The 144179-nt window shown below is 32.1% G+C and overlaps 9 protein-coding genes and 3 long non-coding RNA genes across 21 annotated transcripts; 10 read left to right on the top strand and 2 right to left on the bottom strand.

Moving 5' to 3' along the window:
* The first annotated feature begins 12866 nt into the window (after positions 1–12866).
* LOC145008253 (ACD11 homolog protein-like) lies at positions 12867–14721 on the top strand. Its single transcript, XM_078966880.1, has 5 exons — positions 12867–13045; positions 13160–13382; positions 13627–13799; positions 14185–14330; positions 14427–14721. The coding sequence occupies exons 1-5, from the start codon at positions 13002–13004 to the stop codon at positions 14531–14533; spliced, it is 693 nt and encodes a 230-aa protein (XP_078823006.1). The 5' UTR covers positions 12867–13001; the 3' UTR covers positions 14534–14721.
* A 4583-nt stretch (positions 14722–19304) lies between these two features.
* LTA2 (2-oxoacid dehydrogenases acyltransferase family protein) lies at positions 19305–21724 on the top strand. The gene is made up of 6 exons (XM_078970025.1): positions 19305–20341; positions 20477–20668; positions 20746–20833; positions 20924–20994; positions 21109–21192; positions 21273–21724. The coding sequence occupies exons 1-6, from the start codon at positions 19442–19444 to the stop codon at positions 21375–21377; spliced, it is 1440 nt and encodes a 479-aa protein (XP_078826151.1). The 5' UTR covers positions 19305–19441; the 3' UTR covers positions 21378–21724.
* Positions 21725–22145: 421 nt separating this feature from the next.
* On the top strand, positions 22146–23328 carry LOC145012571 (Copper transport protein family). The gene is made up of 3 exons (XM_078971370.1): positions 22146–22289; positions 22422–22503; positions 23042–23328. Exons 1-3 carry the CDS (start codon positions 22278–22280, stop codon positions 23230–23232), a joined length of 285 nt encoding a protein of 94 aa, XP_078827496.1. The 5' UTR covers positions 22146–22277; the 3' UTR covers positions 23233–23328.
* Positions 23329–45528: 22200 nt separating this feature from the next.
* On the top strand, positions 45529–52226 carry LOC145011415 (Protein kinase superfamily protein). Of its 3 annotated transcripts, XR_013664107.1 has the most exons (16): positions 45529–46053; positions 46846–47774; positions 47852–48036; positions 48149–48297; positions 48371–48430; positions 48528–48599; positions 48678–48750; positions 48816–48972; positions 49058–49349; positions 50039–50153; positions 50236–50399; positions 50494–50568; positions 50656–51007; positions 51329–51394; positions 51702–51731; positions 51847–52226. XR_013664107.1 is itself a non-coding variant. In XM_078970129.1 (13 exons), the coding sequence occupies exons 1-13, from the start codon at positions 45730–45732 to the stop codon at positions 50839–50841; spliced, it is 2781 nt and encodes a 926-aa protein (XP_078826255.1). In that variant the 5' UTR covers positions 45529–45729; the 3' UTR covers positions 50842–51295. The 3 variants fall into 3 exon arrangements, 1 of the variants encoding a protein (XP_078826255.1); XR_013664106.1 differs by having other exon boundaries at positions 51329–51731; XM_078970129.1 differs by lacking the exons at positions 51329–51394; positions 51702–51731; positions 51847–52226 and having other exon boundaries at positions 50656–51295.
* Positions 52227–61688: 9462 nt separating this feature from the next.
* On the top strand, positions 61689–63131 carry LOC145011611 (uncharacterized). Its single transcript, XM_078970352.1, has 5 exons — positions 61689–61968; positions 62073–62176; positions 62280–62451; positions 62543–62665; positions 62737–63131. Exons 1-5 carry the CDS (start codon positions 61783–61785, stop codon positions 62989–62991), a joined length of 840 nt encoding a protein of 279 aa, XP_078826478.1. The 5' UTR covers positions 61689–61782; the 3' UTR covers positions 62992–63131.
* Positions 63132–70423: 7292 nt separating this feature from the next.
* Positions 70424–73244, top strand: LOC145008320 (uncharacterized). Of its 3 annotated transcripts, none has more exons than XR_013663362.1 (5): positions 70424–70599; positions 71875–71969; positions 72043–72121; positions 72400–72481; positions 72990–73244. It is a non-coding gene; the product is annotated as an uncharacterized LOC145008320 (long non-coding RNA). The 3 variants fall into 3 exon arrangements; XR_013663363.1 differs by having other exon boundaries at positions 72343–72481; XR_013663361.1 differs by lacking the exons at positions 72043–72121; positions 72400–72481.
* Positions 73245–74228: 984 nt separating this feature from the next.
* On the top strand, positions 74229–75438 carry LOC145012809 (uncharacterized). Its single transcript, XR_013664680.1, has 3 exons — positions 74229–74634; positions 74797–74900; positions 74998–75438. It is a non-coding gene; the product is annotated as an uncharacterized LOC145012809 (long non-coding RNA).
* Positions 75439–76899: 1461 nt separating this feature from the next.
* LOC145011884 (uncharacterized) lies at positions 76900–82069 on the bottom strand. Of its 3 annotated transcripts, XR_013664310.1 has the most exons (5): positions 81831–82069; positions 78617–80763; positions 77820–77909; positions 77635–77698; positions 76900–77217 (listed from the first exon to the last, which is right to left on the bottom strand). It is a non-coding gene; the product is annotated as an uncharacterized LOC145011884 (long non-coding RNA). The 3 variants fall into 3 exon arrangements; XR_013664309.1 differs by lacking the exon at positions 76900–77217 and having other exon boundaries at positions 77444–77698; XR_013664311.1 differs by lacking the exons at positions 77635–77698; positions 77820–77909 and having other exon boundaries at positions 76900–77281.
* Positions 82070–94830: 12761 nt separating this feature from the next.
* AHP2 (Tat-binding protein 1(Tbp-1)-interacting protein (TBPIP)) lies at positions 94831–111045 on the bottom strand. 3 transcript variants are annotated; one of them, XM_078970581.1, is made up of 7 exons: positions 110925–111045; positions 110808–110833; positions 109730–109997; positions 109575–109645; positions 109319–109507; positions 109126–109237; positions 94831–94897 (listed from the first exon to the last, which is right to left on the bottom strand). In XM_078970581.1, exons 1-6 carry the CDS (start codon positions 110950–110952, stop codon positions 109142–109144), a joined length of 678 nt encoding a protein of 225 aa, XP_078826707.1. In that variant the 5' UTR covers positions 110953–111045; the 3' UTR covers positions 94831–94897; positions 109126–109141. The 3 variants fall into 3 exon arrangements, with proteins under 3 accessions (XP_078826707.1, XP_078826706.1, XP_078826705.1); XM_078970580.1 differs by lacking the exon at positions 94831–94897 and adding an exon at positions 98912–99080 and having other exon boundaries at positions 110925–111044; XM_078970579.1 differs by lacking the exon at positions 94831–94897 and having other exon boundaries at positions 108950–109237; positions 110925–111044.
* On the top strand, positions 104106–105674 carry LOC145011427 (uncharacterized). Its single transcript, XM_078970146.1, has 5 exons — positions 104106–104369; positions 104512–104615; positions 104704–104875; positions 104980–105102; positions 105177–105674. The coding sequence occupies exons 1-5, from the start codon at positions 104184–104186 to the stop codon at positions 105501–105503; spliced, it is 912 nt and encodes a 303-aa protein (XP_078826272.1). The 5' UTR covers positions 104106–104183; the 3' UTR covers positions 105504–105674.
* Positions 111046–116589: 5544 nt separating the features above from the next.
* LOC145008905 (uncharacterized) lies at positions 116590–121220 on the top strand. 2 transcript variants are annotated; one of them, XM_078967532.1, is made up of 13 exons: positions 116590–116736; positions 117269–117677; positions 117767–118013; positions 118111–118223; positions 118306–118385; positions 118477–118618; positions 118700–118780; positions 118859–118963; positions 119034–119216; positions 120192–120284; positions 120543–120682; positions 120770–120836; positions 120919–121220. In XM_078967532.1, the coding sequence occupies exons 2-13, from the start codon at positions 117285–117287 to the stop codon at positions 121024–121026; spliced, it is 1752 nt and encodes a 583-aa protein (XP_078823658.1). In that variant the 5' UTR covers positions 116590–116736; positions 117269–117284; the 3' UTR covers positions 121027–121220. The 2 variants fall into 2 exon arrangements, with proteins under 2 accessions (XP_078823658.1, XP_078823659.1); XM_078967533.1 differs by having other exon boundaries at positions 117264–117677.
* Positions 121221–138949: 17729 nt separating this feature from the next.
* LOC145012151 (RNA polymerase II C-terminal domain phosphatase-like 4) lies at positions 138950–142527 on the top strand. The gene is made up of 9 exons (XM_078970929.1): positions 138950–139174; positions 139573–139814; positions 140040–140125; positions 140210–140328; positions 140419–140599; positions 140678–140967; positions 141057–141242; positions 141860–141898; positions 142001–142527. The coding sequence occupies exons 2-9, from the start codon at positions 139585–139587 to the stop codon at positions 142316–142318; spliced, it is 1449 nt and encodes a 482-aa protein (XP_078827055.1). The 5' UTR covers positions 138950–139174; positions 139573–139584; the 3' UTR covers positions 142319–142527.
* The last annotated feature ends 1652 nt before the right edge of the window (positions 142528–144179 follow it).

The raw sequence follows: 144179 nt of genomic DNA, 5'->3' as shown, positions 1-144179 counted from the left end.
TCATAATCGAAATTTAAGAACACACTATGTATCATTGACTAAATTTATTAACATTCCACAACCTAAGCCTTTAGATTTGAAATGAAGCATAATATTCTCTCCCTTAATTATAGCAAAACAACTTTACATCCTTACAACTTTGCAAAGTATGACTCTTGTTTTCTATAATTAATATTGCTAACTTGCAACACTTGCCTTAATAATCATACAAGCATAACATTTATGCTCCCACTATCACGATGATTATCATAAACATAACACTTATGCTCCCACTAGCCTTGACATGTATTCAGAAACAACTTAACCTTCAGAAAAACAATACCTATTGAATTTCTTAAGTTCATGTTTCTAATACCTAATGCTTTGACAATCATTTATCTAAGGTTATACACATTTCCTTTAGATAGATCATATGTGTGTCTAAAAAATTAAGACTAATTGTCAAATCTCATAATTCGAATCATGGAAAGGGATACCGTAACCATAATCGAATTCGAGAATCCAATTATCACAATCACTATCTTCTTAAAATCTCTTTTAGTGAAAGTATTTCCTCACAGTCATTTTCATGAAGGATAGAATCTTATGACACTTAGATTTTAATGGTGTATGTGTTCCTATCCATGTGAATTTGTCTAAAACAAGGTTTACAACAACTTCAAACTCATATGGACCGAACTTTCTTAATCTTGATTTCTTGCCTTATGGTAACACGGTTGCCCACCATGTCTTCCAAGTAGTTAAGCAGCTCACCCTTTCCTATCAATGTACTTTTCATTGATCAAGGTCCTTGCCTTTTATGCATTCAAATGAGAACTCATAGGGCTCACATGCATAATTAATTCAATTGGAACGGCACAGAAACAAGATAATGTCAAAACCTCAACTCGTGTCCTAGTGATGATCGATAAGGTTTATTCTTGACCAGTTCTTTAAACTTTTCAAGATCATTAAGACTCCCACTGACTCCTTGTCATATAAGATTCTTTTGTCAATAAACATTTCTTGAAAAACAAATATTCAAGAGTTAGTGTAGTTTTTATCAAGACAAAACATAAATAGGTCCTAGTTGGTCTTTGTCTTATCCAAGACATCACAACTTTCCTCATTTGATGAATGTTATAAACCTTCTTATTACTCAATGTCACAATCTTAACTCTAAGATTTGTTTTGGAATGAAGTATGATTGACTTCTTGATTTAACCATTTCTTCAATTCTTGATTCCTCTTCTTAGACATACAATTGTACTAGGACTCACTTAGAGGATCAATTGAGATATGGTTCTTAATCATTAAGACCTATCATAAAACATAATAAAAGGTACTCTCCCTTCTTCTTAGAATGGATAAACTTTTATCTTTATGCCTACTTTAGTCTTCTTATTCGTTCTGCTATTGATTTAAACCTTTTCAATCAATTCAGAATTGCACTTAATCTTATAAGTATAATCATATTTACTAAACCTTTAGTAAATCATGACGAATATCTCTGTTACTCTTTTGGTGGACTTTGATCAACACACAATTTTGTGTACTCGATCTCCTAGTCCTTCACTTGACACTTTGTCAACGAATTAGTCTAATTTCCAAATATGAAATTTCTCATTCATCATGCAACCAAGTTGCGTGATTCCAAATTTCTATCCAACTGAAACTTGGGCGATGAGAAACTTTCCCTATTTGGTAAATTCTTGACCTTTTCCATAAATAACATAATTAAGAATCACATCCATTTGTTGTAGAAATATGCAAACATCAATTTTTTATAATGATTTCATTGTAAGGAAATAAATAAATGAGTCAAACTAAAATTTATTTTATTCATAAAAGCAGCGGAAAACTTTGTGTACTCGATCTCCTAGTCCTTCACTTGACACTTTGTCAACGAATTAGTCTAATTTCCAAATATGAAATTTCTCATTCATCATGCAACCAAGTTGCGTGATTCCAAATTTCTGTCCAACTGAAACTTGGGCGATGAGAAACTTTCCCTATTTGGTAAATTCTTGACCTTTTCCATAAATAACATAATTAAGAATCACATCCATTTGTTGTAGAAATATGCAAACATCAATTTTTTATAATGATTTCATTGTAAGGAAATAAATAAATGAGTCAAACTAAATTTATTTTATTCATAAAAGCAGCTGAAAACATTTGTCCTTACAATGCAAAATCAACTGAAAAACTATGTAATAAATATTCCTAACAACTCTATCTAAACTCAAAATCTAATCTTCGAATCCATGTCTTCGTGATTAGATTCAATCTTGCTATTTCATCAGGCTTCCTCTCTTTTCATCGATCCTGCAAAACATTCAAATGCAATCTTATCACATTATGTATCAACGAATAGGAACTTAATTTAAGTTAGATAATGGATTTTACCTGAAGCACAGTCATACTCTTTGACTCTCCATCTTTTGGAGTCTTCAGGTTCCTAGGATAGACTTGTAACCAACGCCCTTTCTCTTGGCAGCAAATGCAGGTCGGTTCTCCTAGAAGATCCTCGGAAGTATGGTTGGCTGACTTTCCCAACAAATACGCTCCATTGCTTTGCCAAATCATTTTCGATTCAACAACAATGAGCATGTAAGTTAGGTCAATGAGGTTTTCGTCATGATCCATCATATAATACTTTCATTTGAACTCATTATATGATTCGGGAAGTGACTGCAGAACCCAGTTCACAGCCAACTTATCCGGGAATGACACGCCCAACATTTTCAACCTATCAATGTGTGATTTCATTCCTAGAACGTGGGCACACACGAGTTTACCATCTTCATGTTTCATTTCCAATAGGGCTTTAGTGACATTGAACCTTTCAATTCTTCGATCTTGTGGGTTAGGGAGAACAACGGGAGGAGGAGGAGGAAGTGAAGCATGATTTCTTGTTCCTCGATCGAATCGTGAAATATCATCTTCATGTGGAAAGCTTGTTCCACGGGATTTGGGAAGACCATAGTTGTCGAACTTTGACATCTACAAAACGGGAGAAAACATAAATTCAAGTTAGTTGATTGATTGAGTCCTTAATAAATCACCTAAATGAGATATTAAGGCTAGGACCCAACACAATATGCTACAACCTAGAAAAGGGATGCCGTAATCTAGTCGCAGAATATTTGAAGGTAAGTGAATGACGATTCACTAATTTCCCACCATGAAAAACGAAAAAGAAATTTAAGTTTTAAATCTATGAAAACTCCTAGATCCTTTGAGATTCATTGAACTTTTCAATGGCATGTTTAAATCTCGATATGCCCCTCTTGTTTGTGACTGGGATGCCGAGGATCACAAAGCATGTGTGAATAACCATGCAAACTTACATGGTGCCCTCACACGTTACGGTCACCTAATCGATGTGCCGGTAAACCAAACACGCTCCACCGAACTATGACAAACATTGAGTCACCCTTTGCTACCTTTGCTTAGAACCATTTAGTGTGCCGGTAAACCACACACACTCCACTAACATCTTCGCAAGGGCACAAAGTGTAATTTCATGGAATTGCATTAATTCACTTTTGCCTAAGTAACTAAGATTGGGAATTTGTAAAACATTTAGTTACTTTTGTACTTCATTATACTTATAATGGAGGGTTTTGTCCTATCCTACCCATTCGGCTAACGACCCTCCACTAGTCAAGAGTGCGGTGGGTAAGAGTGGATACCCATTCAATTGCCATTTTATAGACAATTTCCTTAAACACCCCTTATAGACCAACTTCGTGAATGAGGCATACTAACGGTAAGACTGACTTTTACCCATATATATATATATATATATATATATATATATATATATATATATATATATATATAATGTTAGACTTTTAATGTTATATATAGTATAGGGTGTATTTTACACTTTTAAAATACTAAGTGGTCAAATTTAACGATTATACTTTTAATTCAATTAAATGTAAACCAAAACTTTTATGGATTTATTAAACCTCTTTTAATTATACGCCTTAATTAATTAATAAAATCATAAGGGTGTGATATGAACTTTTCAAAACAATACTAGGGTTTTAGAATTTAACATTCCTAGATTAAACTTCTAATCAACTTTTAAATTCCAAAACTTGAGGACAAGTTTTGAAACATTTCAAAACATTAGGGTTTAGAATTTAAATATACATCAAAATTAAACTTTTAATCAAAATTTAAATTCCAAAACTTGAGGGCAAGTTTTGAAACCTTTTCAAAACATTAGGGTTTCAACTATTTAAATTTCAAAACTAAACCTTTGAGTTCAAATTTAAACTATAAAACCTAAAGGAGAAGATTGAAACTTTTCATAACACAAGTATCAAATAACAAATAATATAAATTAAACAATTAATTTCATCATTATCTATATTTGACCTAATTTCAATTTGTTGGAAAATAAGTTACCCAATTAATACAAATAATCCAATCTTTATCATATAAGGAAGTTATTATCTAATCAATTGGTGATTATCTTGTGTTTTGGCAAGGATATTTTTTAGGAAACAATAAAATTCGTATTTTATAGCTTTTAAATGAATATGGTAATTATCCTTAAGCAAAACAACAATAAAATCCGAAATTTCCTCTGTCTGACGCTCCGACTCGCCGAGTCACACTCTGGAACTCACCGAGTAGGACTGACTCGCCGAGTCCAAGTAGTGACTTGTCGAGTCAGGTCGAACAGTAAGCCAGATTTCGACTTTCAGCTACATAATGCATCAATACAATAGAAACCAATCAAGTCTCTGATACTACTGATGGGTTTTAGCCATAAGAACATCCTATGTGCTCATACAAACCCTAATGCTTGGATCTAGGTTTCTCTATTGTACATGCAGTTTATCCAAAACTATAAACCCTAATTCTAGCATATGATAATCGATATTAACATAATAATGGGTTTAAGATATTACCTTGATTGTTATGCAGCAATAACAATCACAATTCCTCCTTGTAATGACTTTAGAAAGCTTAGAGTCACAAATGTCACTCCTCTAATGGTTTACAAACACCAAGAGCAAGAGGATGAAGAAGAGAAGAGATGGAGGCTCTCAAAACGTGTGGAAACCCTAGATAATTTGTTCACCATGTTTTTGGGGCTTAAGGGTGCTATTTATGCATGTAGGCTATTAGGGTTTTAAACTAGGAAACCCTAATCTGACTGCTTAAGCCCTAAGCAGCCCATGGATTCCTTTCTTAAAGGCCTTGGACGATTTCTAATGGGTTTCCCCATAGAATTCGTCCAACCTTATATTATAAGGTAATCCATAGCCCAATTGCAAGTATCTTATAATTACAATTCTAGTCCCTTAAGTTTAATTAATCTCTTTTAGCCACAAAATTAATTATCAATTAATTGTTGACTAATATTAATTAAACAATATGATTTCTCCATTAATATATTATTCTCATAATATATTAATAAATCATAATTAATCCTCTCTCTCCATAATTCATCTTATCAAGTTGCTTTGGTGAAGGCAACCCAAAAGGACCATGCACCATCGGGTCAAGTTCATACCAAAATAGTTATGGACTTAGACACTAATCCAACAGTATCCTCGAGAAGTCTCTGGAGAGATCAAGAATACTCTATGAGACCCAGGAAGACACTAGAAAATTATAGGTGTCCTTGAACACATGATGGAACGATCCGAAATAATTAAGAGAGCACTAGAGGAGGCTAGAATGATACGGAAGATCCTAGACCATCATAGAATCCTCCTTGACACAAAAGAGTAGTATAGAACCTTATAGAATGATTTAGAATACTCAAGAATGTCTGGAACCTAGAAACTTCCCTTGAGGAGGTGTAAGGTTCCTATAAATAGGGAGAATGTCTCATTTGCCCAAACCATCGAGAATTTGCCTTGTAAAGAAGTTGAGTTATATAATAGAAGCTTTCTTTCATACTTGAAGTGTCCCTTGCCGCGACTCTTAGTTCCTAAGTTCGTTAGTACATCTAAATCGTCAAATTTTGCCTGACTTAGTCGGAGAAGCGCTAAGTGGCACACGATATTGACTAGTCTAAAAGAGTCATCCCGTGAAAGTGTGGTGGTGTTCGGCATGGTGGCAGAGGGGGTACTGGATTGTATCATGGAAGGATGAGTGAAGGTGGTACCACATATGGCAAACCAGCTCTTTCCTGTGAATTAGGAAGTGGAACTGTTGGTCCCATTGAGTCTGTTGGTTGTTGGAGGAGGAATGATCGGTAAAATGTATTCAATTTATAACTTACTTTATATCATTGAACACAAAACAAATCTTGATTTATTATAATTTATTTATGGAAGTGATGGGATCTATACAATGGCCTCTTACAAAGCTTGAGTTTATGGATCCATGAGGGCTGATGGTGAAAGTTATAGGAATGCAACAACAATATTTAAGTAAAAAAAACTAGAAAATAAGTCACCAAAACCTTCTACTCACTAAGATTCACCAAATATAGTGATGGAATATATCATATCTGCTTAAATGACATTATGACAATTTTATTTTAATCTCAAATAGCTTTATGCGTTTGTTACACATATTGCTGGAAGATTTAAGTGATTAAGGGAAGCTACTAAGCAGGAGACGGTTGCAAAAATATTGAAATGCTTGAAAAATATTATGTTAGTTAGTTCAAAGGAGACCTCACATAAACACAAGTTTTTCATCAATTAAATGATTTTGAGAACAAATGGGTCAAATACAAGAAATAGATATATTATCCTCTAATTAGCTTCTTTTTTATAATTAGAGGACAATTTATATATTGTGGGTTTGTTTAAATTTGAGAACAAATTGTTCATATACAAGAAATAGCAACAAAAATCAGTGACCAATTTTTTTTTTTTGGTAATAATTGCATAAATCAGTGGCTGACTTTTTATGGTCACTAACCGGATAAACCAACGACGACTTTCTATAGTCACTAATAAGATAAACCAGCGACAACCTTTTATAGTGGCTGATCAAATAAAACAGTAGCGATTTTCATTAATTAGTGACAACATTTACTAACGGAAAAGGTGTCACAGATTAGTGACAAGATATTTTAGTCACCATTTAGTGACAGGTTTTATAATTTGGTCAATAATCAATTTTGTGATGGACCTATAGTGACGAAAAGTGAGTTTGGTCACTAAATCATTTATGCCGGATGAAACAACAAATTATCTTTGAGCAACATTATTTGTTAGAGTAAATTAAAATTTTGGACCTTGAGTTTAATTGATCTTTGTAGTTTTGGTCTAAAAAATAGTTATCGTGCAATTTTGGTTATTATTTCAAAGTTTTTAAAATATTTTGATCCTATTACAAGTAAAAAGATTGTCGTAGGGTCGAGATTTTAGGATGGTGGTGACACCTAAATCTAATAACTATAAAAAAATGAAATAAATAACAAATATTCATAAAAAAACAACATAGGGCAACATAGTCGTTTTACAGGGACCAAAAGTGTTGAATCTTAAAAAGGGTCTAAAATTGCTATACTAAACTTTTGGGATTAAAACTGCAAAATAAATAAAACTCGAGTACCAAAAATGAATCTAACTTTTTTTTTTTTATCCCTAAGAGCAGCAAATTTATATTTTTTTAGGAACAATGATTTTTCCAGAGTGTAACATAGTTTAGCTTTTGGTCACATTTGATTGCTAAATTATTTTTCAAATATTATTAACCCTTAAACTTGTTGAAACATTTACATTATACTATATGACAGGTAATAGTGAGTTTTGCTGGTTTCCGACGTGGTTTCCGGCCAAGTATGATTTTACGGTCATCTTCATTTGTGGTTGTTTCACAAGTTCAGATATACTCAACTCAAAGAACTAGAAATTGGAATAACTCAAACAAGACATGAACTCTGATGGTAAGACCATAAATGATGTATTTGTATTCTTATGTGAACAATTTTCAAAAAAGTTTTGGTTTTAACACAAATCTTCAAAGATCCAATGGTGGTTTATCAAAACCTATCTCGGATTTTTAAGGTTTTAAGGGTTTCAATGGTGGTTCATCAAAATCCATCTCTGAAAAAAAACCCATATCAGATGTGCTCATCGTTTGTGTCACTGAATAGAAAAACCAATGCTGGAATACGAACAAACAAAAAACGAACTTAAATCTGAAAAACGAACCAATAACTTGTTCTTGTGTTCATCATGTGTGTAGAACCCAAAAATCCCTAAATTGATGGGTTTGGATCTGAAAGGAAGCTAGAAATCTGAAATCAGTATTCGAAATCTGAAAGAGTTACAGCTCTACCATTAATGAACAAAATGAACAAGAAACAACATTTGAAAACTTTTCCCTTAAAACCTAGATCTGAACCATAGGTGTTATGGTTTGCAGATCGGAACTTGGTTTTGTAGAAAATCAAAAGGAAGAAAGGCGGCGTTTCAGAGAAGAAGACGACGTTCCGACAAGGGTTTACTGTTTCTTGTTCCGGCAAGGGTTTGCAGATTGGAGGCTACAATTTGTGAGTTTATTTTTGTATGTTCATGTTCATATTCATCTTCACCAGCTTCAAATTTTCACTCACAAACACTAAGAACACATAGTTAGGTGTGTTTTGTAATTTCATTTCCTGATTTTTGTGTTTAATTCCTTCAATAAAACCTAGATTCAAAGTGCGGCCAAAGGTAAGGAACGTTGAAAATGTCGTTAGATTTGCCAGCCGAGCTTACTTAGATCTACAACACCTTTCATGTCTTCCAGCTGCAGAAGTGCTTGGTAAATGACTTTGTAGTGGTGCCTCTAAAGGATATCCAGGTAGATGACACCCTGAACTACATTTAGTGACCAGTAGCCATCCTCGACAGGAAGACAAAGGATCTAAGGAACAAGAGGGTGGAATTGGTGAAGGTGCAGTGGCAGCACCGCAAGGTCTCGAAATAGACGTGGGGGAGCACTACCCATCGCTATTCCCAGACGCAACAGACTTCGAGGACGAAGTTTAATATAAGTGGGGTAGTTTTGTAATGTCCAGTTCTTGGTATGTATTTTAAATCAAAGTTTATTCACTTTTGTATGGAAACTCAACGAGTTGGAGGCCCCAAACTCGTCGAGTAGGAATGGAATTTGGAGGCGGAATGTAAAGTCTACTCGACAAGTTGAGAGCCCCAACTCGACGAGTAGGACTGGCAGAGTGAAACCTTAATTTCAGGATTTTGCACCCTATTTAAACACATTAACCTCCAAAGGTTGGCCACATTTACAGCCTCTAAGTCCCAAAACCCTAGCCACAAAACTCTAGTGCCTTGTGTGAGCTTGTGGGCCATTTTTTAGAGAACTTGTGTATTTGAAGCTTATGGAAGAAGAAGAAGTTTGAGGACTCAAGAAGAAGAGAGTAGATCCAGAAACTTCACTCAATTTGCAGCATTTTCGGGTAAGGAAGTCTCAAACTTACTTAATGATTTCTTAGATCTCTTAGTTTCACTTTTATGGGGTTTTGGGTCGAAGAATGTGAGCTTTTGGGAAATGGACCCCCCAAGCGAGTATACTAACAGATCTTGGACCTTGAAGGGCTTTTATGACATAAATGTGCAAACTTTAAGGCCATTAAAGCCACATGCAAGCTCTAAGATGTTATTTTGGCCTTTTAAGCCCAAAAGGCCATGCATGGAGATAAAGGAGAAACTTTACATGTTTAAATGGTGTCTAGGGTCTAGATCTCAGTTTGTATGCCTTAGTTTAAAGTATATATGCTTTTTGGATCAAGATATAGATCTTAAAGGATTAGGCTTTAAGCTAACCCATTAAGAGTAGCTATTAACGGATAAAGTTGGAAACTTTAACTCCTTTCATGTTTTAATGTGTTTACCTCGTCACTTTAAACCCCTTGAATTTTATGTTTGTAAAATTTATTAATTTATTTAAACAAAAACTAATTTAATGTGTTATTTTTATTTTTATGTATGTATTATTATAAATTCGAGGTGGTCAACGTTTCGACGTAAATTTAGAAATTTTGTCCAACAATTTAACAAAAAAATACTTGCTTTTTTGTGTACATATTAATATAAATTTCATTATGTGTAAGTTTCGGCATATATATATATATATATATATATATATATATATATATATATATATATATATATATATATATATAAAATACGTTTTGGTGATTCGAGTTTACTTACGTTTTGATATAAATATTTTTTTACATTATCGTCCTTACTTTTAAGCATTTTGCTTGATATGGATTGGTTCTCTGACTTTTATTTTTTGGCAACTTATGTCCTCCTAAGATTTTATGCATGATTTGGTCCCTGATTTTAATGGTTTGACTACTTAGTTTTTTTGAAGTTTCTATTTGCTACTGAAAATTCTTTTTTTCTTAAATCCATTTCTGCTGCCGCAACGCGCAACAGGTAAAATCCTAGTTTATATTTAATTCCATACGTATTTTTGTTATCATTATTTTATATATTTTTTAATGGTTATTTTTATTTTTATTTATTTATTTATTTTCTGTTATTCTAAAGATCCAGGAAACAACAAACAACATATGTTAAAATCTAAATATCCTACCATTCATTTTTCAAGTTTTCATTAACATTAGTATTATCAAACTCCAAAAGAATCCATGTATCATAATTATTTCTGAAATCTAATCCACAAAACCATGAACTCGAATATAACCCATGAAACTGCAAACCCTTATGACTAAACGGGTTACCGGGTCATTTCCGGGTTGATGTTCCTAACCCATCAACTCATGACACAAATAATCATATGGATCGTATACGGGTTGATGTATTTCGACCTACCAACCGGAATACGATACGCTTGCCACCGAGGAGTTGCTCCTAAAGTCATGCTGTTTAGGGATATTTTGTAGCTTTGTTTGATATTTTAATATTATAACTTTTATATTACCAATGACCATTTTACTGTTTGCAATGAATCCTTTTTATTTTATAACAATTCACTGTTTAATATGTGATTTTAAATAATCATAAAAAGCTCAGGATGGATAACGTATAAAGTATATACCCTAAAGATCAATAAAACAACTATTATACGACTCAGTGTTATATGTTTTTTTATTAAGCGACCAAGCGTTATAGGTGTAAATTACTAAATTTGCTTAACTTCCTAATGTTTGCTATACGATTTTTTTATTTGATTTAATGTTTACTTCGATTTTTTTATTTGATTTAATGTTTACTTCGATTAATTAAATTATTGCGTAATACTATATATATATATATATATATATATATATATATATATATATATATATATATATATATATATATATATATATATATATATATATATATATTATTAGACTTGGTTCTTAAGTAATTTTGTACATATTGTCTATTTTTTAGAAGCCACTAGCCCACTACGATTGTTATTACTCTCATTCTCAGGCCTTAAATCCGAGTCTCTTGTTTTATCGCTTATCTTAAAAGATGACATCATGAAACCAATTGGAACTATGACGCGAGGGCTTAAAAGTTGTACTAAAAATATTATGTTTGATTTTGAATTCACGTTATGCTTTTGGGAGATATTTAGTTTAACGTGGTTAATAATTGATGAAAGATTTAAGGTGTAATATAATATTCTCGATTATTTTTACAACGGTTTAATTAAGTTTATGTTCAAAAATCTATTAAATTAAGACAAGGTTATATTTTAATTCAAAAGAACATTGTATCTAGAAACTTTTAGTTGAAAAAACAATGTTAATATTCTTAATGGGCTAGATTTCAACTTAAAACAACTGTCCCAGACTGCCAACAATGATGAGAATTCCAACAATTTATATCCAAACCCGTCATCTTTTTAGGAAAGACATGTCATGCCTTTATCTTACATGTGTATACTATAATCACCCTTTATGTTTCATAATACCAGTGTTTGATCTTTAATGATATCAAGTGTTAAGCATGCATCATAGTTGCATGATAAAGACATGTCAATTCAAGTGCTCACACATTTCATTTTTCCAACCGATCGGTAAAAAATCTCAGCAGGTCAATACCTAAGACAACGAACTAAAATCCATTAATAATGATTAAGTTTGCATTCTCATTCGTTGTATATTGATAAATAAATTTTATTAATCAAAGATTTGTAATTCAAAATAAAAAAATAATAATAAATAATGGCTATAAATTCAAATTTCATATTTTAAAGATCTTTAGTTTTTAAAACGAAATCAATCTATATAAAATACATGAAACAAAATCGAAAAGTTTGTAAACTGCCATCCATTTCACAAATCCAATTTTAATGTTTGTAGACAGATGATTTTAAAATGTTTATTTAGAAAGATGAAGCTTCTTCCATATTTTTTGCTTAGACAATTAAAAATAGGCTTAATGTCATAATAAACAATAATATATATAATTATTTCTTTTAAGTTCACTTATCTTTGAATGTATTCGTAAGTCTATAAACTTCATTTGAGTTCATTATAAGATTGGGATAGATTTCAACTGGGTAAATTGGTATTAAATGATATGTGGTGTTAACATGACATTTTTTCACTTATGTCTGTTTGAGACATTGATATTATTGGATTTGATATGAAAAAATTATTTGATTGAAATGCATTTTAATGGTTTAACAATAACAAAAAAAGGTTTAATGAACTTTAAGTACTATTAATAAATAGACAATCAACCTAAAAAAACAAAGTGTTATTGGTTGTCATTTTATGACATTGACTCTTATAAGTAAGAGATCTTGTTTTCTTTGGGACTTATAGAGTAACATTTAACTAATTACGTGACCATTTTATTGTTACTTTTAAAAACAAGGGTCTTATTTTGTAGTTCGCCAAATATAAAAGGACCATTAATGAAACATTCCAATAATTATGGAATATAATCGAAGTTTCCCATAGACTTTCCCAGCTCACATATTCTGGCCGGCGCCAAAAGTAGTCACCGGCCACCTTCAAATACCCCTCCCACTTTCTTTCAATTTCATCAATCGTAGACTTTACACGCAAAGCTGCAAATTCATCAAAATCACACACGAAATCCATGGATATCTTTTCTTACTTCACCTCGAACATTGACACAGAGAAGTAAGTGCTTCGTTAATTTCCTTTTCATGGTTTGATTTCGTTTTCACAATTGATGATCGGGAAAATTGTGCTTTTTGTTTCTTATGTTGACTTGTGATGTATTATGATCAACAGGATGGGTTTTGATGACGACGAATTCGAAGATGCTGAAACAGGAACAGCTCTTTCTTTGATTTCAGATGCATTTGAGGAACTATCGGATTTAATTAAAAAGGATAATGGGGTTTCCATCGAGCTGCGTTTGAAACCCTTTTGTGATGCGTGTTCTTTGGTCTCTGTTCTATTTGGTTCGCTTGGCATCGCTTTCAAATTTGCCGAGATGGAATACACCTCCAAGGTACCTTTTCTGGCTTTCTTCATCGAATTCATTACAAGCTTTTCTATTTTCAGGACAAATGAACGTTATCACGTCAAATCAATGAACTATAATCAGCCAAACATAAAAATCGGTGATAAATAGGAAGTTTCTGAAAGTAATTCGAGACATAGTTTACCGAATTTGAATCTATTGAACTCTGGGGTTCATTCAATCATTCAATACATGAAAAAACCCTAATTTCATTGTTGATTATGGTCATCAGGTGCGTGATCTTTCTGAAGCAGCAAGTCTTTATGGCACTTTAAGTAAAGTAATTGATTACGATGTTAAAAGCGACACTGTGCAATCAGCTGAGAGCCTTACTCGAAAGCTTCGAAGAGTTAGGCAAGGTCTAGATCTTATCAGAGAATTGTTTCAGAATTTCTTGTCAACAGAGTACGTATCTTTCCTCGTATACATCAATTACAAAAACTTCAATCTTTTGTATGAAAACAATATCATGACTATGTCATGTCATTTCACTTAACATTTGAATTGAGAAAAAAGTTGTCTTTTCTCATATATGACACAAAAGCTTCAATCTTTTGTCATCACATTTAGAAACAATATCATGTCATATGATGTCATAATATAATTAATATTATGTCATGTCATTTTGTCCAAATATGTAAATGTTCAAAAATAATCTAGGAAAGAAAAGTTTATCTAGTTATGTCGTATGTAACAAATGCAGACACATTTTTTGTTATTTAAGATTAGTTATTTAAGATTAATGGTGTAATTAATCTAATAATGTTAAAATGTTTTTGAAATCTTTTAGTGATTACTCGTTGAAAGAAGCAGCTTCAGAGGCTTACAAACAAGTGTGCGCTCCATATCATACATGGGCGGTTAGAACTGCAGTTTCAGCTGGAATGTGTGCTCTTCCAACAAGAGATCAACTCTTGTTAAATCTAAATGAAAGTGGTAAGTTGTAAATTCTACTTTCCCATGATGCATAATTTGGAAAATAATAAAGTTGCATAAATAAGTATCTAACTGGTGTCACGTCATGTATCACAGATGAATCAGCAGAGAGTGAAATGAGAAGGTATATAAAGGCTTCGCTTCCGATTATAAATTACATTGATAATCTCTACACTTCAAGGGGAATCACTTTGGATTGGTGATATTTTATTGTACAAAGCCCAAAGTTGTTCACAATTTTTTTTTCCATGGAAATCATCTATGTTATGTTATGGTGTCAAGGTGTGTTTGTTCCTATTCTTTTTGTATATTGGCCATTCTTTGTTACAATTAGGTGAATTGTGTTAGAATTAACTTAGTTTTTATATTACCATTGGCGCTATTGGAGATTTATGTACATGTTGGTTTTGGTATTTTTTTTTTTCTTGAATTTGTGTATAGTTGTGTCGCATCCCATTTTCCAATAATTTTGTGGTTGGAATTTTCGAGTAATAATAATTTGTAATATTGTAAATAAAGTCAAATCATTATAAATTTGAAACGTAAACCTTTGTAGAGTAATATAGTAAAAACCATGACATAATTTACAATGCAAAGGGGTATAAGTTTGGCCCAAGTCCCAATGTGTGTATAGGGCCTTTTATTGAGTTTTAGGTATTAATGTATGCTAAATGTAAAGACGAATTTTTTTTTTTTTCATATATTCTTTGATTGTTATATCTTACATACTAACATTTACATACATTTGAATGGTGAGCGGGTTGAGGTTGAAAATTAAGTCGATGTATGTAGAGCACATGTAACATAGAAGTCATATTTATGCCAATTTTAAGGACTTGTTTTTGTCATTTGCAACATCGAATGTTAAAGGTTGGCTTTTGGAACATATGAAAGAAATAATTGTTCAACTTATTTGGTAGATGCTAACTATTTTGTATATAAAAATGTTTTGTACTAACTAACATACTAACTGCTTTTACATACTAACCAAGGCAGCTAAACACAATTTTGCATGTGAGTATGTATATACTTAATGTTTGACGCAATATGAAAAACATGTATATATGACTAATTTACATACTAACGTTTTTTTTTATGTATGACTATTTGAAAAAATATATATATGTATGACTCTAGTAGTGAGTTTGAAAATGAGATGTGTATGCTTATGTTTTAATAGAACATCTTCAATTCTAATAAAAGAATAAGTTTAGTTTTCTTTTATCATGTATTATTTTATTAGGTTTTCTAATTACTATCATGTTACTTATCAACCTATTGATTATCCATTTCAAATTTCAAAATTTAAAATTTTCACTATAATTATATTAAATTAATAACATTAGAATAAAAATTAAAACAAAATTAATACAGTTTATAAGGTCACAAATTTATTTAATTAAATGGTTATAACTTTATATAACTATTTTATATAACTAAAAGAAGATCTCTTAATTAGTAACTTATTTAAAATAAAAAATTAATAATTTTAAATATCAAAAAAAAGATGGAAAACTACAATTAAAGACATTTAATTAATAGTTCAGTAAAATTCATACTAAAATCACAAGTAAAGTCAAAATAAGAAATATGAAAAACACTAAAGTAAACAGAAGCATGACCATCTTAAACTTGTATTTATCTGATTGATTTACTAAATGATATTTTTTTTGGAAAGCAAGAAATTTTATTTGAAAAACAAACGAATAAGACACCTGACAATTACAAATTATAAGTTACAGAGACTTGTATATTATATGGATTAATTTAAAAAAAATTAAATATAAAAGTCAAAATATTGAAAACTTTAAATTTATAAGAAAATGTAAGTTTATTAATGAAATTGAATTTAATTTTGGGAATTTTGAAATTAAAAAGTAAGTTCATTAATAAAATTAATATTCATTTATTGTAACTATTACATTAAAATATTGTATGAAATTTAATAAAATAGAAAAAATAATAACATGTAGAAAAAAAAACTAAATCAAAATAACCACAAAATAACATTTGACAAATTGAACGAGAATATAACAATTGTAAAAAAAAATTTAAAAAAAAAAAAAAAAAAAAAAAAAACTTTAAGGATGAGGAGAGAATACAAAACCGATCAATCAAAACTAGACTATCCATCCCTATACTTAATCAATATCATCCATAACTTTCTCGTAGAGCATATTTTGAATTCTTGAAAATAGTTGCATTTCTCGCCAATAATTGGGTTGATGGGAGATTGATCCATTTAAAATAGTTGTAATTCTTTTAAGGACAACAAACTTGGTTCCAATATCAACCTTTATATTTCAAATGTACATTACGCAACAATTTACTTGATAGTTATGACACCTTTAATGGGTCTAAGAAGTCCAACATTTAGCTTGAGCTCTACATCCGTGTACATAAATGTCATTTAATTGGTGGACATTTACTCCAAATTTGTATATGATGGAAGCAAAAGAAGGCATTTAATTTGTTTGATTTTTTGTTCTAGATCGATTTCAAGAAAAAAAACATACATTCCTTTATAATTGAACTAGGAATTGTATATGTGTCAACCAAATTGCCACATAAGTTACATATCACTTCAGTAAATGTCACCTCAACATTCATGGAAGCTAACATATGAAATCACATAGTTAATTTAAAGAAATATATATATATATATATATATATATATATATATATATATATATATATATATATATATATATATATATATATATATATATATATATATATATATATATATATATATATATATATATATATATATATATATATATATATATAAAAGTTTGACGTTAGCCCATTTCACTAATAAAATGTCTAACAAGAAATTACTAACAAGAAGGTTGGGGGTTCTATGACTTCTATCCCATAAATATGTTAACCAGCCATTCTAAAATGCGGGGAAAAAAAAATGAAACTGCCGTAATTAACCAAAAAACATCCAAAAATATAATTGTATTATTCATAGTTTGTCATTACATATTTTTTAACATCAATGTTATTTTAAATGAGATTTTTATTATAAGATTGTAATATTTTACGAATATACAAACAAAAAATTTATCATGGTTCCAGTAAGACAATTTAAGCAAGATGGAACCTATAATCATATGATCGAATGTAAAATCAAAGGGTTGTACAATAATCCTTTAACTCTTTCTATGATATCGTTCTTAGTGTCTAAATTTGTAAACTCTAAAACCTTTTCTACAAAACTGACATCTCATGCCACTTCAAAAATCTAATACAATGTCTATAAAATTTGTCCGTTTAGCTTTAAATCGAGCATCATATTGTAAACTCACAACTTCATTAATTCGTCTCAAAATCATAATGATGTCGTTGCATGCAAGTTCTTCTATTTGTTTATTTTCTCGGTTAAAATGCTCTTTTTCTAGTTAACCTATCATAATAGGGTTGACAATTCTCGACACAACACGCGGCACGATACGAAATAAATGGGTTTGGGTTGAGTTTTTCAACCCGCCAACCCATTTATTAAACATGTCATATATGGGTTTCTTAAAAAATAAATGGGTTGACCCACCAACCCGTTTATAGTCTTAATAAAAAAATTATTTTATTTTTAAATGTGTTTATGTATCAACTATTAATATTTAATAAGTATTATATAATATATACCACTGATTCATAGATCATTTGACTGTTTTGATATTTTGACTCGTAGTGGATGGTCTAAGGTTGTAAGTCCTAACCTATAAGGTTAAGTCTGTAACATGTTTCTATAAATCTTTTTAATTTTCATTTGGATGTTTAATACTTAAATGTCTAAAATTTGGATCCACGAACCCAAATCTGACCCACGAACCCGCCAACCTGTGAACTCGTATAAATAAATGGGTTGGCGGGTCATATATGGGTTTATGCTCCAAACCCGTCAACCCGTGACCTGTATATTTAAATCGGTCGTGTTTAGGTTTACATATTTTGACCCACCAACCCGCGACACGCCAATCCGAACACGACACGATTGTCAGGCCTATATCATAAGGAGGCTACCATCAACAACAATAAGGAATGTGGAGTCAATTATAATGGTAAGCGAAAGAGAGGACATCCTCAAAAGAAGTTAAAGGATAACGTGAGGCTTAACATGGATGAACTTGCTTTTACATAACACCTGGTCTTATGATGGTGTGGATGCATAATATTAGAGTTGATGGATAGTCTCACCATCTATATATCTTTGTTTTTTTTTATATTTATTGTCGATAACGATTTTATGCTCTTATGTTAGTTTATGCTTATCCATGTATCGTTTTACTACTCTTTATCGAGTACCCCACGTATTTTCCTCATTTGCAAGTTATAATATTTGTACACTTCATTCCGAAGCACCATATATATGTTTTACTGCATAGTATAACTTACTTTCCCCTTGTTTTCCCTTTTTATAGATTTTCATTGTTTGTATATCAACGGTCATATAATGATGGTCGCTCTTCCGTCCACGGAGAGTTGATTGTTGATTTGATGGGATTCATTTGGTCAGTAATTGCTATTGGTATTAGGATTAAGAGAATTATGCACATCCACCTAAGAACTAACACATGTTTGTCAAATTTGTAATAATGTTCACAACTACATGGATATCTTATGTAAAGCTACGTCTTTAAATTTTACCCTTAAAATAAGAGATTTTTTTATTTCGACTATAAAAACTGTATACAAACTCATTGTTAACTTCTCAATAGCACCAATTAGGTTATAACTTATAGCATATCAAACTCCCCGATCCACATGATCTTTCGACCCTAATGCGATCATATAATTACAATTTTATAAAGTGAAAAACAATACTAAATAAATTCTTTGATTTTTAAAACATTGTTTAAGATATAGTTCTAACTTTTTTTAAGTGAAGAAAACAAATATCAAATTTAGAAGAAATGGGTTTAGTTGAGGGAGTAGAGTAGACCAACGAACTCGGATGACATGGCCAATGTTTGGGCGATGTTTACAGTGTTTCCTCTTCCTCATATCCTCGTCTTCTCCGCCTCATTCTCTTTCCATTCCTATATCTCTCTCCCAGATTTTCTCATTTCACCCCCAAATCCATCCTCTCCATATCCCTCTCTACAATGTCTTCTTCACTTCTGCAAGCTAGGGCTTCCCCATCCCTCTCTTTCTCTTCATCCATCTCCGCAGCCAACACCCAATGGCGCTTTACCTCCTCGCCCGCCGTTACATTCACTCGCCGCACAAGGAATTACACCGTCCGTGCTAAAATCAGAGAGATCTTCATGCCTGCACTCAGCTCCACCATGACGGAGGGCAAGATCGTCTCGTGGATCAAGTCCGAAGGGGATGTTCTCTCCAAAGGTGAGTCTGTTGTCGTTGTTGAATCTGATAAAGCTGATATGGATGTTGAAACCTTCTACGATGGAATTCTTGCCGCTATTGTTGTTCCTGAGGGTGAGTCGGCTCCAGTTGGCGCTCCGATCGGTTTGTTAGCGGAGACTGAAGCGGAAATTGAAGAAGCTAAGGCGAAAGCTGCTGGTGCTGGTAGTTCGGCTCCATCGACGCCTGCTGCTTCCGCTCCTTCTCCTCCTCCGCCTCCGCCGGCTCCGGTTGCTGCTCCTTCTACACCAGCTGCGGCTCCTGTTGCGGCGGATGGACCGAGGAAGATTGTTTCGACACCATTTGCGAAGAAGCTGGCGAAACAGCATAAGGTCGATATAAACAAGGTAATTGGGACTGGGCCATTTGGGAGGATTACTCCGGCGGATGTTGAAGCTGCTGCCGGAATCAAACCTGCGAAATCCTCGGCCGTCCCTGCAACCGCCACCGCTCCTTCTGCTCCTGCTGCTGCTCCGGCTAAATCCCCACCAACATTTGCTGAAATTCCCGGGGCTACGATCGTTCCATTTACCACAATGCAAGCTGCTGTGTCAAAGAACATGATCGAGAGCTTGTCTGTGCCAACATTCCGAGTTGGCTACCCGATTATCACTGATGCTCTTGATGCTCTATATGAGAAGGTCAAATTCGTGTTTACCTATCTCCTACTGAAATCTGATCATACTCATACTAATCATATACTCCCACAGTTTAATTGATCATTCGATCTATGATATTCCTAAATTTAACTTGTTTGTTGGTGGATGGATCTTCAGGTTAAACCCAAGGGTGTTACCATGACTGCTTTGCTAGCAAAGGCTGCTGCCATGGCCCTTGTTCAGCATCCTGTGGTCAATGCAAGTTGCAAAGATGGAAAGAGTTTTACTTATAACAACAGCATCAATATCGCAGTAGCTGTGGCTATCAATGGTGGTTTAATCACCCCTGTTCTCCAAGATGCTGACAAGGTATGCATTGGATCTTAAGTCATTTCATTCCTAGCAAAAATAGACAGAAATCCTTCATTCTGTTTGCTTTCTTGTAGTTGGATCTTTATCTGTTATCCCAAAAATGGAAGGAGCTTGTGGAGAAAGCAAGATCCAAACAACTTCAGCCCCATGAATACAACTCAGGTAACCACTAAACCATATAAGTTTCTCATTGTAATTATATCTTCTTTCTTTACAAGATTTCATGGATGAAATATGCCATTTTGATTGCAGGAACTTTTACACTTTCAAACTTAGGCATGTTTGGAGTGGATCGATTTGATGCTATTCTTCCACCTGGACAGGTATGTGTTAAAAAAAAAAAAGCTTGATTTAAGTCAATTTATGAAATCTTTATCTGTGTAAGTTTTATATTATTTAGGTCATATTGAAAATTTGAAATGTTTGATTTGTTGCAGGGTGCTATTATGGCTGTTGGAGCTTCAAAGCCTACTGCTGTTGCTGATAAAGATGGATATTTCAGTGTGAAAAATCAAATGATGGTGAGTTTTTTTTTTTTGTATATTAAATAATGTTTTTTGGAATCTTTATTAAATTCGTTTTTTAAATAATCTTTTTTCAGGTAAATGTTACTGCTGATCACCGAATCGTATATGGAGCAGATTTGGCTGCTTTCCTTAAAACATTTGCAAAGATTGTTCAAGAACCAGACATGTTGACAATGTAAAATGTTGTTCCAACTTTTTATCCTTAACAACAACAACAACAACAACAAACAATCACATGATATGATCTTGCAGCTAAGAAACTTGGTTTGCAGAGGTGGCATTATTATTCGGTTTCTAGCACATGTTGTAGCTCCATTTTTCTTTTTTCTTTTTTGTCATTTTCGGATATTCTTTGAGGTGCTTTTTGAACAGGGTTAATAAAGTCTTTTCACAACAAAGAAAATTGATATTGTATTTTGTCTAGTGCTTAGGATTGAGAAAACTGGTTCTTGTTGCTTGTTTTTTTTCTCTGATTTGGATTATGATCCTTTCAATGGAGTAATTGGTTGAAGCTGTTAGAAATCAAGTTTTTTTTTGGTTTGAAAGAATTTGCATGAATCAAATACATAACTATATTCATATGAATTGAGAAACAGGAATTTGGAAAAAAGAGAAACATTGGTATTTTGAAATTCTAACAACCCAATATATTCATATGTTATGCACAACTAATGATATCTCAAAATAACATGTAACGTAAATATAAATAACCACACTTGGAATTTGCATAAAATTAAACCATGTCAATCAATCCTTATGACAAAGCTTATTAGTTAGTTATTCCACATAATGATTTAGCAAAGAAACTTAATATGCTTTGCTTTCCCTAACATGACATCAAGTAGTCCAAAAGTAACCCCTAAATTGTTGAGAAAGGTGACTTAATCTACTCATCTTTCTTTTCATCAAGTTTTCCATCCTCATTCATTCTAGTATTCAACCTTAAAAACATCATGATTTCCATATCTATGCAAAAACAACCCCAACATACATAATATAAACAATTTGTTTACGATATATTTTTATTGTATTCACGTCATTGATATTACCCATAGCAAAAAAAAAAATCTCAATAAGTCATGGAAGGACAGGCAAGCATCAAATTGTTATTTATTTATTTATGACATTGAGCAATGAATTGTTTTTGTGACTAAATAACTTTTTATTATTTATTTTCTTGGTAAATCATTGTCATTTTTTTGGTTGTGTGAGAAATTCCATAGGTATGTTGCATGGTGATGAGGATCAACCTTGACTGCAACTCTTGTTGCAGAAAAATGAGGAGAAACATCTTAAACATGAAAGGTAAAGATTTGTTTGTTTAACCATGACGATATTTATTTTAAAAGTTTTTTTTTTTATGATTAATAATGTGTATACATAGTTTTATTAAACAAAATCATAACACAACAATCACATATATAAATTTAAAAAAAATGTTCGTTTCTTTTATTTGTATTATATTTATAAATAAAAAAAAAAATCGACCTAAAGAAAATCAAGTCGTGTCCTCAACAAAATATGTTTAAGCGATCATCTTTTGTGTTATGTTTTAAGAAAACATACACAAACAAATACAACTAATTTTGTTTGGTTCATATGTGGTAAAAAATTTTAATTAATTTTGTTTGGGACCATACAGTTTGTATTTCTGGAAATGATTTTTTTTCTTTCTAAAAGGAAACATTGCCTTTTTTGGACAACCCAAATAGAAGATATTAATTGTAGTTTCTTAACATGGAGAGAATATGCATGAGGTTTAAACTTAAAACAACAATATTAATTATCATAAAAAAGAAAGATAACAAATTTACTAACATTTTTCTTCTTTTATTTTTCAAAGAAATAGAGAAACACTTGATAGAAAAACAACAAAACAGGGTTAGCATTTGCGGGAGGTTTAAACCATCAGATGTTGCTATAAAATTAAGGAAAAAGATGAATCGTAGAGTTGAAATTCTTGAAATCGAGGAGCTGACTACTCATTATGAAGCACAACATGAACATTCAATCATAAATCATTACAAGTACTAATTTAAGTATCAAAGTTATAATCATGACAAACGTGTATTCATGGTGTAAATATTTACATGCAGATAATCTTTCAAATTTTCTTTTCTTCAATCATAATACTTGGCATATTTACTTGGAGACACCCTACATCGATAGTTATTTGGATGTTATCGTATTTCTTTAGAACACTAATAACGATCTACAAAAAACAGTTTAAGGTTTTATTACTGACTAAAAATTGAATTACAGAAAAAAAAAAAAAAAAAACGTAAATAAAGTCTATAAATATATATATATTTTTTTTATCTAGAATTAACCCAACTAAAAAAACAAGTCCAAAAACCCAACATTTAATTATGCTGACACATAATATATACATATCATATTTTCTCGTACAAACCCTACATCGATGGTGATTTGGTTGTTGTTCGCATTTCGTTTCTCGATTAACTTGATCATATGCGAGTGCCTTATATTACATTGTGAAAAAAAGGAAAATAACAAAAAAATCATTAAGTTTACCTCAGAATTTTAATTTGACATTACGTTTTTTATGTCAAATTTGACATTGTATTATCTAATTTGTTATGATTTTGACCACTTAATCAGTCAAAATGGTTGCTTATTGATATGATATTATGACATGTTAGTTTTAATGACCTGACATGTTAACATGTCAAAATTGAAAAAAAAAATGTTACAAAATACACTAAATATTCAATTTTTTTTTTCAATTTTGACACTAGGTTTTCTTTTTTTTATTTTTTTAAAATTTTGACATTCAGTTTTTTTGCTTCAAATTGAACATTATTTTTTCAATTTTGTTCAGTTTTGATGATGTGATACTTCATTTTTTGTTCCAAATTGGAAACTATTTTTTTGTTCCATCGGAAATTGTGTGTGGATATATATATATATATATATATATATATATATATATATATATATATATATATATATATATATATATATATATATATATATATATATATATATATATATATATATATATATATATATATAAGGAAAAGTTCAATAGAGAACCATAATTATTGGTTTTCAAGGAACCAATTTTTTTTTCCAAATTCTATAACTTATTCTTAATCGAAATAAATAAATAAAAATATCTTCATATATTAACATTGTGAATGTGAAAAATATTTTTCGGATTCACTGTGTGAATCCGGATTCACATTGTGAATTTTCAAAGATTCACATTGTGAATTTGATGAAAAAAAATCGAATTTGATATCATTGAAAAAATGATAAAAAGTTATGAATTTATGCGTTTTTTAGTTTTTTTTTTTGATAAAAAATATGTTCTAAAAGTTGAAAAAAAAATTATTCCTTGGTGTGTGTGTGTGTATATATATATATATATATATATATATATATATATATATATATATTTCATTTAAAAACCACATTTTGTATAAATATAAAGTTTTTACATTTAAACCATTATGTTGTATATAAATATATATTAATTATATTATAACCGTAATGCACTATTGTAATATTAAATGAAAAAGAATTATATCTGCAAAAACCAAAAAATCATGATTATATATAATGAATGGTATCTTGGTAATTAAAGCGAACACCGGACCCTTCTATTCCCAAGATTAAATTTGTTTATTTAATTGTGCACTCCACATCTCCAAACTTATTAATTTAAAGTTGCGTATTTAATATAAAATACGGTTATAATCAGTGTTGTAAAACTCGCTAAGTTATCCGAGTACTCGCTACTCCCCGATCGGCCCCTTATTGAACTAAACGGTGTTATAAAACCCGGTCAACTCAGTGATTAATATATACAATATACTTAATGATTTATTAATTAACACACACATGTGATTATTACTATATATATATATATATATATATATATATATATATATATATATATATATATATATATCTTAAAAGTTTAACAATTATTCATGAAGTGAGACCATTATGCGTTTTTCTGTTTTTGTGTATTCATATGTATCTAATTTCGTTATATATTTCAATCAAATTTTGATTTTAACTTATGATTTTGACATATATAATTTCTCTAAAAATATTTCAACATTAATTACCGAATCCGAGTACTCCCCGAGTACTCCCGAGTACTCGATACTCGGTAGTCGGCCGAACAGGTACCAAGTAACGAGTTTTACAACCTTGGTTATAATATAACTAAAACATATTTATACATAACATTATAATTTGAATGTTGAAAAAAACATTGCATTTATACAAAAATGTGGTTTTCAAATGAAAAAAAAAATTATACGGTTTCAAACGGAAAGCGGTCAATATTGAACAAAATGGAAAAAATGATGTTCGATTTGGAAGAAAAAATGGAGTGTTAAAATTTAAAAAAAAAACAAAAAAAAAAAATTAAACTTAGTGTCAAAATTTAAAAAAATAAAAACTAGTGTTTTGTGTGAAAAAAATCAATTCTGACATATCAGCATGTCATGCTAGTATGTTACGTCAACAAAAATGACACACCATCATGTCAAGTCCGTAGGCAACCGGTTTAACCGGTCAAGTAGTCAAAATTGTAACAAATTAGAAAACACAGTGTCAAATTTAAGACAAAAAAACGCAATATCAAATTAGAATTTTAGTGTAAACTTAATGATTTTTGTGCTACTTCCCAAAAAAAAAGTATTTATAAATCAATCACAGGCAATACCACATACTCTAATGAAATAAAATGCAAGATAAATCTATAAACGATTACCATTTAGTATTTTATGTTGTCCTTAAGATTCAAGTTTGAGTAACGACAAACCATTCATGATAGACACAACATTCCTACATTGAACGTCATTATATGATTCCGTCTTTAAAAAAAGCATAAAATAGTTCAAAGTTGTGCCATCTTGCAATTTTTAATCATCCAAAGTACATCTCAATAACGATAAAGAAAATAATCATCTGAATCTAATATACATCATCAATAATTCAAAATTCAAAAGATATTCGAAATAGAAAATAGTTAGTTGTACTTATTTTTTAAAGTTTGTCGGATAGAAAACGACCTAGAAGGGTAATAAAGTATATATATATATATATATATATATATATATATATATATATATATATATATATATATATATATATATATATATATAGTTCTAATTGTTTTTCTCTTGTAAAATAAGCTCTTTAACTTATTGTTTTGTACACACTGGGTCCTTATGATCAGCTACACCACGTTATGACCGACTATTCTAAGTTAAGTTCTTGTATTGTACACATTTAAAAACAAGTATTTGTTGTTTTTGTACACATTCATGTCTTATGACCGATTTTCTTTAGGTTTTTGTTCACGTGACATCTTACATGGGACAATCATTAATGAGGCATTTTCATATTTAGGTTATCCATCACTTATAATAGTAATCTAATTCACGAATTAGTCAAATAATGATGGTATCTTAGTGTTGGGTTTTAGTTCAAAAATAGTTTCATAAACTTGATAAATATGGCAACGGAAGACTTTAATTCTGAAATAACATAAATATTTTCTACTTACCAAAGATCTTCTTGCAAGTTATAGAAAGATTAAAACACCAACTAAATAAGAGGTGAAAAAATAAAAACCTTTGTAGTTCTTTGGGTCCTCTTGGGAGGCTTGGAAGTTGATGAAGAATGTGAAAACTTTGAGACACCAACAATGACTCAACTTGATGCAGATGCTAGTCCAAAACTCTTAAACCCTTAAGCTTTGAGTTCATAACCAATATGAACTTAAAGAGGGCTTAAAGATGCAAGTGTTCTTCAAGTTTTCTAACCAAAACTAGAGAGAAAGGGAGAGAGAAGAGAGGATTTAGATTTTGCATCAAGGAATGAATGAGCAAATAATCCAAGTGCAAGCTCTCTTATTTATATGGATAAAATGAAGTTATTAACCATTAGTCCTTAGTATTTTAATCAAACTTGTCCCCATTGTCATAAGCATGTCTCTCATGCCTTTAAATAATGATTAGACAAGTCATACATTTTTTTTTATGCATATCTCGAAATTTGCATAAAGAAGAAGAAAAAAAAATCGTACTTTTATAAACTATTTTATAAAATATAAACCTTGTCTTTTAGGAAAAAAGACAAAATGATTCAACTAGTCCAAAAGTTTGTACATGGCTTATAAATCATACCGTATGATATATATTAAGCTACTTGCTAATGGAATTTATTATTTCCATGAAATAAATAATTTTCAATTTAATTATAAGAGTTTTATTGAATATTTATTAAAATCAATTTCTAATAAATAATCAATTGTATCAAGTTGTTGTTAGTGTGACCCATTAGTATCATATGTTATTTAGTAATATCACTTTAATATGACTCTTGAGCATATTAGGTCTTTCACTTAGTTTTTCTAAGAAAAAGATGTATTCGGCTTCAATTTCATCTATCTCAATAGTAGCCAACAAGATTATTTGTGATTGTTTTCTCCCAACTCAAATTTGCACTTCCAAGATAAAATAACACCCCGAAAAAATAGAGTCTTCCCCAATAAATTATTAATCACTAATAAATTAACAAAATGGATTCTTAATAAACTCTCATGTCAATAATTGCTTCAATATGTATGTGCATGTAACCCCAAAAGACTATACTATAAATAATAATATTATCAGTTGTAGTGAATATGGACACTATTTCCAATAATTGAAATCATTATGACTAATGTTTTTTCTTCACCTAAAGTAATGTAGTTGATATTGCTAATGAATGAAGTTTGTATTGGTATTAAATATAGTTTATATTTTACTATAATCGTTACTAATATCAAAAGTACAATAATATTACCAAAGCCAAGACAAGTAACATATGATTTCATTGCTCATACGAGTCACATATGAGAACACATCATTAATACACGTGAGCAAAGCCAGAAGAAACCCATCATAAGTACTTATTTTAAAAAACAACGACTTATTTTTGCAAAAAAAAAAAACAAAACAAAAAAAGCGTTAAAGACTAGATGTGTTCAAATTAAGAACTTAACCTGGAAATAGTTGGTCATAAGGAATCAATGTGTACAAATACAATATGTTCACGAACTCAATTTTACCCAAAAAATAATAAGGACTAAATGTGTACAAAATAAAAACTAAATTGCCTTTTTAGGCAGGCTCGAACCTAACTGTGGACAACTCGGGCACCGCCCAGGGCCCATGTCACTAAGGGGGCCAAAATTTATTGGTTATGTAGTGTGTGTGTGTTTGTGTGTGTGTGTGTGTGTATATATATATATATATATATATATATATATATATATATATATATATATATATATATATATATAAGCTTAGATTATTGTATTCTAAGTAATTATTGTGTAGATGTAGGATTGATTGTGGACTAATAATTTTAGTTATTTTAAGAATACATTTATCCCTATTTTTAAATTAAAAAAATAGAATAATACCATTTAATTAAAAGAATGGTAAAAATGTACATTTCTATTCCTTTCAAATTAGGAAACACAAATTTAAAAAGGAATTTTCAGAATTTATGGGATATTTTTATTATCTTAATTTTGAATTCTGATTTTTTTTTAAGTAATTCAGTTTTAATTTTGTCAGAATGTTATTCCATTGGAATGATGTTCTATGATATTGTTTTGTTAGACTGTTTTTCTATTTGAATATTAATAAAGAATAGTAAAATTCTTGAACCTTAAATTGAATAATAACAACATTCTAATATATTCATACACATCCAAACTTATATACAAATTCATAAATATTCTTAGATACCGATACATTTTAATATAATTGTATATATTCTAACAGAATGTCATCAAAATGAATAAAATTCTTAAAAATAAGATTCTCAAATGTACAATTATTGAACAAATACACTTAACCTTCTTTAGTGGTCCAAATAATCACTTAATCTTTTTCGGTGTAACTTGCTATTGAACTCAAATCCAAGTCTTTCTATTGTATGATCAATCGTTGACTCATTCTTCAAGCCATTATGAAAGAATAGTTCATTACCATATGAAAAAGAAAAAAACTAAAGTCCTCTGTAAAAAATCTGCATACTTGTGAATTGCATCAAAACTCATAACCAATAATTGTTGAAAATACACAAATCACAGATGAAATATCGAGATTCAATTCCAACAGAATCGGAATTCAAGATTTCATTCCGATATAGTTGAAATTCAAGATTCAATTATGGCATAATTACCATCACCATTAATATATATGAATGCAAAATGGAAATTTAGAACACACATTTGAATCAAAAAAATTAAATATACCTCCATGATTTCTCTTCGACAAGTTTGGATAAATCTCCAAGTCACCTTCCCCCACAAAATTCTTACCTTCTGTATCCAATTTTAATGAACTAAAAACATATATATCAAATTAAAGAACAAATTACGTCTTTTGTAGATTACAAAAATATACTTTCCATGAAATGTGACCAAGAAAAGGGAACTGCGATTAACCTGGTATCAAAAAATAAAAATGAAGCCGACAAAATAAAGAAACCTCCGACAACCCACTCAAAAAAAAGAAACTTTAATAATTCAGACAGAATGGATACCACATGGTCAGAACCAAGTAACACCAATAACCAAGTCAGAATTCTCCTTGTGTTCTTTTAGAATTTTTAGAATTTGAATATCAATTTGTCTTTTAAGCGTTTCCATACACATGTGTCATGCAACGTAAACAAAAAATATATAATATATTTTTTTCATATTCATTTACAACATATGAATTCTGAAGAAAAAAAAAAAAAAAAAACATTTTAGTCAAATATAATATGTGATCCATGGAAGGGATGATAAGTACTCTAACATGGATTGTATTTTTAAAAATTGAAGTGGCAAAATAACCAAAATCAAATTTTATTATAATAAGCAATAAACAAAAATTACAAGGAAATTACCACTTCGAGTTATGATGATCCATGGAAGGGATGATAAGTATTGATCTGATCCATTTGTAGGTGTTGACCAATGATCGAACACTTGGTATGTGTCACTGGCCAATCTTGAGGGACAACTATAACTCATAAACAAAATGGGAAATTGATTATTAAAGCAGTAAGTATATCAAAATAAATTAATCATTGTCTACTTAATCACAATATTTCATATAACTTGTCATTAGGAATGAATAATAGATCGGCGTTTTAGCCGATTGTAATACGTTATCCATGTTATTTTTAGGAAGCAAAGTAATCAAATATTTTTCTTAAATCTTTATAAAGTGTTTTGTCGAGTGGTAAACTTCCAAATCCAAATATTTGTATAAACTTACCAAGTACTATTGATTGTTTTTTTTTATTTCCTTCTTTTTATAGTTTATTTTAATATTTTTAGCTCTTTTTAATAGTATTGCATTGTATATTCTTTATTTTCTTTATCATGGATCGTATCAGGTAGTTTCTATTTTGCAAGGTTTTGGAGTCCGTTGTAGTTGTGGATTAGCTTGGAAACGAGCTTTGTGGGATTTTGAGGCATTATTGGGTTTTCTGGATACATCAAAAAAAATTTGGGATTAAAAAATTAAAGATTTGGATGAAGTGGGCTTATGAAGATGGGTCTTAGATTCTTATTTTGGGCTTGGACTATCCACTTTTGAAGCTTGAAGATGATTGGGCAAATTTGAATCATCTTAGGTGTGGAGGGGAACAAGGGAATCTTGAGTAGTGGTGCGGTGTAGTGAAGAAATAACATTCTATCAACACTTGCGAGGGTGGAGTCTCAGTCGCGCAACACTTGCGAGGGTACCCGCACAACTGCACACTTTTGGGCATTTTGGTCATTTTTCTCACCATTTACCTTGGGGTGTTGGATTAGTGTCTAAGTCCACAACTATTTTGGTATGTACTTGACCCGATGGTGCATGGTCCTTTTGGGTTGCCTTCACCAAAGCAACTTGATTGGAGAAATAAATAAAGAGAGAGAGGATATTATGATTTATTAATATGTTATAAGAATAATATATTAAAGGAGAAATCATATTTGTTTAATTAATATTGGTCAATAATTAATTAGAAATTAATTTTGTGATCAAGTGTAATTAATTAAACTAGAGGGGCTGATTTGTAATTATGTGATAGTTACAAAATAAGGTAAGGATTATCTTAAATATATGGTGAACGAATTTGAGGTGATAAGGCCTTAGAATTCGACTATAATAAGGATTCAAGGATTATCTTATGGGTTGCTTTGTGGATAAGCAACTAGATAAGGATAATGACTAAAACCCTATCTCTACACCTATATAAACACCCATTGGCTCATGAATTCGTGTATCCCTTCCCAAGGAGTCCTAAGGACGAATTCTAACCTCTTTCCTCTCTCTTTATACCTTCTCCATTTGCTCTTGGTGTTTGTAAGTCATTAGAGGAGTGACACTTGTGACTCTAAGCATTCCAAAGTCAATTCAAGGAGGAATTGGGATTGTTATTACTCTATAACAATCAAGGTATGTTCTTAAACCCATTCATATGTTAATATCGATTTCATATACTAGAATTAGGGTTTATAGTCTTGGATTCAAAGCATGTACAATAGAGAAACCTAGATCCAAGCATTAGGGTTTGTATGAGCACATAGGATGTCTTATGACCAAAACCCATCAGTGGTATCAGAGACTAGATTGGTTTCAATTGTATTGATGCATTGTATATCTGAAAAATTCGATTTTTGGTGTTCTAGAGGTTGGACTCGCCGAGTCCAGGCTTGACTCGACGAGTCAACTCGTCAGATAATGCTTATCTCGGGATTTCTTGTTGTTTTTGCATATGGATAGTTACCTTATCATGTTAGATCAATATAAATCCGATTTTATGATATATATGACTATATTCTTGATCTAATTAAAGATAATTATCAATTAATAAAATATTTGTTTCCTTATATGATAATTGATTGATTATTTTGATTAAATTGATAAATTGTTTTGCAAGTAATCATTAAATAAATCAAATATAGATAATTATGTGATTAAATGTTAATTTAGATTATTTGTTATTTGATCCTTGTTGTTATGAAAAGTTTCATATTTTACCCTTTAGGTTTTATAGTTTAAATTTGAACCCAAAAGTTTTGTTGTTTTGAAATTTAAATAGTTAAAACCCTAATGTTTTGAAAAAAGGTTTCAAAACTTGCCCTCAAGTTTTGGAATTTAAAAGTTGATTAAAAGTTAATTAGGAATGTTCAATTCTAAAACCCTAGTAATGTTTTGAAGAGTTCAAATACACCCTTATGGTTTTATTAATTAATTAAGGAGTATAATTAAAAGAGATTTAATAAATCCATAAAATTTTAGGTTAACCATTTAATTGAATTAAAAGTGTAACTGTTAAAGTTAACCACATAGTATTTTAAAAGTGTAAAATGCACCCTATACTATATATAACATTAAAAGTCTAACACTATATATATGTATGAGTAAAAGTCAGTCTTACCGTTAGTATGCCTCATTCACGAAGCTGGTCTATAAGGGGTGTTTAAGGAAATTGCCTATAAAATGGCGATTGAATGGATATCCACTCTTACCCGCCGCACTCTTAACTAGTGGAGGGTCGTTAGCCGAACGGGTAGGATAGACGAAACCTTCCATTATAAGTATAATGAATTACTAAAGTAACTAAATGTTTTTCAAAATTCTCAATCTTAGTTACTTAGGAAAAGTGAATTGATGCAATTCCATGAAATTACACTTTGTGCCCTTGCGAAGACGTTAGTGGAGCGTGTGTGGTTAACCGGCACACTAAATGGTTATAAGAAAAGGTAGCAAAGGGTGACTCAATGTTTGTCATAGTTCGGTGGAGCGTGTGTGGTTTACCGGCACATCGAATTGGTGACTGTAACATGTGAGGGCACCATGTAAGTTTGCATGGTTATTTACACCCGCTTTGTGATCCTTGGCATCCCAGTCACAAACAAGATGGGCATATCGAGATTTAAACATGCCATTGAAAGTTCAATGAATCTCAAAGGATCTAGGAGTTTTCATAGATTTAAAACTTAAATTTCTTTTTCGGTTTTCATGGTGGAAATTAGTGAATCGTCATTCACTTACCTTCAAATATTCTGCAACTAGATTACGGCATCCCTTTTCTAGGTTGTAGTGTATTGTGTTGGGTTCTAGCCTTAGTATCTCATTTGGGTGATTTACTAAGGACTCAAACGATCAACTAACTTGAATTTGTTTTCTCCCGTTTTGTAGATGTCAAAGTTTGACAACTATGGTCTTCCCAAATCCCGTGGAACAAGAATTCCACATGAAGATGATATTCCACGATTCGATCGAGGAACAAGAAATCATGCTTCACTTCCTCCCCCTCCTCCAATTATTCTCCTTAACCCAAAAGATTGTAAAATTGATAGGTTCAATGTCACTCAAGCCCTTTTGGCAAGTAAACATAAAGAAGGAAAGTCGGTGTGTGCACACGTCTTAGGGATGAAGTCACACATTGATAGGTTAAGAATGATAGGATCCATTGTCGGTGAAGAGATAGCTCTTGATTGGGTTCTTCAGTCACTTCCTAACTCGTATAGTGAGTTCGTAATAGAGTACTATATGATGAATCACGACGTGACCCTTATTGATCTCACCTATATGCTTATTGCTGCTGAATCAGCAGTGGTTTGGCGCAATAGAAAAGCAAAGTTGATTGGTGAATCTGCCTTCAAGACCTCTATGGATATAGAAAATGGCAATGAAAGACATGCAATGATCAAAAAGTTTGATCACAAGAGAAAGACGATGTCTGAGGTAGTTCCATGTGTTGTTCCAAAAGAGTCAATTTGATTTTATTGCCAAGAGAAGGGGCATTGAAAACAAAGATACCATATTTACCTAAGAGATCTAAGAGATGGGAGAGTCAAAAGTATGACTACACTTCAGGTAAAATCCACTATCTAACTCCGTTAAGTTCCTATTCATTGATTCTTAATACATGATGTGATAAGATTGCATTTGAATGTTTTGAAGGATCGGTGAAAAGAAAGGAAGCTTGATAAGAGAGCAAGATGAATATAATCACAAGAGATGGATCTTGATCGCATGGACTTGAAGATTGGATTTTGAGCTTAGATAGTTATGATAGAGTTGTTAGAAATTTTCCTTTTACATAGGTTTCAATAGATTTTGCATTGTAAGGACAAATGTTTTTCCACTGCTTTTATAAATAAAATAAATTTTGACATATTTATTTGTTTACTTCCTTGCAATAAAATCGTTATGAAAATTGATGTTTGCATATTTCTACAACGAATGGATATGATTCTTAGTTATGTTATTTATGGGAATGTCGAGAATTTACCAAATAGGGAGAGTTTCTCATCGCCCAAAGTTTCAATTGGACTGAAATTTGGAATCACACAACTTGGTTGCATGATGAATGAGAAATTTCATATTTGGAAATTAGACAAATTCGTTGACAAAGTGTCAAGTGAAGGACTAGGAGATCGAGTACACAAAGTTGTGTGTTGATCAAGTTCACCATAAGAGTAACAAAGATATTCGTCATGATTTACTAAAGGTTTAGTAAATATGATTATGCTTATAAGATTAAGTGTAATTCTGAATTGATTGAAAATGTTTAAATCAATAGCAGAACGAATAAGAAGAGTCAAGTAGGCAGAAAGATAAAAGTTTCGCCATTCTAAGAAGAAGGGAGAGTACCTTTTATGCTTTATGATAGGTCTTAATGATTAAGAACCATATCTCAATTGATCCTCTAAGTAAGTCTTACTACAATTGTATGTTTGAGAAGAGGAATCAAGAATTGAAGAAATGGAAAAATCAAGAAGTCTATCATACTTCGTTCTAATAACAAGTCTTCAAGTTAAGATTGTGGCAATGAGTGAAAAGTATTAAAGGTTTATAACATTCATAAAATGTGGAAAGTTGTGATGTCTTGAATAAGACAAAGGCCAACTTGGACCAATTTATGAAGTGTTTTTTATAAAAGCTACACTAACTCTTGAATATTTGTTTGTCAAGAAATGTTTTAACAAGAGAATCGTATATGTCAAGGAGTCAGTGGGAGTCTTTATAGTCTTGAAAAGTTTCAAGAACAAATCAAATAAACCTTATCGATCATCACTAGCACACGAGTTGAGGTTTACAACCTATGGTGTTGACATTATTTTGTTTATGTGTTGTTTCCAATTGAGTTAATTATGCATGTGAGTTCAATGAGTTTTCATTTTGAACACATAAAAGGCAATGCACCTTGATCAATGAAAGGTACATTGATAGGAAAAAGGTGAAATGCTTAACTAGTTGGAAGACGTGGTGGGCAGCTGTGCTACCATAAGGCAAGAAATCAAGACTAAAAAAGGCTCGGTCCATATGAGTTTGAATTTGTCGTAAACTTTGGTTTTAACAAATTCACATGGATAGGAACAAATACACCATTTAAATCTAAGTGTCATAAGATTCCTCCTTCATGAAAATGATTGTGAGGAAATGCTTTCACTAAGAAAGATTTTTAAGAAGATAGTGATTGTAAAATTGCATTCTAGAATTCGATCATGGTTACGGTATCCCTTTCCATAATTTGAATTGTGAGGTTTGGCAATTAGTCTTAATTGTTAAGATACACATATGAACTATCTAAGGCAAAGGTGTATAAGTTCAAGAAGCCTTGATAAAAGATTATCAAAGCACTAAGTATTAGAAACATGGACTTAAGAAATTCAATAGGTATTGTCTTTCTGAAAGTTAAGATGTTTATGAATACATGTCGAAGCTAGTGGGAGCATAAGTGTTATGTTTGATAGTAATCATCATGATTGTGGGAGCATAAAAGTTATGATTGTATGATTATTATGGAAAGTATTGCAAAGTTGACAATATTAATTATAGAAAACAAGAGTTAAACCTTGCAAAGTAGTAAGGGTTATAAAGTTGTTTTGCTATGATTAAAGGAGAGAATATTATGCTTCATTTCAAATATAAAGGATTAGGTTGTGGAATGTTAATAAATTTAGTCAAAGGTACATAGTGTGCTCTTAAAATTTCGATTATGATTATGGCATTCCTCTTCACAATTCGAATTTTGAGAACATAGCAAATAAAACATTATGCATCGTGTCCCATACGCTTCGGGTATAGGATCGATTGCAAATGCTTTAATGTTTGACCATTCTAAAATTTTCCAAATGTCTAGCGCATTTAGAGGGAAAAGGGACTAGAATTGGTTTTGACTAAAATAATTAAACAACTATCAAAGGACAATCCAAAGTTCGACGAGGATTGGTCGCTTGTGAGTAGTTGAAAGTATAGTATTGGAAAATATGGAAATGTTTCCATATTGGATGGACCATATCGACATCATTACAAATAGAAAAGATTATATTAAGAATGAGTTGTCATGAGGAAAATATGGAAGCGTGTTCATATTAGGAAGTAAATATTGAAAATCTATGTCTAGATTAGAAACTTTTATGCAAAAGGATGTTCAAAGGAATGTACTTTGAGAGAGAGACATCATATCTAAGTAATTGTCTTGTAACAATCTCCGATAGAGGACTTTGTAATATCATTGGCAATAGTCTTTGTGACTTTGGTGCAGTGACATTACGAAAGGATCGTTGCATAAGGTGTTAGAATCTAGCATATTCTATAAGTAGCAAGAATTTGATATTCTTACACTTATGAAAAAGGGTTTGGAGTTGTGAAATGAGAATGATTGGAAATGTGTTCAATGTGATCTATTTCACAAAGTAAGAACCATAGGTAAACATTGTGTGCATGCTAGGAGCATGGGACAAGTGTAATAATTCAAGTAAGAAGTTGATTACCCGAAACGGCAAATAATGAGTAATCGATATGGTGATAAATAAAAGGGGTTTTATTTATACTCAAAGGTTTGAGGCCATATGGGATTAGTATTATTCTTGTGTTTCACCTTGCATGTTTTGACTTCCAGAATAATTGAGTTTATTAAGAATAATCGAATTATTCGAACGGGCCACAGTCATTCATATGTTGGAAGTAGATATGAATGAAGATTGTCATGAATTGGTGTGTGGATTGTCTAAAGAGCATTAGACATAAGCAAATGTTTGCTGCAACGTTCATGAGTGCTTATGAATATGAATTTGAGCATTGGATTAAACCCACGCTCACTTGGATCACTCCATGAATTATATCACGAGTGATTGGTGAGACGATAACATCTATATTCTTGAAACTGAGATGTGTGAGTTGTATCTTGCTAATCGGTTGCACATTGATAATATGTAAACACACTAGTAACTTGGTGTTATAAAACATATTGTTGTGTGTAATTCGGTGAGTGAGTGCAAGCAAGCATTGTATCAAATTTTATCCGTTCCTTTTATTCAAAGAATAAAAGCGATATCTTTGGGCCCCTCGATGGTTTAGTGATGACAAACGTAAATGCTCGGCCGGGCTAGGGCTAATTTGATTTGTTCAATTAGTTTGTCGTCATAAATCAGAAATCGAGATATAGTACAAAGAGAATGATTTGAAATCATATCTCATACGATATCTAGAATGGAGGAATATATGATCCCTTATCTAAGGACACGCGTATCTGATAGGATAAGAGTTGACAGCGATTTTGGAAAGCTACGATTTTGGATCAGGATCTGAAGTCATACATATAATAGTTATTAGACTTATCCAAGTGGGAGACTGTTGGATTAGTGTCTAAGTCCATAACTATTTTGGTATGTACTTGACCCGATGGTGCATGGTCCTTTTGGATTGCCTTCACCAAAGCAACTTGATTGGAGAAATAAATAAAGGGAGAGAGGATATTATGATTTATTAATATGTTATAAGAATAATATATTAAAGGAGAAATCATATTTGTTTAATTAACATTGGTCAATAATTAATTAGGAATTAATTTTGTGATCAAGTGTAATTAATTAAACTAGAGGGGCTGATTTGTAATTATGTGATAGTTACAAAATAAGGTAAGGATTATCTTAAATATATGGTGAACGAATTTGAGGTGATAAGGCCTTAGAATTCGACTATGATAAGGATTCAAGGATTATCTTATGGGTTGCTTTGTGGATAAGCAACTAGATAAGGATAATGACTGAAACCCTATCTCTACACCTATATAAACACCCATTGGCTCATGAATTCGTGTATCCCTTCCCAAGGAGTCCTAAGGACGAATTCTAACCTCTCTCCTCTCTCTTTATACCTTCTCCATTTGTTCTTGGTGTTTGTAAGCCATTAGAGGAGTGACACTTGTGACTCTAAGCATTCCAAAGTCAATTCAAGGAGGAATTGGGATTGTTATTACTCTATAACAATCAAGGTATGCTCTTAAACCCATTCATATGTTAATATCGATTTCATATACTAGAATTAGGGTTTATAGTCTTGGATTCAAAGCATGTACAATAGAGAAACCTAGATCCAAGCATTAGGGTTTGTATGAGCACATAGGATGTCTTATGACCAAAACCCATCAGGGGGTTAGGTCTTTCAACACATACTTCGATTTTCCACCATTAGAGACCATAGGATGCGATTTTTGGAGCTTGATGCATATTCTTCTCATATTTCTAAGTAATTGGTAGTTTCTTGATGCAAAAACACTTTTGTGATTGTTATTTTGTTACCATGAGTGGCTAGTTTCTCTATTTCTGTTAACTTTGTCTAAAACCCTTGGATATTTGTGGGTTTTGAAGGATTCATGCTTAATTGTCATTTATCCTATGTTTATAATTCTAGTTCATATTTCTTATGCTTGTTTAATACTTTGATCATGAGCTTGGTACTTGAATGAGCAATTGTTGGTTTAGAATTGAATCATTAAATTTACTTAGAACAAGGGCTTTATGATGGTAGAAATCATATATAGCTTATGAATCTTGACTCCTTTATGGATATGTAAGCATTTACATCCTCTAGGAATTGGGGATTCCTTCATTCTTAAGGCTAATCAACTTGATTGGGTTCAATTGCTTTAATCGAATCTATGATTTTGATTAAGAATAGGTGTTGTGGGCTTCCTAAACTTCCATACTACCTGTGAGGAATCTTGGCATATCATGCTTCATGATTGCTATAACCAATTTGGGATGAATGATAAGATTCATATTGAATCCTAATGTTAAACACACAAATGTTCATTGTGTTGAATTACCTTAGTTAACCAATTCTCTCCAATATTTGAGCATCTCACCATCTTGCTTGATTGCAAGCTTTTTAGTTATTTAAGTCTTTTTGTTTTCAAGCAATCATAAACCCCCTAGTTTAAATTGTAGTTAGTTAGTTTTATTACACTGGTTTTATTGGATTTCATTGGTGATTGAGTACAACAATTTCCCCGAGGATCGATACCCCTTTTTACCATTATATTACATTTTATTTGCAAACAAAGGGTGTAATTTTCTTGGTGGACTTGACATCCCACCAAGTTTTGACACGTTGCCGGGGAAATTGGTTATTGTTATTTGAGTGTTTATGCCTAGGTCTACATGAACCGATGAACTACTTTACAATCCGGAGATTGAAAAGAAGCAAAAAGGTTGAAAAAGAAGCAAAAAGGTTGAAAAAGTTAGCCAAACAAGCAAAGTAACAACAACTCGTTCAAGTTTCTTCCTCTTCTCCACTAATCAACATAGAAGATCAAGTTCATACTTCAAGTGACAACGACACCAAGCGGAGTTCTCCAATTATTGATCAATCATTTAAAGACATTTTGTTAGAAATCTACACAACCATGAATCACACTTGTGACAACTATCAATTTTGGATCAAACAAAGTCAACCAAGTCAACTTGACTAGTATTAGGATTTTACTATAAGCGCTGTGTTTCCTAATGTTCCTAATGTACAACTTACAAATATTAATACAAAGTACCTCTATTTTCACAAATTATTGAATAAAAATCCTATTTAGGGTTAACAACGTGAAATTTGATAATTCAAATATATACTATTTTGCTATAAATAATATTCATAACACCATGTGTTAATATCCTTGATAATATTGAGACTTTTATAATAATTTGAATTTTTATGATTCAAACTAAGTAATTATACATTATTTTACCACACTTTTTATAAAAATATCACTCTTTTTTTTTAAAAATGCCAACATTTTTATAAAGATAGAAAGAGTTGACTTTTAGATTTTATAAAAAAGCCACGAGAGACAAGGTTGTCTCTCCTTTTCCACATAAATCCCTTACCCAACATACAACCAAACTATTATACAACAAGTAACCATGCAACACCCACCCTCCCCTTTCCTCCTCCATAAAAGTTGCAGGCGAAATGGCCTTCACCCTCCTCACCTTCTTCACTTTTCTCCATTTTCTCTCAAGAACAAGCTTCAATCTTCCATATATTAATTCCTTCAACTTGGTTCTTAAGTTTTTGTTAAGTATTTCCTTCATAATCTAGGGATTCTACACACTTATAAACTAGTTTCAATCCATTTACACACATTATCATGTGTTATTATTCGTAGGATCTTCAAATCTTCAAGTGTTCTTGACTTGAATCCTTCCATATACAACCTTTTATCCACTAAGAAAACACACCTAAGGTGAGTTCATACCCCTTTATTTTCGATATTTCCAAGTTTTAGTGGGAATACAAGTAAGCTTGTCTAATAACACAAGTTGTTATGTATGCTTCTTCATTATGTTGGGTAAAAGTATTATTTGCATGAAATAATGTTATTATCTAGTGTTATGAGTATTTATATTTAGTAAGTTTTTTTAAAATGTTAAACTAGGAAAAATGAGTATAAATAAGCCACATAAAAAGGGTCATAAAAATAAAACAATCTATGGTTTTATGAACATTATATGGGATTTCTAGCAAAAATGGTCATGACTAGGTTATGGCATCATTTTTGTGAGATTTGACCTAAAATATGTTATTTTAAATATATAAGGTTAGTTTGACTTAATATCCACAAAAAGGTAACCCAATTTTTACTGGTTAGTGACGTTAAAAAGCCAAAAACTAGAAAATTGGCTTTATTAGATGTAACGTTATATGATATAATCTTTTAAACATCTAAACATGTTAAATTATATATATATATATATATATATATATATATATATATATATATATATATATATATATATATATATATATGGATCGTCCAAACACTGCTGTAAGATCTTCAAAAACGGACCAAAGGGCTTCTAGCTCATTGATATTCAACGTTGTTCTCCCTCCTTGAGGCCGAGGGTTCAAGTCTCGACGTGGACATAGGTGGATTTAAAGAATAGTTTATGAGTAGGTTAGATTTTCCGTTTAAAAAAAGATCTTAAAAACCGAGAATTCTGAAAATTTTCTAACTTGGAGTTGTTTCCCTTTTCCTCCTCTTTGGTCAAAGTCTTTCTTAGTGAAAGCCTAGGGTTTTAAGTTTTATATTCGTTCAACTTCCTCCTTGGGTTACTTGGATCCCCATGGTTCAAAACATTTCCACTTAGGTCCTCCTCTTTAATTCATTGCAAACTTAGCATTTTTCTTTTGTATTGCCTCTTTCTAACCCCTCGTAAATAACCTTGTACAAACTAATATGATACCTTTAAATAACATTATTACTTCAACTAAAAAATAATAACCCCTAACATTATAAATCAATTTCTCCGATAATTACCGATTTTAAAATATAAAATGGAAAATAGGATGTTACAAAGTCCTTCATTTGAAGGCTGTAGAGACATACCCAACACATATCCATGGTCATATAAGTCATTTTCCTATACGGTACCAAGGTCATTTAATCATAAACGATGCAATTAAGGGTATACCATAGAGTTAACTAAAAATATACGGGAGTGAAATAATTAGCAATGTATCTCCCCCTTGTGAAGTACCAGTACCATGGTACCACCTTCATATCCCACACTTTTTTAATACATTGTAGAAACATGGATACCATAGCCTCAAGTTGTACAACATGCATCTCATGTGACAAACTACTCGTGACATTCATCAACCTCCATTTGCAACCCGATTATAATTTAGTCCTTATCAATTGATGGTACAATAGGTTGTGGTGGTGGTGGGTCAGATGCATATGAACCTTTGCCAACATCTGGTTGTGCCTTCTTTTGTGGAGGCTCATAGGTAGGCGAGTTGTGAGGTGATGATATTAAAGAATGTTCCATGTAAATATGTGTGGTAGTTGAACACATCACTTTCATATTTTAATTTCACAAACTCATTCTTCTTAACCACATGAAATACACGGGACCGAAAGGCAAGACCATAATCGGAGGCAACAAAATATTCACCAAATTGGAAGTCGGTGAGAATATAAAATTATTTCTTCCTGAAAGTCAGCTCGTACCCCTAACCTAAAAAAACATTTCCTCTACTTCACTTCGAGGGTCCGTCACAACTTCGTGGCAAAACACATACTGTAGAATTAAAGGATCCCCTTCTACTCCCACAGGAATATCTAACCACCTATAAGTATAAGTCTTTCGAAATATAGCCTCACGCGACGGACTTTCCCTGAGTGTCGCAAGCATATCTGCAACAATTATAGGTGTGCAAGATAGTGTAATTGATGATTTAAAAATTTTGTCATGTTGCAAATAAAACGAAACAAAATAATTTGAAAGTAAATTTAAAAGTTTAAAACGGTGAACCGAAACGAAATGTGATGAACATTATGAAACCGTTATGCACATTTAAGACATGTTTTTCGTGTTCCAAAGTGGTTCCTCGCATTCCCCCCATGTTTCATAATGTAACATCTCGATTTACAGTAGTGTGATTTTAGGGGTTTTATTGCAAATAAGGAAGCCTACTCGACGAGTGGGAGGCCCCCAACTCGTCGTGTAGAGAGTAGTCAACCACATGATTTATAAGGTCTACTCGACGAGTTGGAGGACCCCGACTCGACGAGTAGGAGCTGAATGAGGAAAACCCTAACTTTTAGGGTTTGCACCCTATTTAAAGAACTTATGGGTCGTTTTTAGCCTCCCGCATCATTATTACAGTTAGAGGAAACCCTAGATCATGTCCTAAACCCCCATTGTGTGTGTTGAGAGCTTGAAAGGTGTTATTTGTTGATTTTGGAAGGGAAACTTGAAGAGTGAGAAGCTTGGAGCAAGGAGAATCTTGTGGATATGATTTCTACTTCATTATGACATCATCTTGAAGGTAACAAGTCGTTACCTTGACTTCTCTTTATCCAGATCTCCTAATTCTTGGCTTAAGGCCATTTTTAGCATATTTGTGGATCATTTCGGGTATTGGGCATGATCTGAAGTTGTAACTTCGGATATGAACTCCTCTAAGTTCTTATAGCCATAAAGTTATTGAATTTATCAAGCTTGGGCCCTTCTCTTTGGCTTAAACCTCTCCCTTAGCTTAGTTTTGGCATTTAGGACCTTGCATGCACGTAAAGTTTGCAACTTTACGTGGTAACTATGCCCTAGGAGGCTGGATCTACAATTTGGAGCTTTGGGGTAGCTTAAAAACGTCTGAACGAGAAATGGACTGAAGGGACTTGACGAGTTGCATGGTCAACTCGACGAGTCAGATGAAGATTGGCTGTTGTTGGTTTTTGCATGGACTCGGTGAGTCAGTGAGACGACTCGACGAGTCAGTTAGGGTTTTTCTGACATTTGGACACCGCATAGACTCGACGAGTTGTCTGGGAACTCGGTGAGTCAACCAGGGTTTTCACGATTTTTCGAGTTGTGAAAGGACTCGACGAGTCAATGAGCTACACTCGACGAGTTGGGTCAACATGGATTGTTGACCTCGACCGTTGACTTTGACTGACCAAGGGTTAACTAAGTTTGACTCCCGAGGGCATTCTAGTAATTTAGGATTTTGATGGACTTGGACCTATGGTGGATATATGTGGTGGAGTTCGTGGCTGTGATTCAGGAGTTTGATCTTATCAATATAGTTTGACATTGTGAGGTGAGTTTTCCTCACTACGATTAGAGATCCATAGATCGGTTTGACTATCTGTAGACTGTTATGTAATTACCTATTATATGTACACATGTTTGATTGGTAGTTAAGGGTATTCCATCCTGTGGATGATTGGACCCTAGTATGTTGTCTCTGTAGACTGTTATATGATTATATGATATAGGTGCATATGTTTGATTGGTAGCGTGAGTATTCCATCCAGAGGATGATTGGACTCATAGTATGTTGGCATTCCAACCCGATGTGAGGGCCTGGGTTATTCCAGCCCGATGGTTGATTGGACCCACAGTATGTTGGCATTCCAACCCGATGTTTGAGGGCCTAGGGTATTCCACCCGATGGTTGATTGGACCCATAATATGTTGGCATTCCAACTTGATGGTTGAGGGCATGGGGTATTCCAACCTGATGGTTGATTGGACCCATTGTATGTTGGCATTCCAACCCAATGGTTAAGGGCCTGAGGTATTCCAACCCGATGGTTGATTTGACCCATAGTATGACGTTTGTGATTATATGTATATTGTTGTGTGTATGGGTATTTTGGGGGAACTCACTAAACTTCAGGCTTACAATTTTGAATTTTGTTTAAGGTACATCATATGATCGTGGGAAGACGAAGGCGTGATTGTGCACCTCCTCACATTTTTATGATTTGGATTTTTATGATATTATGATGTTTAAACTATTTTGAAAACACTTTATACTAACTTAGTGGTTTTGAATGATTGAAAAAGTTTTAAATTGGCTTGATTTTTATGGGTGTTACACATAATTGCTTTTTGTGTTCTAGTTATCAAATTTCGATGTATAACAGCCTAAGACGATAACTAAACTAGTTTTGGGTTAGTCCTAATTATAAATTAAACATCTACAAACAACTTGGAATGTGTTATTTGTTTTTCAGACTAACTTACTTACATCAATAATCTTAAAATCAAACAACTAAAAGTGTACGAGTCAAGGATTTACTCGTAAAGCGAACAAATCATCAAGATTGTGTTTCATATATTCTTTGGTTTTTTAGTCCGAAATATGTAGAGGGCAATAATGTGTCGGAATATGTTTGTAGTTTGTGCTTCAGAAAGTGTCAGGATAAAATTCGAAATAAGGTTTATAGATTGTACTCCAGAACATGTCGAAATATTCCAGAATAAGTTGAATGAGTCGAGCTGGGTCCACAGTTTGAAATGGCTTACGATTATTCAGAACGATTCTTTCCAGAGAATACGATTATTTTGCAAAAACAATTTTATTGAGATTATTTTTTAAAGATAAACACATAAAAGTTTATTTATTTATTTGTTTTTATTTTAAAAAAATATGTAAAGTAAGTATGGTAATCTTTATAGAATTTTAAAGACTTAAAGATTTATTTCTTTCACATGGTACCGATACCAATAATGCATATATGAGTGACGATTCTAAGGTTGGGCAGAAATCCTTTGCAAGATTCAAGACAAACCTTTGCGATTTCTTTACTCCGTTTAACCTCACTCGCAAATCGCAATTCGTATCGAATCTATAATCCTCGCAATCTCCTTCGATTTTGCCCCTTTTTCTGCAAATCCTAACCCTAGTTTCCCCCATGGCCAGCGACAACAAAGAACGTAAGCATCGTCGTTCATCTGACGACGAATCTGAAGAACCCTCGAAACGCCGTAAGCACCGCCATCACCGCCGCCGACACCACCGTCATCATAGTCGAAAGCACGACAAGCACGAAGACAGACGTGAAGAGGGCGAGGAAGAAACCACAGATATGCCTCCTCCTCCTCTTCCTCTTCTTCCGTCTGCTAATTCTCAGCCCGATTATGACATGGAAGAAGGAGAGATTTTGGAAGAGGATGGCGCTGATGTCGGGGTGAAGAAGACTGCAGATTCTGATGCCGAGTCTGGAGAAATCAAAATGGTCTGTTCGGACCCTCCTTACTTTCTTTTTTCTTGTTTCTGTTATAATCCATGAACTGCAACAAATTTTTTTCGTGGTTACTATTGGTTGCTGAGAAATTGACAAGGATTAGGTATGCAAATGGGCTATTTGCACCCAATTTCGTCTTTGATAAAGTCGATTTCATTTTAAGTGGATGGAGTAGAAATAGGGTTTCGGTTTCTCAGCATCCAAAAAGGATTTAACTTTACCTTCTAATATCGTAGATTTCGCAAGACATTGGTATGGCAGCATACGCAAGTTTGCTATTGCACAAGCAAACAAAAACACTCGGTTTTTTTCAATCAAGAATCTTAAATCCATTCCATTCAGCCCCCTTAAATCTTGAATGAAACCATGTTGTTTTTGTTGCTTTTGCAATCAAGGAACTTTCTTTGACAGCCATAACAAGCATGTCTGTACTTTTGCTTTCCTCCCTGTTCATTTGTGTAATGGAGGCCTTGGTATTTCTTGGGGTTCTTACAAATGTTTTAAAGTCCTGTTTGCAACCCACAGAATTATGATATGAATCTGAAAAGGAGCAATCCACTCCACCACCAGTTACATCTTTTTTCCAGGCCACAGTTAAAAAAATTAGGCGTATCCTGAAGACTACTGATGATTTTCAACTGATTTGTAAGAACTGGTTACATGTCTCTTACTCCTTTTCTTTTCCTGCAGTTCTTGAACTTGTTGTCTAATGTTTAACCTTTTGTGATCTCTATCTATCATAAATGTTCTTTCATTGTTTCTTTTTATATGTCTTGTTTGCAGGAAACCCATGGAGCTTTGGTAGTGCCCAACCATAGTCATGTTAAGGAGGAAAGTTTAAGCAAGGAGGATAACAGTAATGGGCATATAAGAAGCGTTTCCCCTGGTGGAAACGATAACATAAAAACCCTTTATGATGAGGATCATGAAACAAGGTCCCACAAAAAACATCCATCTAATGACAACCATTTGAAAACACATAAAGACTCATCAAGAAACCATGCACATGAAAGAAGCCTAGAAGATGTTTCTACTACTAGTAGATCTAGGTCTCATGAGTACGGTAGGGAGAGGTCACGTTCTAGAAGCATTTCTCATGGAGCATCTCGCCTTGAAACACACAAAGAGGATATTGAGTATTACACAAGCAGGAAACACAGTGGGGATGCTGATAGTGAAAGGACAAATAAGCCCTCGAAGGACTACAAACATGGGAGTAGAGATTTGATAAGGGACAAAGAAAGAGAGCGTAGTTCTAGTCATAGCAGACATAGTCTACAAGTAGATAAGCATCACAGCAGGGAGCCTGGAGAGAGAATTAGAGAGGGCAGCAGAGATAGGGAGAGAGATAGAGATAGAGGGAGAGATTTGAAAGAGATTGAGAGAGATAGAATGAAAAAGAAGGAAGCTGAAGTGGAAAGGCTTAACAAAAGTAACAAGGATTCAGAACGATATAGAGACAGAGAAAGAGAAAGAGAAAGAGAGAGAGAAAGAGACAGGGATAATAGAGACAGGAGAGAGAGAGAAAGGCGGGATTTAGAGAGAGATAGTAGAAGTAGAAGAAACTATGATTACAATGATAGGAACAATGATTACAAACATCATAGACCTGAAGAAACAGACTACAGAGATAGAACTAGGAAATATGATGGACAAAAGGGTGAAAGTCACAAAGGTGCACCTTCAGATGTAGATACAGAGAAGACAAAAAGGTTTGTTTTATTGTTTCATACATCTGTTTTTATCAGTTAATGCTGTTTTGTTTTTTTCTAAATCATGTTTTGAATAGAGAGGAGGCTGATGAAGAGATGTATCAAGAAAGAAGCTCTTTGCAAATTGAGGAAGATGAAGAAGAAGATCTTAATAGAATAAAGGAGGAAAGTAGAAGGCGTAGACAAGCCATTCTTGAAAAGTACAAGACTAAATCATTGAAGCAGCAGCAACAACAACCTGTGCCTCAATTAGAGGATACATGTGAGGTTTTCTTTTTTCTTCTTCTTCTTCTTCTTCCCATTAGAGCATATAAAAAACTTCTGACTTATTTGTGTTGAATAATCTAATAGTTTATGACTTTATGTATCTTCAGCTAAAGCAAATTCAGGCACTCTTGAAGGTCAAGGTGAGTTGTCAGATAGTAACACAGGTGACACACCATTTTCAGTTGGAAGATCTCCTCCACAAAATGGTGTTGAGAGGACATCTGGCACAGGTGGACTTGGAGAGGGTACTCCAAAGGTGAGAGTTTTTTTTTTTTTTTTCTTTTTTACTTAATGTGTAGTACTGATTTTGGTTTTAATGGGAATTACAGAGTGAAAGATCAAATGGTGATGATATATTTGGGGAATCTCCACCTCATGCACGTGAAAGGGTAAATCTTGACCTTTGACCTTCTATTTTTATGAGTTTCTTTACTAACTCTCTGTGAAATGTTTGATATCAATGACTTTTTTCTTTTAAATGAACAGAAAGAGGAAAGATCAAATGACATGTTCACTGATGATATATTTGGTGAATCACCAACTGGAGTCCGAAAACCTGTAAGACACACACACACACTCATTATTTCCAAAATCTAATAACAGATTTGCTTATATGATTTTGTTATATATCTTCAGGGAAAAGGAGATGGTTTAGCCATTCAAAGAAGTGGTCTTCAGGATAACTGGGATGATGCAGAAGGCTACTACAGTAAGTATATCAAGATCCGACTCTTTTACCCTTCATCACAAGTTTCCTAATTTACCCTTTTGCAGGCTACCGTTTTGGAGAAGTACTTGATAGCAGATATGAAGTTCTTGCAGCACATGGGAAAGGTGTGTTCTCAACAGTGGTTCGTGCAAAAGATCTGAAAGCAGGATCCACTGATCCAGAAGAAGTGGCAATAAAAATCATCCGCAACAATGACAAAATGTAAGCAGTTTGTTTGACTTTGACTTTGACTTGGTCAATGAGACAACAATTGAGTAAGCTGGTGATGTTTGTTGTTATGTTATAGGTATAAAGCTGGATTGGAAGAGCTGGTGATACTGAAGAAGTTGGTAGGTGCTGACATGGAGGATAGGCGCCACTGTGTGCGGTTTATTTCTAGTTTCAAGTATCGGAATCATCTTTGTTTAGTTTTTGAGTCTCTTCATATGAATCTTCGTGAAGTATTAAAGAAGTTTGGTAGAAATATTGGTCTTAAACTAACTGCTGTAAGGGCATATGCAAAACAGCTCTTCATTGCTCTAAAACACCTTAGAAACTGTGGTGTCCTTCACACTGACATCAAGCCTGATAACATGCTGGTCAGTTCCATCACCTTTTTTTTTTTTTAATCTTTTCACTAAATTACAACAATGGTCCCTGTGCTTTCTGACTTTACCCTGTTTAGTCCAAACTTGAAACTTTTTTCAGTTTAGGTCGTCTTTTTGAGGTTTCATATTGATTTTGGTCCCTGGGACCTTGAAATAAGGACCAAAACTGAAAAAAGTTGAATTTTTTTCTGAGTAAATTACAATCTAGTTCAAAATTGAATCTTTTTACAGTATTCATACTTATTGCAAGGTTTTATATTGATTTTGGTCCCTAGTACCTTGAAATAATGACCAAAGTCGTTATGAAATCTTAAATTAAGGACCAAAATCAAAACAAAACTTTGAAATAATTACCAACGCTGAAACACATCAACTTTTTTTGAGTAAATTACAAAAAATAATCTCTGTGCTCTCTGACTGTAACTGTATATAGTCCAAAAATGAATCTTTTTACAGTTTTCATCCTTATTTCAACGTTTCATATTGATTTTGGTCCCTATAACCTTGAAACGAGGACCGGAATCAATCTGAAACTTTAAATTATGAACCAAAAACAGAGCCCCACAAACCACAGATAAAAAAAATCAATTTTGGGCTAAACAAGTTAAGTTTTTATAAGCACAGGGACCAGTTCTGTAATTTATACTTTTCAAGGCACTAACTTGAAACATTTTGTTTAGGTAAATGATGCGAAGAATGTTCTGAAGCTTTGCGACTTTGGGAACGCCATGTTTGCTGGGAAGAATGAGATCACACCATACCTCGTCAGCCGCTTTTATCGTGCCCCTGAAATAAGTAAGCATCGACTTTTTTTGTATATAATATAATTATTACTTGTGGAACAAGTCATTGACCAGTCAAACATGTTCTCATGCAGTTCTAGGTTTGACTTATGATCATCCTGTTGACATGTGGTCTGTCGGCTGCTGTCTGTTTGAGCTTTACACTGGAAAAGTTCTCTTCCCTGGTGCCACAAACAATGACATGCTTCGCCTTCACATGGAACTCAAAGGCTCTTTCCCTAAAAAAATGCTTCGAAAGGTCTGCTTTTTTACTTTTATTTTAATAACTTGTATCAAAGTTCATTTTTTTTTTTTTTTAAATTTACCGTTTTGCCCTTGTGGTCTTTTTGTAGGGAGCATTTACCGAACAGCATTTTGATTCGGATCTTAACTTTGTTGCTATAGAGGAGGACCCTGTTACCAAGAAGGTAAAAAGTTTTTATCTATTAGATTTAAGATTTAATCATATTTTATTATTTTATTCTTGTATTTAATGGTTTTGTTTGAATTTTTAGACTGTGAAGAGACTGGTGAATATGAAGGCGAAAGATATAAGTTCAATTGTTGTGAGCTCACCTGGAGAGGATCCGAAAATGTTAGCAAATTTTAAGGATCTTTTGGAGAAGATATTCATTTTGGATCCCGATAAGAGGCTGACTGTACACCAAGCATTGAGTCATCCATTCATCACGGGAAAATAACAGAGTTCTTATCAATTTCATGTGATATAAATTTGATTTTAGATCTTTCTAATCATTGGACATTTATCTGTGTCTTTCTTTACCTGTGTGCTGACATGGCGGAGGTACACGCTGACATGGACGACCTGACCTCACCGGTTGGCAGTGGGATGTGTACTGTTCTATTGTAAGATAACTCGCCACATGGCGTTTTCTTCTTCTTCTTCATCTTCTTCTTCTTGTCTTGTAGTACTTGTTCTTGATCTGATTCAAGTTTTTCTTTACTCTACTTTGTATATTGAACATAAGCTCTGAAACTGTATTTGGAACTTATCTTTCTTTGCTTGCATGAAATACTGTTTTTTTTTTTTTTTTTTCTTTGTTTGTAATGATTGTTATTTGTGTTTCTTTGTTGATGATGTATTGTTGTTGTTGTGTTCCAATTTCTTATGTAAAGATTTTTAATTTCTGTAAAGCCTTGGGAAGTCTGATTTGTTTTTTGATTCAGGAAATCCAGCAGTGCTGTTATTGTATGAGGCAGTGCTTTACATGTTTAAATGGCACTCTGGAGAAGGTATTTTGGTTTGTCTGTTTGGAAATTTATTGTGACAAAACTTATCGTTACTTTCTTATATTTCAGAAAGTCTTTTCTTTTTCTTCCTTTTTATACGTGTGAAATTAATTAATTAGCATCGTGGTGGAATCTGTCATATTTTTAGGGAATGACATCTGTTTCTTTCTCATTGGGTTATAGAGTGTGTTCTGAGTGTTTTTTTTTTTTGTTGATTTTATTTGTTACATATAATTAATTAAAGTTCAAAATTATATTCTAATGATATTCTGTTCCACCTGATTCATGGTTTGGTGCGTGTGTGCTGGAGGCTGGAGCTTTAAAGTAAAGACTATATACAGTGAGTAATCCTCTTTAACTTTTACTCTTTTTATTATTGTGTTTATTTTTTTTAATACTGGAAGTGAATGTAATGATATATTCTGACATTGTAATTTTTTTTTTTTGTGTTTTAGGATACAGTCTCTGTGCATCCATCTTCAGCTTCTGTAAGTATGAAAACTGATTTGTCTGTTGTCTTTTTGCATAAATAGTCAAATAGATAGATGATAAAAGATGAATGTTTGGTTGTTACATATTTCATTGTGTATTTTATTTATAAAGTTAGGTTTTGGGAAGGACATGTTAAATGAAATGCACATAATTACTTTAAACTAAAAAAACAATATTCATTAGAAATTAGAAAATGATAACAAGACTAGAAAATTACAACATATGCTTTGGATCATATGTATGCTAATCAAGGTCAAATATCTGATTGGTCCCTATAAGGTTGAGAATTTCTACGATCTTTTTACCATTTAATAAAATATAAATGATACATTATTTTTCTTTACTGAAGCATATTTATATATGATCTCTTTCTCCTTTGCTTTCATTCCATTGAAACCTTATCTTTGGAAAACACAAGCTTTTTATGACTTTGTGTGGCGTTGTACATCATGCTTTTGTCCAGCATCACGGGTTTGAATATTACAAGAAATGTTTGTGATTTGTGCTTACCTAAAAAATTTATCGTGATAAAACAAAGTTACATTAATGGTTTCATGTTTCTACATCGGAAACTTTTCCCTCTGAAAATAAGAAAAAGTTGAAAGCTTTAAACTTCAATTAGGACGCATAAGGCTGGATAGTGGGAGTGGGCTCGGCAACCCACTCGATAACCCAGGACTCGGTATGCTGAGCTTGGCTCATGGCTCGGTAGAATTGTGCCAATGAAAGAGGGTGAAAGTTTGGATAGTTTGTGAATGTTGGCAATCGAATGAATGGTTAATACCACCAATTTACCATTCTTTTCAAAGAAACTCATCAAAAAGAACACCCAAAACAATGGCTTCTCCTTCCAACCCAAAAGGTAAAAAAAAATACCAAAAAAACACCCAAAACACAAACATTTAACGTTTTTCGTCAAATTTTGTTCAAAATCAAAGCGATTAGACTATTTATTCACCTCCAAATTTAAATTTTGCTGGTGTTTACTACCTATTTCAATACCAAAACCTATCACAATTTCAAAGACAATATCAATGAACTTCTCACCCCAAATGAAAAATGACTTCAACCCATTTGACGATCTTTTTGACCCCCGATGAATTTTCAAACCCAATTCCATACTTAAGGGAACCCGAAGTCGTCCCCAAAACGAAATTAAAACAATCAACCACAACCCAAAGAAATTTACACGGGCCGAAGAAAATGTGTTAGTTCGTGCGTGGGTGAATGTTTTTGAAGCTTCGATGGTTGGAAACAAACCAAGATTGTCCAACTTTTCCGAAAAATTACATGGTGTTTTCTCATGGAGATGAATCTTGCAAAATACCAGAAAAAGACTAAATTTATTAGAAGTGGAGAAATATTAACAAAGTGGTGATGAAGTTTAACGGGGTGTTTTGAGTGTCAAGACAATGACAAAGTGGTGCTAACGAAGAAACTGTTGTGAAAAAAACTATTGAAATGTACCAGAATCAGAAACGGCAAATTTCAAATTTCTACATGTTTGAAATATTGTGAAATTGTCAAAAAAAAAAAAAAATGAAAGACATCTACGCTTCTGGATCTTTTACGGGTGGTTTTTCTAAAAAACTAAAACATCCGAAACGACGCATAATCAATTGTCCGATGCGCGTGTAGGGATTGACCTCATTGAAGAGGAGCCTTTTGAGGTTTCAAGAGTCACTCGTCCCATGGGTAAAGATCGAATGAAACGAAGGGAAAAACGACAACAATTAGTTCGAGTGACATTGAGCAACTAACAACGAAATGGATAATTTGAAGTTGTCTTTAGATCAATACTTGCCGATCGTACAAGAAAAAAGAAAAAACTCGTACCATGACGATTTTAACGAGAAACGCAAGCAATTTCACCAGACGTGAAAATGATATGACGATAAAAGCCAAAAAGGAGCTTGCAAAAAAATATAACATCTAGCTTTCATTATTTTATTTTTATGGTTTCATTATTTAAATTTGTAGGTTTGTTATTTGAAATTCTATGTTTTCATTTTTGTGTGTTATAATTTCTTTTAAGTTTAATGAAATTTAAGATTTAAAAAAAATAATATGTTTGAAATGTTTATTTTCTTTATTAATTAATTTTAGAAAAAAAGCAACGCATACCATGTAAATGATAAAATTTGATTAAAGTGTGACAAAGCTGACCTGATACTTACGTGAACTGTGACAAATGTGACACCATTTTTACCGGCCTAACGTTGGAAAGAATTCCGATTTAAGTTAATCCATTTCATTTGGATGGCGTACATGATATGATTTGAATCGCCTACAAAAGAGTGTTGGGGTGACTTTTGTCGTGGGGAAGGGCAAGTGTCTCCGAGAAGGTGAAAAAGATATTGTTGTTGGGTGCTCCATTTTTTTAATTTTTTTTTTGTCATCATGCGTTTAGTTACATCGTTTTCCATCCATTTGGGTGGGGCTAAAATGAAGGAAAATGGTCCCATTGACTTGGTTAAATATTTATTTTTGTTTTAGTCTCATTCTTGCCAAACTTCATACAAACGAATCTGTTCAGTCTTGTCTTGTGTAACAAATGCTAACTTGTTTTACAATTTATTTCTTGCCAAAAGTCATACAAAAGGAATATGTTCAATCTTGTCATTATAAATTTATACAAAAACCAAATTCTCATATGTGTCTAGATTTACTGTAGCTACAAGTGCCTATTTTTATCCACAATGTACAAGTTATCATAGCAGCTAATTTTTTTATCTTCAAAAATCGAATTCTCATATGTTTCTAGATTTACTGTAACTAAATTGCCTTTTTGTATGCATGATGTACAAGTTATCAAAGCAGCCAACTTTTTTTTTATCCCCATTTACTATGTCGACTTTTCCAACCTTCTTTATTAAAATAATTTATATAGTTGAGTAATTTCTACATTATATAAAAATATAAATTTAATCGTACTTTAGAATGTAAACATGCAACTTAATAAAAGAAAACAAAAATTACTGCATATACTATATTGTATTTAAGAAATACTTTAAAATCTTGACTTTTTGCATTAGAAAAAAAAATTGAAATATACATGAATCATGTAAGATTAAAACGGTGTGGTGACCATTTTTTATATCTATAATAATTCTAGAAATTGTGATATTTAATCAATTATAACTCCAAATACACAAAAATATAACACGTAACAATCCGTAGCAACCCACGGGCTCAATTACTAATGTGCAACAAATGCTAACTTATTTTACAATTTATTTCATTTAGTTTAGAAAAAAATATTAGACAAATATGTTCTCCCAACTCTCTCATTTTTACTTTGCCAACTCAGTACCATGCCATTTTTCATGTTCTTCCATCCCTCCCATCTAACATTGGACTCAGTGGCGGACGCAGACTGTTTTAGTAAGGGTGTCCCTCGTATTTCAAGCGGGTGCACGTAATAAAAAAAATCAAAAAAAAAAAAATTTTTTTTTTTACACTGCGTGCCGGAAATTGAGCAGTGGCCCGGAACCCCAAATGCCCTACATAGGTCCGCCACTGATTGGAATTGCTTATGGGAAAATGAAGCCTGTATCCCTATGAAGTTTTAGGAATTGGTAAAATAGACATTATTTTTTATGGTTTTATGGAGATGCACAAGGTTGGAAGCTATTTGTCCTTTTAGTCATTCATCTTTTTAGTCACCAAAACCTATTTTAGCCGGTATAAATGGCCCACATCAGCAAATCTAGCCACCACAACAGTAGCGTGGATTATTAAAAGAGAAGGTTTTGTTTGACTTGAAAATCAAATCGTGTGTTCATGGTTTGTTCTGGGACAACTACTTGTATTGATACAAGGTAGACCTTATATGTTGTTGACTTGAATATATCATTGTTGGAGAGAGAGAGAGAGAGAAGTGACTTCATGTCACGCAGTGGTGGTCACCACATGCAACAAATCGGATGGTGTGGTGCTATTGCATCACTGCGATGTCACCCTAAGTCCCTAACTGAATGGTGCGGTGGTGGTACACTCAAATAAAAATATAAGCCGTATAACCATTTTTTGTACTTTTCTCTTTTGAATTTATATAAACATTAAAAAAACTTGAATAAAGTAAAGATTTACTCAAAGTTATAATATTAAATTTGAGTTTGATGAGGACTATATTCACAAAATTCACAAATAAAATCTCTTAAAAGTATGTCATTTGTGGATTCAATTAAAACAGCAAACCATAGTATCCTTTTTGTATTTCTTTTTTATAATAAATGAAGATACGATCTTAAATCTTTGAGAACATGTTCATATGTTATGCGATTCGTGAGCCAAATGATCCAATCGCCCAATAACCCATAATCTCCGTATTTCCTTTAGGATTAGCAATTACGGATCCATACCTAAATCACACTTTGCTTTCTTCTAGGCCTGACAATGGAGCGGGTTTTGACCTTGATCCGATCCAAACCCTTAACAATTATATGAGTTTGGAGCATGGTTTTGATTCATTTACCCATTAAGGACCAATACCCGTTAACCCTTTTATTAAAATGGTCGGTATGGATCATCACCGATCCGGTCCATTTATAACCTACCCCATATAAATTTTAAAATTATACATTTATATTTTATACTGCCTAAAGTTTCATTCGAATTCCAATCGAAAGTTCAAAAAGAAAAGGCAAAAAACTAAACAGTTTTTACATAGGACTCGATGATTCAACTTCTAAACTTTTGGTCTTCTCCCAAGAATCATGATGTCATTTCATTTATATTTCATAATGTAATCACCAATTTTATTTAAAAATCAATAAATTCATTTATCAATCGGAAGAAAGTTTGTAATTGCTATTTTCTATCAATGCAATCGATGGTCAAAAACCAATCAGAAGTAACTACGATAATGATTTCAATTTCAATCGAAAGTTTTCGAGTACATAACATGTTTTCTAAATAAACATTTATTTTATTTAATAAATGTGATTTATGATTTAAGTAAAATTTGTTTGATTATTCAAAAAACTTACGTGTTATGGGGCGAGTTTGGATATCTATTGATTTGGTGAATAAAGATATGAGTTTGATTATTTAAAACCATGCGGGTTACAGAACAGGTTTGGATCCGATTTTGGAATTTTTTTTAAAAGGTTTGAATCAAGGTCGATTCGCTTTAAACCCGCTCCATTGCCATAATTACTTTCTTTTATGAAGTATGAAGAAGAAAGCTCGGCCATAATATAGATCCGAAGGAAAAAGAAATTAGATGATAAGTGACCATTTTAGTTTTAGGAATGTATGATAAAAACTTTATATACAAATTTTCTATACAGAACAGATTTAGCATTTCTATGGAATTTTTGAAAAATACTGTGGGCATATTCCACATGCAACTTTTAAAACTTCTAGCTTTTGGTTTTTAGAAAAAGCTAAAAAAAAAAAACTCTATTTGGAGTAGTAGTTTCTAGCTTTTTGTTTAACAAAAAAGGTTAAATCTAAAAGTTTTTTCAAGTTCATACTTTAACAGATTAGTTATTTTATTTTTATTTTTTAAAATTATTTCTCTATTTTATATTTTTAAAAATATCCTGTTATGAAATTTTAAATGTTTTAAAAATTTCCAGCCATTTATTTTTACCAATACTCATACCAAAATGAAAACCCTTCTTATCAAGTTTTGAATTAAAACCTGTACATGATGAATCCAATAAATAATTTCTTAAAGCGCCAAGCATATATACACTATAATTTCCTAATAATTTATTAAAACCTGGACACTATTTTATCCTTTTCGCAAATCAAGTTGACATTACTATTATAGTATAATGGGTTAAAACGAGTTAGATTAGATTTGCTGATGCAAACAAAATAAAATCGTCTTTCTTTATAACAAGTAGCATCGTGTACTGGCCCACCATTCCCAACGGATTATACACAAATTAAAAGATGTGTGTTTGGTTCTAATTTGTCTCCACTCATAAATGAACCAAAATTTAATTTTCATATTTTATGTTATTCGTTGTGATACGTTTAAGTTTTAACGTCTCTTGTAAAAATATTAATATGAAAAACTAATGTTTTAAAAATCGGTTTTTTAGTTTCATCAGTATGGTAATTAGGTCGCGGTTCAACCGTTGGATAAACCAATTTCTATAATTTTCATCATTTTTTTTATACATAAATTAAAATTTTGATGTTTACAAGTTCAAACATTAAAAGTCTACATTAAAAAACACATAACTATATGTTTTATATTAATCCACGTATATAAAAAAAAGTATAATACCGAAACAAAATATAGTTTTAGATGAATACAAACATATCAAAAAAACTTCATAATATTTACCATGTATTTTTATTCAGAGAAATCTAAAAAGATATGAAAAAGATCACCAAAGTTTATTATACAAAACGCTCCATTTTCATCTGCTTTTATTCAGTTTAACTTGGTTCAACTGGTTTATTGTAAAAACCAGCCGGTTTGTTCTGCTTCATAAATAGAAGTAAAACTGGTGCTAGCTGAACCGCTTCTTCCGATTTAGTTATTTTGATTGACAAAGTCGTGTTTATAAAAATCTCTGATAATGATATGAAAATGACATAAAAAACATAGATAAATTGTAAATTCTAACATATTTTAACATGCGAAACGTGTAAAAATTCGTTTAGTTTGTAGTAAAATTGACCAACTACAGCAAACACAAGTAATTAAAATGTTTTTTTTTTTTGAACGGCGATAGGTAATCAAATTGTTAGTGGAGTTTGGTACGAATGGTTTAGAAATCAATGTTAATAAATTAAATATTGAAAATAATCCATCAAAATAAACCTAATATGAATAAACCAATTTGATGATATAATACTATCGTACTTATGCCTTGACATTTTTTCCAGGTAAATAATATTAGTATGTTTTCCGAAGATCATGTTAATGTAAATATACTTGAGCAAAAGATTTGTCGAATCTCATAATATGTGATATTTGGGAACGACTTAAAATTATAAAGTTAATAAGGTTTTGCTTGCCACTAGTATTGTTGGCTGAGCTTCAATATGAAAGTAAAATTTCCCCAATCTCTTTGTTCTTAATTTAAACAAATCAACAAAAATCATAAAACTCCCGCTTAGATCCGCAAAACTGGTGATCAATGTGAAATCTTCTTTAATCATCAAATAAAGAAAAATCATGGCTTGAGAGCCAAAGATGGTTAATACTTTATTATCAATGAAAATATGATTACCATGAGAAGAAAATAAAAATATAACGTGTTGGTTGGTTCGTAAAAATGTTTATGAAGGAATTGCAATTGAAATTGAAAAATGAATTTTATAGAAATTTGAATCCAATTGCATATCTTGTTTGGTTGATAGGAAATGAAATTAGAATCAATTTCAGATTCTGTTTACTTTGTAGTAAATAAAATTGAAATCCATGTAAAATGACAAAATTACCTTTTTGTTTATTTTGCTTAATTTTACATTTTTTTTTTCTATCTTATATGTAGAGATACCTTATATGTTTTGCATGAAATGAAATTGGAATCTATGAAATTGATGACGACGGTGGTTGCGGTAGTGTTGATGGGTGGTCTGCAGTGGCGGTGGTGGGTGTTGGTTGTGGTGGTAGTGGTAATGGTGGTGGGTTCTCTGATAAGTAAATAGAGTATTTTTTAACCTATCATTTTCTTGATGAGAATGAATGTTTTCTATTCAACTTTAGAAGGAATCCACTTTCCTCTATGTGGTGGGAAATTTATTTCATTTAAAAGATCTTTTTCCTCGTCTAAGTCCAACCAAAAACATGAATCAAAGGGAGTTGAAATCATTTTCCATCAAATTCCATTCCTTTTATGCTAACCAAACGCCCCCTAAATATAAAATAATTGTAGGTTAACCCTAACTAAAAAAAAGTTTAACTAAATAGACTAAGAACGTGTTCGACAAAAGTAGCTGGTAACAGGTAACGTTTTGTTAAACGCTACGTGAAGTAACATTTGGATTTGGAGCGTTTCGTTTAAACTAAACGCTAGAATATTGTAGTGTTAAACAAAGCTTTCTGCTCAAAACATAGCGTTTTCTCAAACAGTAGAAACTAGAAGCTCTCAAATGTTCTCAAATGCTTTGTGCCGAACACATCCTAAATTAAAATGCAACATAAACAAGTGGTAATAATGTGTATTGAAAATTGACATAACAATCTCGTAGTCTTTATGTTTTATGTTTACAATTTTTAATTTATCATCAAGACACAACCCAACAAATTCAAAATAAAAACTAAACTGATTAATTTATTTGTTTCTAAAAAGACAAGAACATTTGATCCGGTCTTTTTCTATGGTCCTATGACTATAATTTTACATTTTAATTTTACACAACCCAACAAATTCAAAACAAAAACTAAAACGACTATATAATTTATTTGTTTATACTCTTTAAAAGACAAGAAATTTTGATTGAGTCTTTTTCTATGGTCCTATGACTATAATTTTGCATTTTGATCTTATACAACCCAACACATTCAAAACCAAAACTAAAACAAATACATAATTACACAATCCAACAAATTCAAAACAAAAACTAAAACAAGTATATAATTTATTTGTTTATACTCTTTAAAAGACAAGAAAATTTGATTGAGTCTTTTTCTATAGTCCTATGACTATAATTTTGCATTTTGATCTTATACAACCCAACAAATTCAAAACCAAAACTAAAACAAATACATAATTTATTTTTTATAGTCTTTAAAAGACAAGAAAATTTGATCGGGTTTTTTTCCATGGTCATATGACTATAATTTTGCATTTTGATCTTCCACAACCCAAAAAATTCAAAACCAAAACTAGAAAAACTAATTAATTTAAATATATATATATATATATTTAAATTAACTCATGTAATACATGGGTTTCACAACTAGTTTTTTTAATATGTGATTATTATTAAAAAAACACTCTAAAATATGCTTAAATTACTTAATTTCCATATAATAATTTACATAAAATCATGGTTTATTTGCTCTAATTCGAATTATATATCAATTTATGAAACCGATTAATGAATATCCTGTTGATTTCCGTATTAAAGAACAAAAAAAAGCTTTATATGCTATCTTTTTCATTAGCAGTGATAAATCTATTTTTTTAATCCTGTACACCAGTCATTAATATATATGTAAAAATTACATTATCAAAGTATGCACAATGCATGATTCAATAGAACAAGAATCGAATGAGCTGGAATATCAAATTGACATATAATAGATTAAACACAATCATACTAAGATATTAATATGTCAAGTTGCATACAATGAATTTAGAGTCGAACGTGATAATATGATGTTGATGAAGTTCACTAAACTTTGTAAGCGTGCTCCGCATTAAGTGGTTAATAACATTAAATATCCATGTTAACAATAATACATCTATGCCGGTGGCTTGATTGGGTGTCCGTTTTCAGGTCGGCATGGAAGTTATCACCGAAGTCGGATTAAAAAAAAAGTCACACACTTAAACTGTCAAAATTACACTGAAGCCCCACAAGTTTCCTCCTGTGCAAATAAATGTATCAAGAAAGTAAATCCATCATATCATCTTTTGGAACACTAACTTATGTTAACAATTCATGAAGAAAATGCCATCAAACTATCAAAAGAAACTTACCTCGTCCCCCAATGGTAAAACTTCATTACTTGAAGGATTCAAAAAGCTATTTTCAAAGTCAAAAGGGGTCTAATTGTAACAATAGTAAACCTAATCAGAACATTTTAACGAGTACTCATAGGTCTCTTTCGTGGCCATAAATTGAAAGTGTCAAGTTGGTTTTTTGTTGGTTGTCTTTGATCCTCCTACTTTGTATATTTAATTAGCATCTTCTTCCTATTTCCAAATTGTACATAGTTTTCTTCCCAAAACACTAAGCAAAAGAAAGAGAAAGCCATGGGAAGAAAGCTTGATGCTCTCCTTGGTCGGAAATTCAAAACATCAAAGCTTAAAACCACCGCAAACCTCGCCATCTCCCGCCTCTCACTCCTAAAAAACAACCGCCTTGCAAGAGTCACAATTACCATCTCCGATGTCATCCAACTCCTCCGCCTTAACCACCACCAACAAGCCCTCATTCGGGTATTTCTCAAATCTATCTAATCTATCTATTTATAATGAAAGTGGTTTTTTTAGAACGGTGAAAAAATAGCAATTTTTTTTAAATAATGGTGTAAATATGACAGATTGAGCAAGTGATCAAGGACCAAAACATGTTGGATGTGTATGACATGATACATACCTATTGTTATCTCCTCATACAAATGATCAACCTCGTAGACCAAGTCAAGTATGTTGTTTTTTTGTATGCATTTCTCATCTTCCCCACTTTGAATAAAGGAAACAAAAATGTTTTAGTTACATATTTGAAGAATGTGTTTTTTATTCCACAGTGAATGTCCAAAAGAATTGGAAGATGCAGTATCAAATCTATTATATGCGGCTCCAAGATGTGGGGAGTTTCCAGAACTTCAAAAGATTCGTGTGATTTTAACAAGGCGTTTTGGAAAGGAATTCGCTAATGATGCTAGCGAGTTACGAAGAAATTATGGAGTTAGTCAAAAGGTTAGATTTATAAGAAAAATGATAGTCATGTGTTTATATAATATGAAGGTTTTGTTACTTTAATTATTAAAGAACTTTTTTATGGTTTTAGATGATACAAAAACTGTCACCCGCACAATCGACTTTGGAGTGCAGAATGAAGATGCTTACGGGCATTGCCAAAGATAATGGTGTGATTTTGCAACTAGATGTATCTTCTTCCGAAATAAGAAAGGTTTGTAGAAAAATGTAACTAAATTAATAAATTACATTAAAAACTGATAAAATTTGAATTAATGGTTGTAGGAGAAAGTGACGGAGAAAAAGAAATTTGGAAAGAAGATAAGTTTTTTTAAGTGGAAAAATTATAAAGATGCAACACAAGATGCTTTTGAGGCAGTGACTTATGTTTCAACTACCGCCAAAATATCAGCCGAACTCATTCGCTCAGAGTCATTTGCTTCAGATGATTTAGATTCAGATTCAAACGGAAATGAATTGTGGTATTCTGCTAAAGATTATAATACTTCAGAAATGCAACAAGTAAATGTAGAAAAATAAGTTAAATTCTACAATGATCAAACAAGTGTATAGGCAATAACCGGTAGAAGTAGCTTGTAGCTTTTTTTTTTAAGGGTTTCTTTTATTTATGGTGGTAGTTAAATGCATTTTGGTATCTAAAAATATAAGAAATTTTGTAATTGGGTATTTTGTTGATATTCCAGATATTTCTTTTATTTATAATATTTAATTTTTCATCAAAAACAATAATAGAAGATACTCAAATCCAATACTGTAAAAGTTAGATTCAAAACCAAAACTGAAATTAAGTACTTACTTTATCTTTCATATTTAAATATATATTAGTTTGTTTAATACTCAATAAAAGACAAGAATTTGAAATGTTTTTCCGAGATGTGTTTGGTATCGTATTTCAAATGTTTAGTGTTCGTTTTTTTAATTGATGGTGGTTTATATAGTTTTAGGTTTTACATAGGAAATACCATTTCACAGTCAAACGTGGTGACATTAAAACATACAAACATGGGGTTTAGAGGGGGCAAAGTGGGCAACTACATAGTACTCAATTTGTTTCATTATATATTTTTATTAAAAAATACAAAATTATAATAAAGACAATGATCTTTTTTTTTCTTGTTCATCGTGAGCCTTTAAGAATATTTCATTTTTCAGGACGGCTGCTTCATATAAATTTAACAATATAAAATGCACTATACGCCAATTGCCAAATCTAACCAAAGATATATTTGTACTAGTCTCATAACTATTGATCCTTTATTATACATGGGTATATTTACAAACTAATAAATATTAGATGTATGGTTGTTCGTTATTTGGATAAAATCGAATTGTTCAATTGGACAATTTGATTCAAATATTTGAGTTTTTAGATGACTTTTTAGCAAAACTGAATTATTATTTTGGATTTTGGCTTGGTTACGACTATCATTAATTTTTGATTAATAAAACTTAGTTATCAATGTACAACGAATGAGAAGACAAACGGAAACGGGCAACAAGTATCAACCCCTAAGCCTTTTTGTATGGTAAAACCAATTCTTTTGAAAACTACATTTATAGATCTAGGGAGTATAACATTGCTATGCATGATCTGTTGTACTCTATTAAAAAGTTCCACCGCATCCGGCGCAAGAAAATCAAAATATCAAATGCAAATGGTATGAACACGTGTTGATTTTTCATGCACGATTTTCATGTTTGGTGACCTTGTATGTAGCAGCTTTTAATGCAGTCTGTCCTATCGTGTAACCTCAACCCTCAAGCCTACGAGGAAGAATACCCCTGTAAGGTCTACACATGTGTGTTTCCCTCCAACCCATCCAAAGATCAGAATGTCAGTTGGTCTAAGAGTTGACCTTCCTTCTGTTGGGTCAGTCAAGAAATTCATAGGAGCCACTCTCTTGGCAGAAACCCCGACATGCTTAAATATGTCGACCAAAACATCTCTAACCATATCGTGCCTGTATTTGAAACCCGTGAGTTCTTTCCAATGAACTGCATGCTCTCCAAAAGAGTCCAAACATGTCTTGCGGCACACCAAACATATCTCGTCAACTGGGAATATTGGAATCATGAGTCGATATTTGAGGATGGTACGATACTCCACAGGAGACATATTGGCCAAGCTCATCTATAGGGATAACTAGAAGAAAATCTTGAGCATGTGGTGTACGTAAACATCGGAAAACTGCTTTCTGACAAGCCGTCACGATGAAATGCACTTCCATATCTTGGAACATTTTACTAAAAAGGACACTCGTCAGTGTACTTTGGGATTTAGGGTGGTGTCCTTAGTAGTAAAACTGCTAAGGTCAATGTCCGAAAGCTTGTTACGAAGAGAAGCTAAGGCACAAGCATAATCAAAATCCATACCATATATGTCGCTATCCTGTAAGATGTGGTCTTGTAATACCCAAGATTAGGTCCTTAAGGCAACAAAAGCATATGAGGTAACCTCTATTACCGATTACAAACCCAAACCACCAAACCTAATGGGTAGAGAAGCAATTCGCTACTATATGTAGCCAAAGAAAGGACCACCACAAACCACAATGTGAACAGGTTGACATGTTCTCAGCCCAAAAAAACCAAATAAAGTTTATTATATATATATATATATATATATATATATATATATATATATATATATATATTGGATATTACACATTAAGGTGTTTTATTGGATAATAAATTCTAAATTAACTGTTTAAAATACAATTTAGTAAATTAATAAATAATTAAAAGTTGTACATTGCGGTGGACAGAAATGGCCTTGTTGTACCTTACTCTCGTCTTCAATGGGGTCTGCTCTTTCTTTTTTGGGAGAGTATGCCAATATGATCTTAGGCATAACCCTTCCCCTGTCAAGCCTATTAAGATCCCCGGGTGCTGAAAGTAGGGATTTCTTTTCGGAAACCTTTACTTGTAAGCAACGGAGGATCAGTGCGTACACTCTCGCAACTGTACTATCCCCAATGACAACAGCATATCCGAGAATAGCCTAGTTTCAATGGGTCCACGCCGATTCGGGTCGGCATATAAATATATATATATATATATATATATATATATATATATATATATATATCATCTTCTCTTCTAATAAAAGACTCCTTAGGATGCCATATGTCCAATTTCTAAAGCTATATTATGCCACGTGGCCTTCTTCTATGCATCAAGTTTTCATTTTCCCGCTCATTCCTAAACCTCTTCTTCTTTGACATAATTCAATACAATCAATAATTGTTTAAATTTTAAAACTTTCCATGTTGAATCCAAAAAATCAGCCATATAATCAGCGATGCTATTCTTTTAACTCCTCTCTTATTAAAACCCTAATATGTCCGCCACCCTAATCAACTCCCCTTACTCTTTCTCTCCATCCCTCCCAATTCTAGCCCATTCACCACAACCATTTTCGTCATCGACATTTTTCACCACCATCTAACACAACGGTAATTTGTTGTTGTTCTTATTCTACGACAACCGATCTACATTATATTATTAAAAACGTCCCCTAAAATCTCTTTTTTGTTGATTTCTTGAATCTTCCATTGAATTAATCGACAGTCTCTTCAGTAGTAACAAAACCAACTGGGTTTTTTAGTTTTAGGGTTCCTCAACGTTTTTAGTTTTATGTTTGTTTCAGTCAATATATATATATATATATATATATATATATATATATATATATATATATATATATATATATATATTTATTCTTCAGGTGGTGTGAGAACCGCTTTCTTGATGTGCGTTGATAAGTTTGGTTCGTTTTATTTTTAAGGTTTTTGGGCTTCAATCGTTTTCTCATGTATTTTCAATTCCAATTTATCATGTTCATCCAGGGGATGATCGGAGTATCCTTTAGAATGATTCCTTCTGTAACATCCGGATTTTACCAGGTATCTTGTAAATCTAATTTTTGTCATATTGTGAGAGGGACTCGGCGAGTTGGAGCTCAGACTCACCGAGTAGAGACGCGGAATTGATCAATGGTGCGCGCCTGGACTCGGCGAGTCCAGGATATGGACTCGGCGAGTCTGCGCTGTGTAATGAAACCCTAAATCTCCGGGTTTGAGGCCTATTTAAAGGGCCTTATGGCCGTCATTTGTGCTCACCCAACCCTCAGTGAGTGACCCTTGTGTTCTTGAGCTATTTGTGAAGAGAAAGGAGCCATTCTTGATCTTGTGTGTGTTATTTAGCAAGAAGTAGGAGACCCTAGGCAAGAGGAAGCAAAGGAGGTTGCTATTTCGTGGATTTGGAGCTTAGATCATCACTCTAGAGGTATTATCTCGGACCATTTTCTGTTTAGTGAAGCATGATGCAATTTAGGGCTTGTGATGGTCATTTATGGGATGATTTGATGCCCATTGGTTCCCTCTTTGAGTTGAGGCCATGGATCTGGATCCATAGAGGTCCAGAGAGCCTCACTCATCAAGCTTTATGAGTGACAATAGAGTCTTTGACCTTGTGTTGTAGTATTTGAGTCATAAACATCATATATGGTCATATAGAGGTTGTATGTGCATCAAGATTGTAACTTTACGTGCTAAATGATCTTGGAGGGACTGGATCTATGGATTAATGAACTGGATCTGACCTTTAGAGCAAGATTGAGTCAGTGCATGGCATGGACTCGCCGAGTCCGAAGAACAGACTCGGCGAGTAACATGAATGTTGCCCGACCACTCTGTGAGTGGCCTCGCCGAGTTGGGAAAGGTGAACTCAGTGAGTCAAGGGGGAGTCAGAATGGACAGGTGGACTAAGTCTAACTGGACTCGCCGAGTTGTTCTTGAGACTCGGCGAGTTGAGTCGTGGTGGCCCCACAACTCGTGCCAGGTGGAACTCGTCGAGTTGAGGGAATGCTCGACGTGTCAAGGGAGGATTCCAGGGAAATTGGTGTATACGCCCAGACTCGCCGAGTCGCCTGGGTACTCGCCGAGTCCGGTCAACGTTGACCGTTGACCAACATTGACCTAGATTGACTTGTTATAGTGTGGTCAACCCTAGTTGGGAAAGTGTTAATTAGAGGTGTATTGTGCTATAAGGGGACGACAGCTCGACAGGTCGAGTGATTAGCGATTTCAGGTTTACGATTTACCGAGACACGCGAGGTGAGTCTTCTCACTATACTTTACCTTGAGTAGGTAATCAGAGTTATGTGATAGAGTATTTGTATGCTATGTATGTTATGTGTTGTACTGCATTACTTCTATGTGATTGATGTTGTGCATGTTTACAGAGTTAGAACCGGAAGGTTTGCAGAGTTAGAACCTGAGGGTTCACAGAGTTTGGGTGCACGGACCCACAGAGTTATAGCCTCGAGTGGCTAATATGTGTTATATGTAGTATTTTGGGGAACTCACTAAGCCTTGTGCTTACAGTGTTGATGTTATTGTTTCAGGTACTAGTGACGACCGCAGGAAGGCGCCGGCTTGATCCGTACACACACACATTCGGAGCTTGATATCATGATCTTGGGATTTTGTATTGTCTTGTTTGGATAATTAAAATGGTTGTTTTATGAATATCAATGGAATTATGTTTTATAAAAATTGAAAATTTTGTTTTGAAAATTTTCGGTGTTACACCTTCTTTGTGCCTTCTCACTGAAAAGGACCTGGTAAGTAACAAAGCAACTTATTAATCCAATAAGAAACACCCATATCTTTGTTTTATATGAAAGAAAAATTTATCCTCCTTGATTTGATTGTAATAATTGATATTCTTTACTACCTATTTTATAATCATTTGCTGGTGTAATCCTATCATGTAAAGTATTTTTCAAGTTTCTCTCCTTGATTTGATTGCAACCATTGATTTTCACCAGCATTTCATCACGAGTACTTCTCAAGGTTAAATTTTATCCTATTGTCAAGTATTTTTCAAGTTTATCCTTTAAAAATTGAAGTTATTGATAGTGTTTTACAGGGAAAGCATTCAAGTGATCATGTGGGTTTGAAGTTTGATATTCAAACTAAAACCATGAGTGGTTTACCTCAAAGAAAAATGATGATATCTGTAAACCTTTGTTTATTGATGGTATATATGGTTTAAATTCTAATAGAAGGGGCTTTGCTGATAACATTTTTTGTTTCAGATTTATATACAGTAATATGATGAGTTTTTATTTTGTTTTTATGTTTTTAGAGTAGTAGAGAATACCTTAAAATGATTTTTTTGTCTGTTTTGTTTCAATTTTAGCTTGAGAAACCATAATTGATTCCACCATCTCCAATGATAGATATGAATTATTTCAAGCCTCATTGGAAGAACTTCACCTTATCACATTTATAATCTGTCACCAACAACATCTCAAAAGGTATACTTCTTGTCTCATCTTAATTTTGAAGATTTTTTTATTTCATTGTGATTATTATAATGGGTTTGCATTAGTATATAAGATGTGTTTGGACTTTAGAGGTTTGTGTAGACTGATTATTTTGATTTAAAGTATGTTTACTTAAATTATTATATTATTATTTGTTATAAGAATTTTTTTTCTGTGTGTCAGGTAAACCAAAGATTATAATTATGATTATTTGATTATTTACTGTTTAAAGTTTTCATCTTTTGATAACATGGTAAGGAGTTGCTATAAGAAAATTGATTATTAAGTTAAATGTAAAATTACCTAACTATCACAGATAGTATAAATTATTATATAAATGTGATATTTCAAGCAACAATAATCACTTAAAAAATCCACATGCCGACCTACTTATGTTTTTTATTATCTCATTTTTTACAAGATGCATAATTAGTTTGATACTAGACAAAATAAAGTTCATGTAAAGTACGAAATAAATTTTCATAGCGATATAAAATCTTTACTCATTTTGACTTTAATTAATTTATTGAAAAATCTCAAAATGACTCGCATTCCAACATCTTGATATTCCCCTATTTCTTAAATTTCTTTTGATTTTCTTTATTAACTTGAATCACAGTGTGGTCTCACAAAATTTCCGTAACAGGGTAAAAGTGATTTTGAAGATAGGAGTTAATAACCGGAGTCTGAGATGGTATATGATCATGTTCTGGTAGGAGTTTAATACGATAAATATATGGTTGGGTTCGATAACTATATAACAAATTTCTAGAATGACATTGAGGTAAACCAATAACAAAGTTGACTCTGATGTCAAAATTGTTTTTTTTTTTTTTGGAACTCGACTTTTATAGCCATCTTTACCCATTTTAAAATGGAAAATATTTATTTTATCTGATGCAATTTAATGTTAATTTAATATTTTCTTGAATATATATTACATAAAGATGTTAATTTTTGAAATTGAAAATTGGTGAGTTTGACTTAGATGCAAGCCTATGGTGGGTTAGAACATGCAAGTTATATGATTTACTAAAACAATAGAAACTATAATGTTGTAATGGTAATAAATGGAAGTATGATGCTAAAATAAACCAATAAATACAAGTATGTTGTTATTTCTTGCATTTGTATAACTTTAGATATAAGATAACATTTGTATGTCTTAAGATATATGTATCCTATACCATACGGTCAATATTGGTTGTTAATAAAAAAAAAAATAAAGCACAACCACATGATATTGTACTATGGATCACTCTCTTAATACTATGAAAACCAAGAAAAATTGATTGTAGATAGTAGATGTTTTCATTTCAGCTATTACTCGTGTTGATAAGCACAACATGCTGCAAAATTATGAGGTATATTAAATGATTGTTATCGTAACAACCAAATGAGCTAAACAAACAAAAATTCAATTCACTCGATGTCTAATTATCATAGTTATCAATCTCTTAAACACAAATGATTTTGAAAATAAAATTTTAATCCTTTTTAATTGGTTGCCGTTTGATCTCTCACTAAAATTTAATTTGTGTGGGTTTAGTTTGCAAAATAAGTTATGATGATATATTAAATGAATAAATAAAAAAGTAAGTTTTTATTTTGTCCATAAACCCATTCACCCTCCAAATCGCCTTTGCCCATTTGGCTCCTCTCCAAGAAGAAGCCGATTATATTTCCCCTCGACACATAATCCTTAATTTAGCGACCAACAATTTACTTCACCGCCAGAATTTTGAAATAGGAAATACTCAAAGTGATTTTCCACTATGATTTCTTCCCCATAGGTAAATCATCACGAACCCTAATTTGATTTTGAGTTTATTTAATTTAGAGGTAATCCAATTGAATGATTTTCTTGCCCAGTTCAGGTTTTATCTAACAATTCGATTTATATAGGTATGCAAAGTAGATGAAATATTTTATCCCATCAGTGAATCTAACGTTTGTATGGTTTTATGTACTATTTTTATGAAAAATTAACGTTTGTATGATTTTATGAATTTTTGTTGATGTTTGTATCATTTGAAATTAAATGCACAAGTTTCTCTATCGAAATTGATTAGTGTGTTTCTTTTGCAAAATTTTATGGGTATTTTGAATGTAATGTTAATTTTGATTGGATTTTTTAGGGAAATGAAGACATCCATAGGTATATTTTTCTGGCGGCTCTTTCTCTTACCCTAGATTGCCTTTTTAGTGATGTGTCTGTAATCTAACCAAACTAACTACCTGTTTTTTTTTTTTTTTTTTTTTTTTTTTTTTTTTTTTCTGGATAAATAGAGAAATTAGCGAGTATTTGGAATTTAATGCTGTCTTTGATTAGATACGTAGGCATCTGTTAGTGTATGCGGTAAGAAATGATTTTTTTTTCTTATGTTAGACACTTGGTATATATGGCAATCTCATTTCTTTTTCATGTTATTTGAATCACAATACAATGAATTACAGCAAGAATAAGAAACATTGACATAAAACTGGTCAAAACATGGATTTTTTTATCTGGTTTTTATTTTAGATGTTTCAATCGAATGGATGGAAATGTTATTGCGTACGATCATGTATCAAATCAAAATGAAAAAGGATGAAACATGTTGAATAAGTTAAATAAAAACTTACAGGGCTTTTGAAATTTGAGCGTCTATGAATTGCTTTATCTTCTTGAACAAAAAAAATTGATATCCTACCCATTTTTTGTGTCCATCTATATCAATCATTGGTAAAAACTTGCCTTTTTATATTGCTAATAATTTGTGCAGAGGTTAGCATATACATAAAGTTTTGAAACGTATTAAATGGGAACAAAAATAAAAGATTTCCAAATGAAGTACAAATTATTCATGGCGAAAAAATAGATGTGGATTGACTTAATTAAGGACATGTTGCATTTTCGTGGATAACATAGAAAGTAAAGTTTTTTTTTTTTTTTTATTTTTTTTTTATATATATTTTTGGGCGATAAACCCATGTAAGTTTTAACACATGTTTTTTGTTTTATTATGTTTATAGTTTTCTATGGTGGAAAAGTTGTAGAAAGTTAATTGTTTGGTTTGTTGTTGTAGCTGGAAACAACAGACATGAAAAAAGCAGTTTATCATCAGTCAGCTAGCATGATACATGAAATCCTTGAACATATTTTCTTACCAATGGATCTAAGGTAAAATGGCAATTAATTAGATTTTTTTAATTGAAAATTTCCCAAATGCTGACGTAGGAACTATTTTTTTAAGTCAGGTAGCTCAACCATATTCTCAATTCTCAAATGTGGATCAATCATTAACTATTATTGCTTTTAATCAGTAAATAAATGTGAGCTTCTTTCTATGACTAACTATCTATATTGATATGAGGTACACCCACATTATATCCGGGGTTAATATTAAGTATCTTTCATCATTATGTGTACATTTTGCATGCCAAGACATTGTAACTTCTTTTCTTTTAACAATTTATCCAAGAGTTTGGTAAGCACCAGTAAATTTAAGAGATAAAACGAAACCATGTGTTCACTTGGCCATTTTTAATGACAGATAAGATATATTTCTCTTGCCACATACCCTCCATAACCACCTGATAATGATTTTTAGTAAACTTATGTTTGGAACAATCCATATGATTGGCTGGATGATGGTGCTTCAGTCTCTACTCCAAAATCTGATTCATCAGAACGTGAGTCCTTAATCAAAAAAAGCAACATCCTTTCATTTATTAGATCATTATAGAATCCAACTTTTTTCTCTTTCTTTTATAACATTGCAGTTTTAATCTGTCATTTGTTATAGCTTTTTACTTTTTTTTTTTTATTATAACATTGTATCTCTAATCTTTTTCTTATTAGAGCATTGTTGTCAGCAAAATCTAACTAATTAAAGACTTGTTGCTTGTATTTTTTTTCTTATTACCACATTGTACTTTAGAAAATCCATGCGGTAATTGGATGACATTGCTATAATATAGTAGATTTTTCATAGTACAATGTTGTAATAGGCAAAAACAAAAGTACAATACTATAATTAACAAATGAATGAAACTGCATTGCTATTTATTACTTCCATCTCTTGTTATCCTTTCACTAATTAATCAAGTTTCACTCACAAACATCATCTTGTGGAGTTATGCACATCATATTACTGGTTAAATTTGATTTTATTAAAGCGCTAATATTATTTTCTTATAGGTTGCAGTAATATAACTTGGTGGAATCAAAAGTTGAATGAGATGGTAACTTCTACATCACTTAGGAACTTCATATGATCGCCCAACAAGAGTTGGGAAGTGAATTCATTTATATTTATTTACAAGCCATTTTCACTTAAAATTTGATGGATAGAAGGTAGTGGTTTTATCTGGATTAAACCAACAGAAAGAACCTACCCAAATTTCCTAGCTACTTGGATTAAACTAATAGAAACCTACCTAAAATCTTTCACCATTTCATTGATTCATTATTATTCATGTTGGATTTTCATTATTCATTTCTTTACCAATAATAGCAATATACTTGGATAGATTTGTAGAATTCTCAAAAAAACCTCTATGGGCCGTGCTTAGCACGGCCTTACACATTACTAGTATATATATATATATATATATATATATATATATATATATATATATATATATATATATATATATATATATATATATATATATATATATATATATATATATATATATATATTCAATGTACAACTTTTAATTATTTATTTATTTACTAAATTATATTTTTAAACAGTTTAGAAGTTATTATCCAATAAAACACCTTAATATATATTTCTCAAAAGTTTTTTATCTACAAAATGTTAAATTATAATATATATTTTGAATAGTTGTTCATAAATTTTAATTCCCAACCAAATAATTTATTTTTGTTTAGAGTTTACTAACATTCATGTTATATGTTTTCTTAAATGTCCCGCTTCTTGAAAATCGAATTGTAAAAAACAATCATACCGAATTGCAGGTTGGTTCTGTTCAAATTTCAATTTAATTTGAACTATTCGAATTTATGTTTTGAAATCCAAAATTAATTAGGATTCACTTAATTTAAACGAATCAAACCGATCCATCCAAACAGACACGTCTAAACGGGATCATTTTAACAAGAATACATAAATGCCGACTACAATTCTACATGGAGATTTTCACCAAAGTTTTGATTAGAAACAAATTCACACGCTTTATTCGTTAAAACTACACAAAAAGCCCCTCAAATTTCCTCTTTTGCAATTTAAAACGGACCAAGAAAATAAATCTCTCATTGCATCCATTCACGCAAATCTTCAAAGAGCGTTCACAACAACCTCTTATACCCCCTTCGATGTATTGAAATGCTCATTTTTATGATAACAATTCATGCATAAAATGTCATCAAATGAATTAGGTTTGAAAATGTTATTTTTAAATAAAAGTTCGGTTATATTGTGCAAATGATAAAACCTAAAGAAATATTTAAACTAGTCACCATAGATCTATTTCATGGTCAATTGGTCATAACTCAAAGCGTCATGTTGGTTTTCTGATGATTGTCTTTGACCCCTCACCTACTTTGTATATTTAGCATCTTCTTCGCACTTCAAACTTGTGCATAGTTTTCTTCCCAAAAATACTTAGAAAAAGAAAACAAAAGTGAGCCTTGGGAAAAAAGCTTGATGCGCTACTTGGATGGAAATTTAAAACGTCTACGCTTAAAACAACCTAACCCTCGCTATCTCCCGTCTCTAACAACTCAAAAAACATCGCCTTGCAAGGTTTACCATCGCCCTCTCCTCTCCGATGTCATCCAACTCTGCTTGAACCACCACCAACAAGCCCTCCTTCTGGTATATTTGATTATCTCTATATATACGTCTATCTACTTGTTTATCTGTTTATCCATCTGTCCGTCTATCCATCTATTTAATTATAGTGAACATGGTTTTCTTGAATGATGAAAATATTGCAAAAAGATTCGTAGTTTTTATATAATGGTGTAATTGTGATAGGTTGAGCAAGTGATCAAGGACCAAAACATGTTGATGTGTATGACATGATACATGGCTATTGCAATCTCCTCATACAAAAGATCAACATCATAGAACAAGTCTAAGTATTTTGTTTTTAACTTCTTTTCCTATTTTCTCACTTTTTATAAGCAAAAGAGTTATGTTTTAGTTACTTTTAAAAGTTATTGGTTTTTTTCGTAGTGAATGTCCATAAGAATTGGAAGAGGTAGTATCAAATATATCACACGAGGATCCAAGATGTGGGGAGCTTTCAGAATTTCAAGTGATTCATTCAATTTTAACAAGGCGTTTTGGAATGGAATTCGCTGATGGTGCTAGCAAGTTACGAAGAGATTGTGGAGTTAGTCAAAGTGTAAGATTTTTATGAAAAGAAAAATGGTAGCCATGCTTTTTATCGGGGAAAGTTTCCAACATCATATTATCTTCAAGTTATTGTAGTGGAATTTATAAATTACATCAAGGATATGCGAGTAGATAAATGATTTAACCGGTTGAAGAGAATTGGAGAACTTACTAAAAAGATGATTGAAGAACAACATGTAATCTTTCAAAGATTTATCTTCTCTTGAAACTTACATTGATCTTAAATATTGGAACGAGTGTAGCACATACAGTTTCAACAATGAAGAACGTAATAAAATGAGTGATCAATTTTTGAGTGATAGTTTCATGTCATATATTGAAAAAATTGTTCTAGAGAATATTAGTAATGACATAATTGTGAAAATATATCAAAATATAAGACCTTATCGGTTGCAATTGTAAGAACTTTAAATATATTTTTATTTATAACCCACAACTAATATTTTTTAACTTTTTATTTTATGTTGGATTCACTTAACTAATCAACCTCGTTGTTTTCCATTTTAACTATTCTACGGCCTACCAATGGATTATACACAAATCAAAAGATGTGTGCATGGTTCTAATTTGTCAATACTTATAAATGAACCACCTTTTAATTAATTTTCATGTTTTATAATATTCGTTTTGATAGGGTTTAAGTTTTAGCACCTCTTGTATACATACGAACATGAAAAACAACATAGCAACATTTGTAATCCATGTACGTAGTGATAGTTACATTAATAAATTAAATGAAGTTACAATATAAGTAGCGTAATGAAATAATTGTATTAAAATTGTTAATTAAATAGGCTACGAAAGGAAGAAAAGAATAGGTAATTAAATTGTTGGTGGAGTTTTTTTTTTTTTTTTTTTTTTTTTTTTTTTTTTTTTTTTTTTTTTTTTTTGGAAAGGGATCTTCCCTAACGAGGGTTTCCGAACCAGCTTTCGCGCACCGATTAATCCCCCGCTGCAAACATAAAGTTTTGCCTCATGCCTTGGAGTCACTGCAGACGAACCTCCATGGCCACAAGGGCTAAGTGGTGCCAGGATTTGAGCATGAATCAATAGGTTATCCACCATATCTTCCACATGTCTTACCAAGTCACCACAACCCAAGTGGTTTAATTGTTGGTGGAGTTGGGTACCAAGGGTTTTGAAATCAATGTTAATAAATTAAGAGTAAATTACTGAAATCGTTCTTATGATTTGGTCAAAATTGTACGTTTGATCCCTAATTTTTTTTTTTTTTTTTGCGCTCGGGTCGTCCATGTGGTTTAATTTTGTTGCATTGTTCGTCCTTATGGTTTGGTCAAAATTGCACGTTTGATCCCTAACTTTATGTATGTAAGGGATGAAAAACGCAACTAAATTAAATCATAGGGACGATCCGAATGCAAAAAAAAAAAAGTTAAAGACCACACATGCAATATTGACCAAACCATAGGGACGATTTCAATAATTTACTCTAAATGTTGAAAATAATCCATCAAAATAAACCTAAGATGATTAGATGAAGAAACCAACTAGATGATCATATAACACTATCTTACTTATGCCTTGCCATTTTTTTCCATGTAAATAAAAATAAGTATGCTTGTTTTTCCAATAACATGTTAACGTAAGTACACTTCAGCATAGTTTTTGAGCAATGGATTTGTCGAACCGCATAATGTGATATTTTGTGAGCTTTTTTTTTTTTTTTTGGTTGAACGATTTAATATTGTGAAGTTAGGAGACTCTAGAAAAAGAGTAAATTTTACAAAGAGATCAATGTAAGGTTTTCCAAGATGCAATCTAATTTTTTTTTGAACGTGACATTAAAAAGAAAAGGAAACTAACCTAGAAGTACAAACATGAAAAACAGTGAAAGAAAAAACGCAAAATAAAATTACACATGGGAATTATAATCAATTACGCACTTCTTGTTGGATTGACCACCAACATAGAGTACACTATGGTTGTGAGGGTCTGTTTTTTCCTTTTTTTTCCTTGAGCAAATCCTCCATGAATGGACAATAATGCCCCTGTGCCCCAATGTTTGATGGAGATTAACTAGTGAAATCCAAAAATTCACAGAACTTCAATCATAGCCTTCAAGCATCCACAATGACATCATCTTTTCAGATTTCAAGCATCAGGATTTAAGGTTTGGAAAAAATTAATGTCAATCATATTCTTTGTAAACTGCAACAACTCCTTCCCTACTAATGTTACTTAACTTTTTTTTTTTTTAATAAAGACTATTTACTTTCTTAAGTGAGAACTAAGACACCCATAATTCAACATAAAATGAATTTGTATGTATTAATAAATGGTATGAGAAACACATCAGATATAGCAATAAAAAGAACTCACCATATGGAAGTACAAAACAAAAAATACAGCTGAATGTGTTCCAATTATGAATCAAAAGCCACTCCTTTTTCAAAATATAATAAGACTACAACTACAAGTATTCTAGGCTAATACCTCAAAAACCAACAAACAAATTGTATTGCTTTTTATTCAATGCTTCAAGGAAGTGTTGGCAAACCTATTAAAAAATGTTAACAGGTCAAATGAGAAGTTGTTGACTCTCAATAAAGAGTCCAATAAATATCTGTTAATGGGGATATAACTTTATTGTAGAGTATTAAGAAACTAAAGAAGCATACAGTATCAGTTGGTTTATTCTGGTTCTACTATTTTCCTTTCGATTTAGTAACTTTTTGTCAATATCTCTTAATCTTATTCCTCCACTCTTCCTAAGATTTCACAAGAACAAATCATTAATAATCCACATCAAATCACAAAATAATTGAAGTTGTTCAAAACTATGTTATGTGTTGTTGAAATTAGAACCACCACCCCTTGAAATATTTTATCATTCTAAAAATAGAAAACAAAAAACAACAATTAAACTGAAACCTATACACATCGCAGAAAAAAAAAAAAAAAAAAAAAAAACCTTGAAACCATATTCATATTGGTTTTAAATTGGAAGCCTGGAAACAGACATAATGTCAAAAACTAAAATAAACATAAAATCAATGGAATTTAGCCATAAATCCAGAAACTAAGAGTGACACTGAAGTCAAATAATCTTCAAAATCCAAAAACCAGAGAAAGAATTATAGACCGGATTAAAGCAAAAACAAAGAATAAACAGAAAAAACCAAAGCCAATCGATTAATCTTCAAAACCAAGAAAGAACTTTTGGCTAAAATCTGAAACATAATTCCACAATCGATTAATCTTCAAAACCAAGAATAAAGAAAAGATTTGGACCATATGAGCACATTAAAAGAGAAAAACAGAATGAAGTCACGAACATTCATCAGGAAGCATATCATAAGATATAACATTTGAATTAAATCCAAAACCTAACTCCCAAATTGATTGATCTTCAAACCCCATTAACATTGAGAATAAATACACAGTGAAAATACAACGAAATAGTTAGGAAACATACATGATAAGCGGGAGAACGATGGAGTTGTGGTTAATGGAGAAAGCGGAGTCGATGGACGAATGGAGAAAGGTTAACGATACATCGGTGTAGGGAAATAGTGTATGACTCTACAATTCCAGGATATATAGAGGATACAACAAACGGAACATGAGTCTATATGAATCGATGTTAATGTCGATCGCACCGTTCAGGGAAGTGGGTGACGTGGTGTTAGATTAAGCGGGTTGTATTAATTTACAAGGCACCACAAAAATAAGGTTTATATATAATAAATAAATAGTCTTATGCTCACAACCCATACTCAATACTTGTAGTTGTAGTTGTATTATTTATTATTATTATTTTTCTAGTATATATAAACAAAAAATACTTGTAGTTGTAGTCTTATTATATACTAGAAAAATTGGAGGCCAATGCTAAGCACAAGATTCTTAGCAAAACCACAAGATTATGCTGATACTCAATGAAATACATTTCATGCTTGCATTGTTCTTTTGTGATGGTATTTTACATGGCTAAATACAACAAATAACAATAAACTTTCATTCATAGTTTTTCTATCGAGTATTCCGATAATAATGTAAGAACAATGTTATTATTGGAAGCTCCCTTGATGAAGTACGAAATGGGAGATGTGCTTCTTGGATGCTTCATACGGAAAAATACAGGTCTATCTATATAAGGATGAATAATTTTGTCTCATCCTACATAAACGAACATTAAATTTAACTGGAAAATGAATATATTGAAATCAAACTTACATTCTAGGATTCTTATCCATGGTTGGTAAGCAAAATTTGCTATATTGTTGTTGTATTTTTGCAAAGATGATTTATATTTAATATAAATAGATATGTAATTTGTTTTTTGTTCTGCAAATTGCTTGGTTTCTATCTATTGGTATTTGTTAAGGTATTTATGGTAATTGTATTAAATTGACATGATAATGTTGATTACAAGTTTTTATATTTGGGTTATGGATATATGCAAATTCATGGCTTAATGTGTGTTATAGCACACATTTTGTGTGCAATCAAATAAATCCATTGGTGTGGCTTTTCGAAATTGACATTAGAAACTAAGTTCTCTTCTAATGATGACTTCATAAGCAACAACAAATGATTATACCTAAATAACATATATTTAACAACTTAAATTTCGTAATTCATGTTTGTTTATAATAGGCACATTTGGAGTTCTGTCATTGCTGTCATCATAAGATTCTGTCATAAATTTTTTTTTGAGCTCACATAAATGGTGGTAATCTTTATTGAAAAAGATCACATAAATGGTCGAATCTATATTAAATCTTCAGTTATTTATTTATTTATCTGGAGATACACATCCAACATTAAAGATCACTAATATTTTTTCACAAGGGCAAAATGTGCAAATGGGTAGTAGCAACAGATACATATGTTGGTAGTGTCCGATTTGGATGAAGTGTGTGTAAGTATAAACAATCACTTTTTTTAATAAATGAACTGTTTTGAATGTGAGTATATGACAATTCTACTTTTTTTAACTGGATGAACTATACGAATTGAGTACAAACAGTCTTTTTGTGTGAACGTGATAAAATGACCATTTTACCCTATTTAGATTGAACATAGAACAGTCACTTTTTTGCAGTTAAAGAACAGTGAATGTAAGTAAACAAATATTTTAACCTTTTTAGATTAAATGTGAGTACAAAGGGGGACAGAAAAAATAGTATGAATGAGTAAATGACCATTTTACCCTTTTTGGACTAAATGTGATAAAAAGGTCAATTCTTTTACGTTAAATGATTAGTTTGAATGTACTTTGCAAACTATATTTTGTAAAACAGGAGGCTGACATTCTTTCAGCAACTTCCTTAGGCTTAGTGCGGTAAATAAGAATCTAGATTAGTACATTGTGGGCATTATCAAAGTCATCTTTTCATAACGTGACATTGGAAAGATCTCTTTTCAAGCACCACATTGAAGTCTTTAATGGTTTTGGCATATTTATGTACATACCCTTCTGTTTCATTGTCACTAATGGAGATAAATGTGGTGGAAGAACCCCAGTTCACATAAAATGTTGAGAAAAGAGATCAGAAACGGCTTGAAATATGAAGAGCTCAATAGTTGTTTGGTTGGCTAATTGGCTTATCAATTAATCTACAAAAAGAAATACTACATAATTAGAAATAACATTTAATGTTTTACCATTTCACAACCAAAACCTCAATTTCCAATTCTAATTGTAAGATTTATTAACAAACAAAACACATGTCAAAACCTATATGCTAAATAGGCATACTGTAGAGCAAATATAACTTCTTGTCTATTAAAATAACATTTCTGGCCGTTCACAACTTCTCAGAAGTTAAAAAAAAAAACAGAACAAAAGGGGCCTGTTATTAGCTAACCATATCTTGCTTATAGTTTGATCTTATAGCATTCAATGGGGAACTACTATAATTTGATCTTAACCCATGGAGTACAAGAACTATCAGATCCAATGGCTTGTAACTTGTATCATTCTGCCAAAAATTATTATTAAGAAAAGGCTTTTAACTTCTATCATTCATTTTGCCAAAAATTATTATTAATTTTCTTAAAAAAACTGTTACATTCTATTTATGCTTGATTTTTATAAAGTTGAAAAAAAGATACATTTGCTTAGAAGGGATGTCCAATGTGAATCCATCAAAAAAAAAAAACTCAGAAACAAATATTCATTCCTCGAACCTGGTTATCACCAAATCCAATCAAATCCATATAAGAGACGGTGTAAAAAATTGCGAGTGATGCTATTTTTAATAGTAGTCATAAATGGAAAACATTTTTATTACACCTAGATATCTTCCAACTTTAACACAATATTCTTCAGAGAGCCGAAGAAACAACGATTTTGTAAGAATGAACCCTAACCCTTATTTAAATTGAAAACGAAAAGGAAATACAATGAAACAAAAATGAAATGGATCGCGCACATCGTTCAATCGATAGGACACATGACACAGAGACATAATTAGCCGATGTGATTTGTGAGTAGATATTGATGGCCGTTCTAATGTTACGTTAAATACTTTGTAAGGGTAATATTGGCCAAAGAAAAAATCACAAACACAGGCTTGAAATTTGAAAGAGTTTCAAACCAAAAAATCACAAATCCATCAAAGCTAGGATTTCAAAGGATAAGTAAATGAAAAAAAATAAATAAGAAGACCATGAGATATTACTTGACCATGAGTTCCTTAATGATTTCAAAAAATCAAATAAAATCTAACAATTGATCGGATAAGAAAAGAAATCCTTGAGACCATGTAATCCAAGGAGAATTCATCTCCGGACTTAAACTGCCATAGCGACCTCCATTTAGACCCTGCAAAACAACATTAATTAACGATGATAATAGACAATGAGGAAGAGAAAATGCGTACGGAAAACTAAAAAGCAATCGAGATAGAATAAATGGAATGGAGAGAAGAGGGTATATATATATATATATATATATATATATATATATATATATATATATATATATATATATATATATATATATATATATATATATATATCACTTTGTCTTAAAGAAGGGTATGAGAGGTTGTGTCCATTCAATGCATCATTTTTTTGAAAGCCCTCGAAAGAACACTTGTCGGTTCACCTTAATCCATTTGTCACCAATTTGATTGGCGTCGTTCCAATATTGATTGATGTTTGGCCTTATCATTTCAATGCAGAGATTTGAAGCGGCACAACGATGAATCGACTTGGATGTCCATGTTGTACGTGACATGCTGGACATTGTGTGAATTTGATACAGGGACATCAGGAAAAGGGCTTGAGGAAAAAACGAATCGGTGGATCTTGTTGAAAATGAATGTTAGGATACTTTGCGTCGATCGGAATGTAAGACAGGTGGCTTAGATTGAAGGGGGTAAATTTCCGTTAGAAGACAAGAGAATAAAAAGCCTTTTATATCTTTATCTTTACTGTATTATTAAGGATATTGCTCATCTTTTGAAAATTAAGAGGTACAACATATATTACCTTATCTACAATAATATTAAGCTTATAACAAATCTTATACGTATTACACTACACGGACCTTACCCTAATCTCGTAAACACGGCCGCCTTCAAACCAGTTCTCATCGTCTCCACCAAAGATGCAATGATTCCTCCTAATCGTTCACTTGCGATTCCTCCTAATCGTCCATTGCCTTAGACGGTCGACACCATTTCAGTCTTGCTTTTCCTTCACTGCTACCAACGACCCTGGATTTCCATTGTCGACCCACCGAAAACTCATCGGCTTCTCCTTCTCCACGTCTCACCGCTGTCTTGCTCCCTAGGAACAGTATCTAACCCAAAATCCATCCACTGGTTATCCACCACATCCTCCTTCTTCCAGTTCTTTCCATATAGTTCCTCCTATCGAATTCTTTTAACCGAATATCCTCAATCTCCTTTTCCTATTTTCAGTTCGCTTCAATCCCGTTATCGGTTCTGCTTGCAATCTATTGGTATTTTTTTGACAAGTTATCAGAAAAGGTGATATTTTCTCATCGGTCGATTGAACCCACCTATGGTAAGTCTTTAACCGGGGAAGGTGCCTACCCAATTATTATCCTCTAATTCTGTCATACAGTTTATGACTTTATGTAACAGGAATCATTACTCATCAAGGTACTATAAAAAAAGGAGAAATGGTTTGTGCACCAAAGGTGTTCGACAAAATGTTACAAAGAAAAGGAGATCGTTGGGTTAGTTGGAAAGGTAACCATTCAACCCTAACATATTTCATATATGAATGGGTATCAATTTCAATTTCAGTCATGCTTTGATCTTGGGTTCAAGAAATATTTAATCAGCCAGGTAATGCTTCTCTTTTTTGTGTTTGGCTTTTTCGATTCAACACCTCATCCTTACTCTCTCCCACCAACGTTCTCAATTTTAGGCCTTATGGTTCCTTTTTATAGCCTCGAAGGCGGATGAATAGATGGCTGGAAGTGTCGTTTGTTGAGCTGGAGATGGGCCCAAATGGGATGCAAAATTTTATGTGAACGTGGACGGCAATCTACACGTCAATTTGAGTCTAAACATGTTCAGATGTCAATTGTGAATGAGGTATGCCTGGAGTTCCTGCTATTTTCCCTCCATTTATGGTGTTCATGTGTTCGGTTCTGTTTACATATATGAAGTTATATCTCAAATTCAGATTGATTTCTTCACGAACAACAGCTTTGAAGTTGTGTTTCTTGTGTTCTTTCTCTTCCAATTAAACATGGTAATTAAGAGTCCATTTTCTTTCCAAGTTATATGTAAAAAACCTAAATCCATTCCATATGTTGGTGGATTAACATTTTCTAGCTTTTTTCTTACAGATCGGTTTTACGTTCATGTTTTCTCCGTATATATAGTTGGATTTCTGACACAGGTAACTTCATTATTAATTTCATTTACCAAACACTACGCACTCTATCATTTTTCGGATTTAAGATTTAGCTTTTTTCTTTATGTAGGTTACTGTATTTGGATTTCCCTATACTGACATCTTCTCTAAAACATACAGGACCATCTGGTCTTTCTTCCCACCTAATCTTCTTGCTAAAGCCCTTCAGTTGCTTTCTGATGCCACTTCCACTCCTAAAGACCCTGGTATCAGCTGGAGCCGTATAGGGGAGTGTGCACCAAATGACAATGACTGTCTAATAAATATGGTATCTACTTATTTGATAATCACTACTTTTTCAATCTTGATATCTCCTCTGTAACTATACATTCTTTATACACTTTTAATGGCTATTAACTTTACTAAAAAATCTCAATCTATGTTTTTTCTTCCCAAAGGGTCAACTTTTTTATCTTCTAGAACCAAATGGAGCTTGAAAAACTACTGCAATCAATTGCTTAACAGGAATCACACCAGTCACTGAAGGAGATGGTAATATCTTCTTTTAGTGTGGATGAATTTTATGTTACAGTTTATATTTTATATTATATGAGATTACATGTAGCGTTTTCATGGTCACAACATCGACGTCTTTGATCGTCTCTGAGGATGGCCTCCACCAAGTAAGCGTTATCAGCAATTACAGCCTTCACCCACCTTCTGGAGGATCTAGAACTTTTACCTATCTCGATTGCGTCTAGGTGAGTTATCTCTTACTTTCATATCTATACAAAATCTCAACCGAAACTTACCGCTCTTTATCTCTCACTATCAACATTAAAGTCTAGGTTTTTTTGTTCATGAAATCTAAGAAGAATGGTTTGATCTCTGGAAGGATGGTGGCTAAAAAGAATGTATACGGTTTTTGGTATTGTCTCCTAATCCTCAAATCTAGGTAATAAAAAATTTCTATTCGTTTTTTGAACAGAGTTTACTGTTTCTTATATATTTTGGTTTTCTTTGAATGAGTCTGTACATATTTTAGGTCTTGCTAATATATTTATGATTTCATTTGAGTTTCAGCACTATGCATTTTCTGATTTTGTTCTTTCTACGACCAAAAATGCCAGCTTTTGGTTTGTTTCTGATTTCATTTTCTACAAAGTTAAAAAAAAAAATTAAAAAAAAATTAAAAAAAAATTGTTTTATGATTTCATCTCGATTTCGATTCTGCAAAATCAATTTCAGTTTCTGAATTTCTGATCGAAATTTATGAGCAATATCATACTCCATTATTTTTATTTGTATTGGTATTTTCCTTTAAAACTACCCCCACCCCCTATTTTGTATAAGTGAGTTTGTGTATATGTATGTAATTCTTTGTGTTTGTGTATAATCTATGTATCTGTTTTGAGAGCCAGATGTTAACCCACATCTAGGAAAGAACATTTGGAGAATTTGAGAGACAATATTGGTTTCTATCCACTATCTCCAAAGTTATTTATCTATTTTTCAGTCTCTGGTCATGTGCTTTTTGTTGTCTGTATACCTTCAACAACCAAAGAGATTTGGGTATATGCATTTGCAGGTGTTTTGTTACTAATATACTATACTTGAGATCTGACCTTTTTTTTTTTTTTTTTTGTAATTAGCTATGCAGAAATATAACACTGTGATGAAGTTTTTGGTTTCAAAGTTAGTAATAATGCTAGATCTGAGTTTTATTTGTAGTTAGATTTGTTTACATTTGGGTTTCTGATGAAGGGTTATTTTGTTAGGTGTTTTGTGTATATGTTAGTTATTTGTAGATATATATATATATATATATATATATATATATATATATATATATATATATATATATATATATATAAAATTTAAAAAGACAGATATGTATGTTGATGTATTGTAGCATGCTGATATTTAAATGTTCATTCTTTTTAATTGGAGGGTAGTAAGAAATCTTCATTTCTTTTTGGTTAGTCTATACATTTTTATTTAAATTTGTAATCAATTGTTTGATTACAAGATTAAGTGAAACTGATTAAAAAAACATTAAAATCAATATCATCCCCACTTAAATATTTGTTAAAATAACCTTTATAATTACTAAAAGAAAAAAGATAAATTGTATCCCCGCACTTGAATGCTACATCTCAAACAGTAAACCCTAAGTTTTAAACTCTAACCCGTAAACATTAGCCTCTAAACCCTTAACCATTATCCATAAACACTAAACTTAAACCCTAATCCTCAAAACAAGAGTAAACTATTTAAATCGTCCCTATGGTTTGGTCAAAATTATACGTTTGATCCCTAATTTTTTTTGCACTCTAATTTTTTTTGCACTCGGATTGTTCTTGTGTTTTGATTTTTTTATGTTTTTCGTCCCTATAGTTTGGTCAAAATTACACCTTTGGTCCCTAATTTTATGTATGTAAGGGACTAAAAATGTAAGAAAACCAAACTATAGGGACGACCGCATGCAAAAAAAAGTTAAGGACCGAACATGAAATTTTGACCAAACCATAGAGACGATTTTAGTAATTTCCTCTCAAAACAAAACATTTAATTGAAATATAATTATTCGTTGTTGGCGCGTTACATGTGTAAACTATTCATGCAATAATATAATGATGATCACACTAAGGCCGTAACAAATCGATTGAACACGAACGATAGTTGTTTATGTTTATTTTCATATTAAATAAACGAACATAAACGAACTTTCCGCCGAATGGTTCACAAATAATTCGTTAAATGATCGATTCATTTACAGCCCTAATCGCCTCTTACAGCCATAATCGCCTCTTCAACTAATTTTCGAATGAAAGTATTCACACCCGTCGCTTGGCGCGGATAACGGCTAGTATAATAATGATATATATATATATATATATATATATATATATATATATATATATATATATATATATATATATATATATATATATATAGGGTTAGGTTCATGTGAAACGGCTTAATTTTATGAGACCGTGAGACGCATTTTTTTATTTTTTTTTATTTTTTTAAATTTTTTTTAGTTAATTCAAGTTTCGAAAATAATATTTAAAAAAAGAATTTTTTGATTTTTCCATTTATTTTGCATTTTAAAATTATTTTTAGAATATGTACAGTGTAATATTCTATTTAGAATATTTCACATATTTTTTAAAAAAATAGGATTTTTTTTTATTTTTTTTTCGTTAATTCAAGTTCCGAAAATAATATTAAATTTTTTTTTAGATTTTTGCATTTTAAAATTATTTTTAAGAATATGTCAGTGTAATATTCTATTTAGAATATTTCACGTATTTTTCAAAAAAAAAAAAACGAGATTATTTTTATTTTTTTTTTAAATTTTTTTTAGTTAATTCAAGTTCCGAAAATAATATTTAAAAAAAGAATTTTTGGATTTTTCCATTTATTGTGCATTTTAAAATTATTTTTAGATTTGGTCTCACGGTCTCACAAAATTAATATGGTCTCAAATGAACATGAACCTATATATATATATATATATATATATATATATATATATATATATATATATATATATATATATATATATATATCCCCTATTATAATAAAAGAAACCTTTATTTCTACGTGACACTCTCACAATATGTTTTTCCAACAATGTTAATTTACTACAATACCCTCCATTAGTTCCTTTTAATTTCGGTTACTATCTCTGTCCATCATATACCATTAATTTCTATTTCATTAGATTTAGTAAGTGATAAAATACTTATTTTATTTTTTGAATTCCCGTTAATAATTAAATGGTATGCTTTAAATACAATTGTAAAATTCCCATTAATAATTAAATGGGATGCTTTAAATACAATTGTAAACTAACCATACTATCCGTGCTTATAAAATGCTACGAATTCGGTAAACATTATTACATCCATAATATCCCTATTTTAATAAAAGATTAGTTTTATTTCCATTTGGATATGTGTTATTCTATTAGGCTTCTTAATTAATCCATATGTTATTCTCTTTTTGCCATGTATCACCCTATTATATCATCTAATTAATGCATGTTATTTATCAACCTATTGATTATTCATTTCAAATTTCAAAATTTATATTTTACCATTGTAATTACATTAAATTAATAATATTAGAATAAAAATTAAAATAAAATTAATACAAATTATAAAGTGATATAATTTCACATATTTATTTAAATCAATGATTATAATTTCATATAACTAAAAAAATCTATTAATTAATAATTTATTTAAAATAATTGATTAATAATTTTGAGTTTTTATTATAAAAATTCAATTACTTTTGTAACCGTGATTTTCACGGGTTATAAACTAGTTTGTTATAAACAATCCGTAATATCAAGGAAGAATCAATCCTTAAAATCTGATATTTATTTATTTCGAACCGTGATATGTTTTTTTCTAAATGAGATTGCAATCCAATTAAATGGAATCATTATAATCCTATTTAAGGGTATATATATTGCTATCCTTTAAAACTGAAATTATCATGTTATATCCGTGAGTGTGAAATAGTATGGTTGCATTTATAAGGATTGTTTACGTAAAATTATCTGTTTGTATAATAAATTTTGCTACATGGATCATATATGTAAAAAAAATTGCATGCAAGGACTGTTTTTGTAATAAACTATATGCTTGCATTTGTATATAACATCTTACTTATCTATTTTTCTGTTTTAGCATTATAGTTTCGATATATGATAAATATCTTTTAATTTGATTTTATTTAATCTTTAACTTTCATCTCAAAATTTATTAAATGAAGGGTCATTCCTATTTAACAGTTTACACAAGGACCATTTCTGTAGTTCTTTTATGTAAGAACCATTGTTGTAATATTTTTAAAAATTATTCATTTTTGCTAATTTTTAAAAACTAGGACCCATAAATATATAGTATATATTGTATGAAATACTTTAGTATATATAGTATATTAATTCCATTCCTATAATATTTTTTCTAGATTATCCATTATATTATATCTATGAATTTAAAACTATATGGTTACATTTATAAAGATTGTTTACCTAAATTTTTTTTTTTCTATAATCAATTTTGATATAGGGACCATATACATAAAATTTTATGTACCTAAGGATTGTTTATGTAACATTCACTATTAAATGGTATGTATGTGTCCATTTGTTTACCTTTTTGCTAACATAAATTGTACTATTATACTTTCAATAATTTTGTAGTGTTCAAAATAAAAAAAGATTGAAATTGTTAAGTTAGATAAAGATAGTAGCCTTATAAACAAAACTTTAATATTATGTATAAGAGAGTTTTTAGAAAATTATAAATAATTTGTAATTTATTATGTTGTATTTATTTATTTTTATTGTATTTCTGTTATATTTAATTTTTCGTATATCAATGTTATTTTCATGATTGATTATGTCTTTTATATTGTATTTAAATTTATATTATGTTCTATAAATCTTAGTTATATTAAATGTCTTCATATATATATAATGTATATCAGATATTCAAATAAAAGTATTTATTAATTTTAAATAAGCAATATAATAGTCTAAACAAAACTTATTTCTTATTCGTTCAATAAAATTTTATAAATCTTTTACCCGTGGTTTCCACGGGTTGTAACCTATATATATATATATATATATATATATATATATATATATATATATATATATATATATATAATATATATATATATATAATATATATATATATATATATATATATATATATATATATATATATATATATATATATATATATATAACTTAAGGAGACAACCATGTAAACGGTTATTTACCAACAACATGTCGTCGGATAAGTGTCATCGATATAGCTTGGCTTTTGCCGACGACATATGTTGTCTGGATAAGTGTCGTCTCCATAGAGCTCAATCATTGTATTCTCCATAGGGCTTAGTGCATTGGTCATCATGATCATACTAAACAAACAAAAAAAACAAATTTAAGTTGTTATTATTATACAAAACCATAGTGGACATTGCTTTTTAGAAACATATGCTTGTGAGAGCATGATTTAATTCTTGAAGTCTTAGAAGTTTTACTTGAGTAAACATGATGTGATTAATAGGAGTGTTTAATTAGATGAAACCATATCGTCCATTAATAATATTAATTATTTTGCTTATTATCTAATTCTATGAATCCATCTTGATTGCTTGGTATTTTATTAGTTTATCTTCTTTCTACTTCAGGCATTCCATCAAACAGTTAATATGTATGCCAAATTATCACATATTGATGTTTAAAACGATAGTATACGCAAATCCACGAGAAACAACTTGATTAAACAGAGATAATAATAATAATAATAATAATAATAATAATAATAATAATGACATTAGAAAACTTGTATACCCACTTGCTTAATTGCCAGAATCCATAACCGCTACATACCAGTTCAAAAAAATTATCAAACAGGTTGTAAAAGATAAAAATAGAGAAAGTGAATCATCAAAGAGCTGATTACCGTAAAAGGGAAGCAGGCCAAAAAGAATTTGAGCATTTATCTAAATTCCAGATTAACATTATAGTTCTAAAAGCAAAATACCTTGTCCATATCAGATGTTCTTCCAAACCAGCAAATCACAAAGAAAAAGACACAAAAAGGGTTGATCCTCAAGGATTGTTGGCTTGTTGCCATCACCACTTGGATTAGCATCCTCATCATCCAAATAGATCTAGAAAGCTTGTATGGTCGTCCCATCTAGTCCAATGTAACAAATGCATCTTCAGAGCACATGAGAGAGAGAGAGAGAGAGCATGCATATTCCTCACAAGTGCATTGGTATTGATAAGTTAGAAAGTTCCAAAAGAATCTGACAACTTAAGGAGTTATTGTGAAAAATTTAACAACAAATGTCATGTAATAAGGAGTTATTGTGAAAATGGGTGAAAATTTTAACAACAAATGTCATGTAATCACATAAACAAATTAACACATATACCAATAAAATCTAATCTTATGATCCACTCACGAAAAAATCTACGGATACTACTCTCTCAGGATATTCATTAACCATTTGTCGTGTTTTCCCTATTTGTATCTTACCCACTTAGTATAGAATTCCATGTTATCTTGGTTCTCTGTTTTGACTTGTTGTGTCATTCAATTTACTATTTCAAATAAATTTTAGTATCCAGATTCCAAACTACAAAAATTTACAAATCAAAATTAATAGTAAACAATAAAATATGAAAGCGAGAAACATGTGATAAACAAGCATGCCACCAAGCGTAGTTGTCTTTAGATAGTCCCTAATTAACCTTCCTTGTATGTGCCACCATATGTTGTATAGAATTGTCTTCAAGGAGCTGGATGTTCATCTAAGTGCTGAAAATAACCAAATGTAAAAAAGAAATGTAGATTAGGGTCTGCAGTAACACAAACAAAATGAAACACAGATATATCAATAAAGAGTAAAATTCTGAAAATTTAGAGCAAAACCAACTATTGCCTTCTGTTCCTTCTTGTACCTTGAAAATGTTGAAGAGTGAATCGATTACATGGTGAGGTTGATTAGGATTCGAGTTTTCTCTTTCACCAAAGTCATGGAATCATATTCAATGCAAAAGAAGAAGGCATCATAGGGAGGATAAATATCGAAGCGATGATGATTAGGTAGGCCTAGCAATCGTGTCGGGTTGGCGGGTCAAAATATGTCAACCTAAACATGAACCATTTAAATATACAGGTCACCGGTTGGCGGGTTTGGAACATAAACTCATATATAACCCGCCAACCCATTTATTTATACAGGTTCATAGGTTGGTGGGTTCATAGGTCAGATTTCGGTTCGTGGTTCCGAATTTTAGACATTTAAGTCTTAAACATCCAAATGAAAATTAATACATTCATAGAAACATGTTACAGACTTAGACTTATGGGTTACTACTTATGACCTTAGACCATCAACCACAAGTCAAAATATCGAAATACTAAAATGGTCTATGAATCGATGATATATATATATATATATATATATATATATATATATATATATATATATATATATATATATATATTATAATACTTATTAAATATTAATACTTGGTACATAAATACACTTAACAATAAAATAATTTTTTATTAAGAATATAAACGGGTTGACGGGTCAACCCGTTTATTTTTTGAGAACATATATGACCCGTTTAATAAACGGGTTGGCGGGTTGACGGATTGAAAAACTCAAACCCAAACCTATTTATTTCGTGTCGTGTCGCGGGTCATGTTACGGGTCGTGTCGAGAACTGTTAACCCTATGATTAGGGTCCAGCACGATCGATCAACGAGTCTCTGTTGGGAGTGGAACGGGTTTCACTCAAATGGATTTTACTTGGAACCGAAACATGCCTTCCTCAAAGAGAAAGAGCAAGAGTACGAGAGGTTGTGTTGATTCGTGCATCATTTTCTGAAGCGGTGTTGGAGTTAGGTGTCACGAAGAGAAAGTAAGGTAAAGATACATGTCGATTCGGCGGCCAGTTTTGTGTACGTCATCGACTTTTCTTTAAAGCCACCTCACGCGCTGTACGCATTTCTTAAAAAATAAGGTTTTTGTATATAATAATGATATATATATATATATATATATATATATATATATATATATATACTAGCCGTCTACCCGCGCAAAGCAGCGGGCGGCGAATAAAAAATATGTTAAAACATTTTCAACGATGGTATGTAATTCAATGATTCATATTGATTTAGGTTCTCGAAACCTTAAAATAATTGAACAAAATCTATATAGAACCTTATAATAAGGATAATAATCACCGTAATCATGATGTCCATGTGATGAAACTTGATATTATAAGGACGAATGATGAAAAAAGTTTCATTTTTAGACTAAACAAGATGAAAAATATACAAACTACCTTAATCATGTCAAATCTTGTATTTAACCGTTCTTTATTGCAAAAGTAAGATGCTAAAATATACAAACTAATGATAATACAATGCTCTAACTGGTCCTCTTAGTTGAGTTCTTTGAACCTGCAAAGCCAACACATTAAAGAAACATAGTAAAAACTTTTTTATGAACAAACCTGATATAATAAAGCTTTTACCCAATATATTTATAAGATAAAAATACAAAAAGTTAAAAACGATGAAATCAATTACAAGTAAGGATTAAAATAAAAACCTGTTAAGAAAGAGCCATCTGCAGGAGGGATATTTGAATCAACATGTATTTTCTGATGGTTTCAAATTTTGAATTATCCGAAATTCAGGGAATGAGATAGAATTTGTTGAGAAATATAAGGATTCAAAACACATGTTAAAATTTAATATTATTTTATTGATGACTACTTGTACTATTAGCTTAATGATTTGAACGTCTTAAAAAAATAATATTATTATATTGAATCTATTTTTAGAAATAGTGAGATTTTTTTTATAAGATAGTAAAGATATATATATATATATATATATATATATATATATATATATATATATATATATATAGATATATATATATATATATATATATATATATATATATATATATATATGTTCTTTTGAGATTAAAAATAAAATAAAGAGCTTGTGATTCAACCTCGCCACATATTTCACATCTGTCGTTCTAACCCTCCGGCGTACCGGTGTGGCAAACCTGTTATAATCATAAATGATTATATAACACCACTCATTCCTTTCTCCTCCGTTACCATCCCCAGCACCATAACTGTCACCACTACCATCACCTCTGACACCAACCGACCCCACCACTGTCACATTCGTTATTTATACCACTACCACCACCACATTTTCTGCTAACAACTGTCATAATCATATATGATTACTCAATCTGTGAACAGATATATATATATATATATATATATATATATATATGTAGAACCATTTATGATTAGGCATACCTTGCTATTGTCGGTACGGTGGAGCTCATTGATTCACTATCTATGTAGCAAGTCCCAATCAACAACCGAGTTCGTAGATATTGCTCCTCCACCATCAATCGTCTCCGCTTTTGATCTCTACAAATACGGTTCATGGGAGATTCCTGCCTTCCAGTTATATTTTTTTCAAGTATATACATCTTATGCATAATATATAACTCATTCTAGCCTGATTACCGATGAATTCTACCGTAAACCTCTTCACGAATCGCATTTTTGTACTTCTAATTGTTATCTCTCATTTTTATTGTTTTAATAACCAATTCATCTAATTCCATTCTCAAAATTAGAAGAATGGGGATGAATGATTCGGATTGATCTACAAGTTAGGGTTTTGTAGGATGACATTTTGAACTCGGTTTAGCTTAATTTTTATTAAAATCCATGCTCTTAATATTAAATTTGGCTTTGATTGAATCGATTGGGTTTTACTTTTACTTGCTTGCAGCTTATCATGTAATATTTGAGTTCATGAATTACACAATCATCACCAGTTCTTGCAAAGGAACACATTACCATGTCGATCTCTTATAAATGAGTTCTTGAAAACATGAAGATTATATTAGTTGTTGTTATTCACTTGAAAGGAATGACTCTACAAGACATAACATATATAATACCAAAAATAGTTTCCATTCTGATCATTTTAACAAATTTTTTGCTCACTTGTTTAAATTAATGCCCAATGGTGTGTCCAATTTATGTAAATATTCAAATTTCAAACTTACAAACTACAACTCTACAATAATGATGAACACTGACAAACTGTAACAGCCCAAAAACCAGATAAAATTTTTCATTTTAAAAATAGGAATTACAATCATAATTTTTTTCCAAATATCCATTACATCCTATCATGTCAAAATATTAGAGTATCAATATCAATAGATGCGGAAAATGTTGGAGAGTGAATGATGCGTCATCAAGCCGGACCCTTACCCTTAGTGCCGGAAGTACCTGAAAATAGTCAAATAAACTATAAGCAAAAGCTTAGTGAATTCCAAAAATATCACATAACATACAACCAGAAAATATCATGCAACATACATATAGTTGCCATGGGCTACCCCAATGGTCTTTACCTAGAATGCCATGGGCTCCCCCCATGGTCTGACATCCAAGTGTCATTAACTACCCCCATGGTCTGATATCCAAGTGCCATGGGCTACCCCCATAGTCTTCTTACAAGTGTCGCGGGCTACCCCCACGGTCTTCAGACAATTAAATACGTAACAATCGTCAATCCACATGTCAAATAATGGGCTGAAATTGGTGCCTTCGACCCATTGATATACTGATAAGACTCACCTCAGATTGCTGATAAAAATACTGCTCGGCTACCAGTCCGAAAATCTCATACGGAATATGCACAAGTTAACCTAATTAAAATTAAGTTACAAACTCAAGGCATAAGCCAAAACCCTAAGTACAAACTCCTCCAATAAGGCCCAAAAATCTTTCTTCTTTAATGGGCCTAACATCCATGGTCCAAAACAATAATGGGCCACAAGGCCTAAAAGGCCCAACCATGCCACCTATGGGCCAATAACAATTACAAAGGCCCAATTACTCTAATAGATCCAGGCCCAAGGTTAAATAGGGCCCAAATGGATCAAAAGCCTAACGTAAGCCCAAAACTCACCTGAAGCGTACGCCCAACGTACATCATTAGTACGCTTAGCGTACTAGGTCCTTAGACGATACGTGCAACGTACAAACTAGTATGCCTAGCATACAAGTTGTTTTGCATAAATAGCCATTAAGTTCTTAATTCATGTATCCACTTCGTCCAATTCCATATCTTGGTCATTTTAAAGGTCCTAGGGCATAAAGTTGGCAACTTAATGCCTTTGCATGCCATATGGGAACCCAACACCTCATTTAATCCATTAAGACTCCCTTTAAGATCTTAAACTCATGCATCGTGCCATAACAACCATCAAGTTAGCATTTTTATGCTTTTAACATGCCAAAGGAACTCAAATCTAACCTTTCTAACCTTTGGAGTTGCTCAAACTCACAAGAGAGGATCCATGGACCAAAAATGGACTTAATATCAAACCTTAACTCAAACTAGCAAAAGGATTAGCAAGATATGAGCTTTTTACCTCCAAAAGCTCCTCAAGATGTTCTAGATGCAGGATCTAAAAGCTCTTATTCATCTAAGATTTTCTCACCTCCTCCTTCTCCTTGCAAACACACCAAAAAGGGTTACTTTTGGTACCTTCAAGCTCAAGGATCACTCTCAATGGTAACTAGGGTTTTAGGGACATTTAAAGGCAGTGGAAGCTAGCAAGGAAGATGGTCGAAGGTCATAAATGAGCTTAAATAGGGCTCAAGACTGAGAATTAGGGTTTTAGCCTTTGGCCTCGTACGCCTCGCATACGAGCCTCGGCTACCTGATGCACATACTTGTGGACGCTAAGCGTACATATATGTACACTTAGCGTATGGAGGGTCCTCTTTTGCCAACTTTAAGTACATCAAGGAATTAAAATGAAATACCTGGATTTGGATGTTACATCAACTTTAACTATCAACATAACAAAAGATTTTGACCCCAAAATTTCTTACTAAATTTGTATGAGTTATGTTGAATGATTCATTTTTGTTATACATATGCTTACATTGCTGATGTAAAAGATCAAACTTTCTTAATTATGTAGACTTAGGCTACTTGATCTAGTTGATCTTCGTTGGAGATACATGTGAGTTTTTTTCCGTTTAATGTTTAGACAACTAATTTCTTAATGAGATGTAAAATTATGTATATACTATATAAAGCTTCACCGGTCCATTATATCATTGGAATTGTGAATATGTTTTGACATATGAAGTTTGATTATGTTTTTCTTTCTGATTTCTTTTGAAGTGAGTCTCCAAAAAATGCAAATGATACATCTGTATTTTAGAAAAAGGTTCAAATGACTTAATATTTCTTGCGTGCATCTCCATATTTGTGAAAATGTACTTATAATGATGCTTTGATTGGATTAGCTTGCAGTAGAGTGAATTTTTGCTCAGCTTGTATTCGCTTTGTGCAGTGTAGTCCAACTGATGGACTTACAGGTTTGGCTGTTCTACAATTAGTCTATCCTTTATCCTTGCTAAGTTATGCCATGTTGTTCTAAAATGTGATATGCTTACTGTAATTGCAAAAAAAAAAAAAAAAAAAAAAAAAAAAAAAACCCTCTAGAGTAGGCTTGAACATTTTGTATTTGATTGGTTGATCAATGCTGAAAGGCAAGGGAAAGTCGTTTCCAGAAGTTTCAAGATACCTTTTGATATATCTAGTTGATGTTTTCATTGATTTCAAATGGAATATTATAATTAGAATTATGTCATGTAGTATTGTGTGTATTTGATAATTATGTTGATTACAAGGTTGTAAGTCAGGTTAAATATCCTTTATTGGCTAATTTGAAGGGGCTCCTTCTATACCTGACTGAAACAACTCACAATCACCACCCATGAAGTCTGTAGGTGAAACACAGTCTTTCTCCCCCAAGTCTAGATGGATGCATGTTATTCGAGGTATGAAATTAGATCTAAGGATGATCTGGTTTCTACTTACATGAACATGGAGAACCAAACAAATCTTTTCTTTAAACGAAAAATGAATCGATTAATGTTTTTTAGTGATTAATGCATATAAGTTTGAGAAAAAAAAAATCAAACTTATATGATTAAGCCTTGATGACATAGTGAGTATCATTGTATCTTATTGAAAATGATATTTCAAAAATATAATAAATATTTTATACCTCAAATTGTGACGTGTCAAAGAACTACTTGTGAAGGTATATAAATATTGTAGACCTTAAATTCTGCGTTTGTTGTGTATAAATTTGAAATAAGCTTACTAATTTAGCATTCCTTGGAAGTGGAAAAAGACAAACAAATATGGATAAGTAGTTCATTTATAGACACTAATAATTGTATGAAACATCAATAAATATTGAGTTATTAGTATTTTTAGTTAATCATAACGTATATTATGGTTTTTAGAGAAATACTATTAAATTTAATTTTATTATATCATAATACTACGATAAATTGTAAGTGATCTAATAATTTTAATATCTTTAATGAATAAGATCCAATTAATTGTTGTTTATTATTATTATTATTATTATTACTTTTTTAAGGCGAAGAAACTTATTAAAAGGGTTTAATCACATGTGATAAATACATGATACCAACTAACAAATTGAAATCAAGAAAATTAATCATATCCATATAAATCATACGTGATTTAATACATATATGTGTTAGGTTTTGGTTCAAAAATAGTTTTAAAAGCTTTAATAATATGATAACGGAATACTTTAATTTTGAAGTAACATAAATATTTTATACTCACCAATGATCTTCTTGAAAGTTATAGAAAGATTGAAACATCAACCAAAGAAAATGTGAAGAAATAACAACCTTTGTAGTTCTTTGGGTCCTCTTGGGAGGCTTGGAAGTTGATGAAGAATGTGGAACCTTTGAGACACCAACAATGAATCAACTTGATGTAGATGCTAGTCCAAAACTCTTAGACCCTTAAGCTTTAAGTTCATAACCAATATGAACTTAAAGAAGGCTTGAAGATGCAAGTAACTTCAAGTTTTCTAACCAAAACTAAAGAGAATGATGGAGAAGAAACAAGTTTCGGCGTTGCATCAAAGAAGAGAATAAGCACCCTTAGCCAAATGCAAGCCTCATGTTTATATGCAAAAAGTGAAGGTATTAACCATTAGTCATTTGCACTTTAAGCAAACTTTTCCCCATTTTCATAAGCATGTCCCTCATGCCTTTAAAGCATGATTAAACAAATCATACGCTTCTTTTTATGAAAATCTCAAAATTGCATAAAGAAGAAGAGTTTGTTTATATTTTATAAACTGAAAGTTTATAAGTGTCACACCCCCAAACCTGAACGGCGGAAATATTCGGGAGCGGAGGACGTATCATAACAATGCATAATAGTAAAACAAGCATCAACATCATCCAATGCATTAATAATATAGTTAATACAAGTGTGTTCTGAATGTATTTGTAAGACACCAAAAATATGAATACTAAAATAAAAGACGAGTCTTGAACATGCTCCGTCTTCTCAAAACCTGGTCCAGTGTATCTGTCTACTGGTGATCTGAGAATACAAATTATTTTGAAATAGAGGATCAACATTTAAGCTGGTGAGTTCATAAGTATTTTAGTGTCAAATGTTTGTATATGTTTGATGAAAGTGTTTGTAAATGTTTGTATCTCCTAGAAAATCCTATATTTTCTACTTATCATGAAATGTAGCCTTCTACCAAGACCCGAATGTTCTGCATGTTGTTTGTTTGTAAAAGTGAGTGTTTTCCCAAATATGACTATCATTACCAAAATTTAGTTTACATTTCCGTTTATGTGAGAAGATCACAATGTGAATGCAATGGGAAAAATAAAGATGTGTTGTAGCATTGTATATAGTAACTATCGTTGTACTAATTACCTTAAATCAATTGTTTAATTAAGGTAAAATGTGATATGATTGTAATCATGCTTGATCGACTAGTAAAACACGACATTCGAAGACGTCGAAATGGTATGACATTTGAAAGTTCACGTTTGGTTTCTAGAAAATCCGATATTTTCTTATAAAATGAGTTATGAATCGTTGTTTGTATGAAATGAATGTATTGAACCAGGAAAATCATATATTTTCCTAAAAGTGAGAAGCGGTCTTAAATTCCCAAGATTGTAACTTGTAAGCAAATATATCATGCTTAAAATGATGATGTATAGTTTTTTTAGTGAACAAAACTATAGGAAGCTTGTATTTTCACGTAAAAATAACTGAAATATTACTTTTCCCGTAAAAACATAATATCATAATAATTGTTTATCCTATGAGTTGTCATAACCGTACTATGATGGATTTGCCTGTAGCAACGTTCTTCAGACGTCGAAATGTTATGACACTTGTCACCCTTAACCTGCCGGTCCGGCTGTAGCTAACAACCAGGGTGCGGGATCATCAGTCCGTATAGATCTATACACACTTATCACGTTCTCCGAACGGATACTCTGGTTATAAAATAGGGCTTTCTTGTATACCTTGATAGGTACGATGAAGACGAATGACTCACATATTATCAATTAAGTCACATATTTTTGAAATTAATGTGTTTATGTCCGAAATGATTACCCTTTTTACTATGTTGATAAAGGCATAACAATGATTTGTATTTTCTTATATATATATATATATATATATATATATATATATATATATATATAAGTAACGTTATAGTTCAAATGTTTACCCTTGTCAATATGTGTTATGCAAACATATAAATAAAGCATATTTGTATTTACAAACATATTTCATCCCGAGAGGGTAAAGTGGTATCATAAGATGTTTTGCATGCTAACCTTTTCATATGATAGTTATAACAACAACAAGGAATGTATAGTAAAAGATTGATGTTTTCACACGATTTTAACCGTGTGTTTACTTGTATTCCCCCTTAAAAGTGTTTAAAAAGCGTTTGAAAAGCATTTAAAAGTGTTGTGATAGGGGTATGAACTCACTTGGTAAGAAGAATGACGATTTGATGAAGACGATGTTTAACTCGGGCAGCACTTTAACTGGAAAGAAGCAAGTTTCTTGGGAACTTCAGGACTTCGGGCTTTCGTCAGGGCTTGGACACGTAACTGGGGCGTCGGGGTAGTCTCGGGATGCTTAACACAGAGTAAAAGTAGAAAGGAGAGTAGAATTGAGCAGCCTAAACCCGAGACCTTCGGTTTCAATTTATAGGGTGGGTTTTTGGAGTTCACATCATGAACTTGGGGTGGTTCACATCGTGAGTTTTGATCTTATCCCTTTCGTAGACTCGACGTCTGATAGCCCGTGTCTAGCACACATCAGTCACTAGCTCACGTCGTGAGTCTTCTAACAGTGTGGGGTTTCGTGTCCCGAACTTCAGAAATTAATATCTCTCGCATACGAGTTCCGATTTTGATGTTCTTTATATCCACGTGTAGGTGAAATTATGCTATACAACTTTCATTTAGACTCCGTCGACTAATTTTGACTTTATTTTTTATATTATATTTTTAAAAGGTCGGGACTAGAAAAGTCTGTTAAAAATCCATAACTTCTTCATCTGATGTCCGTTTTCGTCTGTCTTTTTACCATTGCACTACTATTGTCGAGGTCTTCGATTCTTGTTTAGGTTACGTCGGCTAAAAGTCGTTCGAGCTCTATTTCAAGTTTTTAGCTGTCTATTGCTATATCCGAAACTTTAAAGAAATCATAACTTCCTCATACGAAGTCAGATTTTGAGGTTCTTTTTATGTACGTTTACTACGGTTTAATGTATAATAATTTTTATAAAAAACAAATCTTAAATAATTTGAATTATATTAAATACTAAGAAAAAAACGAATAAATTAATTGTTTTTATTGTTTTCTAAATTAGATTTACAGATGTATAACATAATTTTTTTTTTCTTTCATAAAATTAGGCTTATACATATAAAGTGACCAAAGATATGGTTAAAAAGGTAAATTCGAACATATCTAAAAAAATAAAATTTTCACAAAGCCTAATTTAACTGTATAATTGTAAACATACGCAAAGTGCGGGATTACGTCTAGTTGTCAGTAAAAGGTACCGATTTATGTTCTTCGTTGTAATGTTAATATAGCACATATGTCATCATTTACGAACAAGCATATTACACAAGATATCGTATCATTATGTTTGGTCAATTTCATTGGCAAAGACATGTTCAAAAAAGTTATTGATAAAGATATGAAAAATACGAAAATATATATATACATAGACACAACGTAAATTCTAAAATATTTTAACCATATAATTGTTTTCTAACGAAACGCACGAAGATTCACCTAGTAAGTTAATAACCATAGTACCTATATGTAAGTGTGGGATTTACTTAATATAACTTTCATAGTCAATGATATCATCAAACAGGTTTAGATTCTAGATTCAAAATTACGTAAGATAAGCCAATTTGACTGCCGCTCAGGCTTTGCAAATGAGAAGTTGATTAAGTGGTTTTTAGGGTGATGAAATTGTGTCCGAATAAAATAGAATATACACTATAAAATAAAGATATCTATTCAAACACAAATAAAAATTGTGACTTTTCTTATAATAATAATATCTGACATTTGGCATATATTCGTGAGAACCTACTTGTCAAATACATTTGAAATTTTGAATCAAACAATTTCTCCTTACAAATACATTCCTCTCATAATCAATGATATTATCAAAAGGTTTACGCACTAGATTGGAAATTACCTAGGACCGGTTGGTGGTAGGAACTAGAAAGTGTGTTGAAATCGTGTCTTGATTTCGGCATCTAAATGAAATACAGATGAAACTTTAAGGGTGGGATAAGTAATATTTCAAGAAAGAAGGTCTACTTCATGATTGTGACATACACCCTCACGAGTCACGAGTATGCCTAATGAGACTTCGTACGTTAGGAGTTGACTAACGCGCTTAAGTCATCTTTATTTTTATTTTTATTTTGTAGGTTTACAATATTATTATTGAGATATTCAAAAAATGTACATTAGAAATGATAAGGTGCCTCTCTACAACCAACGTTTTAGGCATGTGTAAAAATGACCATCCAATACGAAATGATCTATTTCGGACGAGGCCAATTGATTTCTGACTAACTTTCTATCTCATCAAACTACATTTATATGACAAAAATGTTACATTTCGGATTTCAGATTAAGGAGTAATAATTTCGGACTTTGAAGATGGTACTTTTACATAAAAAGGTATTTCGGATAACTAATCTCTAGCACTTATTCGCATGAATCATGGCGATGCATTCTTGTCTAAGTAGCTCGAGCTCCCAAAACGTAGATGCTATCAGATAAATTATTTTTTCTAATTATTTTGTGCCAAAATTCAAAGAATTATGGTAAATTCCAAATAGTTTATTAAAAAGTAGTAATTATAGCTTCGATTGCATCTTTCTTAAACCGAGAGATCGTTAGTGATTCAATACAATCAAACACTTTAGAAAGTGTCTGCAAAACAAGCAACGAACAACAATACCACCCAACAACATATATATATATATATATATATATATATATATATATATATATATATATATATATATATATATATATATATATATATATATATATATATATATATATATATATATCAAATACTACGACATTAAAATGCAATTTTAATGCAAAAAATAACCAATTCGAATGTAGTTTTGAACTTGTAGACACCCGATAATAGTAGACTACTCTAAATTAAGACCACATAAACAAATAGAAACCATTCGCATTCGGGTCCAAAATGCACAATTCTGAAGTTGGGGAGTCATTTTTGTGAATTGCAATTTTTTTGGTTATTTATTATAATCCTATAAAGACATGTGATTATTTTTTGTGAATATCCTATGTTTATTTGACTAAATTTACAAGTCATTAATTGTTATTTAATTTTAATATTAGGAAACCACTGATGGTGATTCATATTGTTTTAGGTTTTACATAGAAAATACCATTTCATAGTCAAACGTGGTGACATAAACATATATTTATTAATTTAATATATAAAAATGCAGTATATGCCAAATCTAACCAAAGGTATTTGTACAAGTCTCATAACTGTAGATCCGTTATTAGTCATACCAACTGATAAATACTAACAATAATACATTTATGCCGACGAACAAGTCTACATGGAGATATTCACCAAAGTTTTGATTAGAAACAAATTCTCACGCTTAAATTATTAAAACTACACAAAAGCCCCTCAAGTTTCCTCTTTTGCAATTTAAAATGGACCAGGAAAGTAAATCCCTCATGGCATCCATTTACGCAAATCTTCAAAGCATTATCACATGAGTGTTCACAACAATAAACTCTTATATCCCCTAGATCTATTGAAATCCTGATTTTTATGATAACAATTCATGGAGAAAATGCCACCAAATGAATTAAGATTTAAAATGTTATTTTTAAATAAAAGATGGGTTTTATTGTACAAATTATAAAACCTAAAGATAACATTTAAACAAGTCCCCATAGATCTATTTCATGGTCATAATTGAAAGCGTCAAGTTGGTTTTTTGTTGATTGTCTTTGACCCCTCACCTACTTTGTTTATTTAGCATCTTCTTCATACTTCCAACTTGTGCATAGTTTTCTTCCCAAAACACTAAGAAAAGAAAACAAAAGAGAGCCATGGGAAAAAAGTTTGATGCGCTAATTGGCCGGAAATTTAAAACCTCTAAGCTTAAAACCACCCTAAACCTTGCCATCTCCCGGCTCTCACTACTCAAAAAGCATCGCCTTGCAAGGTTTACCATCGCCCGCTCTGATATCATCCAACTCCTCCGCCTTAACCACCACCAACAAGCCCTCCTTCGGGTATATTTTATATGTCTGTCTATCTGTTTGTCTGTTTATCTATTTATTCATCTGTCTATCTATCCATCTATTTGATTATAACAAACATGGTTTTCATTGAAAAAAGTTTCAAATTATTTATGTAATGGTGTAATTGTGATAGGTTGAGCAAGTGATCAAGGACCAAAACATATTGGATGTGTATGACATGATACATGGCTATTGCAATCTCCTCATACAAAGGATCAACTTCATAGAACAAGCCAAGTAAGTTGTTTTTTTCTTTCTATTTTCTCACTTTTCATAAACAAAAGAATGATGTTTTACTTACTTAAAAACTTTTTGTTTTTTTTAGTGAATGTCCAAAAGAATTGGAAGAGGCGGTATCAAATCTATTATATGGGGCTCCAAGATGTGGGGAGTTTCCGGAACTTCAAAAGATTCGTGAGATTTTAACAAGTCATTTTGGAAAGGAATTCGCTGAGGGTGCTAGCGAGTTACGTAGAAACTGTGGAGTTAGTCAAATAGTAAGATTGTTATATTAAAAAAAATTATAGTTGTGTTTTTATACAATACGAAGGTTTTGTTACTTTAATAACTAATTAAAGAATGTTTAATTTTATTGTTTTAGATGATACAAAAACTGTCACCCGCACAATCGACTTTGGAGTGCAGAATGAAGATACTTACGGATATTGCCAAAGAGAATGGTATAATTTTGCAACTAGATATATCTACTCCCGAAATAAGAAAGGTTTGTAGAGAAATGTAATTAAATTAACAAATTTCATAAGAAAAAAATGTTAAAATTCGAATCTATGGTTGTAGGAGAAAGTGGTGGTGGAAAAGAAAATTGAAAAGCAAATGAGTTTCTCTGAGGCAAAAAATTATAAAGAAGCAACAGATGTTGCACAAGATGCATTTGAATCAGCGGCTTATGATGTAATTGCCGCCAGAGCAGCGGTGGAACTTGCTCGCAGAGCAACGGTGGAACTCGCTCGCTCAGAGTCATTTGTTTCTGATGGTTCGGATTCAAACTCAGACGTAAATGAATTATTTCATTCTGCTAAAGATTATATTATTTCACAAGGACAGCAAGTAAACATAGAAAATAAGCTAAATTCTACAAGGATCAAACGATTGAATAGGCAATAACCGGTGGAAGTAGCTTATCATTTTTCGCAAGGTTTTTTTTTTCTATTTATGGTGGTAATTAAATGCTTTTTGGTATCTAAAAATATAGGAAATTTTACAGTTTGGTATTTTGTTGGAATTCAGGATGTTTTGTAAAGCTTGAAATAGAAAATATTCAACATTGCATTTTTACTATTATTATTAGGTTTATTTGTAATAGCACATGTATATTTTAGAATTATTATAATTGTATCTTTTGATTTAGTCTTTTAGTCAAATACTCTTAGCGTTTGAATAGGAGAGAATATCTCTCATTCAACAACTCTTTCCTTGTATATATGTTATTGTATATTCGTGAGTTTCATATACAGAGAAATCAATTTCAATTCTATTCACTATATGGTATCAGAGCTCAATCTCGATTCATAATCCTCTTCTTCTCTATTTTTTTTTTCTCGTTTCTCAGCCCCTATGGCATCTGGAGCGCCTAATCTCCTCAATCTCGCTACTGCCACCGCCTCTACCCTAAATTTCCAGATCCTTGTTATCACAATCAAATTGGATCACAAGAATTACTCTCTTTGGTGTACCACCATTGTTTCGGCTCTTGAAGCTTTTGATTTGGCATCGGCAACTTCCGTACCTGCTGACCCAATTGTACCTGGCCCAACCATGCCATTGTCACCCACTGGACCCGCTCCAACTCTACACAATCCAAATCTAACTCCACAACCTAGCTCACCATCTACCCTATCGACATTCATCTCCAACAATCATACTTATCAACATTCGCATGTTCCTTCCAGAGCTCATCCTGATACGACAACCTCAATTTTTCGTCCATCTGACACCACTCAGCATCCCATGGTAATCAGGGCTCGCACAAACTTACTCAAACCAAAAGCTCTTCTTGCCAACACGTCACAGCCTGTTAATATTGAGCCGAGCACTTTCTCTCGAGCAAACAAATCCAAGTGTTGGCGAGATGCCATGAAGGCTGAATATGATGCGTTGCTCAACAACAACACCTGGTCTCTTGTTCCATGCCCCACTAACTCTAACATTGTTGGTTGTAAGTGGATTTACAGGCTAAAGAAAAGATCGGATGGCAAAATTGAAAGACATAAGGCAAGATTGGTGGCTCAGGGTTTTAGTCAAGAGGCAGGTATCGATTACTTTGACACCTTTAGTCCAGTAATCAAACCCACAACAATTCGGTTAGTATTGTCTATTGCTCTTTGTAAGGGGTGGAGAATACACCAATTGGACATCAATAATGCATTCCTAAATGGTGATTTATCTGAAGTGGTGTACATGAAACAACCAAAAGGATTTGAAGATCCAACGCACCCCAATCATGTATGTAAGTTGCATAAGGCGTTATATGGCCTTAATCAGGCACCCAGAGCTTGGTTCACAAAACTAAAAACCTATCTGGTCACAAATGGTTTTCGTGCTTGTCAATCTGACACCTCTCTCTTTGTTCATGTTACATCAACAGTCACCATCTATGTTCTAGTATATGTTGATGATCTGATTGTAACAGGAACAGATGACTATTCTTTCAAACTTTATTGGTCATCTCCACTCTATGTTCTCTCTGAAAGACATGGGTAATCTACATTACTTTCTTGGCTTGCAAATTCAGAAAACCAAGTCCGGACTGACGGTATCTCAGGAATCCTATATTACAGACATTCTAAACAGAAGCAACATGTCATTGTCGTCTCCAGTTACCACACCTTCTAATCCAAACACTCGTCTCATCAAGGAGGGTGATCCATTCTCAAATCCAAAGCTTTATAGACAGATTGTGGGTTCCTTGCAATATGCCACCATTACGAGACCTAACATCTCCTATTCCGTAAATCGTGTCTGTCAATATATGCATTCTCCAACATTTCAACATTGGCAAGCTGTCAAACGTATTCTCCGCTATCTAAATGGCACCAAACATTATTGCCTACATTTCAAAGCTACGAATGCCAAAGGATTACATGCTTTTTCTTACTCCGGGTGGAATTCTGATCGCGATGACAGTCATTCTCAATATGGCTATGTTATCTTTCATGGAACTAATCTCATCAGTTGGACGTCACGCAAGCAAAGGGTGGTGGCACGTTCTAGTACTGAAGCAGAGTACCGATCACTAGCATATACAACTGCTGAACTTCTTTGGCTCCAACAATTGGTTGCTGATCTTCAAGCTCCTATCACAGCTCCACCATTACTCCTTTGTGATAATGTAGGAGCAATCTTCATGACAAAGAATCCAATGATAAGCACTCGTTCAAAACACATAGCTTTAGATTTTCACTTTATTCGTGAACACATGGAAACTGGACAACTAAAAATTTCTCACGTTTCATCTGCCGATCAACTAGCGGACGTCTTCACTAAAGCACTGGGAAAAGCTCGTATGCAATTTCTAAGATCCAAGCTTCAAGTTTGTCCCGGTCTTGAGCTTGCCGGGAGGTAACAGCACGTGTATATTTTTGAATTATTATAATTGTATTTTTTTGATTTAGTCTTTTAGTCAAATACTCTTAGCGTTTGAATAGAAGAGAATATCTCTCATTCAACAACTCTTCCCTTGTATATATGTTGTTGTATATTCGTGAGTTTCGTATACAGAGAAATCAATTTCAATTCTCTTCGCTATAATTTGTAAAGCTTGAAATAGAAAATATTCAACATTGCATTTTTACTATTATTATTAGGTTTATAATATTAAATTTTTCATCAAGACAATAAAACAAGATGCTCAAATCCAATATAATAAAAGTTAAATTCAAAACCAAAACTAAAATTAAGTACATAATATCTTCCTACATATCTTTCTATCCATTTAAAATGATAACAAGTGTATTAAAATATTATTAATTTTATCCAACTATAAAACATGTCTCAATTTCATTGGATAGGAACATTAACCAAAGGTAGAAAGGTATTTAATTCCTCTTAAATATATATTAGATTATTAGTTGTTTATAGTCAATAAAAGACAAGGATTGATCGGGTCTCTTTCCATACTCTTATGACCATAATTTTGCATTTTGATCTTATCCTCGAAACACAACCCAATCAATACACGGAGCAAAATTTTGCAGAAATGGTCCCTGTGGTTTGCTTAGAATCGCAAATTTGGTCCAATCTTTAAAATAGTTGATAGATCATGTCTTTGTGGTTTAGAAAATTTACAGTTTTGGCCCTAGTCCATATCAAAAGACTATTTCACCCTTTAAAATTGAATTAGTGATCATGTCATGTGGTTTCAAAAAAATGACAGTTTTGGTCCCTGGTCCATATCAAAATACTACTTTTTACCCTTTAAAATTGAATTAGTGCTAGCAGTGGGACACACTATCAGTTTCTGAAAGGGTCCAATCTCTTAAAAGTTGATATATCATGTCCCTGTGCTTTCAAAAAATGGCAGTTTTGGTCCCTGGTCCATATAAGATTGAAAATGAAGAAAAAGGGGTTTCAAACTTTTAATATAAAATGTTTGCTCTTTTCTGAGTTTTTCAAATTATCATGTGGACCATTTATATATTTATATAATACTAAATGTCAAAAAGTCAAAATCATTAACAAATAACAATTAACAATACTAACAAAACTACTAATTTATAAATCTGATTACCTCATAAGCATAGCTGCTAGCCTCTGAGGCGTTTCTTTCCATGTGGCATTAAAGTAGAATATGTCTGCAAACTCACACCAATATCTTCATCATATTCAACACCAAGTTCCTCCTACACAAAAATAAAAAACCACATTAATAAATAATACTTAGGCTATTATTTAATATTTATATTTTTTTAAAGAAACAAAACCTTGAATTCCTTTGGGGTTTTGGGTGAATTTTCAGTAATTGTATCCCACACATCTTTAAACATTCTCTTTCTTTTTCTCCAATGACTTATTGCATCTGAGAAAGTTTTCTCAACAGCTTTTCGTTCTTCTGGGCTCACTAAAGTTACCCCTCCCCGTAATTTCGCCAATCTTTCTTCCATTTCCTTAACCTAATACAATTATAAGTATTAAAATCCAAATTAGTGAAAAAGGTCAAATTAGTCATTTAAAGAAAACCTGGATTCTTAGTTTTGCATCATTGGAAAGTATCTCTTCCAGTGTTAAGTTTGACTGCAAAGACTTTATTTCTGCAATAAAAAAGATTATCATGTAAAATAAATATACCAAATTATTGATTTAGAAGGTGTGGAATTGGAAAGATAAAAGATTACCTCCTTCAAGCTGACTGTTTGCTTTCTTTTGTTCTTCCAAGATTTGTTGTAATTTGGAATTTTCTTCCTTCATTTGATTAAGTTCTTCAGTGTTTGGAATCTGAAACTGATCTTGTCTAGCAAGGTATATTTTCTGTTTTCCATATTCTTTAAATGTTATTTTTCCACTATCAGCAAGAGTGTCAAGAGCTTTCTGTATTGCAGTCTTTTTCAGGTTAAATTTTTGCAAGAAATCAGCAACAGTTTGAGAGTTCAATGGTCTATTTTGCTGTAGAAATTAACATCATAAAAAGATATGAGAGAAAGAATCAAGAAATCAACATAACAGTTTGAGAGTTCAGTAGTCTATCATTTCATCAGTCAATGCTATCCTATTTTGAATGCCCTTTTGAACAATTCTTTTGGATATTCTCATAGACTCTTACATGTGATGTGACAGGGTTAAAATGCAAATTGTCAATTCATAGAGTTCCAACGTTAACAAATTTACACTGATATCAGACCTTAGTTTGCATAAACTATCTTGAACAAATTGGATTATCCATTTAGATAACTTTTTCCTTGAGTCTGTATGTTAATGCCTTTAAAGCCAGAAAAGTATAAAGGTTAAACATCAAATTCATGTGGGGAAAAACGAATCTACAAGCTGGATTAGAAGAAATCCTAATTGATATCATCTAAAACAAACTTGTGAAACACTGCCATGTTTGCAGTTCTAACCCTGAGCTACATCTGAAAGTTATTGGAAAACATGATTGTGTATTGTAAATGGTTCTTCGCAGTTTGGAAGAGCAGCTATGCATCAAAAGATCATGACAAATCACAAAAATGTTGTAGCTACAAAAATTCAACTGATAGTATCATATATCCGCAATACTTGCACCTCATGTCAGAAAGTTGAAGATATCCATATGGAAATTAAAACATTTTGTGTTAGTTGCAAAAACTCTGAAGCTATTGTAAGGGAAAATACTTATTTTAAAGCATGCAGATTGAAAGGATCCGTTGCAGTGCTTATAAAAAAAATCGATTAACGAAGTTGTAGCTACAAAAATTAAGCTCGGATACTGAATTTTACCTCGTTGACGAAGTTAAGCACGATTCCTGCAAATTATACATCGGCGCATGGTTTAAAAACAAATGGATGAAAATATGAACTTGAAGACTGAATTAAAAGAGATGAGATGTAATAAACCTTCGGCACTATCGGATTTGGGAGCCATCGGATCGATGTAGGGTTAAGAGTTTAGAGTATCGAAGAAGATGGAATAGCGCGGGAAAGTTTTCTGGGACACCTCAAATAGCACATCCGAAAATGGAAATGAAGGCGATATGGATTCGGGTGGATGGGGCTCCGAGGATGGAAACCACTTTTTGATCATTACTGAAAAAAATATTTATAGTTTCACCAAACCGGTTTTTTTCATTTTTATTGTATTTTTCAATTTTTCTTGTTGTTTTTATTGAATTTAAATATTAGTTTTTTTTTCATTTCAGTTTTTAATTATTTTTTATTTTTTTAAAATATAAGTTTTTTATTTTTTAATATATGTTTAACATGATATAAAAAAACACATAATTTCATGCATTATCATCAATTAAAATAAGATACTTTAATGAAATATGCTAGTATAATTGATTATTGTTATCCATCGCCAAAAAAAAGAGTAGATTTTTCTAGTTCCACTAGAAATTAATAATGATACAATGTTTTATTTTTAAATAATATCAAACCATCTTAATTGAACGTTTACTAAAAATGATAAGATAATCTTTTAATAAACTATGTTAGTCGATTTATGATTTTTGGTGTATTTCATTTATATTTTACAAACTTTAATATCTTTATAAATTTTAAAATTACATATATATCCATCTAAAATTATAAAACTTACATATATGTTCAAATTTATATTTTAGTTAAGACTAAATCAGTTTAGTGTTAAAAACTGATCAAAAATCTGAAAATCAAAATCTTCCTATTCTAATAAATAAATAAGTTTATTCTCCTATTGATAGGTGTAATAATATTAGAAATCCTCATTAATATTATATATCACCTATCATGCCACATGTCAACATATTAATTATCCATTTCAAATTTTAAAATTTAAATTTCTCTCTTTAATTACATTAATTAATATTTGATTCTTAATTTCAATTTTTAAATTTCACATTTTAATTACATTAAATTAATAACATTAGAATAAAAAAACAAAATAAAATCAATATATATATATATATTATAAGATGATATAATTTCATGTATTTATTTAAATCAATTATTATAATTTTATATAACTAAAAATAATATCTCTTAAATAATAATTTATTTAAAATAATTTATTTGAAATAATTGATCAATAATTTAAAATTTTTACTATGAAAAATTAATTAATTGTATAATTGTGGTTTCCACATGTTATAAACTAGTAATATAATATATTACTAAACTAGTAAACTACCCTTTTCCAATTTACCCCACCCCATCGATTCTCACAACGACATGATCCATACTCTCGGATCTAAAATGAATGATTTTATCTAATCCATACTCGTGGATAAGGTATGAACGACTACAAGTAGTAAAAATAAATTTTTAACGATTTAAAAAATATTTTTGATCCTAAGTTTCATGAGTATATTCAAAATGAGCAAAAGCGGATAACGAGGAAAGAACAAAAGAATATCAGAAATATGAACATGATCAAAGATCTCAATACCAACCGCATCGATACTCATTTTTGCCTTCTAGGATGCACTCTTTTTATGCATTCCAGGTGGAGTAGATGTGTTACATAAATGTGTTGTCCTTCTAAACGTGCTCTTTATGATGGCCAATGCGTTCTCATTAACTCAAGGATGCACTATAGCATGGTGAACGCACTTCTTGCTTTTGAAAGTGTTTGTATAAACATTTTAGGAATATGTTTGATTGTGCCAATGTGCGTCACATGTTTACATGCACATTCCCTTAACGTTGAGGATTCTATAAGCGGTTATATGGTGTCTTGTGATTGGTTGACATCCATTTTGGCATAAAAATGGATGAGCCTAATGTATACAACTTTTATGCCTGATGCTCATTCTATAAATAGGGGTAACAACTAGGATTCTAACAATGGTTCTCTGTTTATTGTACCGATTATCTTCGTTTGAGCTCGTGAATAATAATCATCATATTTTTTCGAAACTTAATAAATATCATACAATTTACCCAGATTATATTGTGATAAAACTACATTAGATTAAAAGAACGAGAAAATGACTTGCTAGGGTAACTATCTTTGTTGTTTTGGTCACATTTAGGCAAAAAAAATTGTAAATATTTGACAATTTAACTTATTATATATGTTCACATATTATCATTGTCACCAGCTATAGTCGGTGATAATGATAATATGTGAATACATTTAACAAATAAAATAGTCGAATGTGTAAAAAAAAGTTGTTTAGATATGAACAAACCGGAAAGTTAATTATATTGCTAAGTCATTTTCTCCACATTTAATAGCGATTTTATTTTTCATATTTGCTTTTATTATTTTTTTCAAACGATATTTTTGTAACGACCCAATTTTCCAAATAAAATTTTCATTTTTTATTAATCAAAACAGTCTCATAAAATATGAAATCACAATGACAATTATTTCCAAAATTCATAACATCAACATTTTATTTCAAATATCAGAGTGTCTCGTAGTGAAATGTCGGAGAGTGCATGTCGCACCATCAAACCTTACCCTTACCCTTAAGCTATGAAGTGCCTGAAACAAACAACAAACTGTAAGCTAATGCTTAGTGAGTTCCCCATAGCATACCCCCATACAATCCATATAATCACATAATTCATATTAGTTGTATAAGCTACATAAACCATATAAGTTATGCATACAAACATATAAGGATGTCGTGGGCTCCTCCCAGAGTCTTATACCTACATGTCATGAGCTCCCTCCATGGTCTCTACTACTTGCCATGGGCTCCCCCACATGGTGTTTACCTAGGAATGCCACGAGCTCCCCTACATGGTCTTATATCCAACTGTCACGAGCTCCCTCCGAGGTCTTCCATGCAAATAACATAATAGTCAACTAGCATATCATATATCACAAAAATATTTATCATACTACATAACTTATATATAAACATATAGGGATGTCGTGGACTCCCTCAAGGTCTTACTCTTATGTGTCATTGGCTCCCCTACATGGTTTATACCTAGGAAAGCCATGGGCTCCGCCACATGGTCTTATATCCAACTGTCATGGGCTCCTTCAGGGTCTTCACATATCTAGTCAATATGTACTAGCACATACACACACACACACACACACACATATATATATATATATATATGCATACCAGACATATCCGTAGTGAATCCACAATAAACACTACTACTAACTAAATGGGCTAACCTTGGTGCCTTAGACCCATTAGTATGGTGAGGAGGCTCACCTCTGTCTGTTGAATCCGAAAGTTGCTCTCTTAATAACCCGTAACCACCTGTGCTGAACCATAATACTATTAACCCAATGTTAGGGTTGAATATAATCCAATTAAAGAACCCAAGCCCCAAGTCATTTCATAATGGCCCAAAAGTCTCCCATTGCTAATGGGCCTAAAGTCCATGACCAAAATCATTAATGGGCCTCATGGCCCAATAAAGCTCAACCATAGTAACCATGTCCCGAAACAGATAAATTGGCACACTAACTCAAAAAATGACTAGACCCAATGACTGATTAAGGACCAAAAGGGCGTATAAGTCCAAAACAAGTCTAAGCCCCTCTAAATGCGTACGCATTGCGCATCACTCCTGTATGTTTAGCGTGCTGAGTCCCTGAGCTGTACGCGTTACGTACGTTATACTATGCCCAACGTACAAGCAGATTAAACACTTTCTTCCATTAAAGTGCTTAATACTTGATGTTCCAATGTCTAATCTTTAGATCCGAGTCCATTAAGGCGTCCTAAGGAATAACGTTGGCAACTTTATGCCTTTGCATGTTCCATATGCTCCCAACAACCCATTAACACTTTTCCAAGAGTCTTAATCTATGCATGAGGTCAAAACACCCATCAATACTCCATTTTTATGCTGTGAATGGACTAAAGGACTTCAGATATATCCTTCCTAAGCTTTGGAGTTGCTCAAATTCTCAATAGGTGGTCCAAGAACACAAAAAGAGACTAAAGAGAAAACCCTAGCTCTAGAAATGAAAATGATGACCAATGTGAAAGCTTTTTATCTCCTCAAGCTTCCTTATATGTTAAAAAAATGCAAGATCCAGAAGCTCTTCCTCGTTTAAGCTTGTTTCTTCCTCTTCCTTGTAGTTAACACACTAAAAAGGATGGTGTTTAAACACTCACAATCTAAAGAACAAACTCTCTAATTATTTCAGGGCTTTAGGGACGTTTGAGGGTGAAGATGCTAGTTAGGGTAAGGCTCAAATGGGATAAGGATGCTTATATAGGTCTTAAGTCTAGGAATTAGGGTTTGAACATTCATCATGTATGCCCCCCGTACACTTTGGTACGCCTAGCGTACGTGCTGTCCCTTTGCGATCATCCATGCATGGTATACTAAGTGTACTCCTTAAGTATGCCCATCGTACTTAAGGGACCATTATGCAATAATTATAACTTCAAGGGTTCCAAAGGTAATACCTGATTTGGAGTGTTATAATTTTTAAGGTATCCTAATGTCACGAATATTAACTAAATATTGATCACTTCTAAAATTTACTTTTTAATTAATAAGTATGTTTTTGTTTTGTAAAATATTTTATATAGCCTTTTATATTTTTTTCCTTTATTTTTAAGCATATACAATATTTTTAAAGTAAATAGTATCCAAGGTGCTGTTTGTTTTTTCGAAGCGAAATAGTTTGAAGTTTGCAGACCACCTCTGCAACTTTCTATAGCATAAGAGGGAACCAAACAACTACAACATTCAATAAAAAATTTGTTTGTTTTTTAACTTCTGTAGACTGCTACAATAAGTTAAAGTAATGTGTGAAGAAGTTTGAAGCAGATGGTCAAGTGTTGCGTCACGCAGCACACAAACAACAATTTTTAAGTCAGAAATATTCTGACTTAAAATATTATGACTAACAGCTGCAAAGGATCAAGTGTTTGACGTATGTTGCGCGGCGTAGCAATAAATGATTTGAATAAGTATGAGGAGTCTTTTTAAAAAAAAATTATATATCAAATAAAAAAACAAAAAAAAATCTATATAATATAGATGTTTTAAAATTATTACAACTTTTTAATAATTTTTAATTAAAGTTTATAAATTTATTTTTTTAATATAACATTTTAAACTAATATTTAACGAAAATATTTTAAATGTTATAAAAAAATATTAAATTGACATATACAAATTTGTAAACACTTTAAAAATGTTGTAAAAAAAAATTTAGAAACAACTGTATGAAAGTTATAAAAAAATTATATGAAAATGTAAAAAAAAAGGTTAAAAACTTTTAAGAAAAAATAAAAATATTTGATTTAAAAACACTTATAATGAAATTATATGAAAGTATAAAAAAAATTATAAGTAAAGTGTAAAACATTGTATTAGAAAAACTGAAAAAAATATCATTAAAATATTATAAGAAATTATAAAAAGTTTTAAAAAATATATATAAAAAAAAAATTATTCATAGTCAATTTTTTTATATTGACCATTCAATTTGTTAATGTATTCGATATATTATCATTACTATAATATATAAATTCGTTCAACAAGTTAAACAGTTAACCGCAATAAATATAACAAGACTAAAAAAAAAAAAAATTACAAGAACTCTCTTCAAATATTTTTTATAGATTTAAAATCCAAAATTCTAACATGAACAAAAATCTTTGCCAACAAGTTCCGTTTTGTCAAAAAAGGCGTTCGGTGCGTTTGATTCAATACGTTGACACCGGCTCTCTTTCCCCTTCGAGGCTTCGAATCCGACGAATCAAAGTGGGAAACACAGTCCTTGCCGCCGGTAAGTTTCTCCGATATCTCTCCGTTACTTTCCTCACTCTTTACGTATATATCTGCTCTGTGGATTCATTCGAATTAAATCCCTCAAAATTTGATTTATTTGATTCAAACTATATGTAAACGAACACAACCTGGTAAGCCCTAGGTGTCATGTCCTCGAAAGCTTGATTATGTAATTTCGTTTACATTCGATTATTTTCAGCTTCTCGATTTGTAATTCGAGATTATTTACGGATCTCACATGTCTTACGTTTAATCTTATTCAAGTGTGGCAATTTAATTTACTGAATTCAACTAGCCAATCCGACGTAGATTTTATGTCATTATATATTTATATATCTGTATATAATCTCTTTGCTGTTGTATTCCATTTCAATTTTGAAGAACATACATTGGTTCCAGACTTCCATCGAACCTATATCTTTTTAGTCGAGTTACAAATTAAGAAAACCTAGATCATCCTTGTTGAATTTAACATGCTATCATGTGATGAATGACTTGTAATCCTGTATGAATTTGGCTGAAAAGTGCAGTAGTTTTTGAACTACAATGTCGATGGTGGATGAACCTTTGTACCCCATAGCAATACTGATAGACGAGCTGAAAAATGATGACATCCAATTGCGCTTAAATTCCATCAGAAGGCTATCCACAATTGCTCGTGCTCTAGGAGAAGATAGGACACGAAAGGAGTTGATTCCTTTCTTAAGTGAAAACAATGATGATGATGATGAGGTTCTTCTAGCCATGGCAGAGGAGTTGGGTGTGTTTATCCCTTATGTTGGTGGAATAGAGCATGCCCCTGTGTTGCTTCCCCCTCTTGAAACCCTATGTACTGTTGAAGAGACATGTGTGAGGGACAAAGCTGTTGAGTCCTTATGCAGGATCGGATCACAAATGAGAGAGTCTGATTTGGTTGATTCCTTTGTACCTCTTGTTAAGGTTGGTTTATTTTTCAGTAATCTATCATTCTATCTCTTCTTCATTGGTGAACGTCTGTTTCTTGACATGATTTTTGATCTATGGTTCAGAGGTTGGCAGCTGGTGAATGGTTTACTGCTAGAGTTTCTGCATGTGGGCTGTTTCACATTGCTTATCCTAGTGCCTCTGAGGCATTGAAAACAGAATTGAGATCAGTTTTTAATCAGTTATGTCAAGATGATATGCCCATGGTTAGAAGAGCAGCTGCAACAAATTTGGGAAAATTTGCTGCAACTGTGGAACCTTCACATCTCAAAACTGACATCATGGAGATCTTTCAGGATCTTACAAAAGATGGTAAGTTGTTTATCTCATATTTTATATAACTTTCTCAAGTTCATGATGAAAGCAACTAATTACTTTTTTTTTTTTTTTTTTCTTTTACTTTCTATAGATCAAGATTCTGTTCGTTTACTAGCTGTTGAGGGTTGTGCTGCTCTTGGGAAGTTGCTACAACCCCAAGACTGTGTTGCACATATTCTTCCTGTCATTGTTAATTTTTCTCAGGTTAAGTTTCTAACAAGTGAATCTTTTTTTTAAAGAAAATGAGAATTGAAAACAAAATTTGAATGTTTTCTGTTAAAAACAGGACAAGTCTTGGCGTGTTCGTTATATGGTTGCTAATCAATTGTATGAACTATGTGAAGCAGTGGGCCCTGAACCCACCAAGTATGTTGAATTTTCAAATCCAAAACAATTTCTTTTCTTTTTTCTTTTTTCTATTTTCGTTTTTTAACATTTTCTTTTTAAATTATAATAGGAGTGAGTTAGTTCCAGCATACGTGAGGCTACTTGGTGATAATGAAGCTGAAGTACGTATTGCAGCTGCTGGAAAAGTCACAAAATTTAGTCGAATTCTTACCCCACAACTTGCAATTCAACATATTCTTCCATGTGTAAAGGTATTATCAATGATGATGATTTATAAAAGTTTATTGTTTTTATTTTTTTTTAATTCTAATTCTTCCAAGAAACATTTGTAGGAATTGTCATCGGATTCTTCTCAGCATGTTAGATCTGCTTTGGCTTCTGTTATAATGGGCATGGCTCCTGTTTTAGGAAAGGTAACAACTTTTTTTCATTTAATTTTATAAAAAGGTATAATACAACTATATAACTGAGCTTTTTATAACGAATTGCAGGATGCAACAATTGAACAACTTCTTCCTATTTTTCTCTCACTTCTAAAAGACGAGTTTCCAGATGTACGCCTCAATATTATCAGCAAGCTAGATCAAGTAAATCAGGTAGATTAGATGATACTTGTTGCTTTCATTAATAAATAATTATTGCTTTATAACACAAAATAAATGCCAGGTCATCGGGATCGATCTTTTATCTCAATCTTTACTTCCAGCAATTGTTGAGTTGGCAGAAGATAGACATTGGAGGGTTCGTTTGGCAATTATAGAATACATTCCACTATTGGCTAGTCAATTAGGTGTAGCCTTTTTTGATGATAAACTTGGTTCTCTTTGCATGCAATGGTTACAAGACAAGGTTAGTTAAAAAAAAATGGTTTTGAGTAAATTACATTTTTGGCTTGTTTTTTCAATTTCATACCCAAAAGGTTTTCTCTTCCAATTTTGGTCCTTCTTTGAGCTTTTTTGTAACGTTTGGTCCTCTTTTATAACAAATGCATTTGTATTCAAACACGTTTATATAGAAAATGTATATAAACACGTATTATATATATATATATATATATATATATATATATATATATATATATATAATACGTTTACTGTGAAATACGTGTTTGTATATATTTTTTTATAAAAACGTGTTTGTATACATTTGTTTATAAATATGTGTTGGTATACAAATGCATTTATAATAAAATAGGTGTTTGTATACATGTTTTTTTTTTTTTTTTTTTTTTTTTTTTTTTTAATAAAAATGGATTTGTATATATTTATTTATGTACTTAATAAAGAGTAAAGACCTGTTCTTATAAATAGGTATTTCGTATACAAAAATGTTTTTTAAAAAAAAGTTTTTATATAGAAAAAATAAGGTTTCTGTATGTGAAAATATTTTTTTTGTACAAATATGATTTTATAAAGAAAAAAACATATTCGAAACAAAATTTTGAGAAAAAATAATGTAAAAAAAACTAAATTTAGGATGAATTCGTAACAAAATTCTGAAATCTGTGCAAAGAGTGTAAATTTTGGACCAATTTTGTAATAAAATTTAAAATCTGGGCCAAAAGTTTAAATTTTGGACCAATTTTGTAATAAAAATTTAAATCTGGGTCAAAAGTGTAATTTTGAAAGTGGGATGACCTGTTGACCGGGCTAAAGGGTCAAAATGAATACAATTACCGGGTTTTAGGACTTAATTGAATAAAAAAAATATAAAAACTAAATTGATTATAAAGCGCATATGGAAGGACTTTTTTTTTATTTTTATTTTTTTTTTATATTAAACTAACTTGTAGTATTACCTTTTTTTTTTTTTTTTTTTTTTCAGGTTTACTCCATTAGAGATGCTGCTGCTAATAACTTAAAGCGTTTAGCAGAGGAGTTCGGTCCAGATTGGTCAATGCAACATATTGTCCCACAGGTTATTATTTCTTCAGTGCATAAAATAAATTACATTTTTGTCCCTGAGTTAACTGATTTTTTTTATTATTATTTTGGTTCCAAAAAGCTTTCTCTTGCAATTTTGGTCTCAAACTGAATAAGCAATGACAATATATTACAAGAAACTCAAATAAGGACCAAAATTGTAAAAACAAGATATACTTGGGGACGAAAAGTGTAAATTAGTCTTCTTGGATTTAATATGTTTTAATTTGTGTGTATCTTTTATTTGTGGCAGGTGTTGGAGATGATTAATAATCCGCATTATTTATATCGAATGACAGTCGTTCGTGCAATTTCTCTACTTGCCCCAGTTATGGGCTCAGAAATTACTTGTTCTAAACTTCTTCCACCACTCATTACCTTATCCAAAGACAGGTAATTATTTAGTTACATTTTTGTAATATCTTTTTATTCTCCTCTTTCCATTTTCTATTTCCTATTTAATTTATTTGTTTTCTTCAGAGTGCCGAATATCAAGTTTAATGTCGCAAAGGTCTTGCAGCTGTTAATTCCTATCGTTGACCATTCAGTAAGTAACAATATTCTTTATACTCAAGGACCAAAAATGTAACTTACTCTAAATTTCGTGAATTTACTTTTTTGTCCTCCAGGTGGTGGAGAAAAGTATTAGGCCGTGTTTGGTTGAGCTGGCGGAAGACCCAGATGTTGATGTCCGTTTTTTCGCAAATCAAGCTCTTCAGTCACTGATGTCTAGCTAAATAAACAGGTCTCGTATTATTATTAATTTATTATTATTATTATTATTATTATTATTATTCCTAAGTTGTCAGTTGTTGTAATGTGAAAATGCGTTTTTTTTTTTTTTTTTTTTTTTTTTATAAATATTAAAAACTAGATATTGTTCACAACTTTAGCTTGTGTTAGAAATTGATGCTTGAATTCGGTTTTATAATTGTTACAACAATGTTTATATAACGGCTAAACATTACGTAAAATGACACAAATCAATAAATATATTAACCGATATATTCCACAGAAAAAAAAATAAGGAATGGGTACACCTACACCATATATAGATATTAATTACATACCTTTGCACTAAAAAAGTTATTAATCTTATATATACTTAACCATGTATCTTTTGTCCACCACCTCTATTATTATTATTTTTGCTTACTTTATTATTCCGCCTTCTCCTACTGGACTTCTTTCCACCACCACCACCGTAGGCGGCAACACCAACACCGCTAGGTATGAAAACTCCGGTGCCACCGCCACCATTAGCCCACAAACTTTCCATCCAACCAGGGACCGGACTTATCACAGTCTCCGACCAACTATAGTAGTTCCTAGCCACCGGCCTTGATCCACCACCACCACCACGAACCACTGGTCTCCGCCTTGTCTCCACTGTATACCGATCATCATCTTCATCTGTAAGCATGAGTATCTGTCGAGTGAGTTCTTGATAAAATGCGTTCTCTTCTGCATCAACCGAACTTGAAGAATCCGAATATGAATCCATGTATGTGTGACAAAAAACAAGATGTGTAAAAGTTTTGAGTGTGGTGTAAATGGTTTTAGAGGGGATGTATATATAGTCAAAGTGAATGGGAATAAATGAATCACTGGTTTGGATATGATATGGTCAACGTGAGTGGTTTCATGGAAGGTAGATGTGGGTGAACGTTAAGTTTCCAAGTGGGGTCATTCGTTACTTAACGATATCAAAGTTGGTTGAACCAATAACAAGTCCAAAAGACTTGGGCACGACCAAGACAACGCCACTTGTATCACGATATAATGTTTTGAATTATAATTTAGAGTCAACAATCTATACATCCAATCAAAATAAATAGTATATACGATTGTAGAATGAGTTTGAAGGGTATAAGGACGGTTTTTTTCTATAGGTAGAATGAGTATATATTTTTGGTAGAGATTCACAGAAAAAATTAAATTCCAAACGTAGTAAGAAATTAATTGAGAAAATAGCATGTTACTTGAAGTTTTGTTTGGGAAACTTGTTTATTACTAATAAACTATTTCAAGCTAAGCTTATCAATAAACTAGTTTATATGAACATTTTCAATGGGAAAATTTTCTTATGGATTTTTTTTAATTGACAAATTAATCTACTTCTAAATATTATTATGTGTTCTAGTGATATCAGAACTTATGCTCTCTCATTTGAAAAAACTTCTTATTGGTAAGCCAAATGCCATTTGATTTTTTTTTTTTTATAGATTATGAATATAAACTTTTTCTATAAACCAGTTAATACCATTTGTTTTTTTTACCATATATTTTAATAACTTGTACATATAACACTTTCTAGTTTAACCATGTTTCATTTTACCTTTTTAATTATAATTTAGTTATATATATATATATATATATATATATATATATATATATATATATATATATATATTTATTTCTTTACTAATTAATTATTCCTATTAAATATTTAATGACATCTTATTTATAAAATATAAATTTTATGATAATATTATAATATTTTCAATGTTTTTATTTTATTTTTGTAACTACAATATAATAAATTTTCATATTATATATATATAAATAATGAATCGATATATTTGTATTTATACGTTTGTATTAAAATTTTATTTGAATTTAAACATGGAAGAAATAAATGAGGGTTTTTTTAAAAAAAAAAATTAGATTTCCGAGAGTAAATTAGTTACATTTATATAAAAAAAACTATTCAAATAAGCTTTAACCATTTGAGTGATAATTTATTTAGATGTCAAGTTTAATGGAACAATTATGTGACATTTATTTTAAGTTATAACATAATGTTATTATTGGAGACATTTATAATAAATGTTACTATTGGAGATATTTTAAAAGTGTTTCCAATGAGAACTTATTTTATATTTTATTAATGTTTTCTTTGTCTTATTTTTTTTTTTATAATTTATAATCATTGGAACTAATAATTTATTTTATTATTGAAAACTAATGTTTAGTATATTTACCCCTCCGTATCTTCTAATCATATTTCATTTTATATTTTAATTATATTTTAGTTTTAAATTTAAGAAAAAACTATTGGAAGAAGTTACTAATAGGATAAACTTAATGGAATGATGAAATGATTATAATTTTAAGTAATAGTATATGTTATTGAAAACTCAATATATATTGAGTTGTTAATATACTTTAATGTTTAGTATATTTACCCCTCCGTATCTTCTAATCATATTTCATTTTATATTTTAATTATATTTTAGTTTTAAATTTAAGAAAAAACTATTGGAAGAAGTTACTAATAGGATAAACTTAATGGAATGATGAAATGATTATAATTTTAAGTAATAGTATATGTTATTGAAAACTCAATATATATTGAGTTGTTAATATACTTTAATGTTTAGTATATTTACCCCTCCGTATCTTCTAATCATATTTCATTTTATATTTTAATTATATTTTAGTTTTAAATTTAAGAAAAAACTATTGGAAGAAGTTAACCGTCAGATGTGTTACTTACTAATAGGATAAACTTAATGGAATGATGAAATGACTATAATTTTAAGTAATAGTATATGTTATGTAACATCTTAAAAATCACAACAAATTTAAACTTTTCAAAAACAATCCATTTACTTAAAAAGTGTTTACGTAACCATTGTTTTCAAAACATTATTCAAAATCAGAGTCTCCCAAGATCCAACAACATAAAACCAAGGATATGTACGGTTATACCTTCACCTTGACATGGTCTTTAGAAGTACCTGAAACAAAACTAAAACTGTAAGCCAACGCTAAGTGAGCTCCCCCAAAGTACCACCACATAAACATAACACGCAACAACATGCATACAAAGCCTTTAGCATGATTGGACCGCCTCACTGGGCCTTCAGCCTATCTGGAAAGCTCTCTGGGCCTTTGACCTGACTAGTCCACCTCGCAAGCCTTTAGTCTATCCAGACCGCCCTGGATGTCTTGGCCTTCAGTCTCAGCTGGTCCACCTCAACCCAGTAAACCATCACATACCAGCATACACCATAACACTCAATAGCTGGCAAATATAGGTGGTCATACAGATCTAACATATCACTACATCATAGCTACATCCTATATACCAGGATACAAATTTAACATATTACTATAACATGAAAACATTTTATATACCAGGATACAAATCTAACAAATCATTACAACATAACAAAATATACTAAACCAAGATATCAATCCAATGGGCTAGCGTGGTGCCTTCGACCCATAAGTACAGCGAGGAAAACTCATCTCTCAATTTGAATACAGTATGAATTAATATCTGCTCCAACAACTAGCACTACTTGACTCCTAGTAATCAAAACATTTCCCATTCTAGATTAATAACAATTCCCATAATACCCTTGGTCAAACTTGGTCAAAGGTAAAAAGTCAAGTCAACACCCAACCGAGTCAACCCAGTCGGGTTGACCCAACTGATTACATTGGGTGTACTCTTCAGTACGCGGGGCGTACTCGTTGGTTGACCAAGTGACAGGGCTCTGACCGCTTACATGCAGCGTACCACCTGGTATGCCTAGCGTACGCACCTGGTCAAATCTTTTCCCATTAAGAGCTTATTACAACAAATCCTTATGTGCAAAGTCAGATCCAAGCCCCAAATAATGTTCTTGACCATAAAGTTTCCAACTTTATGGTCTTGCATGGCTAAATAGTGCTTAATACTAAATATCTCATCTACTTAACCCATTAAGACCTAGTAGCACATGCATGGAAGGAAATAAGTGATCAAGTCCACATTTTTATGCCTCTAGGCACCTCAAAACATCTGAAAGGACAAGTTAAATGGACTGGAGTAACTTATACTCAAAATACCCAAATAAGGGAACCAAAAAGGACACAAACTCCATTGCTAACTTATATCTATGCATAGAATCATCAATTTCACAACTTTATACCTCATAATGGATTTTGAAGGTGAGATGTTCCTGAATCTTAAAGGTCTTGATCTTCCAAGATGATGCTTCTTTCTTCACTTTGCTTTAAAGACACCTCAAACACACACTTTTGAGCTCAAAGGATCACACACAATGGATTAGGGTTGCAAATGATGAAATGAAGGTTGGAGGTTGGAGAGGGAGTGAAAAATAAGGAGTTAATGATGCTTAAATATGGACCAAACCCAAAAAATTAGGGTTTGAGGATTCTTCACGTATGTCCTGCGTACTGGGTGTATGCACAGCGTACTCAGTCTCATGTATGTATGCTCAACGTACACAACGTACGCCCATCGTACTAAGCCTCAGCCCGAAATTAGAAAAATGCCATTATGGGCCATTTTGCTAACTTTCTCATATACAAGGGCTAAATATAAGTCTTGATAAAAAAAGGGGGAAATTTGACAATGCCTCAATGCGGGGATGTTAAACTTCTCCCCCACTTGAAACTAGACTTTGTACTCGAAGTCTGCTGCTGCAAACAATTTCAGGTAATGCTCCCGTATCTATGACTCGGGTTCCTATGTGCATTTGGAACCCTTCCGATGCTACCACTGGACCTTAACCAATGATACCACCTTGTTTCTGAAGGCCTTCGTCTCCCGATCTAAAATTCCCACTGGTCTCTCAATGTAGTTAAGCGATCATCCACCTGAACATTATCCAAAAGAATAACCGCTTAATCATCAGCCACACACTTCTGTAACTGCGAAACTGTGACAACCTGAAAATTTCTATCCTGTACAGTCAAACACTTCATTAAAAGTCAAACTCATTGTTGTTATCTTTTAGCACAATTAGGAGTTTATTTGAGCGTTCTGAGCCTTGTACACTTAAGGGATAAGTGTCGGGGTTTATCTGCTGAAGTTATAGCACAACGAACAAGTCTGAAACCCTTTAACAAGGAGTTCACGGCCACCACAATGGAGTTTACGGTCGTAAACTCCATGTGGGCCGTAAACTCCCCCTTATATGATGATATGTTAGCCATTAGTTCATCCCTTTACTTCCCTTGGCTGAAATCCTCTCATGTATCATCCCAATATTCGTCCCCGATCTTCAAATCTCGTAAGTTCCTTATCCTAAATAGTTGATATCTTACATGAAGTAGTGATCTTACATGATTTCATCCGTGAAATCATTCCATTTGTGTAGATCTTCAAGTTTCACCAAAAACACCAAGAACACTCATTAGTGTTCTTGGCCAAAAACGACCATTCAAGCTCCTAGATCGTAAGTACTCTTGTTCTAACTCGTTGTACACTAGGTTGAACATGTTTAGAGCTTAGAAAACACAAAGAAACACATGATCCAAGGAGTTTATGGCCAAGACATGTTCTTGGGCCGTAAACCCCTATAAGTGGTGCAAATGACACCCTAACACCTTACCAAGCCTTGGAAATTAGTATAGAACCATACACCATTGAATTAGGGACTTCAAGAAATGAAATGGTACTTCATACCATGAGTTTACGACCGTAAACTCATGGGGAAGTGGTCCCCAGGCCGTAAACTCAATATAAGGTCATTCTTGGACCTTAAACCCACCTAACATCTTGTTTAAGCCTTGAAAAACTTAACCGCATAAGACACCTTACCTTTAAGCCTCATTTGGTGACCCATTTGAGAGTTTACGGCCAGGAGTAAACTCCTCTAGGCCGTAAACTCCAACAAGTATGTTCTATGGATCATAAACTCAAATACCAAGCCTTATACTCCTTTGTTGCAACCCAATGGCATCCTAACACTTTGACCAAAGTGTTTTCCTCACATTAGGATGATTATACTTGTCTAATTAGTGTTTAAATCACTACTTATATATATACATATGTCTTTATGTGTTATTAGGATCATTGTGTGTATTTAAGTCTTCACTTGACACCAAGCACTTGTCCGACACTTCCATCCGATCCACTCACTGCAGGTGAGTTCATACCCCTTAATTAACCTTTTAAATGTTTTTAAATGTTTATAAATGCTTTATTGGAGGGGGGGGGGGAATACAAGTTGAATCATGCTAGTTATTATATCAATCACATGTGATTAATAACTAGCATACAAATGGATTTACTATACGTTTAGCTGTTTTACCAAACTTATTACTTCAAATGACTTTCTGAACCGTTTTTACATGTTAAAACTCTTTATCAAACTGTCTTACATATTGTATGTTTCCTTTCAAACTCTGTTACAAATGTGTTTCAAACAAAGGTTTTCCTTATATTTAAAACTGTCTTATCAAACAAACTACTTTCAAATCGTTTTATAAACTGACATCAAGTCATCATTTCTTAGTTATTAAACTTTTCAAAGGTTTTACAAATTTTATTTTATACTTTTATATTGTCAAATGCATGCCTATATATGTATAGTTATATAAGTAATGTTTAAAGGACTTAGGACGGCTAGCTCGCTTTATTTCCTTTTCCTCGTTGGGATGTGGCCTTAGGGCATCGGTTACTCGTCCGAATGTCGTCTAAATATTATTTATATATCATGTATACATATATAGACATAAAAGTTCCATCAGTCAGTTCAGTACCTTTTGGTAGCAAATGCATACTTTCGGTTATACACGTACATTACTAGTAACTATAATAGGTATAGTTAGGAGATATTACTTACTATTCCAAGTATAAGGAATCACACAAGAGTCAGTTCATTCATGAGTCTATACTAATACAATATATACTATATGAAGAGATACAATTACAATACACGATAACATAAGAGAACACACAATAAAGAGAGACAGGGAGGAAGATACAATACATGATAATAGAACAAACATAATAAGGTGCTATAGCATGGAACAATTACATGATCTAACTATACCAATGAATCATTAACGCATTGTTTTAAACAAAAGGTGATAGTTATATTGGGTATACATGATCATATAATCGTAATGTGGATGTTCACGGCTTGCAATCATTGCATAGGTCGCGTTTGGTTCCCAGAATCTCTTGACAGGGGACAGTTTAGTATGGGAACTAGCCATCACATTATACCTTAATACTCAATTAAGGAAATTAGTACAATAGTAGTCACTTAATACAATACTACAGTACTACATTAATTTACCATTTACATTTATTTAGTGATTACTTCACTTAAACATTAATGTATAAACTATATTTTGATAATGATAGTTACACTTGGGAAAATTACACGTTTTTACAAGAAACAAGCGTACAAAACAGTCGGGTCTTGGTAGAAGGCTACTTTCAAAACAGCTGAGTCTTGGTAGAAGACTACCTTTTTATACCAGTAGGAAATATGGGATTTTCTAGAGTTTTCAAACGTTTACAACTACTTACAAACATTTTCATACTAATACAAACTTTTCTCCAAATATTTACAAGTGTTTACTTTACAGTGTTACAAATCAAAGACACATAAATACTTATGAATTCATCAGCTTTATTGCTGATACTTGCTTTCAAAATAACTTGTATTCTCAGATCACAAATAGACAGGTACGACGACCAGGTTTTGTGAAGACGGAGCAATCAAGACTCGTCTTTTATTTTGATTATTCATTATGTTGTTTTATACTATGAAAGAACACGCATGTATTTAAAATTATACTATTAATGAAATGGATGATGTTGTTGCTTGTTTATTACTTTACATTGTTGTGATACATTACATGACGTCCTCTGCCCCAGAACGTTTCCGCTGTTCTCGGTTTTGGGGTGTGATAGATTGGTATCAGAGCATTGTTTATAGTGAATTGAGTATATCAACCCATAAAAGATATACTAACTATAAATACAATGGGATTAAAAATACTCTGACCAAGAGTTTATACTTTTAAATAATAAAATATTTAACTAAGTATACATACCTGCATTCATACTAAAATCCATGTCACAATGACAAGAACAAAAGTATTACGATTGTTGAATATCACAAGTAAGCTTGGGGATGTATGGCCAGTCTTGGGAGTGGCATAGCCTGATCACCTATGCTGGTCTGATGAGTGATTAGCACACGCCCAAGAATGGTTGTGATGTGGCAACAAGTCTAAAAACTTACCAACACTACCACAATGAGAACATTATAACAGAACCTAAGTCTAAAATACTATAGGAGTATTTTGTGTTACTATAATTACTTACTTGAGAACTAAAATGGGTCTTCATTACTAAGTTGATAGTTGCTAAGTGGATACACCAAAGTTATATGTAACTAGGATGTCATAGAGTTAGAATCTGTGAATTTTTTGCTTTACCCCTATTCCTTGTGAATTTGGAGTTAAGGTCACTTATTCGAAGGTCTATCCTGTTTTGATTACATATAACTGGTATGCATTTTACAAGTAGTGATGTAACTATTGAAGATTATCTAATAATTATCTAGATAGTTCGTCTAATAATTATTTTCTACCCCAATTATCGCGTAGATAACATGGATGGACTCCATCACCACGGCAATCCGTACCTTCCGAACGAAGGAAATGCTGGATGGTTTGGAGAAGAACCCGAGAATGATCATCCAATCCCTTTGAATGATCACCATGCTGAAGACCTTTCGGATGATGATGACTCCGAACCTGAGATTGAGAACCTACCTCCGGTAGCTCCCATTCTAAATCCTAACCCTCGTCCGACTTTTCATGGCCCGACACCTCCTTGGGTAGAATGCTTGGAAACATGGAGCGGAGAGCAAGATCAACCTATGCTGTTTAATGGAGACCGAAGCTTCTACAACATAAACGAAGGGAGCTTAGCAGACAGAGTTCTACCAATCCTGATCCGAAGAGTTGCCCGAAACGAAATTCAGGGCAAGACGGCTCTCCATAGTATCGCAGAGGTTGATTCCAATGCATGAATGCATACCACCCGCACCAATCGCCTTGAACACACTCATGAGAGATCTGAGAGAAACCATGAGACCCTGCTGCAAGCCCTAGCTGAAACTCGAGCAGAAGTTATAGAGCTCCGAGTACGCCAGAGGGTGTACGAAAGATACCTGCTTGATATGGAACGTCAACTAGCTGAACTAAGGGTTCACCATAGGGGTGACCGTCGCCAGTAGGAGATGCTTTACTTTCCTTCTTTGTTTTAAAGAACCATGTTCCTGTCTATGTTCTATGTAGCACCTTCCTATGTGACTACCTTGTACTGTAAGTACTTTTAGTTAGGTCTTTATGTTGTCAAAGACTTTTCTACTCCGTATATGATGTAAGACCTACTACAAGGTCAATTTTCTTGAACTTATTACATCTTAAACATCGATGATATTGACAGTCGGCTAACTTCCATGTCACTCTTTGTTCAAATACTTTCATCATACTATCATGGAGTCTATCTGAAACCCACTCTAGTCAAGTTATTGGACTAGGGTAAATTTAACTCCGAAATCATTTTCAAGTCTCTTTCAAAGGTTGGATCATATTATCCACCAACCAATAATACCCCAGATTGAACGACAAACGTCTTGAGACCATCCTACGAACTTACTTCTACTCTTTACTAGGACTGCTTCATAGGTATGTAGGTCGAACCCACGAGAACATATCTCTATTCTTTACATGAACGATCGAACTACATCTAGGTTCAACCATAATTACTCACGAATTCATTTTCTTTTCGTGTATCAAAATTATGTCGCCGAAGAAAAGTGATCAACCCCTCAACCAAACACCAACTCTTCAGATTGATGCAACCACCTTTCAAGTTGCAGTCTTAGCTGCCGTGACAGTTGTTTTGACTCACCTTCACGCTAACAACGCAAATGTTAGCAGGATTGTTAGAAATAATTTTGATCGTTGTAACGATCCGAGAAATCAACAAATAGCAAAAGTCACAAACACCCAAGGCCACAACTCAGAGTTTAAGAAACGATAGCATCGAGTCTAAAAGGAACACAAGCGATATGAGGGAACACTTCCGAAGTGTAACAAGTGTAACTTTCATCATAATGGAGCCTGCCGGGTATTGCAATGTATCAATTGCAACAGACTGGGACACATTGCCCGTTTCTGTGGAACCACCCCCACCACCAGAGCCAGCTAAGGTTGCTATAATTATGGTGAGACTGGACACTATAAAAGGAATTGTCCAAAAAGGATGAAAAACGAAAGCACCCACGTCCACATAACTCCGACCCGACACATCACTTCCACCACCAATGCTAGTACAATCCAGATATGTCACCAATGCGGCGAGATTGGACACCTCAAAAAGGATTGTCCGATAACAAAGAACTCCAGCACAGACAGGAAGATACTAAGGATCACTGCCGCAGGAGAAACTACCCAGACCCACGTTAAAGAAATTAAGGCATTCATTGTAACATACTCATAAACTGTTTAAAACTAGTGCAACTCAAGTCTTATCTTTTGCGAGATCTCATCACTAAAGGGATCCTCGTACTGCTCATACTTTCCTTTTGTAGTATACCTTGTTCGCAACAATAGTCTTGTAGTAAATCTAAAGTACTGTAACTCTGTTGAACTGTTGTGATTTGTCTGTAACGCCTTTATGTTTAAATCTAATGTATTTACTTCCAAGTGAGTCCGATATTATCTTTCAACTTGAATCAATTCAATCCTCACAATACCAGATTCGTGCGCACATCTCTTTCTCCGAAATCGCCTTTCTAGCGAAGCCGTCATTCCAGAACTCCAAAGTACTCATACATAGAGTACCTCATGTTTCTTATCCTTTCCGAAGCTAACTCAGCAAACCTCCCCGAAGTACCACTCGTACAGTACGTCAAGTTCAAACCAAGGACCTTTACGGTTAATCTATCGCTAAAGAATATATACACAGGGGTGGTATATAATCAAGGTTCTACAGGTTTAGAATTGATGATTCCACTTTAACTTCTTTTCCTCGTTGGGATGTGAGCTTAAAGAAGAATCATTTATTCGACTACTTTTTCAACCTTAATTGTATACGACTCGTATACACGAGGCGGTGATTGATGAACCATGTATGACTTCTAATATGAACTTCAAGATGGAGACTGCCCAAGATTACGAGTAATCACATCGTCATGTGAACAAAATTAGAACCCAATACGACTCCTGTAACCAGATCGCCCTATGGTCTAACGCCCACAGAGATACAAGAACCATCCAGACGACTTAACGAACTACGCAACAATGGAATGGAAAGACCAAGCTTCTCACCCAGGAGAACTCCGGTCTTATTCTTCAAGAGGATAGACAGATTGTTTCGTAGAAGCATCGACTAACGGAGACCTCGACAAGATTTCCATTAGAAATCATTTCCTTTGCCTCGCATTGATGAATTGGTTGACCAACCGCAAGGAACTATTTACCTTTCAGAAATAGACCTGGGATCCAAATATCACCAGTTATGAGTGTTAGTGAAGGATGTCCAGAGGAGAATCTTCCAAACTCGGTACGGACACTTGAGTATTGTGCCACAACTATATAAAGATCCCTATGCAAGCAAAATCGACCACTACTTGTACAAGATAGAGGGCTAGCCGATTTTGAGGTTAAGTGTTCTTCTCTCAAGGTTATTCCAAGTGTTGTAGTGTTGTGTGAGACATTCGAGGCATCACACTTGAGGTGCTAGGCTCACAAGGTTCTCAAGGAATCCAAACTACAACAAGGTATGTTATTCTTCTAGTATTTATGTTTAAAAGTTCCCCATGCTATGTTAGATAGTTGAAGAACCTTGGAAAAGCAAATTTGCAGTTATCTTAGTTAAACATAGATCCAAGGTTTCTAGGGTTACATGTACACCTTAGGAGTGTTAGAATTATCAAAACCCTTCATTTTATACCTCCAAAAGATGCACAAGAGAGTGTAGTTGTTGGATCCAAAGCCTTTAGTGAAACACCACAACTTCTAGGTTCCTCCTTCACCACCGAGAGCACTAAAATGCCTCTCCAAGCTTCAAAACACACTCACACACTTTAGGGTTTCAAGATAGGGATGGAGGTTGAAGATAAGGGAGGGTATGGGGGCTATAATGATGTTTAAATAGGGCCCAGACCCTACCATGTACGCCCAACGTACGAAACATACGCCCAACGTAAGAGAGCCCTTCCCAAAAATTACGAAAATGTCCCTTGGGACTAAATTTGCAAATCAAACTCAAATCAAGGATCAAGTTTGAAAATATATGGAAATCAAGATGTTACATTCGGTCCACAACAGTAGGCTCAATACTGGCCTCCTGCAGCCAACCTACTTGGTGCTTTTCCTTTTTGACAACCCACCTACCGACCCAACTTAACACCTCCTCAGTCCACTACAATGTCAATTAGTCCACCACCTCTACCTCTTTTCCGCAACAGGCCAACAACAACGAAATTGGTAGAATTTTGAAGATTAAGCAACATCTTTGCCTCAAATTTTTAGTACATTCTCATTAAAAGATTCAGGCAACAACGGGTGGATTATGGATATCGGTGCTACAGATCATGTCCATTCAAACAAAGATATTATCAAAGTCATTTCAAATAATCATAATACTCGTATGCCTTTTATCCGATTGGTTAGGAGTTCGAATACAAGGAAGCCGATTTTCTTTTTCGTTCTAAAAAAATTATACCAAGGTCAATCCTCTCTAACATATATTTTATCCATACATAAAGTAGTCAAAACATTCAACATTTATTATGACATCAATGATCTTAAGCAATTCTACAATACTTCAACTTTTAAAAATTTATCTTTTTGGATGCTATAGTGATAAGAATGGTTAATAAGATTTTATATGTAATGAGATTCTAATTGTTAAGACATAGGAATTGAGAAAACATAATTGACTAATCCATTCTATTATTGCTTGATTCCTTCATAGGTCGTAAATTTACTTTTCATCGATTTGCTTTCCCTAATTTTGGTTGCACCTACCCACCTTCTTTATAGAAAACGATAACTTTACGTCTCATGTTATTTATTTGTGTTTCCACTAATGTATCAAATTCGAGCTTAAAGACACAATTACTTTTTTTCTTCGTAAAAATACATTGATGTTTACATATTACTATTACATAGGCCAAATTTTTTTGGGCCCCATGGAATGTTGAGCCTTAGGCGGCCGCTCCTATCGTCCACCGTTTAGGCCGGGCTTGCTTGAAGGTGGAGAATGTTCATGTGTTTGCAAGAGGTTGGGTAGTCTTTAGATTAATTATTTCCATGTGTTTGTTTCACCGACAGGGTTTAAAATCAAAAGTTAATCCGGGTGCATGAGGTACTTCTAAACCTAACATCTTAAAACCTAATGCTTCAAAATCAATAGAAAATGAAAGGGGTGGAGTTGTCTGATCCTATGCAAGTTTTATTGAAGGGGAAGGGAAGAAGGGTGTGGGGATGTCTTCTAAGGTTGGCTTGGATGAAGGAGTGATAAGGTTGTCGTGTGACGATTTTCTAATCAAACATATGGACAAATACAATCAAACCTTAGAACACTTGATAATAGTTACCCTATAAAACATTCCCCAAGTTATTTACGACCTTGTCACATATGAATTTCACAAATTAAAATCAAACCCACAAAATAACATAAATAAATATTAGCCAGTATATTCCATTAAAAAAAGAATGGGTACACCCTTGTACTAGAAATTTTTTAACATAAAAAAAACTATTAATCTTATATATAACGTCAATAATCAAAAAATGAACTCTTTCTAAATTTCCATACTTAACCATGTATCTTTTGTCCGACAACTGAAAACATTCTTCCTCTATCATTATTCTTCCTTGCTTTATTATTATACCTTCTCCTACCGGACTTCTTTCCACCACCACCACCACCACCGTAGGCGGCAACACCATTAGGTATGAAAACTCCAGTGCCACCACCACCATTAGCCCACAAATTTTCCATCCAACTAGGGACTGGACTTCTTACCGTCTCCGACCAACTACAGTAGTTCCTAGCCACCGGTCTTGATTCAACACCACTATAAACCACTGGTCTCCGCCGTATCACCGCCACACCCTTTGTATACATACCCATGTCATCATCATCTTCATCAGTAAGCATCAATATCTGTCGCGTGAGTTCTTGATAAAACGCATTGTCTTCTTCATCAACTGAACTTGAAGAACCCGAATATAAATCCATGTACTTGTGGCGAAAAAAAGATGTATATAATTTATTTTATAAGTGTAGTTTATATGGTTTTAGAGGGGTGTATATATAGTCAAAATTAATGGGAATAAACGAATTATTGGTTTGGATATGGTCAACGTGAGTGGGTTCATGGAAGGTTGGATATGAGTTAACGTTAAATTTCCAAGTGGCGCCATTGCTTTATTTAATGATATCAAAGTTCGTTGAACCAAATAATAAGTCCACGAGACTTGGGCACGATGAAGGTAACATTTGTGTCATCATATAATATTTTTGAATTAATAATTGAAGTCAACGAGAAAAACACAATCTGTCCATACATTTTAAATAAAAAAATATATGTGATATCATAGAATGAATGTTAAGGGTATAACGAACGTCTTTTTGTAGGTAGAATTAGTAGATATTTGGGGATATCAAATCCCGAAAAATATTTTTTAGAATGTGAGTTGTGGACATTTCTGATGTGATGTGCAATAAAAATGAAATACGAATAAAAACTGAAGTTTCTTGAAGATTTCAGTAACTCTTCCAGGTAGACTCTTACAAGTATCATTGCATAATAGTTGCCCTCTTGTCTTCAAGATTTCTACCGTTGTAGAATGCGAGTTGTGGAGTTTCTACCGTTGTATGAGTGAGAATTAGGTACTTATCAAGTTTGCTATTTATGTCATTATTTTATTATTATTACTAGGTGTGTGACCCGTGTATTACACGGGTCGTGTATTACACGGATTTATTAAAAGGTTCAAAAGTAAAAGGTGTGAGCAAAAAAAGATCATTCATGTAAGTTTTGGTAACCACAAGGACTATGTTCATAATAAAATAAGTATCAACTGAGTTTGTGACCTTTGGTAAATCACATGGGCCATTTATGTGATTTAATCTTAATTAATCTATAGTAATAAACTTATTTAATATGAATTCACAAATGAAAGATATTATCTACATTAGTTAATTATACATTAGTTAATATATTAATAGAAAGAGGAATTCACAAATAGAAAGTTATGATGTACATTAATTAATATATTAATAAAATTAATTAATATGAGATGACATTTAATAGGTGAAATTTGACTAAAAATGAAAAAATCTATAAAAATGACAAGTGGATATTAAATAATTCAAAAAATCTATAAAATGACAAGTGTCAAAATAAATGAGAAGAGGACATGTGACAAAATTATTTTTATTAATTACGCTAGATTACTACGAGTTTAGAAGTCATCCAATTTATATTAGGATTCTTGTACACCGCATTATAAATATAAACATTTTAGTCTTTAAAATAAATAATTAGTATGTTTTTGCTCTTCTCCACTCTCCTATTGTCAAGTAAGAACCTTGATACTTGTACCTCATGATTTTTTTTCCTACTATGGGTTTCCATTTATATTTTGTGTTCTCAGCGTTCTTATTTTTCTTCTTGTATTTATCGTCATTTATAAGAAGCAGTATCAATACATTCTATCCCAAAAACCATTAACCCGGATTTATATTTCCCAAATCTTTCACAATGTTTTTTCTAATCGAATTTAATCTTTACTCTTTCATCTTATAATTGCCTATCACAAATCGATTTTATCCTGAACTTGCTTCCATAAATCGATTTTCATCCTAAACCTACAACTTGTTATATTGAGTTTCTTCTATGTCTTCTATGAAGTATAGTATTTCATTTTTGGGTCGTGACACAAGGTTTTCCCTATGACAAGATGAGACAAATTGATTATTTTGGAGGAGATGGAGTTTCCTGAATCAACTATAATCCATGGGATTTCATTAAATAATGAAGTCTATTGGAGTTTTGTTCCATTTGTCCCATCTATTGCTTATTATGGACATTGCTCATGTCAAAACACCTTTGAATGATCATCAATGATTGGAAGTTACATACCTTTTAGAGTCTGTCCAATCATTTTTAGTATATTGGGCGAAAGGGAAAAAAGTCCCCTCAAAGACAAAAGTACTACTTTTAGAGGCTTCCAATTTTAGGTGTGTTGGATCGTGTGTTCGTATCACTTGTTCTTTGAAGAAAATCAAATCGAAAGACATTTAAGTTGCATGCCATTCAATTTGAAGATTTTTACTTCTTTTAACATATGTACTTTAGATAAATTCTTATTTGAGTAAGATATCAATGTATGAGTGCACTCACAATACTTTTAAAGTATTTTTTTTTGAGGTACTTACATAAAACTTAAGTTTAAAGTTTCGTAGAGTTTGACTTATTTGGTTTTATCATCATTTTTCCAATTATGGAGTTTGAGAAAGAATACGTGGAAACACTTGTTGGGAAAAACCACAAAAGACTAGGTATCTTGTATATAAAATTGATGATATGAAGGATTTACAGTGTATATAATAAAAATAGACATCTTTTATATAAAATTGATGATGTGAAGAATTTACAATGTATATCTACTATAATAAATGAAGGTTTTTTTTGCCACATGTCATCTTCTCCTTCATTTCGACACATGATATTTTCTAACATTTTTAAATTTTATATTTTCCACTTGTCATTTTATTAAATTAAAATTACACATTTAATATGTAAGGTATTTATTAGAAAGGGTTTATATATATAATGTATCCATTACATTAAAATCTCATTAGTTTTAATAATTCAAAAGATTTCTTATTTTTTTTATAAATTCAAACTTTTTAAATTGTTAAAATTATATATATATATATATATATATATATATATATATATATATATATATATATATATATATATATATATATATAAACCCATGTAATATATGGGTCTCACACCTACTAATAAAAATATACGAGTAGCATAAGAAATGATGAAATAATTTATTAACTAAAGGTTTATGTTTATAGTGATTTACATAAATCCTAATACGAACTATATACTTTTTAACCTTCTAAAAGTGAAAAAAAATAATGTCATGAAAATACCAATTTGAAAACCAAGTAACTATTACCAAAGCAAGATGAAAATTGGTTTATACAACATGTTTAATTATTCAAAGTTTAGTTTAACCATTAAAACTTTTACACCATCTTAACCATTCAAAGTTTTTATCTTTTTATTTTAATAGTTTATCCTTCGATTAAAAAAACAAGTATGACTAAAAAATATTCTTTTATTAAATGTGCGCAAATGTAGGATTCGATCTGATATGTTTTTGATTAGGTCTGGCCTCAATCCAATCCAATCAAAATCCGATCTGGATGTCATAATCCAATTCCGGCTCCAACCAAATTCCAAATCAAATTCTTCTCCGATTTCAAATCAGTTCCAACCAATTTTTGTTGAGTTTTATCAGATTTATGCCGGTTTTGGCTCCATTTTTTAGCAAATCCGGTTTATGATCTGGTATCAAATCCGATTTTTATCCATAGGATTAGGATCCAATTGTAAACCGATGGATCTGATCCGGTTTTGTAAAAACTGATTTTCAGACCAAATCGGTTTCAAATCAGGATCTGGTTTTCGTGTGGATCTCTACTTTTTTTTTTATTGTTTTTTGCTCATCATTATAGAAAACACACATTGATATTTTTTTAAATAAACTTTTATGGATTTTTATGGAATTTAGACTTCAGAGTCTGTTTGGTAATTTGGTTGCCTTAATGGCTCCAAACTTATTTGGTTATGTGAGAAAGTATCTGGAAAAGAAAAACGTATTTCCCTAACCAGTTTTCCCTCTTCTCATTCTCGCCTCCATCAAACTTCGCTGCCCTCTCCGACCTCGCACACTGCCTTCTACCATCGTCCCTCTGCTCCGACTTCGGCGGCGTTAGGGACAACCTCTGCTGTGCGTCGTAGAGCACTAGTGTTTCAAAGACAGCTGCATCCTTCTCTCGTAAGTTTCCGTATACTGAAATCTAATTGTGAGATAAATATATCGAAGAATCACACCGTTAGTTGATTTGTTGAATGTGATGCTGAAGTTTCTAACTAATGCGCGAGTTATTTCATGAATTTGATAGAGTGTATGTATTGATGTACATTGAAATGCGAAGTGTGGTTTTGTGGTTTCGATAAAAGCCCTAAGAGAACGTTAATTGATGAAATAAGTTAAACTCAAACTATTAATGACGAAGAAGACTGAAATCAGATTAGGAACCCTTTCTTAGGAAAATTAGCAGTGTAAAATAGATTGTTGAAACGATTTAGGGTTTTTTTAGTATTTGTATTCTCCTAATTCTATCACCGATTGTGGCAACTTCTGATTTGTGTTTCTTAATCTTAATTGGATAGGCTGAGGTTTAGATGAGTCTCATTGACGATGCTTCGGTGAACTCATCAAGCAGCGATGATTTTGCATCTTTTCTGGATGCAGAGTTGGATTCTGTCTCTGATACATCTCCTCAATCAGAAAAAGAAGAAGACGAACAAGAAGATGATGATGAAGATGAAGATGATGGCGACAACAATGATGGTGATGATGATGATGATGACGACGATGATGATGATGAGAATTATAAGTACCTTGATGAAAGGTACGTACTGACATTGTTTTCCTCATCTAATCTTGCATCAAACATATATACCTAAAGATTTGTAATATGTTTTCTGAGAGAGAAGGTATCAAGAGGCTTACTATCAACCTAGTGAAGCTCAAGTTTTCCATGGCTTATGATGCTTACTGAGACTCATGGAGTTTTTAATTTATGTTCAGAATTTCAATCATTTTGGTTGATTTTAAAAATTTTAATCTTCCACAGGACAAAGAGGAGGAAGATTAGTGAATCAGAAACTACCGAAGAACCTAATGGTTCAACATCTCATACAGAACAAGAAATTATCTTAGGTATCCTATTGTTTATACATCAGTTTGAATTATATTTCATCTACAAAATTTCTAACTCTTGTTAATTATTATTATGTTCTGAAGAATCAGTGAAGGAGGGAGCATGCACACATCCTGGTTTTATTGGAGGAATGTGCATAAAGTGTGGAGAGAAAAGGGATAGTGATGATCAGTCTGGTGTTGCATTTGGGTATATACACAAGGTTATTCTTCTTTCATAAATCACACATATCATTATCTCTTGTCATGAAGTTCTTGAACTTTCGTAACCAATAAAACTTATGATATTGCAGGATCTTAGACTTGCTAATGATGAAATTGATCGATTGCGTGATAGAGATATGAAGAATTTGTTACGCCACAAAAAGCTTTACTTGGTTCTTGATTTAGATCACACCTTACTAAACTCAACCCGGTTTTCTGATATAACTCAAGAAGAAGGATACTTATTGAACCAAAATGATCCCATGCAAGGTATGATGACTCTTCATAAGTACAATACCGATATTTGTTAGAAACATTGTTTTGACTTTTAACACTTTGTAATGACAGATGCACTGAAAGGTAGTTTATTCAAATTACCCTCAATGCACATGGTAACAAAGTTGAGGCCTTATGTCCACACTTTCCTGAAAGAAGCAAGCAAGTTGTTTGAAATGTCTATTTACACCATGGGTGAGCGTTCTTATGCATTAGAAATGGCAAATCTTCTTGACCCTGGTAGGGTTTACTTTGACTCTAGAGTAATTGCACAAGGTGATTGCACCCAAAGACATCAAAAAGGACTTGATGTGGTTCTTGGGAAAGAAAGTGCTGTTTTGATCCTTGATGATACAGAAGTGGTAAGCAAACATCCATCACTTACTAATATTACTATAAAATTACCTTTTTACACCTGCGACATAAAGTTGATTGTATTTTTTTTTTAAAGGTATGGAAGCACAAGGATAATTTGATTGTGATGGAAAGATATCATTTCTTTGCATCAAGTTGTAGACAATTTGGGTACAGATCCAAATCACTTTCTGAATTAAGAAGTGATGAAAGTGATGCTGATGGTGCTCTTGCTACTGTTCTTAAAGTTCTTAAACGAGTCCACACTATGTTCTTTGATCCGGTATGCCCTCCTCAATTTTTGCAAATCATAATGTGTTTTGATAGCGTAAATTACTGAAATCGTCCCTATGGTTTGGTCAAAATTGCACTTTTGGTTCCTATGGTTTGATTTTGTTGCGTTTTTCGTCCCTTACATACATAAAGCTAGGGACCAAACGTGAAATTTTGACCAAACCATAGGGACGAAAAACGCAACAAAATCAAACCACAGGAACGATCCGAGTGCAAAAGAAAGTTAGGGACCAAATGTGCAATTTTGATAAAACCATAGGGACAAAAAACGCAACAAAATCAAACCATAGGGACGACCCGAGTGCAAAAGAAAGTTAGGGACCAAATGTGCAATTTTGATAAAACCATAGGGACGAAAAACGCAACAAAATAAACCATAGGGACGATCCGAGTGCAAAAAAAAAGTTAGGGACTAAATGTGCAATTTTGACCAAACCATACGCAACAAAATCAAATCACAGGGACGATCCAAGTCCAAAAAAAAGTTAGGGATCAAACATGCAAATTTGACCAAACCATAGGGATGATTTCAGTAATTTACTCCTTTTGATATTTGAGAATTTGGTGTTCAAGTTTTAATGATTTTACTCTAACTTCACACAATAGGAACTTGGGGAGAATTTTGATGGGCGTGATGCAAGGCAGGTGAGATACTCATTATATTTAGTTATTTACTCTTTTACCCCCCACAACTATTTCCTATTTTTATTATTAATTTGTAAAATTGTTATATTATTATTATGTCAGATGTTGAGAGCTGTTCGGAGTGAAATATTGAAGGGGTGTAAAATAGTGTTCAGTCGGGTTTTTCCGACACAGTTTCAGGCGGAAAACCACCAGCTATGGGTGGTGGCTGAGCGGCTAGGTGCCACGTGTACAACTGAGGTTGACTCATCAGTGACACATGTCATCTCCACAGACATCGGAACTGAAAAGTCAAGATGGGCTGTTCAAGAGAAGAAGTTTCTAGTGGAACCACGGTGGTTGGAAGCTGCAAATCTCAGATGGGAGAGACAACCTGAGGAGAAGTTTCCGGTGGTCAAAGAAGTAAAAGAAAAACACTGATCTCTTTTGGTTTCTCTCTCATTTGACTAGATGTTGTTGACTTGATAGAGAGTTGTGGTTTTTGTTGGTATAGTAGTAATAGTATAGGTGGTGGTTACTGGTTAGGTTAGAAGGACAAGATTAGAAATATCATACATTTTGCATCTGATGTGTCTGATTAAGATGTACAGGATTTTTCATTTTTGCTTGTCAAAGATGTTTTCACTCAATGGGCTTAATGGGTTAGCTATATATAGCTGTTTTGACTTAATGGGTTAAGCTAAAAAAACTTGCTAATTTTTGTCACAATACCACTTATGTTAGAATTGATGAATATTGTAAAGTTTGTTTTTTGGAATGTAATGGTAAACTAGTGCTTAGATGTTTTTTTCGTTTGGTATTAGAAAATTGATTAATGTTGTTAAAATGATAACTTTTTTTTTTTTTTTTTTGAGAAGGGTAAATTAGTCGGTTAATCATCTAGTTGTTTGGACGTTTTATTTGTGAAATTTGTTTTTTAGAATGTAAAGGTAACATAGTGATTTAGTTATCTATATCAGTAGCATTACCCATTCAATTAATTTATGCATGGTTTGTGTTATAACTTGTGTTGGTTGATTTTAGCGAGATTAAACAAAATTTGTATTATTAATAAGGGATAATGACTTAAAAGGGTTATACATTCTTCGATTTGTGTACAATTGGTCACTGAGTTTATTTTTTGTTTACATTTACCCCCTTAACTTGTTAAACTGTTCTTTATGACCGGTTTTTCAGATTAACCGGTAAAAATGTCTTAATAGGGTAATATATTTATCATTTTGTACACATTTAGTCCTTAATTTTTTTTTCTTGTAAAATAAATTATTTTGTTTTTGTACTCATTCAATACTTATGAATGTTTTCTTTAAGTTTTTCTCATAACATCTTACATGGAACAATAATTAACGATGTGTTTTAGGCTTTTGATGCTTATGTCCATCGCGATCTCGACTACTTGGTTGCTTAGGTAATGTGTTTTGAACGTCATAACTTTTTCATACTATCTCGGATTTTAACGATCTTTATATTTATGCGTTTGTATTTTAGTCTACTATAACTTTTATTTAGATTACTCCCGTTAAAATATATATATTTTTTAATTACGATCTTTATATCCGTACGTTTTTTATGAATGGATGTATGGATGGTTTTTTACAAAATCGTAAGTAAAAACATATTATATTTTAACGGGAGTAATCTTAACGAAAGTTATAGCAGACTTAAAAAACGAACATGTAGATATAAAGATCGTTAAAATTAGATATCGTATGAAGAAGTTACGACGTTCGGAATACAAAACCTAAGCTAAACCACTAGACATATGCAACCAAGCAGTCTATCCCGCGATGGACATAAGCATCAACAACCCTAAACACCTCATCAATCAGGGACGGACGTAGGATTTGGTAGTAGGTGTTGCCGATAAGTAGAAAAAAGAAAAAAAATTGAAAAATATCGAAAAATTTACACTGCATACAGAAAAAGCAGGGGTTGTCGGTGTCACTACGGACACCCAAAGAGAACTGTCCCTGTCATCAATGATAGTCTCATGTTAGATGTCGTGAGAAAACCCTAAATAAATCATTCATAAGTACTGAATTGGTACAAAAACAAAAAATGACTTATTTTGAAAAAAAAAATATTAAGGACTAAATGTGTACAAAAATATTAAGGACTAAATGTGTACAAAATAAGAAATATATTACCTTAATAAATCATTTTTCCCCGGCTAACCTGGAGTAATCGGTCATAAGGACTAGATGTGTATAGTTTAACAAGTTGAATGAGTAAATATGGACGAAAAAAAGACTCAGTGATCAAATATGTACAAATCGAAAAA

This window comes from Lactuca saligna, chromosome 8 (assembly GCF_052625555.1).
Source record: "Lactuca saligna cultivar CGN05327 chromosome 8, ASM5262555v1, whole genome shotgun sequence".
In the NCBI taxonomy this organism is placed as follows: domain Eukaryota; kingdom Viridiplantae; phylum Streptophyta; class Magnoliopsida; order Asterales; family Asteraceae; genus Lactuca; species Lactuca saligna.
Note: the sequence above shows the minus strand (reverse complement) of the source record. Positions and strands in the feature narration are given on the sequence as shown.

Excerpts from the sequence above, each read along its gene's own strand:
- LOC145012151 (XM_078970929.1), top strand. The coding sequence starts at position 139,585 with ATGAGTCTCATTGACGATGCTTCGGTGAACTCATCAAGCAGCGATGAT. Across the intron at positions 140,968-141,056 it reads TCCTTGATGATACAGAAGTG|GTATGGAAGCACAAGGATAA; the intron begins GTAAGCAAACAT and ends TTTTTTTTAAAG. Across the intron at positions 141,899-142,000 it reads ATGGGCGTGATGCAAGGCAG|ATGTTGAGAGCTGTTCGGAG; the intron begins GTGAGATACTCA and ends TTATTATGTCAG.
- LOC145011611 (XM_078970352.1), top strand. The coding sequence starts at position 61,783 with ATGGGAAGAAAGCTTGATGCTCTCCTTGGTCGGAAATTCAAAACATCA. Across the intron at positions 62,177-62,279 it reads AACCTCGTAGACCAAGTCAA|TGAATGTCCAAAAGAATTGG; the intron begins GTATGTTGTTTT and ends TTTATTCCACAG. Across the intron at positions 62,666-62,736 it reads CTTCTTCCGAAATAAGAAAG|GAGAAAGTGACGGAGAAAAA; the intron begins GTTTGTAGAAAA and ends TAATGGTTGTAG.
- LOC145008253 (XM_078966880.1), top strand. The coding sequence starts at position 13,002 with ATGGATATCTTTTCTTACTTCACCTCGAACATTGACACAGAGAA. Across the intron at positions 13,046-13,159 it reads TCGAACATTGACACAGAGAA|GATGGGTTTTGATGACGACG; the intron begins GTAAGTGCTTCG and ends TATGATCAACAG. Across the intron at positions 13,383-13,626 it reads AGATGGAATACACCTCCAAG|GTGCGTGATCTTTCTGAAGC; the intron begins GTACCTTTTCTG and ends TATGGTCATCAG.
- LOC145011427 (XM_078970146.1), top strand. The coding sequence starts at position 104,184 with ATGGGAAAAAAGTTTGATGCGCTAATTGGCCGGAAATTTAAAACCTCT. Across the intron at positions 104,616-104,703 it reads AACTTCATAGAACAAGCCAA|TGAATGTCCAAAAGAATTGG; the intron begins GTAAGTTGTTTT and ends TGTTTTTTTTAG. Across the intron at positions 104,876-104,979 it reads ACTGTGGAGTTAGTCAAATA|ATGATACAAAAACTGTCACC; the intron begins GTAAGATTGTTA and ends TTATTGTTTTAG.
- LOC145008905 (XM_078967532.1), top strand. The coding sequence starts at position 117,285 with ATGTCGATGGTGGATGAACCTTTGTACCCCATAGCAATACTGATAGAC. Across the intron at positions 118,224-118,305 it reads TCATTGTTAATTTTTCTCAG|GACAAGTCTTGGCGTGTTCG; the intron begins GTTAAGTTTCTA and ends TGTTAAAAACAG. Across the intron at positions 118,619-118,699 it reads ATATTCTTCCATGTGTAAAG|GAATTGTCATCGGATTCTTC; the intron begins GTATTATCAATG and ends AAACATTTGTAG.
- LTA2 (XM_078970025.1), top strand. The coding sequence starts at position 19,442 with ATGTCTTCTTCACTTCTGCAAGCTAGGGCTTCCCCATCCCTCTCTTTC. Across the intron at positions 20,669-20,745 it reads TTCTCCAAGATGCTGACAAG|TTGGATCTTTATCTGTTATC; the intron begins GTATGCATTGGA and ends GCTTTCTTGTAG. Across the intron at positions 21,193-21,272 it reads GTGTGAAAAATCAAATGATG|GTAAATGTTACTGCTGATCA; the intron begins GTGAGTTTTTTT and ends ATCTTTTTTCAG.
- LOC145012571 (XM_078971370.1), top strand. Across the intron at positions 22,504-23,041 it reads AAACATCTTAAACATGAAAG|AAATAGAGAAACACTTGATA; the intron begins GTAAAGATTTGT and ends TATTTTTCAAAG.
- AHP2 (XM_078970581.1), bottom strand. The coding sequence starts at position 110,952 with ATGGCTCCCAAATCCGATAGTGCCGAAG. Across the intron at positions 110,834-110,924 it reads CAAATCCGATAGTGCCGAAG|GAATCGTGCTTAACTTCGTC; the intron begins GTTTATTACATC and ends TATAATTTGCAG. Across the intron at positions 109,998-110,807 it reads TGCTTAACTTCGTCAACGAG|CAAAATAGACCATTGAACTC; the intron begins GTAAAATTCAGT and ends TAATTTCTACAG.
- LOC145011415 (XM_078970129.1), top strand. The coding sequence starts at position 45,730 with ATGGCCAGCGACAACAAAGAACGTAAGCATCGTCGTTCATCTGACGAC. Across the intron at positions 48,298-48,370 it reads TTGGAGAGGGTACTCCAAAG|AGTGAAAGATCAAATGGTGA; the intron begins GTGAGAGTTTTT and ends TGGGAATTACAG. Across the intron at positions 49,350-50,038 it reads TCAAGCCTGATAACATGCTG|GTAAATGATGCGAAGAATGT; the intron begins GTCAGTTCCATC and ends CATTTTGTTTAG.